Source organism: Pan paniscus, chromosome 10 (genome assembly GCF_029289425.2).
Source record: "Pan paniscus chromosome 10, NHGRI_mPanPan1-v2.0_pri, whole genome shotgun sequence".
NCBI lineage: Eukaryota > Metazoa > Chordata > Mammalia > Primates > Hominidae > Pan > Pan paniscus.
The window spans coordinates 40,255,312-40,399,490 of record NC_073259.2 but is presented as its reverse complement, the minus strand read 5'-3'; the positions used below and the strand labels follow the sequence as shown (position 1 = coordinate 40,399,490).

Sequence of the window (144,179 nt, the reverse complement as noted above, 5' to 3'; positions counted from 1 at the left end):
TGCTGCCAATTTTGCTTCCCCTACTTCGTATGGATGGACGGACTGAAAGGGACTGGGAGGTCAGATCAGTCATGCCCCTGCCTGAGTGTTGTACTGTCCCTTAATCAAATGAGTGACAATTTGATGATACTAATGATACCAATTGAGGAGACTAGGGGGGTGGAGGGATTGAAGTAGCAGTTCTTAACTACCTGTAATGGAAATTAGGATATTTTGTTTTCTTCCAAAGGCGTAAAGGAGAGACCAGATGAATGGGTAAGGGGTTATACCCTTGGAGGGGCCAAATTAATGCTTTTTAAAGGATCTTGTGATGATATTTAATGGGCTAATGACAAAATATACAAGACATAGAGTTCCAGAGACCTGAAGTCATCGTCAATGCAAAAAAGTTATCAAGTGGCATTTCAGAACTTTTCTTAAGCTTTTGAAGGGTTTGTGTACTTTACCTCCAATAAGAATAAATAACAAGGAAAGATCAGTATTGAAGCGGCATGGATTGAAATTGAACATAAAAAATTTTCTGGAGTTAAAGGGAGGATCGAAGGGGATGGCCAGGTTTTTCTGGCCATGCATGTGGGTGCCTCAGTTTGGTTTGGAATGCCTAGGAGGGCTCCTGCTCTGAAACAGGGAAATGCACAAAATAAACTCTCAAAATCTTTTCTATCCCAAGGATTCTCTATTCAGCTCCATAAATGAAAGGCTACGTGGATGTGTGGTGAATTTAAGATGATGGGCATGGGGATGATGAATGATAGAAGAAAACAATAATTTCATCAGAGCTTTAAAACCCTTGCTAAAAATTTCAAAATAGGGCTAAGATTTAGGAGAATAAGTTGCATTTTAGGCCTCAAATAACAGTTTTAAGTTTCCATGTTCTTTGTCTCTCCATGTATCTATCTTGTCTTAGGTTTCTAAAACTCAAGGAAAAAGAACATCTGTTTTACTTACACATATTCTTTTCTTTCTTTCTTTCTTTCTTTTTTTTTTGAGACAGGATCTTGCTTTGTCACTCAGGCTGGAGTGCAGTGGTGCAATCATGGCTTACTGCAGCCTCCATCTCCTGGGTGCAAGTGATCCTCCTGCCTCAGCCTCCCAAGTAGCTGGGACTACAGGTGTGTGCCATCACGTGGCCAATTAAATTTTTTTTTTTTTTTTTTTTTTTTTGTAGAGGCAGGGTTTTGCCATGTTGCCCAGGCTGGTCTCAAACTCAAGGTGGGCTCAAGGTGGCCTGGTCTCAAACTTGAGGTGGGCTCAAGGAATCCATCCACTGGGCCTCCCAAAGTGTTGGGATTACAGGCGTGAGCCACCATGCCCAGCTTACTCATATATATGTGTATATATATACATATATATATATATTCTTTTTTTTTTGAGATGGAGTCTCGCTCTGTCACCCAGGCTGGAGTGCAGTGCCGCAACCTCAGCTCACTGCAACCTCTGCCTCCCAAGTTCCAGTGATTCTCCTGCCTCAGCCTCCTGAGTAGCTGGGATTACAGGCTCCTACCACCATGTCCGGCTAATTTTTGTATTTTTTTTTTTTTTTACTAGATATGGGGTTTCACCATGTTGGTTGGGCTGGTCTTGAACTCCTGACCTCAAGCAATCCACCTGCCTCAGCCTCCCAAAGTGCTGGGATTACAGGTGTGAGCCACCATGCTGGGCCCCATGTATATTCTTTATATATCTTAAATGTCTAACACAATGATGGTGATAATAGCTACCATTTGTTGAGTACTGTGCCCTATACATTGTTCTAAGTGCTTTGCATGATTATCTAATGTAATACAACAGTTCTATGAAGTAAGTATTGTTATCCCCATTTTACAGAAGTTGAAACTAAGGCTCAGAGAGGTTAAGTAATTTGTGCAAGGTAAGTAGTAAAGCTAGCATTTGCATCAAGTTTGAGCAAAACTTGTGCTGCTAACCCCTGAGCTATATTCTGCACAGAGTAGTGGCTCAGTAAGGGATAGATGATCATTGAAACTTAATGGTGTACTTAGAGGTAATCAAAAACAGTAGATAATCCAAACAGTGAATAATAAAGAAACAATTTCTATTTGCTTTTTGGAATATAGAAGAGACACACTTAGTGACACATGCAAGCTTATATTCAGACATTCTCTCATTCACCTTCACTGTGTCCCACCCTGCAGTCAGCAGCTTGGAAAGGGTGAGGGGCTAGGTATAAAATAACTCATTGAAAGTCATGTGTGTATACATGCTTTGTGGACACATGTTTGCATTGGGCTGGAAATAGGCATTAAAGAGTAAGGTACGCTTATCTCTGTAGGTCCATAAACATAAGTATATTTGTTAGACTTTTTGTGTATGTTGTGTATGTGTATGTACAAATCCTGAATGAGTTAAACCAGCTATAGGGAACTGGCTGCCTTCCACCCCTGATCTTGGCTGATGTGTTTGTACCATACCCTGATATTTATTTTTCATCACCTCTCAAGGGAACTTCAATGAGTTTTCTTTCTGGGAAGTTTATGGCTAAGATGCTGGGCTGCTTTGGGGCCCTTATAAATCTGCTATAATCAGAGGAGGTTTGCAGAGAAAGAGAAACAGCAGCCACAAGGCAATCCTCTCCTGTCCTTTACTTTCTAGCCTAACACACAGTCGCCCTTGTATGAGTACCACCCACATCTACCATCACTCTCCTAGAACCCCTTGATAGAAGGTGCTCAGATAATTCGTTTTATTTATTTCTTTGCTTCTAAGTGGGCCTCTATACTTTGTCAGAAAGAGGAGAATTAAAAAATGTACAAATACATCTACAGTTGAGATTGTGAGAAACTGGTTATTTAAACAGTGGTTCTGTTTTATTAAAAAAAAACAAAAAGAATGAGAACAAACTTTTGCAGAAGCAAGGGTGGTAAGAGGAGTTGAAAGCCCCTGCATGCTTTTGTAGAAAACTTTAAGAAAAGATTGTCTGTGATGCTCCTGGAAGCAAGAAGCTAGATGATCTGAAAATTATTAGGAGGCAAACACAACATAGGAATTCCCTTCCTCCATCTTTCAATGCTGGTAGTTGGGAGATTTTTTTATGAGGGATTTTTATGACAAACTTTACTTTACATTTGACATTTAATAGCATCTCCTGTCCAGGGCATGAGGAAAAATAGATATTTATTGACATATGGTGTCAGAAGATCGAGGAAAATTGACTCTGGAGAAGGAAGGGGGAGGGGTTTCTCCCTTTCCCTAGGTATGCAAATTACCCAACTTAATTTGTGTAGCATATGCTTTTCTGTGCTTTGTGCTTTTCTCAGTAATGAGATTAAGAAATCATTTCATTGTTAATAAAGAACTCAGTGGGGGAAGAGGGAAGATGAGAGACATATAGAAGGAAGCACAATGGGCACCCTGTCCTGTTTGAACCTTATATGCATCCCTTAAATAACACTGGATACAATAGACGTGGGGACAAATGGAACCTGAACTGGGACCCAGGTCCTCGTTCTTGTCATCCTCTTTTAAAACATCAAGCTTCTGCAGTTTTTTCTTGAATTTCACTGTTCTTTGCATTTCTAATAATAAATAGCAGTTCCATATCAAATGGTCCCCAAAATCAAGAATTCCTTCCCATTAGCTGTCTTTTCCCTGGAATTCCTTCCTCCCAATTTCTGACTGCTGAAATCCTACACAATCATCATGGCTTAGCTTAGATGTTACCCCCTGTCCGAGCCTTCCTGGATAGCCCTACCTGGAAGCAATTTCTTTACTTTCAACTCCTATCCTCCTTTGACTGATTGTCAGCTATAGTTGTGCATCTTCTGTTTCTCCCTTACTCAACTATAAGCTTTTGGAGCAGAGGGACTGTGTCCTGAATATTTTATATTCTCTACACAATGTTTAACATAGAGCAAACAATTGTTAAATAAATTTAATGAAGCGGCCGGGCGCGGTGGCTCACACCTGTAATCCCAGCACTTTGGGAGGCCGAGGTGGGCAGATCATGAGGTCAGGAGATCGAGACCATCCTGGCTAACACGGTGAAACCCCGACTCTACTAAAAAAAAAATACAAAAAAATTAGTCGGGCATGGTGGTGGGCGCCTGTAGTCCCAGCTTCTCGGGAGGCTGAGGCAGGAGAATGGCGTGAACCCGGGAGGTGGAGCTTGCAGTGAGCAGAGATCACGCCACTGCACTCCAGCCTGGGCAAGAGAGCGAGATTCCATCTCAAAAAACAAAAAACAACAACAAAAAAATAAATTTAATGAGTGGTATACAGTTGTAAGTAAGAGGCCATGGGTAGAGATGTGGAAGTAAGGGCATTATGGATATTTTAAAGATATTAGTGTTGGCAGGGCGTGACGGCTTACGCCTGTAATCCCAGCACTTTGGGAGGCCGAAGCAGGAGGATCATGAGGTCAGGAGATCGAGACCATCCTGGCCAACATGGTGAAAAATCCCATCTCTAATAAAAATACAAAAATTAGCTGGGCGTGGTGGCACGTGCCTGTAATCCCAGCTACTTGGGAGGCTGAGGCAGGAGAATCGCTTGAACCAGGGAGTCGGAGGTTGCAGTGAGCCGAGATTGCGCCACTCCTCTGCCTGGAGGCAGAGCAAGACTCTGTCTCAAAAATAAATAAGTAAATAAATAAAATAAGATATTATTGTTAATACATGATGATCTCACTCCAACTTGAACTCTAATATGTTGTCATAAAAAGGCTATTTACGTGAGTTTATAATAGCATAAAATGTATATGATGGTGTGTTTTTTTAAGTGTATATTATTTTTATTTTTAAGTGTATATTATTTAAGCAATGTAAAAAATTGTTCATAGAAAAATCTGGAAATAAACATCAAAATGCTAAGAAAGAAGATATACTATTGTTATTAAGATCTGGACATGATATATATCATATTATAGGGAAGTTTTTATCCCTCTGGTAGGTTTATTCCCTTATAACTTATTTATTCATCATCCATTCTTTTTTTCATTTAAATATAGAGCTTTTTCTAGTGGGGAACAGTCAATAAGCAAGAAAACAAGCAATTAAATGATTACAGATTATGATAAATACCTGAAGGACATAAACAGGTTCTTGCTATAGAGACTAACAGGGAATCTTCCTTCTTTAGATAAGAAGATTATGAAAGGCCTTTCTTGTCACTGTAATATATTTACCCTACTATAATTATGAGTTAATTCAATGTATAACCTGAATAACAGTAATAATAAAATCAATAATTGAATAAGAATGACAGCCTTCCCACCAGGGGGCGTTGTTCCAACTGAGCCTTAGGTATGGCTCCTACCTTGGGCCACCCTTGCACCCTCCCTTTTCTGCCTTGGGAAGAGGCACAGTCAGGGCCCTCCCCTTGCCTGAGGATGGACTCTGCCCCCTCTTCTCTAGCCTAGGAGCCAGCAAGCAAAACAGGTGTTAAGAGCTTTGATCTTGCAGGAGACTTGGAGACAGATCAAGGTAGAGGCCTCTGAAATAATGACTGGGGATGTGAGAAGCTGGGGGAAGAGATGGAGACAGAGGCAGACAAAAGGAGACACAAATTGCTGTCACAGAGACTTCCTTTTAGCCTCCCATCTCAGTCTCAGTAGGTTCTGGGCTCTGTACTTCTTGGGGGAGCAGGTCAGGGCCTTTAGGGTTTTGGGGAGGGGAAGGATGTCCCCTGGGTGACTTTAGAGACCCTCTTGGTCATTCCCGGATCCTGATATAAGGCTAAAGGCAACCAAGGCTTTGAGAAGTATGCGGTCTGCCAATTCCCCAGCAGCCTCAGGTAGTCCTTTCATTGCCAGGGTCTTGCTTTGACCACGTTCCTGCCCCTCTCCTCCTGGTACAAGTTGGTGGCATGAGTTCATGTCTCTTGTAGAGTATTGATCACATGCCCCACCCCTGCTTCCTGTTGGGATAACACACTTCGGTTGTTAGCTCAGGAATAATCATTCCCCTTCTCACAAAGGACTTGACCTCCTTGGTCATGCTGAGGAACACCTCAGACTGCTGAGAAGGTCTTACTTCAGTTAATGCAAGTTTCTCTAATTAAAGTTGTAGCCTTCACCTCTCTTCAGCCTTCTCCCACCCCGCTGAGACCAGCCTCTCTGCAAGCAACATCCTGAACAAGGATAGAGATTATACTTTTGCTTCAAGATAAACCGTACCTCTTTGCTCCACTCATGCACTTAGAGCACTCATATTGCTGGCTTTGAAGAGGTACTTAGAAGAGAAAGAACTGCAATTCCTACTAGCTGCTAAGGTTGTGCATAAGACAGACTTCTGATCATCAGAGATGGACACGGACTTTAGAATAGTGGTACCTCCATAGCCTTTGAAGTCAAACAGCTAAATTCTTGTCTTAGCTGGATCACTTACATCACCTAAAGTATGAGGCATGCAAGAGCAGTTGCACAGCTTCTTCCATCTGCACTTGGGCCAGAACCTGAGATTATACACTGAAGTTGGCTTTAGGTCTGGTCAGGAACTTTATCCTGTGGGTGCAAGGTAAATGAGGTGGAAGAGAAAGTAACATTGCTTGAAAGAGGAAAGGAAGAGTGAAACAAGAACATATATGGAGGCAGTGGAATAGTTAAGCTGACTCCTGAACCCAGGGATCCCAGATTTAGATAGGGCACAGAGTTAATAATCTCTTAGATTATTATTATCTTACTATCTTAGTTCTTGGCTGGAAGTCCTTTGGAGTCTATCCCTCAGTGGGTGGCCCTGTTATTTGTTCCCTTCTTAAGCAGATGGAACAGGGCTCAGTGCAGGCCAGTGTGGATTCTGGTGCCAGGGTGACATTAGTGCAGGCAAATATGACAGATTTTCCCGAGGAACTATGTTCAAAAACAGTAGGAGAGGAGGAAAGGATGGGAGTTAGAGGAAGAAAGAGGGTTCGATTATCCTCTCTGGGTTCCTTGAATGAGGGGATGAGATAGAGGATGAGACTTTAGTCAAAATCATGGTCTCTATCAACTGCTTTGCTCTCATGCTTTATCCTTTCTCAACTACTTTCCAAAAAACCAGATTGCTAATAATTTCCCTGATCCTTTACTCCACATCATGTGAGTTTATCTTGTCAAGTTACCGCTGAGCAGACACTCCTATGGCCCATGTCAGTCAGGGGAACATCTTGAAGTCCCAAGTCTCTTCCACACCAAGCTCTGCAACACCAAGGCAGCATCTGTATTGGGAATTTCTCTCTTAGACCTAAACTCATTTCCCTTTCCCGTGAACAGCTGTCTGCCTATCTCCCCATTAGTCTCTCCTCTTCTTTTTTCCCCCTTCTCACCAGGCCTATTTCTTTCTATAACCACTGAGCAGAGTCAGGGAGACTGTTCTGTACGTTTCATTCACTCTACTCCATTCTTCCCCTGCAACCCCGCTCATCCCTGTCTCCAATCCTCTTAACTTCTTCCATCCACCACCTGGCCAGTCCTTCTTGCTTGCTTGCTTTCTCATTTCCATTCCCTTTCTTCCCTCCCAATTTTCTTCATCTATGATTCTAAGCTTGAGGAGGTGGGAAGATAAGTTATAGGGGCAGTGTGCATGAGGGAGTGGGCTTCGGGCACAGCAGAAGTCACTGTAGTTAGGCATCAGGAAGGACTAGCAGGAAGAACCTGCTAGACATTGACATGGGTGGCCTAAGGGGCAGTTGCCTCCTGACTCATCTTTCCTAATAGATGGGGCAGGGGTGAAGGTGATAGGGACTTAAATAAAATGTGGTTAGAATAAAGGGACAGAGAAAGGGAACTCCTTAGTCCTATAGAGCAGCATTTTCTTACCCATTCTTTCTTCTCAATTTCTTAATTCAGAATTTGCTTCGTGGGCTTATAATGTAAGTGGTGATCCTTAAGGAGGTGGTAGGGGGCATGATTATATCCTGGACTCTTGCTCTATCCCAGCCTTAGCGTAGGTTACCTTCTCTGGCCACATTATTGCTTAGACATAACCTCAGCCTTTGCCTTCATTTAGTTGATAATAGCTCAATTTTGGAAGTTGGGTGGCTACAGAAACATGGTGACTACAGGTTCTTTGGTGAATGGGATTCCTATTTTTATTTGTTTGTTTATCCTATTATGAGTAGGACAGAGATAATAATGATGTTGATAATAACAGCAGCAACAACTATTTATTGAGCACTTATAATACATTAATACTGGGTACATACTCCATCTTATTTAATTCTACAAGGAGTCTGTGAAATAGGCAGCATTATTCCTGTTTTACAGTTAAGGGTCTGATGTTCCTTGCTCATGAAATTATGCCCATTTGACTCTAAAATCTTGCTCCTCACTACCACTGTGCTATATTGTACAACTGTCTTTTGGAGATCTTTAGGTAAAAAGAATTCTTATCCTTAGTGCCCCTGTTTGGTTTGAAGCAGCATCTGGAACATCTAAGAGGTATTGACTATCAGCTGTGGAAAACTGGTAGATTTTGAAGGAGATGGTGGAACCGTTTTTCTCAGTAATGGTAGGAGGATGGCTGAGAGACCCTTTTGAATACAGACGGAAATGCTTTTTAGCTGTACCTAGAACAATGTGTGGCATATGATAGGAACTGTGGGTTTAGTGAAGAGAAAGCCCTTAGTCAATTTGGAAGTAGGGAACCTTATAAGAATCCAGAGTAATCTGTGATCATTACCTAATCTCCTCTACACCGCCTCAGAGGGATGGTGATTCCGGGGTTGTCTGGGGTTGTTGGCAGAAGAATGATCATCTGTTTTCTGGATTATTTGTGGCAGAGTTTGAATCCTAGACTAGTTTAACTCAATGACAGTCTCCTTGCCCAAACCAATTCTCCCTGCTCTGTGCTAGCCCTACTATAGAACTTCTAATATTTATTTGAGTTAAATGGAATTAATAAGGCAAGTTTTAAATAAAATATTATGTAGCACTTTCTGGAGTCTCTGCATCAATTGAGGGGACAGTCATGGATAAACCTAATTAATAATCAAATTTTTAAGTAACCAAAATGCCATTTTCGTTTAGAATTGATCCTGAAACAGAACATATATTGTGTTCTTAGAATTCACAAAATTTCAGATGGAGTAGTGGGGCTTCCCTGAGGAGGTTCAAATTGTCTCAGGGAGACAGACACTGTCTGGTCTCCGCTTGCTCCCTGTGTCCACCCTCTGAACAGGCTACCACAAGTAACCTGCCTATGCAGACAGGACCTTCCTTTTTGTTAATCAAATTAAATATTGTCATCATTTATTTTTAATGGTGCCATCTGAAAGACAGAAGGGTGCCCATGATGACCAGCTCAGGTCTAGGAATGTGAGATCCTCAGGCACTGGATTTTGCAGCCCTGCATCTCAAGGGCTGAGGAAAAAGCTTTGCAGCTGGTGAAGGTGACAAAATCAAGCTGCTTTATAGACCTGAGAGAACTTAAGTGAGGGAGAATGTGGAAGGGGGGTAGGTTGGAATAAGCAGGCGGCTTGGGATGCTCCTTGGTACTGGCTCCTTGGCAACGGTTACTTAGCAACCCTCATTCACCTCTCGGCTGCCTTCTCCTGCCACCCCCCGCCCCATCTCCCTCCCTTAGCTGCTGCAAGGAGCTAGAGAGCTTGGAGTGAATGACAATTTGGAGAAACAGCCGCAGCCTGAAGATCTAAGAGGCTCTAAAGAAGATGGATAAGAAAATCGATGCGTAATAAAAACTGCAGGCAAAGCCACCTTGACGGAGGGCGGGTGGCTCTCTCCTCCCACCCTCGTTAGTCTCTCCAGGCTCAAGGCCTCTACCTTATCCCCATGTCCTCTCTTTCTTTGCATCTACCTTTTTGTGGTTTAGGGAGGGCTATTTGCCTTTGACATGGAAAGGGAAGCAAGGAACATAGGGCAGAAGAAAACAACGTATATGCAGGATGTATGTAGGGGTGCTGGGGTAAGGCAGGGAAGCTTGCTAAGGCAGGGATTATAAGAGAGATGCTTTGAATGGAAAGGGGTTTAAACTGCACCATAAAGTAATGCCCTTATTCAAAAGGAAAGCCTCAATAATGGAGGTGGGAAGGCACATGTGTGAAGTTACCCTCTTGCTTACCCTCTGTAAGATATTAAAGAAAAAGGTATAAGCAACCTTTCTGGAAGGGCTGGGCTGGAGTATGGCCTGGATAAATGAGTTACTGTATATATAAGTACCTATGACAGGCACCTAGGAGGGATACTATAAATATCACTTTCTTTTCTTTCTCAGAAGCTAAGGCTAGAGGAAAAGATATTTTGGAGGTACCATGTTGGCCTGAGAAGCTGTGGACCAATTCTGTGACTATCACTGGTTCTGGCTCTTCAGAGATTTCCATTCGCAGGGTCAGGAAGTCCTTTATGATATTAAATTTCATCCCATTTTGTTGAAGTTAGACATTTGATCTATTAATCAACCCTTTATTCCTTAGTGTTTCATGAGCACCAGCTAGCTACCAGACACTGTGAAATAGGTGCTAGGAGCCCCATGTCTATTTGTGATACAGAGTTTCAGTATTATGCATGGCGAATGGAATAGAGATTCAGTAGGGAGTGGGAGCCTCACATGAGATTGTACATATGAGTGTGCTTTGAGAATTGTAAAGGATGATATCATTGTAAGTGGTATTGATGAGGGGATTGATTTTAGGGTTTGAAGTTCTGCCCTCTAGTAGGCAGTAGAAGGGATTTGGGGCTGGGGGTGGGGTAGAACTCATTCCAACCAGTCCAGTCCTGTTGGGAACATGCTCTCTTCCAGGGAACGCTAGGGCCTAGGATCACAGTGCTGAGTGGTGAAGGACTGGGACTGAAGAAAAATCCTGCTGCTGCCTGGCTCAGGCATATCTGCCATGCTCCCCTTCTGCTTGTTTACTTTCTACTTTCTTTCAAAGAGGGTGAGGCTCTTAGTAAGTCATCTATTTCCTGTCATTCAAGGCATTCAAAAAGTTCCTTCTTTTCAAGGATGCTTTCCTGGACTAGAGGAGAGCTGGTGACTTCCTTGGTCTCACTGTGCCTGGACCTGGAACGCCCCCCCATTTCCTACCCCTCTCCCACCCCAATTTTAAAATTCTGTCCTCCTCTCTCAATTTGCACACGTCTTGGTCCTTATTCTCAATTACATTGACTTCTGTGGGGTATTATAATTTCATATTTCAGCCTATTATCTTTTGATTTTTTCTTTTTTTTGGATTCATTTGTCCTTTATTTATTATATCATTGTGACTATTTTATGAGGCCTTAAAGTGCAAAAGACTATCTATGTAATTTCTCTGTATAACACCCAGCCCAGAAGTATGTGCATATGAACAATGAAGAAAAACTTAATGATGGTACCCTTGTGTCCTGGTGCCTCCTATATCAAATATACATCCCACATTCCCACCTTTGTGATCTTCTACCCATCACTGCCCACCTCCTCCCTCCCCAGGTTGCCCACTCTGTTTTTTATAACTCTGTAACTTGGACTCTTTTTGTGCTTGATTCTGAACGTAAAACACTCAAAATATTATTGAGGGGGAGGAGGAGCTCTTAGTTTAAGAAGGAGTCAGGCTATACAAGTCAGAGCCAGATAAATGCAGACAAATAAAATTGTACATTGGATACCAGATACTAAGAGTACATAGTATAAAAGTGGTGTTGGAATTAGAAATTTGACTTACTCAGGGAAGGCTTCCTGCAGGAGAATACTGAGCAGGCTTTGAAAGAAAGAAAGACATAGACCTTTTGAAAGAAAGGAATGGATAGATAAAAAGACAAAATAATGTGTCAGAGGTCTATGTCTTTGGAGGCAGAGAGAAGAGAAGCAGATTTGCTTTGCTGAAAGCAAACAGTGAGCATCGTGGAATCATAGCATAAAGTTAAGCTCTGAAACTTAAGCTGAGGAATAGCGATTTGAAATTAGGGACAATTGTGAGCCACTGCTGGCCTCCCACAAGGGGATAAGTCAGGATGATGGTGAAAGTTAAGGTTGTTGAGTAGAGAATGGATAGATGGAAATCAGAAGCTCTTAGGAGGCTGCTTCTATTGTCTTAATTCTGACCAAAGATTTGGTCAATGATCTGACTAGAGTGTGGGGAGAATAGGGAGGTGAAGGCCTGATGGGTGGGGAGGGGGTGAAGAAACAAGGAACACATTGTTTCCCTAGAGCTTGCATCACAGACTTCTCTTTGAACAAAACCCTCTGTTTTCAGCCTGTGCTGACTCATCCCTCGCCTTTCCCCCTTCTCTACCAGAGGAGCTCTTGCAGCCCTAGTAGACACCTGTTGCCACTGCTGGTGGTCACAATGATGGGACAGGACGTCCCCACTGGCCAGAACTCCTGGATTTCAACCTTTTGTGTTTCTGTTTTGTCTGTTTTTTTAGATCTTCACCTGGGTCCAAAGAAAAATGGAAAGAAACTTTAACACTCACTCTCCTTCTGGGTTGGATGACCCTTGAGTTATTTCAGATTTCATGTGGACGTGCTAGATTTTCCTGGGCTTTCCTTGGCCATTGTGTTGCTCAGGTCACTGTCCCCAAGCTTTTTCACAATATCTGTGAGGGGCTGGGAGAGGTGGTGGTTAAGGTTGAGGAGGAGAATGGGCTCTTTGCTGGGGTGTTGAGATCCTTAGACCTAATACCCTAGAAGGTTTATTCAGAAAAGGTAAATAAGATGATGTCAGGCCTAGGAATGGCAGGATGGAGAAAATCATTTCTCCAGACTTGGAGTTTAGGACTACTGGGAGAAACTAGAGTAGGAAGCTTCCTAGAGAAGGGGAGTTGAGATATAACAAATGTGATAAAATAGGCTAGATGCTGAGGGTTTCAAGAATAAAGATAGAGAGAAAGTCAGCAGTGACTGAGTAGGTTAGTGTTTCTCTCTCAGGTGTATTCCTGTGGGTCTACACAAGCTGAAGTAGGAAGGCCCCTGTGTTAGTCCATTTGTGTTGCTATAAAAGAACTTGAGAAAGAAAAGGAGTTTATTTGGCTCGTGTCCTGCAGGCGGTATAAGTAGCTTGATGCCAACATCTGCTCCTGATAAGGGCCTCAGCCTGCTTCCACTCATGGTAGAAAGTGAAGTGGAGCCAGTTTGTACAGAGATCACATGGCAAGAAAGGAAGCAAGAGGGAGGGGAGGGAAGTGCCAGGCTCTTTTTAACAACCAGCTCTTGTCGGAGCTAATAAGAATGAGAACTCACTTACCACCCCTACTCAGAAGGACATTAATCCATTCATGAGGGATCCACCCCTATGACCCAAATACCTCCCATTAGGTGCCACCTCCAACATTGGGGATCAAATTTCAACATGAGGTTTGGGGTAATAAACATTCAAACTGTAGCAGCCCCCAAAGCAGGTTATCCTACCCAACCTGCCTTACTAGAACCAAACTGAAATGAAGGAAGTGGGTATTTATAGAGCATTTACTAGGTTCTAGGCACTAGTCTACTCTTTCCACATGTTTTCTCATTAAGTTAAATCCTCATTAAAAAACCCATACATGGCCAGCCATGGTGGTTCACGCCTGTAATCACAGCACTTTGGGAGGCTGAGGCAGGTGGATTACCTGAGGTCAGGAGTTCAAGACCAGCCTGGCTAACATGGTGAAACCCGTCTCTACTAAAAATACAAAAGTAGCTGGGCATGGTCGTGGGCACCTATAGTCGCAGCTACTTGGGAGGCTGAGGCAGGAGAATCACTTGAACCCGGGAGGCAGAGGTTGCAGTGAGCTGAGATCATGCCACTGCACTCCAGCCTGGGTGACAGAGCGAGACTCCGTCTCAAAACAAAAAACAAAAAACAAAAAACAAAAGCAAACCCATATACTAGGCCCAGAATTTAAGGTCTCAGCTAATAACTGGTGGAGCAGGAAGGCAAATTCACTTTTTCTGACTTAAGAATCATTGCTTTTTCCATGACACTATAATGCATTTCTATTTCAGAAATTCCCTTCTTCAGTTGGGCACTATGGTGTCTTCAATCACATTACATGCATAATCACGTGTGTAAGGCACAACATTAAATGCCATGAGTAAAAAAGAAAGGCAGTCCCTATACTCCAGATGCTTGAAATCATTTGGGGACACACACACACACACACGCACACAGTATATTTAAGTATGGCATTAGAAAACTATGTCAGTCAGTAAGACAATGCCCTGTGAGTGGTAACCACAATTAAGTGCTATTGGAATTCTGGGAAGGGAGGGAGAATTGTGATGGACTGGCTAGAGAAAACTTCATAGAAGTGGTAGGATTTTAAGAAAAATTTTGAGAATAGACAGAACATTCTACATTAATGAAATGACTTATAGTTATGGAAGCAAGAAAGCAAAAGGTATTCTACACACACTAAACAGAGCTTTCTCTAAACTTTTTGAAGTCCAGGATGATATATATTCACATTTGATTTCTTAGCATACCAAATATATAGTAGCTAGATGTTCAATGTATATTTGTTCAATGAATGAAACAATGAATGACCCATTTATCTGGTACAGAGGGTTCATGTGAGGGCATTTTGAAAGAGATGAATAGAACTGTAGGCTCTAGAAGAGGGGATGAAAAGATGTGTAAAAACTGCTTAAATGAGATCTTTCTTGAGTCAGTGGGCAGATAACTTAGAAAAGAGATGAGAGGCAGGGAGAACTTTTAGGATGCTTATGTAGAAGCTTAGATGATAAATGCTAAAAGACTAAACTAGGACCATGGCATGCAAATAGAAATGCATGGATGGAAGTACCAACATTGTGAAAATGTGATGAACAAAACTTGGTTACTAATGGACTTTGGTGGCGTAGCGGTGGGGAGGGTGGGTAAGACGGGAGAAAAGGGAAAATAAAGAGGAGTCAAAGATGAGGGTAGAGGTTCTCAGCTTTGATTATTAGTAGAATAGTGGTACCGCTAACAGAAAAAGAGGATGCTAGAAGAAGAGCCTGGTTTTGAAGGGAGTGTAAATTACATTTTAAATTAAGTCGGTTTAAGGTGCTGGTGAAGCCCCCATTCATCATACACTAGAAGTGGGAGACTATAGGGAATGTGACCAGCTCTGGAAGAACAGATTCAGAACTCACCCACATAGAAGTAAAAATTGAAGCCATGAAATGGTTGAGATAATTGAGGGAAAACAGTGTTGAGAGGGAAAACTGGAAAGTTGAAGGTAACTTTGGGAAGGAGATAGTATACAATAGGGCCATTTTAACATCTTCTGATGTTGTTACCAGCTCTTTAGTGTCTTGTTCTTGAGAGACAAGGTTAAATAACCCTCTAGAAACATAACAGATCTTATTCTTAGTCCTCTGTAAGTCTTCCTTTCTCTATGGAAGTCCAGATCTTGACCAGAACAGTAATAGGCTGGACTTACATGAACACATTTTAGGTCATCTGGCTGAAACAGATGGAGGCTATCTTAGGCACATGTTTGTCTTCTCAATTTTCAGCTCCCTACAGAAGCAGCAAAGGCTTGGGCAGTTCTGCACAGGCTAGCTTAAAGTGCTCATGCTTCAATGCAAATCTGTTTTACACACCTATGAAAGACTAAGAACCTCAGTCTGGGAAGTGGGTGGGTGGGGTGGACAGTGATTTACTCTTGAGCCCCAGACGCTTCACCTGACTTTTTCACAACTCCCCACCCTTTTTACTTTTCATCCAGAGATCTCAAAGCTGTAAACAAGCCTTGATCCTCCCTGACCCCCTGAGTCATCCTCTGTTTCCATTTTCCCAGATAGGGGAGGTGGGGCAGTGGAATACCATGTTTTGGGATGGGTGCTTGGTGGGTGGGTAGGGGAGATTGCAGGGGCAACCATAGGGATCCAGGGGCCCCTTTTCAATCATGGGGTGGGGCGAGGGGCAGGCATCAAGGTGGTTCTAGGTAGTTGGGTTTCAGCTTGTCCTTTTGAGGTTGTTTTATGACTGAAGAGACTCGGATAAAGAGTCCGAGCTGGAGAAATTGAAGAACAAACAAAGCTGTAAAAGACGCCGATAAAATTTCTCCCAGCACAGAATAGTCTTTGGAGCCTCCCTCAAGAATCTTAGAGTAATCTGGGAAGGCTAGTTAAGTCTCACAGCCCACACTGGGCACTGGGGCAGGACGAGGGAAAGGGGAAGAGAGCACTGAGAGAGATTTCCCTTCTCCCTCTCTTCTCTCAAGGGCGCACAGGTGTTCAAACATTCAACATGGAGACTGAATTAAGACTTGGTGGGGGGATGGGTGAGAATGGGGAATGAATGATGGGAAATATCAATATTTTTAAAGACTCCTTTTAATAAGGAAGTGCTTGAGAATATGCAGAACGATAGGAGGACCCTGAATTGTAGAACATTAAGAATGGAGAGTACCTGGGTGGGAATGAGAGGCTCTGGGACTGTGAACATGGTACGTCTGCATGCAGGTGGCATGAAGAATGGGTCTAGATGGGGATGAAGGCAGCTGGATTCAGAGCATGGCAGTCTGAAGCTGAGGGGGGTCTGAACTGAAGGCTTTTGAAGCTAAAGGACCCACATTTGGGGACGAATAGGACAGGAGTTCTGTCTAGGGGGAACTATGTGAGCATAGGGAGAAGGCACCAGAGGGATGGTGAGATGAGAGTGGGGCTGTGTGTGAGAGAAGAGGATGTGATGATCTGGGAGGGAACCTCAGCCCTAGGGGAGTGGTTAGAAAGCCAGGGGTCAGCCTATTTTCTCCAAACTAGCTATTTTTCTGTTCTTTGTTCCAAATGAATTGGTGGATTGGCCACAAAGAGAAATCTTATGAGCTTATATGACGTAGAGGTGGGAGGGAAAGAGTTGATGGGGAGTGTGCATGAGGGGAAGCCATAGAAACTGCCAGTTTCCATGGTGATAGCTGAAATCTTTATTTCTATTTTCCTGATTTCTGCAGCATGTCAGAAGATGCCGTAAGTGAGAAATGCTACCTTTTCATCTCCTCTAATCCCAGCAGTTTGGGAGGCTGAGGCAGGTGGATCACCTGAGGTCAGGTGTTTGAGACCAGCCTGGCCAACATGATGAAACCCCGTCTCTACTAAAAAAACAAAAATTAGCTGGGCATGGTGGCAGGCGCCTGTAATCCCAGCTACTTGGGAGGCTGAGGTAGGAGAATTGCTTGAACCCGGGAGGTGGAGGTTACAGCGAGATTGTGCCATTGCACTACAGCCTGGGAACAAGAGTGAAACTCCATCTCAAAAAAAAGAATCAAGATCTGAGGTGGGATGAGAAGGTTAGTGAGGGTATGGGTCTTTAGCAGGGCAGTGTCTCTAGCTTCCAAGATTAATTGAGCGACCTCCTCTGGTATCTCTAGGTACATGCAAGAAGTTTGTGGATACAGAGCAGCAGCAGGAACCAGACACTTCTTATCAGTGGGGTGGGTTGGAACTTCAGGAAGCGCCTTCACAGCAGTGCCATCCTAATTGGAGTATAGACGGATGGGCCTCTCTGAAACCAGAGACTAAGTTTGGGTCTCTATGGTCCAGTAACCTTCCTTGAAATTCCCCCTGGAACACTAGGAACCTATTTCCTACATGCTAAATCTCTCCAGCTCTTCAAGGAGCCTCAACACAGTGTGCCTGCTATTGGGCACTGGGGACTGAATCAGGAAGAAGAGGTTGATGATGGTGGGTGGGTAGGAAAGGCCAGTGAAAAAGATGTTGCCAAATGTGCAGGCGTCAAACCTGTAAGACTTGGATATTGTAAAAATCCTAGCTGTCCAATTCTATCCACTTTCCCCGTGAGGGCCAGAAAGTTTGAGTGACTCACCAAAAAAATACATAGCACATCCAGGATTCAAACTTGCTTCCTGTCCAAGAGTACCCTGACTTTTGCCCCAGTCATACCCATTTTGTAATTGGCTCTCAGTTGAGGTGGGTACCCAGATGCCCAGCATAGTGAGATCATGTCTTAGGCACAGTAGCTCCTGTGTGCTCCCCAAATTCCTTCCACCTGCCCGACTTGTCTAGTGACTTCAGAGTAAAGCAGCTGCCAAAGCTGGCTCCTCCATCCTTGGAGAATAGGCTCCAAGATGTTTGCTGAGTAAATACCTGTCTCCTGCTTGTTTGTCCTGTGCATAGTTCTTCTTGGCCATCATGTCTTTAGCTCCTGACATAGCCTCTGGTTTACAGGATCCTGGAGAAGACACTGCCACCAATAGGAGGCACCAACTGCTGGGGCCATAAGGGAATGTTTCTTGCCCAGACATTCCGCTACACCCTTCTTTTTTTCTCTGTGACCTCCTTCCATTCTGTTTTCACTGGTGTCCTGGCAATCCCTAATTCTCTTGCTCCTGTGTCCCCCCAAGGCCTGCCTTTTTTTTCTCTCGTGTTTACTGTAGCTTCTGTGCCATTCCCGGGTCCCCTTAGCTCTCTTCTCCTTCCCCTAGTTTCTTCTCAGCCTCTGCTCACGCCCCCTTCAGCCTTTCCTACCTTCCTTTTTTCCTTTCTCCCTTCCCCCTTCCTTCATCACATATTTATTGAGTACTTGTTTAACGCCAGGCCCTCTGGTTAGCTCTGAGGCTGTAACAGTGAACCGCCACAGACTCTGAGCTGTCTGCGGAAGCTTAGGGTCTAGCAGGGAAGACACACAAGTACTACAGCAATTTTGATATGATATGACAAGTGAAGCCCCTTGGCCTTGTTTTTCCAAAGCCCTCTTTCAGCTATGACGAGTTGGATTGACTCACATTCCCTGAGTAGTGAATTCCAATGTTTCACAATTCCTACAGAGGGCAAGTTTTTCTTGATGCCTAGACTTAGTTACTCCTGAAGTTAAGATCATTCCCTGGGCTCTAATTTACTCCCCTATACTTTTTATTTTTAAAATGAGTATCATAACAATGCCCACTTTCCTCATATCCTGGGATGTTTGTGAAGACGGGTTGAAATGATAGGTGTCAAAGTCCTCTGAAAACTTTGTGAATCTTAGATAGGATTCTCTCTAAACTTCTTGTTGGGAATGGAGAACTTTTTTCTCCTACAGGTAGAACAGCTCAAAAGATAATTTTAAATAACTCTGAATTGCCTCAAACTTATTCTCTTTTCTATTTACTTATTATTTATAGGAAACAATTCTTTGATCTTTATAGCTGAGATCCATGTCCCTTTTAAACAATTTTCTTGAAGAAAAAAATGCCTCTTATTGCAGTAATCGAGATTGAGGGAGAACTTCAGAAAGGAGGCCTTAAGCACTTAGGTATGAAAACATAAGTCAGAGGACAAATCCCCCCATCACAATGCGGCTCCTTTGCATTATTATTGGAGTCAAGGGATTTGGCATGATGGTCCAGGAGGAGCCTGAGGATTACATGGGAGAGCGATAGTGATGCTTGATCCTAGATGATGGATTTCCAAGAGGGATGAAGAGTCTGACTAGGTTGCCTGAGTCAGAACATATCATCAAGCTCTGCTCCTATTAATGACTTAAGAGCAGCTGACTCGATTCACTCCATTACCTTCTGAGGGAGGAGGCAGAGAGCAGGAATAGAAGCTGCTTAGGAGCAGAGAACTCTCCTGGATGCCAGGATAGGAAGGGCCAGTCTCTTCCCAGCTCTCTGGAGTCCCGTTCTGGGCTAACTTTGATGGATGGGTGGCAATGGGGTATCAGTCTGTTGCTTCCCCATTCAGTGGATCCACATAACAGGTTTCAGGACAACGGCCTGACTTTCCAGGGTTTCCTTTCTCTTCTACCTGCCTCCAGACTGACCCAAGCAAATGTTTTTGGTTTCCTGATCTCCCTTCTCAGCTCCCCTTAATACTGTCAGGGATTTCTTCTAGTTGTCTAGCTTGAGGTTCCCTCCTTTACTATAGCAATCCCATGTCTTCACAGCCTGGGCCTGGTAGAAACTTTTATATATTGTGCTGGTATCCTATTGTTTTTAGCTCCTTCTCTTTAAAGAGAAAGGATACACTTTCTCTTTTTTTCCTGCTCTTTCTTTTTTCCTTCTTTTTCTGTGTCTCCCATGCCTGCCTCCTTAGCCAGAGCTGCTGCTTTTCTGCCTTGGCCTCTAGGGTAGCCACTCTTTTCTTCTTGGGAATGTTTCCAACTTTGATGGCTGATAGGTTGTTTTCACAGTTTGTTGTCGTTTTCTACCAGTTCAGCTCATCCCTCTTCTCCCTAATGTCCTTGTGGAGCCAGAAAACAGCAGCATGTTTCCAAGGACTCTAAGCCTGGGCATTTTAAGAGCCTACCTTCCCCCATCATTTCAGTTTCATCTGCAGGCTGCAGAGTGAGCAGACGCATGTATGGCACCGGCAGAGCGGCTCTTAATGACTCAAGATGAACAGGTCGAGCTCAAAGGCACAACAGAAACCCATTTGTAATGGAGTTGTTTTTCTTTCAAATCCTTAAGAACATAAGCAACCTATCTTATGATAGAAGAGTGAAGGGGGAGGGGAGGGATTGAGTCAGAGTTTGTTTTCATTTCAGGAGGCCCGTCTTTCAGCATGTTCTCAGCCTAGGGTGGGCTTGGATTTTAGTCACATTTAGATAGCAATGCTTATGCCTTCACTACGATTTTAAATTGTGGTAAAATATACATAAGATGTGCCATTTTAACTATTTTTAGGTATGCAGTTTGGTGACATTAAATACATTCACACTGTTATGCAACCATCAACACCATCCATCTCCAGAGTTTTCTCATCTTCCCAAACAGAAACTCCATGCCCATTAAACATGAGCTCCCCATACCCCCTTCCTCCTAGCCCATGACATCTTTCCACTATGATTTGACTTGGCTTCTTAAAGCACCATTCTGACCACAGAGCCTCTATTTCTTCTTCTTCTAAATCTCAGCTCCTCCGACTGAATTTCAAGACCTTCTCCATTGGCACCTGCAGACTCACTCCATGCAGCTTCTGTCACTTCTTGGCTCAGAGTCCCTCTCTGAGAGGCAATTCTGAGTCCTAGTCCTCATTCAAGTGACCTCTTCCCTGCCTGATCCTGTGTGAATCGCCCCTCCTCATTCTTCCCTTCAGCCTGGTTTGGCCCTTACTTTAGACTCCTGCTTTAGGACATCCTGATGTTCTAATATGCCCCACCCTCTGTTACATGACCCACCCACTTCCCAACCTCTATCTAGTATTCTGCCTGGTTGCTCTTATCCTGTTCTTGCTTCTTTATCTGCGTCTTATTTCTCTCTCAGACTGGAGGCAACCTCAAGTCGTGAGCTTCTCGCTGAAATCTATGCTAGGATTAGTGTACTCTACTCTATGTCCTTGCTAGTCAGAATGTGGTCTGGGATCTAGTGGCATTGGCGTCACTCAGGAGCTTGTTAGAAATGCATCGGAGACTCCACCCCTGACTTACTGAAGAGGAATCTGCATTTTAACGAGATCTCTAGACTATTGGCATGGACATTAAAGTTTGAGAAGCCCTGCTGAAGGATGGGTGATAAATAATTTATATTGTAGGTGTGCATAACTAAAATTATCTAAGTAACACCTCTAGACTACATTCAAACCGTATGGATATTTTTGAGGAGACGAAGAAAGATATTTTGTGTCCTTCAAACTTATGAGTCTCTAACAGAATTGCCTAGAAAGCCAGGAACTGACGCTTCAAAGGTGAGAGGGTACAGGAGTCAGTGTCCCCAATGGGAAGGCATGAGGCTTACATAATGAGAAACTCCCTGGCTGGCTGTCTCATAGTTAGGCAGACAGGGGCAAAGTTCCCTGAAGTTCACTTTGAGGCTGGCTGATAGTGTTTCCCCAGAATTAAACACTTGTCCCCAAACAGACATTTGTCACCAAAGTCCTAGGGGGAAGCAGGGCTCCAGGTCTCAAAATAACCTGGTTTCTGTCCCCATGGCTGGGGCTGATTCATATTTTGTAGGAGGTTTGATTGTAGCTGGGAATGGCTGAGGAGCTGGTGTAATTCTCTCCTTCCTCATCCCACTGAGAGGGAGTGAGGAGGGGCATGAAGAGCGGAGATAGGGTGTGGGAGTCAAACCTGTTCTTCACATAGCAATTGTCTCATCTCACTCCTTGCTCTCACTCCGACAAGTTGAGTCCACAGCTGGGAAAACTTGGAGCCAGTCTCTGAGTCTGCTTGGCTCATATCCAGCCTCCCTCTTTTTTTGTTCCTTCTCCCCTTGGGAACATCTTTCCCTATTCTCCCACTTTCAGGTACAAGAGAGCCGTGATGTACTGGAGTAAAGGCTGTGAGCTGGGAGGGGCTTGGAATTCTTTAGATTAGAGCCTCCCTCTTCCTGGTCATCTCCAGGAGAACATGCCAGATTCCACTGCTTCATTACTTTTTAGGGCATGAAGGGATTAGAAAGCAACTGGAGGGCAAAGTAGTTTGGGGTAAACTAGGGAGGAGGTGGCCTATCAAGTGGAAAAATAATGTAAATAAGAGATGTTTCCCAGAATCGTGGGAAAAAATTTCTCTGAGTCTTTGTCATGTTTTTGTGAGCCCCTGGGTATCTGAGTTTTGCTCTGTTGGTGGAGTGATATGTTTCTTGTTCTTCTCATAGTGTTGGTTTCTAGAGCAGAGGCCTTCAGATATTACCGCTTGAGCAGAAGACCTCATGTGTGTCTTTTGTCATCTCCAAAAGTGTTTATCTTTCGAAGCCATACCCTTTGAATTTTACCACATGCTATTATCTAATCCTTGAGTGTCATTGCATGACCACAAGTGGCAGGGTGAGGCACTGTGGCCTGGTGGTGAGGATGAGGAGAGGATGCACAGCCCAGGCCTTTCAGAGTACAGTGTCCAGCATGTCAGTCATTCTGAGTAAATACTAATACCCTTCACTGCTCTTTTCTCTTGGGGTGGCATGGAGTTGATCACTTCATCTTACCACCATGTTATTTCACTCTTCTATTTTGTACCAGCTCTGAGACTTGACTCTTAGAACCATTGCTGTAGCATTTGGCTCAGTATTTCCGTGTTCTAAACAGTCCATTTTCCCCATGAAGCTGAGGGCTCCCCGAGGGCAAGGACAGCACCCCCTTTCTCCATATCTCACTTCGTACTGATGTCAGTACAGACTGGCTGATGAGGAGAGAATGTAAGGAAATCCCATCTTTCTGGTTCAAAAAGTATCTAAGATATAGACTCATTTGCACATAGTTCCTCTATGAGGGAAGGAATTGGCATTTTAAAAACTCCTCAATTGCTAGGTCAATTTGTGTTGGTTCAGCTGAGCAAACTTCTGACAAGGCTGTAGCTTTGATCTGTGTAGTCTGTCTTGGGATTATTCTAAGGAAGACTCAATGTTTTGGTCACTTGGAGGTAGAAGGATATTGGTAATGACTGGGATATGGAGAAAACATGAAATCTTAGCCAGGAGAAGCTATCTCAGGAATCTGTAATGAGTGCGTGTTATTTCTTTTCCAACAGGCTGCGTAATTTTTATGACCAATTATTCCATTTGTAATGACGCTGAGATAACAGAGATCTCATCTCATGCTCCATGGCACACGCCAGGCACTCATGGGAACTAGACGAAACCATCCCTTATACAAGAATTGGATAGGCAGAGTGTTTCCACCAAGATTTAGTTCTAGCAGGAGAGACAGACATAAGTGCTAAGAAAAAACTTTGTGAACAGCAAAGGGTATAAGGAACTGGAAGATGGGTCTGGAGAGGACTGAAGCTTTAAAATGAAGGAGGGATTTATTAGGGATACATAAAAGAGTTGTCTTCTAGCCTTAGAATTTTGTGGTCCGGTGTTGCTTTTGATGATGTTATTTACATGTAACAAATGAACAGGTGTCTTTGGCTGTGAGATAGTGTCATCCCAAGCCACAAGGAACCAGCCTTTTCCCACAAAGATTTTGAGAGCTCAGTTGGAAAGAATTGGCTTTGGGACGTTTAGAAAAAGAGTAGGTCCAGATTGTGGGGCATGATGCTCTTCCTGGGGCTAGTGGTCCTCTTTTCCCTTATACCCAACTTTTGAGTCAGGAGAGTGCTGATGATCTCCTAATCAGATCTGGTAATTAGTTCATCATGTCTGAATAGAGGCAAGCTAAGGGTTCACATCTAGTTGCTCCCACTGATTGGTCTCAAACATTTACCTGCTCCTGCCTCCACAGTTTTCTCCAGAATCTTCCCCAACTATTTGCCCTTTTACCACTCTTCTCTCTGGTATTTCTTATCCATTAATTGATAAGGGCGGGGTATTTGAAGCCAGGCATGCCTGGGTTTGAATCCCAGCTCTGTCACTATTGTGTCACTTAGACTTTTTGATCTTGTTTTCTCATCTATAAAATGGGAATAAGACCCACTGCTCAGATTAGTTGTAAAGGTTGAATAAGAGAATGTTTAAGTGAGGGCTTGGCACTTAGCATGTGCTTATAATAAAAGGTAGTTGATCATTTTCTTTAGAATTCCCTCTCTCTACTCCTTGACTACTTTTCATTAGAGTAGAGAGAACTGGGGAGAGAAAGAGTGATGCCCAAATAGATGGATATAATAGAGTGATTGTAAGGAAAATGGAAGGATAACAAGAGGGACGGATATCATGGAGACAGATAAACAAAGATAGTTATAGTTAGAGGAACAGATAGTGAAAACCAGTCAGAAGCAAGATTAAGTGAAAGATACAAAGATGGACAAAGGAGAGAGGAGCAGTGAAAGGTAAGTGAAGGAATGAAGAGGTGGAAAGTCAGATGGAAAGGCAGAGACATGAGTTGAGAGCCAGACAAAGACTGCCAGAGGACAGAGATGGAGAGTTAATTTGTGGAACTTGGTGTAAAACCCCTGGAATAAGAGCTCTCCTGGCTTCTTGCCCCTTGTTATTGTGTGACTTGAGTTCTAAGTCTCTGGTTCCCTCAACCCTTTTCCTCCCTGTTTATGCCACTGCCAAACCACTTATACAGATCTGCCTCTACTCTGAAGCTTGAGCGGCCCTGCCCCCTTCTCTTCTACACTCTGCATCCCACACCATCTTAGTTACCTAAGTCCATAGGGATTTTTCATTTCAAAAAAACTGTTTGGAGTGCAAAAGCATCATGGTGTCAGCCAGTCAGTGCAATAACCAGGTGCAGTTTTACAGTCACTCCCCCGACTGTAACTGCACTTTCATATATCTCTGGCTGCGACGGCCAATTTTCTTTCAAAGATTGTTTTTTCTGGAGCCTGTGATTTCTACTCTCGCCTCCAACCTCTGGGATATTAAAATGGGGTCAGTGGCTCTTGGCAGGCTGACCAATTTGTGGTCACTCCCTAGCTCCTCTATTCACCCTCCCTGTTGCTATCTCCAATCTTGTCATCCCTCTGCCTCTGCACGCCATCTAGTCACGCTAGAGGAAAATGGCTCTGGTGGTTAAAGCTCTCCAGAGAGATGCCTCAGCCTTCTGGGAGGTTACAGTCCTTCACACTGAGAGGTTTTGTCATGTGTCTAACCTTAAGAGTTGAGGTTAAGTGCGGTGGGGAAGGGGATCCAGGAGCAGATTCACCTTCTAAGCCTTTCCCTATCCTTCTCCTCAACCCTGCCCTGCCCCATTGTGTTCTGGGATGGAGCTGTCAGTTCCTTTCCATGAGAATACTGTAGCTTTTCTTTCTTTCTCTTTCTTTCTTGCTTGCTTCCTTGCTTTCTTGCTTTCTTTCTCTTTCTCCCTTTCTTTCCTTCCTTCTTTCCTCTTTCTTTCTCTCTCTCTTTCTCTCTTTTCTTCTTTCTCTCTTTTCTTTCTTTCTTTCCTTCCTTCCTTCCTTTCTTTCTTCTTTCTTTCCTTCTTTCTTTTTCTTTCTTCCTTCCTTTCTTCCTTTCTTCCTTTCTTTCTTTCTTTCTTTCTCTCTCTCTCTCTTCCTTCCTTTCTTTCTTTCTTTCTTTCTTTCTTTCTTTCTTTCTTTCTTTCTTTCTTTCTTTCTTTCTTTCTTTCTTTCTTTCTTTTCCTTCTTTGACAGAGTCTGGCTCTGTCACCCAGCCTGGAGTGCATGGCAGGATAATAGCTCGGTGCAGCCTCAAACTCCTGGGCTCATGCCATCCTCCTGCCTCAGCCTCCCAAGTAGCTCGGACTGCAAGCATGTACCATTGTGCTGGGCTTATTATTATTATTATTGTTTTTAGGGATGGGGTCTTGCTATGTTGCTCCGGCTGGTCTTGAATTCCTAGCCTCCAGCAATCCTCCTGCCTCAGAGTCCCAAAGTGTTGGGATTACAGGCATGAGACAGTGTACCTGCCTCAGTAGCTTATTTTCTAAGGGGAACATTTTGAAGAACTGGGGGAATAGAATTAGGGTTTAACATTAGGGAGTTTTCTTTGCTGGAAACTGAGAGTGGGGTGAGGTGGGAAAACTCGTACAATCTCTTTTTCTGGGAAATTTGGAGAATAGGAGGAATTCCCATATAGGTGAAGGGCTGGGTTAGTGGACATTTAGCACATGGGGAAGGGATATGGCAATGTTTGGATCCCTACCTCCCTGATGAGAGATTGTGATTCTGCTCTTGCTGTTAAAAGCAATCTCTTCCCACCAAAAGCAGTCTCTTCCATTGTTTGCTGGTATGGTATTTGCTGGCCAGCAAAATGCCTTCTTTCTCTCACCCAGGTAGGGTTTTGTTTTTTTTTTTCTTGGAAGAAAGACTTGTATCTGCCTTTGGGGTTGTCCATTTGGGGATTTTTCTATTTCCTTCCTTGGCCCATGGCCTGATGCAAAATACTTCCTGTGGTCTAACTCTTGTTCCTCTTGCTTTACTAACAGGTTGAATCCTCTTGAAAAACAACATGATACAGCACACTCCCCCTCCTCACTCATATCATCCCTTGTTTTTATTAAATAAAAGTAAGTGGAGCTATAAGATGTGACTGGCCTGGATCCCAGCTTCATAAAACAAAACTAACACCCTCTTTATCAAGGGGCTGAGGCATCCAGAGTAGATTTCTTAGGCCATTTTGCTGTCACGTAAATGGGAATCAATATTCAATAAGCCCTTGATGCACTACGCTAGCAGTTCACTTAATACCGGCTTCCAGTACAGTAAGTGGCGTTGATATAGGGAGGGCTTGTTTGTAAAATAACACTGCAGCCCTCACCTCCTGGATATTGGATCTGGCTTCTCCTAAGCAAGAAGATTCAAAACTCTGAGGAAGCAGGAGAGTCCTTTTGCCAATCCCATTGCCTCAGGACAGACTCACCTATAATCTACCTTGCAAAAGAGAACAGATTCTGTGCTTGTATTAAAACCAATCAGTCTAAGAGATCCTGGAGGTTAATAGGCCCACATTCCTATCAGGAAGATTTCCACTGTGTCTGCCCTGATTGCCTCCTTCTTCAATAAATTAGTCAAATTGAAAACAGATTTAAGGATAGAATTGATTCCACTGCTACTAACGTTATGAGGATAGACCCTTCTGTGTCCTGAAAGCCTGCAGTGGCTGGAAATAATACCTCTTTTCTCCCACCTCCTGTGTTTGCTATCGGGAAGGACTGCTGGCTGCCTGGCCCCCTGGTGGATGGTGGCAGGTCCAGGTTTCTCCGTGCATAGTCACTGTGAGAATCTGGTAGGAAATGGGCTGTTTCAAAATGGTCAATTATTTCTTTTTCCATTCTGTGACATCTTTGCTGGGGATTTGTAACCTTAGGCTTGCTTCTCCTCCACAGCTCTAAACAAGCATGTGTTAAGGAAAAGCAATCTGATGTCTGCCTAAATATAACAGGTGAATATTGTACCAAAGCTTCATATAATACGTTTCAGAACCAAGTAGATTTTAGCCATTCTTTTTCAGTGCCAGTGTTCACAGAGTTTAGGAATTAACAATTTGGGGTTGAAGTAGGAACATATAGAGAGATTTATCCTGCATTATGGTTGTGACGATTTCTTATCCCATTTTAGGGGGTTCGATGTTTGGGAGGAAGCTGAAGGTAGAGGACTTTTCAGCACTACTGTTTGGGGATATGCTGATGGAGGTCAGTCCCACTCTTTCTAGTGACCCTGTAACTGTCCCTCCAGGAGAGGTGTCCTTACTTAAGTCTCCTAGAGTCACTTTATTTTTATTAAATTAAATTAATTAATTAATTTTTGAGATGGAGTCTTGCTCTGTCACCCAGGCTGGAGTGCAGTGGCATGATCTTGGCTCACTGCAACCTCCACCTCCAGGGTTCAAGTGATCCTCCTGCCTCATCCTCACGAGTAGGTGGGATTACAGGTGTGTACCACCACGGCTGCCTAAGTTTTTATATTTTTAATAGAGTCGGGGTTTCACCATGTTGGCCAGGCTGGTCTCTAACTCTCAACCTCAGGTGATCCACCCACTTTGGCCTCCCAAAGTGCTGGGATTACAGGCATGAGCCACTGCACCTGGCCTCCTAGAGCCACTTTAGAGCAAAGCTTTCAGTCCATCCTGTTACAGATAGGTTTAGTGAATCTAAAGCAAGAGGCTAGTATTTGGCCTCTCTGCTTGGGCATGGATTACAGGGGAGATCAGCCTGCAGTATTTGCCCATGTTAAGTTGTTTTTGTAGGGTGAACCCTCCAAAGATATTGAGTAATGGGTACATATTTTGTGTTCTGTTTTGTTAGAGACAGGATCTTGCTCTGTTGCCCAGGCTGGGGTTCAGTGGCACGATCTCTGCTCACTGTAGCCTCTGCTTCCTGGGCTCAAGTGACCCTCCCACTTCAGCCTCCTGAACAGCTGGGACTACAGGCATGCACCACCATGCCCAGCTAATTTTTGTATTTTTTGTAGAGAGTGTTTCGCCATGTTGGCCAGGCTTGCTAATTTTTTTTGTATTTTTAGTAGAGATGGGGTTTTGTCATGTTGCCCAAGCTGGTCTCGAACTCTTGGCCTCAAGCAATCCTTCTGCTCGGCCTTCTGAAGTGCTGGGATTATAGGCATGAGCCACCTAGCCCAGCCTTAGGATGTTTCTTGTCTTCAAAATTCCTCACATGGCCCAGCCTGGTAGCCTTGAGAAGAGTACAGCAAGGGTACTGGAGAGGGCTGAGTTCAGAGGGGGCTGAGGGGCTTGATAACCTATCTTAGAATTCCTGGGTTCCCAAATGAAGGAGAATATTATTAGTTGCTAGTCTCATCTTCCAAATAAGAGAAAAAGAGATAAGTTAAAGCTGGAGGTACTGAAATTAAGCTTAACAAAGGACTTCTACTTCTATTTATTTATTTATTTATTTATTTATTTATTTATTTGAGACAAGGTCTTGCTCTGTCACCCAGGCTGGGGTGCAGTGGTATGATCATGGCTCACTGAAGCCTCTACCTCCCAGGCTCAAGCAATTCTCCTACCTTAGCCTCCCAAGTAGCTGGGACTACAGGTGCATGCCACCACACTCGGCTAAATTTTTAATTTTTTTATAGAGACAGGGTCTCACTATATTGCCCAGGCTGGTCTCAAACTGCCGGGCTCAAGCAGTCCTCCTGCCTTGGCCTCCCAAAGTGCTTGGATTACGGATATGAGCCACTGTGCAAGACTAGCAAAGGACTTCTTGATAGTTGGCACATAACCGACTCATTTAGTTTGGAGTCCATTCTGTCTTCCTCCTGGGCCTTGTTTTCTGCTGCTCCATGTTGGGGCGAGGGCTAAGTGTGGTTCTGACATCTCTCACTTCATCCATTTCCAGGCTGACCTGGCTGACTAGATGGGAGTCCCTACCTCCCTCTCCTTTTCATGTATGTCCTTCTTGAAGCTACATAGTTTTTTTTAAAAAACAACAACAGAGAAGCACTTTTCTTTGGTTAGACACAAGGATCTGTCCTTCTTGCTAAACTGTCAAACAAGCTCCCTGTGTTAGTGAGGTCTGCACATAGGATGAGGCCAGACCAAGAAGTTGGATGACAAAGCAGATTCCAGGGGCTAGAACTCCTAGGGGATAGTGAGCCCTCAAATTACTTTCCTAGGGAAAGAGGTCATGAGTGAGATTTAAAGCTCTCACCACTCTCTCAGATGGTTGGGCTTCTCCCATACATGGCCAAATGTTGTCTTGAAGAGTCCCGTCTTGCCACACTCTAACCTTTTTCCTTTGTAGTCTGCTTACACTGGGAATGAACCAGTTATAATGGAGCAGTAGCATCTCAACATAGGGTATTATTGATGACCAAGCCCCTCTCCCCCTCTGGCTAAACTCCCATTCAATCATTCGCTACCTCTGGCAGTTCATTTCTTGCCACAACTTGCATTCTGGCATCATTGTTCCCCCCACGCAACAGCTGATGACATCTCTTGGCCTCCCCCATCCATTCAGCAATACCTCTCCCCCCAACCCGCCTCCTCTGCCTGCTGTCCCAGCCTGTAACCCTGATCTCATTTCCTCCTACCTCTCACACCATTTTGAGACCTCTTGCCTCAGCCTGTGCCTAAGCTCCTTCCTTTGCTGCTCCTCTTATTCCTTTGCAGAGCCCACTATGCTCTGATCTAGGATTGTACCTGCACATTTGTATCTTCCCCAAGAATCCAGGAACCAGAGGACTCCCCAGAGAAAAGGGTGGCTCCTATCCCCATGTTGCCCCCAGCTCCTCAGTGGGGTGGATTTCATGCCTGGGTTGTGTGTTGTTTGTCTGTCTCAGACTTTGCAGCCCCTGAGGCAATGGCTCTGTCTTTGCAGGCTCAGGAAAGCCTTGGCAGCCAACAAATAATAAATAACACCCTGGTAACACCACCTGCAACTTGCTAATGAGTGTCTTTTCTCCTGCCTTCCCCACCTCTTGGAGGTTGGGGGTGGGGACCCCCAATCTCTTGGCAAATGGATACCTTCCTCTTGTTCATGTCTAGAAGAGTTGATGTTGGAGATTGGTGGGTGAGAAGAGGCAGAGGGATACAGAGGTGACTTTTAGGAGTACATTAGTCATTTCTGGTTTCAGAGTTTTGGAGAGACTGTAGTCTTCAAGAGTAGGGTCGTCCTTCTGGGGGGTCTTTGGGTTTCTTGAGGGCTCCTGGGCTTTGGTTTCCAGAGGCAAGCCAGGGAGCTATCACCCGATCCCATCTCTTCCCACAAAGAATATTTCCCTAAGTCGTTGGTTGGTTTTCTAAATTTGACACTCAGGTTGTCATCTTCTTCTAAATCCACAGGTTAGGTCACTAAGTGACTCTACTGTCTTCTTTTTGGTTTAAAGTATTAAAGTTAATGTCTAAGATTGAGAAGAGAGATGGGTGCTTGGTGCAGTTTCCCCGAAGGCACCTGTGCTTGAAATTCCAGCAATTGCCAACAGGTGAATCTGTGCCTTGTCTTGGGTCATCCAAAGAGAGCAGAAGAAGTATGCAATCTTGTTCACTTATGCATTTTCATATTGTTGCCAAAATGCCATTATTTTAAAGTATATCTTATGATGTAGGCGTGACTCTATTCTAAAACACATACGCCGTCTGGCAAAAGCCTTTTAGACCTTCATTTCATTGTAGCAGCAAAAGGGAGTGAGTGGAATACATGCTTGTCTGAGACAGTCTCTCTAGTGCCCCATCTGAATGGTCCATGGAGTTAGCCTGTGATCCATTTTTTCAGAGGCAGGAAAATGAAGCTCAGCTCCTCCATGCCTTGCCAAGAAGTGTCACTCTAAAGGACTGAATTTCCCAGACTCATCATCCTCTGATCCCCCTCTTGATTCAGGGAGTGTTTCCTCAGCTACTGTCCATCTCCTTTAAGAGGAGATGCTTCCTTAATTTCTGCTTCTGTCTTCCAAATTTACCCCCCCAAAATTGCCCATTCCCTCACACTTCGTGCCAGTTCTTAGGGTGTAAACAGTCTTGTCTGGTATTTGGGGTAAATGAGCTCTGTGTTTGATTAATTCTACATGATCCTGCTTGTAGACGCTGGGGGAGGAGCTAGCCTCCTTTCCATCCCCCTGGAGTCGGAACCCAGACCTGGGCCAAGCAGGTTCATTTTCCCACGTGTAGGAAGCTGATGGGCCCCCATTCCCTGCAACATTTGGCTCCTTAGGTTCTCTGAGTCACCCCCTGACCCTAATCATCTGCAGCAAGGGCTCAGATCCATCGGGCCAACCTCACCCAAGAGGGCTTAATGAGCACCTGGCAGCTAAGTGCTTTGAGATCTTTCAGATGAAAAGGGCTGTCAGTTGTTCTGGGGTTATTAATGCCAGGGTAGTGGCGGCAGCAATTACTCTAGACGATCAGGACATCCAGCTTCCTTTGTCCTTGAAGTGAGTGCCTGGTTCTAGGAGGAATGGCTGACTGCCTTGCTATATCTGCCTTGGGTGCTGATGGGATGCTAACAAGGTTCTTTTTACTGTTTGCCATCCTCCCTCCACAGCTGGACAGGTAGCACTGCAGAAGCTCAGTAAATTCTGAAATACTCACTCTCTACGGGGTGAAGTGACTCTGAAGAGTGTAGAATGACAGAAGCGAGAAGCCAGGGCTAGAGGATAGCCACCTCATTTGTGTCTTCTGTGTCTAGAATTGAAAGGAGAGAGGAGTGCTTGGTGTAGGAGAACTTGAAAAAAACAATTTTGCAGAAGGGCTTGAAAAAACCAATTTTATATGTAGGCATGAGAAGAAAAGGAAAGGAGTTCTAACCACAGCTGCTCAGAAATAATATGAAATTTGTAGAAGAGATAGGAAGCATGACAAACCAAGGAAGTGGTAGAGGCACCTTCTCTGCAGAGTTTTAAATGAAGAAAGAGGAGGACCATTGCAGGGGCAGAGGGATCACCCAGGATAACCTTAAGGACTTTGAGGTCCTGAGTGAACAAATCCACAGGGCACAACCACGTTCCACTTTTCTACCTGAAAGGGGTGAGGTTTATGTTCTGGGCTTTAGTCTCTAATAACCGTGGATGGTAGCAATGTATTTTGAGGGGGTAACAATGGACTTGCCGCTCCATTCCTCCTGCAAGCACTGGGGTGGCGCGGATGGGCAGGAGGATCACAGGCAGAGAAAATGGAGCCTCAAGTGCCTATTTCCCAGCTTGTCCTTGTCCTAAGCACCTTTACTCTGGGAACAAACACCATTTCTTTACCATCTCCACAAACACAATCATCTTCCTTGGGAAGGAAAAAAGTCACAGATTTTTGTTGAAAAGTCATTTTGTCTTGTTCTCCTGGGAAGTTATGTTTACTTCCTGAAAAATCTTCTAACCCAGACAGGAGAGATGCTCTTTTATGTTTAAAGGCCTGAAATGAAGATGTCACATACTCTAGCATTAACATTCTTACCTTAACCACAGAGACTGTCCTCTTTTCCCTTGCTTTTAAAACCACAAATTTGGACAGTGCCATCTTCACTCACATCTACGCTGGATCAGTTATTATCATCCCAGTCTACAGGTCCCTGGGGTTTGGTCTATAGCTCTGCATTGTTTGCTGCCAAAAGTGCCTGTTATGGCACAACCCTATCTTTACTAAAATGCAAAAAACTAGCCAGGCATGGTGGCGTGTACCTGTAGTCCCAGCTACTCAGGAGGCTGAGGCGGGGGAATCGCATGAACCTGGGAGGTGGAGGTTGCAGTGAGCCGAGATGGCGCCATTGTACTCCAGCCTGGCAACAGAGCAAGACTTCATCTCAAAAAAACCCAAAAAAACAAAAACAAAGAAAACAAAAACAAAAACAAAAAAGAAGGTGCCTGTTATTTAGATAATAAAATAAAAGTGCCTGTTATTTAGATAATTTTACCCACTCTGAATTATGTGCTATTTACTACAATTGCTAGAAGTCTAGAAAAGTGTTTTTTAAAAGTCATATGGCTTTGATAAAAGGGTATCAGTAAGAAAGTAGTGATTTATATGGAGAAGAGAAAGGTCAGGAATGGAGGAGGGAGAGAGAGGAAACAGGGAGAAAAGAAACTGCTGATCAATGAATTTAAAGTATTTCAAGCTCAAGAACAGGAGAATAGTGACCTTTCCTGAGGCCAGAAGAGAAACAACTGGGACTGTAAACATGAAGCGTTAGGATTAGACTAAAGGAAGCACTGCCTTACTGGGGAGTCAAATGAGGCTACTGTTGAGAAAGACTGGAATCTACTGTTCTTGGAAATTCTATGCAAAGGAACCGTGAAAGTGTAGGGGGAGCCAGGGTAGAAAGGACTGACTGCAATAATCCCTTGCCACTCTCCTCCCTGGCTGTTTCCTGCCCTCCCTTATCTGGCAGGACTGTCCAATCCTGCTCTCTGAATCAGATTTGATGACTCAACACTGACCAATTAGGCGTTAACACATCTATCTCTTGGGCTATCTAGCCATCTTTATGGAGAACAGGATCTTAAATCTCTGCTCATCGGGACAGCCAGAGGCTTTGCCTAAATGGTGGAAAGAGCTGTAGACATTTTTCATAATTATAATGACTTTTTACAGGGAGAGCCATAACTCCTGCTCCATAACTCCAGGGTGAGAGAAGAGCCCATTTCAGATTCTGTGATGTGGGGAATGGAGCCATCTGACGGCTGTCTTCTCTAGGCAGTCTTTGCTTTCCTAATACGAACAACTTCTGGGAGCAAAATTCACAAAGGAGGATAAGACTATTTCTATTCTAGGAGCCCTTCCACTGAGATGAGACAGGCTGTAGTCTCCAGAGGCATACAGTGAGTGACAAAAGGTCAAGAAATCAATGAGTAGTACATGGCCTGGCTAAGCTCTAAATATCTGTGTGTGGGAAAAGGCATTTTAGTTATGGAAGGCTTCCTGGAGGAGGCAAATAAGGAGCTGAAAAGGAGGAGGTCATTCTTAGATAGAGTAAATGACTTTTTTTCTTTTTCTTTTTAGAGACAGGGTCTCACTCTGCCACTCAGCCTGAAATGCAGTGACGTGATCATAGCTCACTGCAGCCTCGAGTTCCTGGGCTCAAGCAATGGAAATAGCCTTTGGGTAGAGGTAGGTGATTTTGAGATGTTGACCATCTTAGGAGCATAGATCTCATTATGAATCATCTAGAGTCTTGCCATTTTAGTTTTCCAGTTGATTAATTAGCTCATATTACTGTCACTCTCTCCTAATGATCCCCTACGGTACACCTCCAGCTTTATAAGAACTTCATGACACCCTACAAATCAGGCCCGAGATCTCCTATTTTACTACTACTCTGCTTGTTCCACTCCTGTTCAATAACTTTTTGGTCTATTTCCTCTTCCCCTATAATGCTGAACATTGTTCCAAATTGCACTTCAGGCCTTGATTTCAATTACTAGATCCTCAAACTACTAGATTGTCTTTTTCTCATCCTTCCAGCAATGTACTGTTTCCTTATGATACCTAAGCAACTCTCATGGACCAATAAGTGTGTCAAAATGTTAATGATCAGCAAACTCTGTTCTTTCCCAAGCCAAGTACCTCTGAGCCTTACCTTGTCTGATGTCTTTCTTTGGCTAATGGTATAGCATTAATGGTCTTCAACTTTCTTGTGTTAATCTTACTGATGTGTGTTTCAGTCCAGGAGTTCCTGGAAGCAAGGCCTGTGTTGCACTTTTTGCTTCATTCCACACCTCTCATAGCACACTTTAGACCCCGAATTCATATTTTCCAAGTTGCTAGAGGTGAACAATTAGCTAGATAATTTGATCTGTGTAGATAACTTTTGTTTTTCTGAAGCATGTTTGAAGAGTTAAAATATGCATATTATTGCTTCTATAACCTCCTCCTCCTTCTTCTCCCTCCTCCTCCTCCCTCTTCTTCTTCTTCTTCTTCCTCTTCTTCTTCTCTTTCTCCTCCTCCTCTTCCTTCTCCTTTTTTCAGACAGGTCTCATTCTATCACCCAGACTGGAGCGCAGTGGTGTGATCATAGCTCACTGCAACCTGGACTCCTGGGTTCAAGTGATCCTCCTACCTCAGCCTCCCAAGTAGCTGGGACTATAGGTGCACACCAAAATGCCTGGATAATTTTTTTTTTAATACTGAGCCTCACTCTGTTGCCCAGGCTGGAGTGCAATGGCAGGATCTCAGCTCACTGCAACCTCTGCCTCCCAGGTTCAAGCAATTCTCCTGCCTCAACCTCCCAAGTAGCTGGGATTACAGGTGCACACCACCATGCCCGGCTAATTTTTGTATTTTTAGTGGAGATGGGGTTTCGCCATGTTGCCCAGGCTGGTCTCGAACTCCTGACCTCAGGTGATCCGCCTGCCTCGGCCTCCCAAAGTGCTGGGATTACAGGTGCAAGCCACCATACCTAGCTTCCTGGATAATTTAAAATTTTTTTTTTTTTTTTTTTTTTTTTTTTTTTTTTTTAGTAGAGACAAGGTCTTACTGTATTACCCAGGCTGGTCTCAAACTCCTTGGCTCAAGTGATCTTCCAGCTTTGGCCCCCCGAAGTTCTGGAATTATAGGCATGAGCCACCACACCCAGCCTGTAATCCTCTGTGGCTAAGTAGACACAATGTGATGAGGATATGTATATCATAGAAATTGATCTTTGATATTCTTCTAAAAGTCTTTCTTTGTTCAAAACACAGAAAGGATGACTTGTTGTGCTTCATTGATTTATTCAACAAATTGCCTTATTTTTATTGCTACTATTCTGGACATGGGTTGCAAAAATGAAGAAGATAAGGTCTTTACCTTTTAGGTGCTTTCAGGTTGGTGGGAAGATAAAGAAGTAAACCAGAATTTACAATAGAGCATGAGAAGAGCTGTGACAGAGGAGTGCCTAGGGTACTGGGATAAGGCAGTAGACACCTAACTCTGGTGCAGGGAGATGTCATTTATGGGCCCAGCCAGCAGCAGGGGAGAGTGGTTGTGACAGCATCCGACTAAGGCTAGCCACTAGGAAGACCTTCTCAGTTAGATTGTGATTTCTCAATCTATGCATTCATGCACAGAATGGTCACACGCTAAGTACTATGTGCCAGTCACTACGCTAGCTCTTATTTAGAGTGGTGGACAGAAAATACAATATGCTAAAGGCTGGGGTAGAAGCTGACACTATCTCAATTAAAGCCAGTTGAAATGTTATGCTGCTCAGAATGTGGAAGAGGAAAAAGGAGGGTAATTTCAATGACTTACCCTCTTACTCCTTTCAAGTCTGTGAATAGGTTGATTCAAATTCTGCTGCGCAGTTTATTTATCATCTGGAATCCCAGCAGTTGAAGGATCCGGAATATATCAAACTTCCTAGGTCTCTGTTTGGACACCCTTCCTAGTTCAGGAAGCAATTAGTCTGAGAGAGACAGAAGTGAGAGTGTAGGAGCAGAATATATATCCTTTTAAAATAACTTAGTAACAACCCTAGGTAAGTGACCAATAGTTTATAGAGTCTATTCTTTTTATAGAGATATTTCCTTGCTGCTCAACCAGCGAGCTTGCTGGGTTTAGAGGATTAATCTTTGACGTAGTAAATATGCTCAAGTTGTAATTCAGTCTCAGGGATAAAGGGAACTTAGACTTGTCTTGTATAAGGGAAAAAATATTAAATGGATTTGTTGAGGACCCGCCGTGGTAGTCCTTATTGTCTCTTGTACCTCAGCATTGCAGCTTTGGAACTGCAAGGGACCTTATTAATCTTCTCATACAATGTCCTTATTTTACAGATGAGGAGACTGAGATTTATGGTACATGAGGTGGTGGCAGATCCAGGGCTGAAACCCGTGTCTCTTGACTCACACTTTTGAAACTGCACTGTGCTACTGCGCATCACAAACTCTAGCCTCACTTGCAAGGCTCCCCTTAACCGCCTTCCCCTCCGTTCTTTTCTGTCCCTTCCTGTTGTCTATTTTCGGCAAACTGAGCTCCTCCCTGGCCTCCTGTCCATGCCACACGTTTTCTGCCTCTGAAACCTCCTGTAAGCACTCCCCCTCCTCAGGCTGGATTGCCTTTACTTTTCTCTCCCTTCTGCTCCTTGCTTCCTCTCCAACCCAATTCCACACTCCCTCTTGCAGGAAACCTTCCCAAAATAACCCCTTCTTACTTGGAATATTTCTTTACTCTGCATCTTTTCAGCCCCATTGTTGGTTTATACTTGCTGCTGCTTTATTGCTTAATAAGCATTCTGAAGTCTTTTTTTTTTCTTTTTTTTTTTTGAGACAGAGTTTCACTCTTGTTGCCCAGGCTGGAGTGCAATGGTGCAATCTCGGCTCACCGCAACCTCCTCCTCCCAGGTTCAAGCAATTCTCCTGCCTCAGTCTCCTGAGTAGCTGGGATTACAGGCATGCACCACCATGCCCGGCTAATTTTGTATTTTTAGTAGAGACGAGGTTTCTCCATGTTGTTCAGGCTGGTCTAGAATTCCCGACCTCAGGTGATCCGCCTGTCTTGGCCTCTGAAAGTGCTGGGATTACAGGTGTGAGCCACTGCGCCTGGCCTCTGAAGTCATTTTTTAGATATTTGTGTTCTGTCAATTTACTTAGATGAGGAGCTTCTTAAGGGGAAGGCCCCTCAGAACACACACGGGGAGCTTATACTGCTGCCTGACTAGAGCTAGACCTGGGATAGTCTGAGAAAGTTCAAATGACCTCTGTATTTCAGGAAAGAAAAGAAGACCGTCAACTTAGGGGTAGTGGGAATGCTGATCCCATTTAGAGGCAGTTGGCACCTATTTGAAATTCCTTCTTATGGTTATTTCCAGTCCTGGGATTCTGTAACCCTATGAACCAACTTGGATATGCCCTTGCCTGATCTTGATGCTATTACCAATTTTGTGGCCTGTATTAAATAATAAGACATCCCATAACTAGTAGGTGGCAGATTGGTGTGTCCACTGCAGGTTATAAAATAAAAAACTAGCTTGGTGGAGGGACCTTCCTATGTGTAATGCATTGTTAGGTAGAGCACCTGGCTGCCCAATGGATAACCTCAGTTGCTGCCTGGAGGCCTCTACCTCGGGGAAGGGAGGCCTTGAGAGCCATTTTGACCCAAGTTCAAATTCTCTAGAACAAACAAGCCGATCTCTTGCTCCAAGCTCCAGTCAAAGAAGCTCCAGTGTGTTTATTGACTCTTGCATGACCCTGCCCTGGAGAACAAACAAACAGCTCAACCTGACTCATTCCCTCCACCAACTATACTCAGGTCCATTGCTGGGGTTTGCCAGAAAAATCCCTCAGGCCCTGTGGAAAATTAGAGAGCCAAAGGTTAGGGCTCTCTGGTCATATATTCCTACTCTTTCTTCCCATAGAATGTTAACCCTCCCTGGAGGTGCAGAAGACTAGCAGTGACTTCCAATTCATTTGACTTGGGGCCTCTCCATTGCTTGAGGCAAATCAGCTTGCTTCACTGATTCATTCATTTGACAAATATTTATTGAACACCTGCTATATGTGAGGCTCTCCTCTCTTAGGATGGGAGCTTACTGATTTTTGCTATGGAGAATGCTGATGCTTCCATCTTTATTTATTTATTTATTTTTTTGAGACAGAGTCTCGCTCTGTCAACCAGGCTGGAGTGCAATGGTGCGATCTCGGCTCACTGTAACCTCCACCTCCTGGGTTCCAGTGATTCTCCTGCCTCAGCCTCCCAAATAGGTGGGACTACAGGTGTGCGCCACCATGCCTGGTTAATTTTTGTTTTTAGTAGAGACGGGGTTTTGCCATGTTGGCCAGGCTGGTCTTGAACTCCTGACCTCAGGTGATTGCCCCCCTTGGCCTCCCAAAGTGCTGGGAATACGGGTGTGAGCCACTGCGCCCAGCCCAATGCTTCCATCTTTTAACTAAAAGGTTTGAAGTACCCTTTTCCAGACATCTTGTAAGAATAACAATACCTTTTCTCTCCCTTACCACCATTGGAGGAACTTAGTTCTGAACCCAAACCATCTCCTTTCATTAAGCCTTTGGTGGATCATTTTTACCTCTTGGGATTTCATCAAGCCCTGCTCCCCATTTTCCCTCACGGAAGAGGAGGCAGCCTGTTGCTCGTGTATATGTGCTCAGCTTATTCCTTCTCAATGATTTTTAAAAAGAAGGAACCCAACTCAGCCCCTCCTCCTTGTTGTGTTTAAGGGAGTGCTGTTTCCTAAACTGTGTAATCCTCAAAGCACTGAGGTTTCACCTAATGTTAATAAGGGTTTCTTGAAAAAGCATTGAATCAGGTCATTTTAGGAGACAGTGAATGAGACAAAATTAAAATCTTAAGCAGCAGGGCTTCTCAGAACCTTTAACATATTAATATTCATTTGAAATCTCAAGAGGGAGACATAATTTGCAATATTTTCCAAATTATTAGGCCATGGAAGCCCCTTTTAAAGGAAAACCTCTTATTCGTTCTTGGGACATTAGCATTCCATTAAATTCAATTTGAGAAATGCTGATGTAGTAGCAGGAATATTGAATTAAGAGACAGGAACCTGAACTTGCATCCCTCTTTGACACTCAGTTTTGTGACTCTGGAAAAATCACTTCTCCTCTATGGACCTCCATTTCTTTACCTGGAAAATGAGAAGGCTGAATTAAATTATCCTTCAGTCCTCTTCTAGTTCTGTACAAAGGCATCCACAGGTAGGCCCAATCTCCTAAGAACCAGAAACAAAATCTTAGGTGGATATCTTGACATACCAGTAAAGGATATACAAATAATACAATAAAACATTAAGCCAATCTGTGACTAAAGAGAGCTGGAGTAAATGCATTTTACAAGAAAGGAAAGATATTTGTGGAAAGAAAATATGGTTGTTCCATACGCAGCTGAATGTCTTAAGGGAAAGATCTGAGAAGGCTGCTTGGAAGAGGAGCATTGGTATCAAGAGAAGAGAGGATACTCTCTGCTGACAGGAGTGGGTGTGGAGAGGTGGGGTATCCCTGGTTTATGGGGCAAACTACTTGGTTGATAATTCAAAGACAGTTGAAGAAAGTTCATCTGGGAATTGTGATGGAATAACCCAGATCCTGGGAGTCAATAAAGGTAAAGGAGCTTGACCTGGAGCACCTAGGAAGGTGGGTCAGTGCATATTTCATTTCCAGTCATCTGTGGTGAGGTCAAGGCTCCAGGGTGCTTGGAAAAGACATGTGCGTATGTGGATGGCCTTGGAGACAGACAGGTTCCCTAGTGGGTGGCCCAAACCTCTTGCCTCTTCTTGCATTGTGTGTGATGGGCTAGAGCTCTAGATTAAATCCATGCCTATGAGCACTGTCACTAAGAGAAGATAAGAACTATGAGCAGAGATGCTTATCTTTATAGCTGTTCTGGTTTGATTTATAAATATATATATTGTGTGTGTGTGTGTGTGTGTGTGTGTGTGTGTTGGGTCTATATGCACCTATGTGTATGAATGTGTTTTTATGTAAGTGTGCGCTTGGACATGTATGTGAAAATGTGACCATGTTTTATATGTATATATGGGTCTGCAAAGTGCTTATATGTCTACCTAGGCTCTGCCTGTGGTAAAAAAAAAGTGAGGTTTAATTTTATGTATGTGTGTAAAATGGTGTGTACACTACATGTGCATATGGATAGTGGTCTAGTTTATATATTTGAGGCATGTATTAATATTATATTCACATTCATATTTATGTGTGAATGTTTATACGTATTTATATGTCTGTATCTTAGGTTGCATCTTTTTGAACTACTTATTTTTATATTTCTTTGTATTTAGGGGTGGGATTGTTTCCTGAATTCAAAAAGTGTTTATTGAGAGCCTACTATGTGCAGGGTATATTCCTATGTATATATGTGGGGTGTGCCTGAGTCTATAAATATGCTTGGAAGGTACACATGCCCTTATGTATATGCCATCAGGTTCATAAAATGCTTAAGTGTATACTGATATCCTCACCTATCTAATTTTTTTTTTTTTTTTTTGAGATGGAGTCTTGCACTGTCGCCTGGGCTGGAGTGCAATGGCATGATCTTGGCTCACTGCAACCTCCGCCTCCCAGGTTCAAGAGATTCTCCTGCCTCAGCCTCCCAAGTAGCTGGGATTATAGGCGCCTGCCACCACACCCGGCTAAGTTTTTGTATTTTCAGTAGAAACGGGGCTTCACTGTGTTGGCCAGGCTGGTTTCAAACTCCTGACCTCATGATCCACCCGCCTTGGCCTCCCAAAGTGCTGGGATTATAGGCGTGAGCAACCGCGCCTGGCTACCTATCTAATTTTTAAATCCTCTATTAAATGTCATCACTGTAATCTCTTCCTAATTATTTTTTGGAAGAAGCAGGAGATAACTAAAAACATTGAGTATGAGCATGTGTATGTATGTAATGCAGGTATGTCTGTGTGACGTAAGATTGTGCCCTCTTTATTTTTTCATTTATTTTCATTTTCGATCTCCTGCTAGATCCTTGTGCCATCTCACTCTAAGCACTTCTTGCTCCCATACAGCTTGGAAAAATACCTAAGACACTCATTCACCACTATGAATGAATGCCTTGTTTTCTCTTCCTGGTCTGTCCAACTCAGGAAGAAAGGATGAGAGACAGTTAACAACTGATATTAAGCTCTAGCTGTCTAAGAAAATTTTTCTTTTTGCCTCTCCCTGGCCCCATCTTGTCTATCCTTCAACCAGTTCTCCTAATCCCTCGAAAGAGAGACACAGGTTTTCTTTTCCCCAGAGAAACCAGAGGGAGAGGAAGAGAAATTTTACTCCAAGGGAATCTGCTCCCATTTTATGGGGTTTGTCAATAATGTTCCTTCATTAAGATAGCATCTCAGAATGAAAGAGGCCTCTGCTCTTCGTGAAAAGAGTTGTTTTTTCTTAAGGGGGGAGTGTAGGGGGCATTAAATAAACCTGTTTGTTAAAAAAGTACCTTTGCAGCAGGAAATGTGTTATTATTGTAATTGTCTGATGCTAATTATACTTATTACTATAATAACCATTTTGTTGTAACAAATGATGTAATCCTCTTCATTTCTGTCACCGCCAGAGGCAGAAGTGAGTGGAGTGTCTATAGCAAGAGGGGGTGCTGGGGGGTGTTCTTGGTGGGGAGGTGCAGTCAGGCCTAGTGTAGGTGGGGAGCATGTGCTGGTGGCTGGCTTTGCTGCTGAGGAGGTGGGAGATGCAGAGCAGAAGATACCTAGACTGTTTCACTCCCCAAGCCTGCTTCTCTCTGGAACTCCATTCTAGGGCCTTTCCTGAAAGCATTTACTCATTCAGTCAGACCTCCGTTTATTAACTCAACAGGCACTCATTTAGTACCTGCTGTGTTCCATATGTTAGAGTCAGCCCTAGTGATATAGAGTAAATCAGATAGGATTTTTACTGCTGAGATGTTCACAGTCTAGTGGTGGAAAGTGTTTGTAAGCATGCAAACATTATTTTCAGTGCACTAGAATAACTGTGGTATAGAGTATTTAGAGTGCTGTGAGTATATGCATAGAAGAGGTGACTTATTCTGGGTACAGAAGCCTGAAAAGCTGGATCTTTTGGAGGAACACTAGGAGTTTGCAGCACAGAGAAGGGAGTTAGCATGTCCAGGGAGAAGGAACTGTATTACTAAAGGTATGGAGGCATGATAAAGGCTATTTGTTTTTGTTAATATTAATAATAATTTAAAAAAAGATAAAAATAGCTCATATTCATATCATACACTGTTCTAGGAACTTGCATGTGTTGATTCACTTAATCTTCACAACAATGCTATGTAGTTGCTCTGTAGTGAAAATTAAGTGATCAATAGATGCAAAGTGCTTAGAACAGTGCCTGATATGAATAAGCTATTTTTATTATTGTTTTGTTATTACTATTTAACATATGCAAAAACAGAGACTTAGGTTGAGTAACTTGCCCTGTTTCACATATACAGTAAGCAACAGAGCTTAGGTTTGAATCCCAGTTCTGAGTAGAGCTCCAGTTTTCAGCCACTCTTGTAGTTAGGATATGGAGTGCATGCTAGGGAGGGGTGGTAATTTGTAATGAGACTGCCAAATAGTTTGGGGCTAGAGTGTAAATGGCCTTGTGTACCATTAGAGGTTTTTAAACAGAGGAGTAACAAGATAGGACCTGCATTTTAGAAAGGCAATTCCCCAAAACTAGGACTGTGTGGACAACAGGCCCACTGGATCTTCCCATCTCAAAGTGAAGCTGAGGGTTCAGCTTCTAAAATAGCCAGCTCTTAGTCATCGCATTCAGCTCCACAGTTGATCCAGCCAACTGAGCTGCAGAGCTGCTCTAGCTGGCTGCCTATGAGAAGTGGAAGGAAAGAGAATTGGAGCAACTATCAGGTTAATAAACTCTGTGGAGAGAGCCAAACCAAATTTCCAAGGCCCCACGATGAGTTTGTCTAAATGAAGCACAACAACATAATGCTGATAGGCCTGACTTCCTTTAGTGTTAATGGACCTTACAGATCTTTTCTAACTTCTGGGCTGTGGCCTTGTCTGTCTTGTTTACCACAATATCTCTAGTACCAGCAGAGGGCCTGCCAATGGTACATGTTAATAAATCTATGATATGAATGACCAGTCACTTGTCCTGGAGCTGTGGGTACCCCAAGCTTGGCTGAATGCTCCCACAATTGAGTCTTTCATTATTAATTAAAGAAGTAGGCCAGGCACGGTGGCCCACACCTGTAATCCCAGCACTTTGGGAGGCCGAGGTGGGTGGATCACGAGGTCAAGAGATCGAGACCATCCTGGCCAACATGGTGAAACCCCATCTCTACTAAAAACACAAAAATTAGCTGGGCATGGTGGCATGTGCCTGTAGTCCCAGGTACCTGGGAGGCTGAGGCAGAAGAATTGCTTGAACCTGGGAGCGGAGGTTGCAGTGAGCTGAGATCGCGCCACTGCACTCCAGCTTGGTGATAGAGTGAGACTCCGTCTAAAAAAAAAAAAAAAATTCCTCCTGTTGTCAGTGCCCTTCTCTCCATTCCACCACACACACACAAACATATATTCTCCCCACTTATCACTTTGAGATCTGTTTTTTCACCATAAAGGAGTGCATCAAAGATAATATTAATAATGGGTAGTAGTCACTGAATGCCTACCAGTGCCAGGCATTGTTCTAAGCCTTTCATGTGTTAACTAAGGTCTTACAGCAATTGGATGAGGAGATACTATTATCATTCCCGCTTTATAGATCAGGAAACTGAGCTATGAAGAAGTCAAATAACTTGCTCAAGGTCACACAGCTGTTAACTAGTAAACCCTTATCCTCTTCATTAATGCATTGAAATATTAATAAGCATGCAAATCAGCTGAAGCCTTGTTAAAGTGCATATTCTGATTCAGTGACTCTATGGTGGGGTCTGAAAATTCTGCATGTTTAGTAAGCCTCCAAGTGATGCCAATGCTGTCCGTCCATGAGTACATCTTGCTCAGTGAGGCTCTGTAGTGTGTTTGCAAGCTCTCTGTACCAACCATTTTCTGACTCCTGTTGTCATTAGCTATCAGAGTTATTTCCTGACTTGATATGACATTTGTTTAAAAGAAGAAACTGACACCTATGGTGTCATGGTATACAAGGCCATTTACACTATGGCCACTGGCCAGTTATTTTGAATGAATGTCTTTGGTGCAAAGAACTGATCCTAAGCAAAGGGAGGGCAGCTCTAGACTTAATGGCTTTGAGCCCAGCTCATACTGCAGGCCCTGATCATGTCTACTGGTTGATGGCCACTGGGGGAGTCTCCCCTACTTTTATTCCATTGAGGCCACTAATTGAATTAGCTCTAGGTATTTAGGGTGAAGGTGTCCTCACTTCAAGGCTCCCGTGATAGACCATTGATTAGCTGTGCCTCTGGAATTCCCAAGCTCAAATGTCTGGAATTCTTTGCTCCTTCCAAATGCAGAGTTAGTAAGAGAAGGTAGGAAGACATATGAGGGCAAAGCTCCATGAAAAGAGTAGATTAATACATTTACTAACAAGTGTATTTGAGGCCCTGATATTACAATGAAATTGTTTTATCCTAACCCCCAGGTCTCAGGTGAGCTGCAGGAATAATGGAGTCAACTCTCATTCAATGTCTTTTCCTAATCAAGACTGCCTTCTCCTTTATTCCCCAGCAAGGTGTACTTATGAGACATAATTTCTAAGACAATTCTGAAGGCAGACGCACATTTTTGGAACATTAAAAAAAAGCCTACATTAAAAAGTCCCAAATAAATAATTTTCATTTTTTAAAAACTGACTTGACAAGAACTGTGTCACAGCCCTCCCACGTTAGCCCAGAAAACTTGGAGTTGACCACAACCATTCTGATGGGAAGCTGAATCTCTAAGGTCCTTTCTCACTTTAAGATTCTCTGATTCCATTCCAATCAGGTCTAGGGCTGCTGGTACTCAAGAGAAGCTGTTAAGACCTCTGGGGGCAGTCATAGCTCCCAGACAGCTTGGGTTTTCTCTTGGAAAAACTTTAGGCAGTTCAACTCTTAGAGCGAAGGAACTCCCAGTGGGGGAAGCACAGAGCTTGGTATTGTGGGGTTTCTCTCCTGCTTTCCATTTCTTCTTGTTCCACGGCTATCCTTACAATCAAGAGCAGCGTCATTACCTGCCCAGCTAGCACTAGCCACCTGAGTGAGTGTTTAATCTTCAGACCCTTCCTCATTTCTCCCATTAAGTTAAAAGCAAAACAAAACAACTAGGTTTTAAATTTTAAAGTACCTATTATGAATAACACATTGGTCTAGTTGCTATGGAATGTACAAAAATAAATGAGATGTAACATTTTTTTAAGACAGGGAAAATGGCATGTGAAGATGAAGGCAAGGGCCCAGGTAATGTGTTTACAAGCCAAGGAACACCAAAGATTCCCAGCAGAGCACCAGAAGCTAGGGGAGAGGCACGGGATGGGTTTTCCCTCACAGCCCTCAGAAGGAATCAACCCTCCTGACACTGTGGTCTTGGACTTCCAGCCTCCAGAATGGAGAGACAATAAATTTCTCTTGCTTAAGCCACTTAATTTGTGATACTTTGTTACAACAGTTCTAGCAGATTAGTAAAGATGCTAACTGTATAAAGGCAAAAAGAAAAAAAAAAGAATAGCCTAGTAGAGTAAACAGTTACAAACTGGAATACGTTCTATGTGATAGGTACAGATAAAGTCCTATGGGGATTCAAAGAAGCAAGAACAAGTAAAATAATGTATATGAAAGAAAACTTTTAAAGCTGTCAATACTGTGTAAATATAAATTTCTAACTTCCTCAAGCAAGGAAAAGAGAACAAGATTGGTAATCAGGAGGCCTGACCCTAGACCAGGGGTTGGCAAACTAAAGCCCAAGCTTGTTTTTATACAACCCTCAAGCTAAGAATGGTTGTAACATTTTTAAAAGGGTTGTATTAAACAATAACAGCAACAACAAAGAGAAATATACAACAGAGACTGAATGCTGCTTGCAAAGCCTAAAATACTTACTGTCTGGTCCTTTATAGAGAAAGTTTGCCAACCTCCTGATCTAGACAAGATTTTGCCATAACTGTGTGACTACTGACAAATCTGGCTGAGGAATTGGACCTTATCCAGTAAGTAATGGTGTTCATCAAGTGGATAAGATGGCTAGATCTCTTGGTAGTAGGAGGATGAATTGGAATGGGAATCATGCATAGAAATGTCTAGGAGGCAATTTAAAATTCTAATCTAGAAAGCCAGGAGAGATGTAAATTTGGGAATCATTAGCACATATTCAGGGCTTGACAATAGAATGGATGAAAGCACCCAAGGACAAGACCAAAGATGGAAACTTGGGCATGCCCACTTTCAGGGAAGGAGAATAGAACAAAAGAAGACTGAAAGAGACTGAGAAAAACTGATCCGGGAAGTAGGAGAACAAGAGATGAACAGCATTACAGATAGAGTAGCTTGTCAACAATGTTAAATGCCAAAGAGAGGGAAAGTGGAATGAAGAATGAAAAGAAGCCTTGGATATATCACTGGTGACCTTGTGACAACAGTTTCAGTAGAGTGGTAGAGTTGGGAGTAGGGGCAGGATAGTGCCTTTCAGGATGTTGGTAGTCAAGGGAAGGATGGAGACCAGCTCATAGGCTAAGTGGAAGCAGAGTCAACTGAGGCAGAAAGCGTCCATTTTGCCTACCATGCAAGGTACCTGAGGCTCCAATTAAATAACACATGTGAAAGTGCTTTGCAAACTATAAAGTACTATACTAATAAAAGGCATGATATTGTTATAAACTAAAGTAATTCTAAATTCTATGGTCATATGAAACCATGATTGTTCTCTTCCCTAAGTTTACAACTTAGAATCAAAGCATTTCTATTGCCCATCAAGTCTAAACTGTCCATTCTGGAAGACCTTTCTAGCAGCTGACTATGGCCAACCTCATCTTCCTATGCTTTTTTTTTTTTTTTTTTTTTTTTTTGAGACAGAGTCTTTCTCTGTTGCCCAGGCTGGAGTGCAGCAGTGCAATCTTGGCTCACTGCAACCTCCGCCTCCCGAGGTCAAGTCATTCTCCTGCCTCAGCCTCCTGAGTAACTGGGATTACAGGCATGTGCCACTGTGCCCAGCCCATCTTCCTATTTTTTGACTTCCCACTCTGGAACTGTCTGCACCAACCAGGTAAACATAATTTTCATCCTCCCCACAAGCCTTGTTTTCCTATTCTTTTGAGCTTTTACTCAGGCCATTTGCCTTGCTTTAAGGCTTAAGAGTTGCTTGCTTTAAATGCTGACAGATTTAGGAAATAAGAATACAGGCTGCTAGTTAAATTTGAATTTCAGATAAACAAGTAATTTTTAGGGTATGTCCCATGAAATATTTGGGCATGGGTGTCCTGTATTTTATTTGGCAAACCACACTTCCCCTCCTCTCTTAGTTTATCCATATGTGTCTCTTTCTTTAGAACTCAACTTAAAGCTCATCTCTGCTCCTTGACATGATGATTTAATAAAATAATATAGCTTTTTGTCAACAAAAAGACCTAGAGTCAAACCCTGGCCCTCTACTTACATGTGTGTGGTCTTCATTAAATCTTTTAGTTTCTCTGAATCTGTAAATTACCTTTCAAGGCTCTTATTAGGATTGAGTTAAACAACACTTGGTTTATTTGCTTAAGACTTACATTGTTTTTGGTTTTGTTTTTGTTTTTGAGGCAGGGTCTGGCTCTATCGCCCAGGCTGGAGTGCAGTGGTGTGATCTCCATTCACTGCAGCCTTGACCTGAGGATCAAGTGATCCTCTCAGCTCAGCCTCCTGAGGAGCTGAGAACACAGGTGTGTGCCACCACATCCAGCTAATTTGAAAACTTTTTGTAGAGACAGGGTCTCCCTATGTTGCCTAGGCTGGTCTCAAATTCCTAGGCTCAAGTGATCCCAAAGTTCTGGGATTACAGGCATGAGCCTCCACACCCGGCCCAAAACTTACATATTTATTTAAGCCTGCAGATAATTTATTTACTCTGTGTGCCCTCTCTGCTTAGACACTCAGTTTGTACTTCTTCATTTGGATTGCTGCTTAGAGTCCTGAGGAGTGGGTTTTGCCTTTCCCATCAACCAGGATGCGATCTATTTGGGTCATTCCTTCTAGCATCTAAGGCTGGCATCTACCCACAGGGGGCCTTAGGATAGGGATGGACTGATGGGCTCCCGTTCCCTTCTCTCACAATCACTGGAGGGTTGTATTCCTTAGGGACCTCAAAAGCAGTTCTTCCAGCCCGCACACTCTCAGAACTGCTATGCTAGCTTTGCATGGGTTTTCTGAGTGGGTTGATGGTAAAAAAAAGGTGTGGTAAGCCCTTTGGGTGAGGAGTGGGGAATGGAGGGAAGCCGGAGTAATCATCATTACTAATGTTCTTCTCTGTGACTCAGATTAATTATAAATACCGAAATTCGTAAGAGAGAACTATAGTGATGGAATGCAGGTAGGAAGGTGAAGGCCTCTAGTGTATTTTCTTTTGAACTCCCGAACGCCCAGCCAGAGGACATAACTTTATTTGCCCAGTTGGGCTTCTGTGTCTGCCCCAGATACTCCTAAGTGGCAGGAGGGGGGTAGAATCTGATGCCCCTGTTTCCTCTTGCCTGAAGCTGACTTGGAACCATCCTTACTGTAATACCGATTCACTTCCTCTCCCCTAGCTGCTGGGGATATGGGTAAGCAGCCAGGTTATCTACATCTCCCAGCTCTGATTTTTATCTCAAGCCCAGGGGAAAAAAAAAAACCCTACACCTGACCAAACTCAGTAATAGAAAGTGGTTTTCCTTTTCCCCTTTCCTTTCCCTGGTCCCCTGGAGCTTATTTCACTGGAAGGGAACGCAGGTTGATGTATTTTTAAATGGCTTTGATTTTATCACCTTGCTTAATGATTTGGCACGTTATTTATTAGATGGGGAGCTTCCCAGAGGGGCCTGGCCCATTAACGTATAAATAATGTGGCAAATAGTTCAATAGAGCCATAAAAAAAGTGATTTAGAAATAAATTGACCTCTGTTTGTTACATGTAAACGAAGGCCCAGGGTCATAATGTATTTCATGCCCTTAAGCTGGGATGGTGGGATTGGGGTGGAGAGGGATGAGCAGGGGGCTAGTGCAGACACTGGGGGGATTTTTCTTCACGGTCCTTTTTTCTCTACCATGGTTGAGGGTGTGGCAGGTGTGATTTGGGCTGCATGTGGTGTGTGTGCAGCTGGGTGAATAGTACTTATGGTCTGGGGTGGCCATGTGGTTGGCAAAAATGCAGCAGGGTTTGAGGTGGGAGTTTCCTCCTGGATGCAAATCCTGGTTTGTGATTTTGTCATTTTTGAGAAGTTAACATTTAACCCAAGTATATGGAAAGAGATGTGGATGGTTTGGATGGCTCCTCGTGTCTGAGGAGAAGCAGGAGCTGTCTTGGTACATTCAGGTCACTGTATTGAGCTCCTTTGATGGGAATGCTGTCCAGTTCATCTCCTTCTAGCACAGTGTGTAGCACGTAGTGGGGCATCAGTAAATGTCTATTAGAAATAAGAAGCACACGTACACATTCATACCATGATCGGCGGAGGGAAGAAATGGTACAGATACTTTCTGAACTAGCGGTGGATGAATGATGGATATAATAGATAACATTTACTGAGATCTTAGTATGTAGTAGGCATTTTGTTATGCACTTTACATAGATAACCTAATTAAATGCTTTATATGTTTAGATTGTGAAATATGACATATTCATAAGAGTGCATAAAGAATATACATGCATTTAATGAATAATGTAGCAAATAGAAACAATCCTATAATCACCACTCAGATTAAATATTTTTTTTTTTGGCCAGCACCTTAGAAGCCCCCTGTATGTTCTTTCTCATCACAGTCCTTTCCCCTTCCCAAAACTAACTATTCTGTATTTTGTGATAGTAATTCTCTGGCTTTTCATCATGGTTTTATTACCTCGAACAATGTAGTTTGGCTATTTTTGAGTTTTATATGAATGAACTCACACTGTGTATATTCTTTTGTGCCTTGCACTTCTTACTCCACATTTTATTTGTGATGTTCATCCATGTTGTTGCATGTAGTTGCGATTTGTTTATTTTCATTGCTGTATGTATTTTATTATATGAATATATCATAACGTATCCTTTCTACTGGTGATGGACATCTGCATCCTTTCCAGTTTTTACCAGTTGAAAGCAACACTGCTCTGAACATTCTTGAATACATATCTTAGTGCACATGTGCCCACATTTTGTAGGGTATATAGTTATTAGTGGGATTTCCAGGTTATGGGTTATGTGAACATTCATGTTTACTCAGTAAGACCAAATTGTTTTCCAAAGTAGTTGCACCACTTCTCACTCTGACCAGAGTATCTGAACTTTTCTGTTGTTCTACCATTTTTGCCAACTCTTGGTAGTATCAGAGTTTTTCAATTTAACTTTTACAGTATCATATTATGTTTGAATTATTATTACTCCTATTTTTTAGATTATTAAACTGAGGCCCAGGGTGTTTAAATTTAAGCAACTTGCTCAAAGTTATATAACTGGTAAATGGCAGAGCCAGTATTTGAAATTCAGCCTGACTTCATAAGCTCAGTTTTAATCTTGATATTTACACTTTGCCTTGATAATGAATACTTGATAGATTTTAGATAAATTGTATAACAAAAATTTAAAGTACATTTAACTATGTTAAATATTTTTTAAAATATTATGTTAAATATTTGATAGACTGTCCTTCTTTATGCTTACTACCAGTTCATGCAGTGGGAGAGGTGGTTTGATTCATGCTGGTGATTGGGGGAACCGTTTAAGGAAGAAATATTTGTGGGAAGGTATCTAACGTGGAGTTGATTGTAAGATTTCCAAAAGGAGCTTCTGAGATGATCCAGAGCCGCCTCTCCATAGGCAGGTGAAAGATCTGTAAACAACTCCAGAGGAAGAGACTCCACCCAGGAGCCAGAAAGTCCTTTTTTCAGGTTACCTTAATTCCTGCTACTGTTTTAACTCATTCCCTCTAGTTCATTCTTCCAAAGACAACCCTTAATATATGATCAAAGGCCCCCTTTCTGGTTTCAGGGTATCTTGTTGGCTGGGCAGAGTTTCCAATAGAGTCAGGGCTTTAGAGTGTCTTTCATCCCAAGAGCTCAAAGCCTCCCACGGACATTAACCCATTAATCACCAAGCTGCTCTTGAAGTTGAGAACTAATCAGTGGGAGCCTCCCCCGCTTCCCAGGTAGAGAAACTGAGTCCATGACTTGTCCAGAACTGCCCAAGGAGTCAGGGTGGAGCCAGGCAAGGAACCTAGGTGTCCAGGGAGATTAACTCCTCTATTGTCAGTGATTCAGGTCTCCAGTTTTCTGCACATTCAGCAGAAAAAAGAACTCACTGGAGAATGGTGAAAGTTGAGGCTGGTGGTAAAGGAGATCAGGATTCTTTTAGGATTGCTGGGGAAAATGGCCTTGCCCAAGGAGATTTGTGTTCCTCAAGACCAGGGCTAGGGTCATTCATTTTCATATTTCGGTTCCTAGACCTGTGTTTGGTACATAGAAGGCCCTTAATAACTGTTTGCTGAATTAATGTGTGAATGAATGAATGAATCCATGAACAAATGGCAGCCTGGCTAAATTTGTCTTATGGATCTGATACTCTTCCCTGGTCCCAACTTTTCCTTCTAACACTAACATCTTTGGGAAAGGGAATGGGGATGAGAAATTGAACTGTCAGTTGAACTTCTCTGGATGGGACGTGAGCCTGGGTGGAGGAGTGAGAAGACATACCGTGGGTGGATGGGCTGGGGATGGAAGAGGGTGAGGTCTTAGGAGTTCCTGAGACTCGCCCTCAGTTTGCCTGTGAAGATCTACAAATAAAACTAAAATTTAAGCATATTTCAGGAATTTTGTTGTGAGTTCCTATTCCTCACTTGCTGGAGTATACGTCTGGGATAAGCAACTTCACCAGTTGTAGCCTTCATCCATTCCACTGCAAGCAGCAGAGCTCTGGGTCATGTGGCCAAATAAGAACATGAACTTTATTTTCTCCCTGTGTCCATCATCTTGGTGACTTTCTCAATGCGCCCCTGTTCTGGGGGAGCAGTTACTGTATATCACTTTAAAATGCTCTCAGTGTGCAGAGATCCCAAAACCAGAGTTTTTTTTTAGAGCTACAGGAAATCCCTAAGGTCATGGCTTACAAATTCCTGTGTTTGAGTAGAAGACACCTAACTCAGTTATGAGATGAGTTGGAGGAGAATTACCTTGTTTAGAATGTTTGTGTATAGGAGACTGAGGTGTGTATATCTCCACATAGGACTATAAATGCACATCGGTTTAACTGTTATATGTAAGAATCTTTATGAGGGAATGAACAAGGATTCACTTCTACGGGAAGTGGCTGTGGGGAGGTCCACATTTGTGAGGGTCCCCTTGCTTCCTTTGGGCCTGGTGGAGCTTTTCTCCATCTTCAGACCCTCCTTTCCCCCACCCCTCACTTGTTGCTGGGACCAGCCTGGCCAACAAGGTGAAACCCCGTCTCTACTGCTGGGGAAACTCCTAAGGAATCTTCAGGCCAAGGATACCCACTCCCATCTTTTCTCCTGACATGTCTTCATTTCTGCCACCCATCTGATCCCATCCCCATCCCTAGGCGGGCTCCCTGCCGCCTGTGTTTATCTCCCTGTTTTATGATGTCATTTAATTAGCTCGCACATGGTGGTTTTATGGGACAAACATGGCCTTGTTTGCCTTATAACTGGATTTCATGGCTCTGTGGGGACAGGTCAGGAAATATCAGCCTAGCAGTGTTTGAAGTTTGGGAATGCTGGATCTTTAGGAACCTGGGCACTTTGGGGATGGCCTTAAAGCTCTATCTTCCACAAACTGGAAAAGAGTCACCTATCACTTCTCTAGCTCTCTGTCCCACAGCATGTGAATAACCCCTTTGGGAAAGTGGGAAGGCTTTGCTAAACATTAGGGGCCAGGGATACCTGTCTTGAATCTCTGTTGCTCATGTGACTGTCATACATACTACTTTTAGCCCCTAGATAGAGTGGCTGTTATTACAGGATGCTTATAAGCCTCCTAAACATCAACTTTAGGAGAATAAGATACTGATATTGTAGGGCATACATTAAAACAGGGCTTGTGAGAAAAATAGAGAGAATTTCATTCCTTTCACAGAGGGATTTGTGGATCAAGAGAGACAATTGGGGTGTTGAACTGAATAGGATTCATCTAGATGCTAACTAGGGAAATGGGGGTTACTACGTATTATTTAGGAATACTTAGTACTTAGTACTACTTGGTTTATATTAAGAATACAATGTATTTTGGGGTTTTGTTTGGGTTCTTTTTTCAGTTTCGTTTGTTGTTGTTGTTTCATTAGTTGGTTAGGTCAGGAAATTCTGGGAAAATGTAAGAATGAATTATTGGGCCAGGCATTGTGGCTCATGCTCATAATCCCAGCACTTTGGGAGGCCAAGGCAGGAGAAGGGCTTGAGGCTAGGAGTTTGAGACTAGCTGGGCAACATAGCAAGATCTCATCTCTACCAAAAAAATAAAAAATTAGCCAGGCATGATGGTACATGCCTGTGGTCCCAGCTACGTGGGAGGCTGAGGCAGGAGGATTGCTTGCACTCAGGAGTTTGAGGTTATAGTGAACTATGATCACACCACTGTACTCCAGCCTGAGCAAAAGAGTGAGACCTTGTCTCAATAATTAATAATAATAATAATAATAATAAATTATCAAGAAGCATCCTAGACAGATGAGTTCCATCTGGTTTTCTAACATCTCTAGTGAATGAGATTCTGCCCCAGCTGCCGTGTGTGGCAACCTTTTGCCATGGCAGCTTTCCTTCTCCCCTTGCCCCTAAGGTAACTAGTATACCTACACAGGCACACATTAGAAATGTCTGCAAGCAATTCCTTGATAAATACATGTTTCTTTTCTCAGCTTTAGACAACACATTTCTTTGGCTTGGTGCTGCGAGTAACCAAGCCTGTGAAATCAGCACTGAGCCAAGGGACGGGCTAAAGGAGCCATGAGAAATCTCTGCTTCTTCTGCTCTCCCCGCACTCTCCTTCTGGGTTGAGATCCTAAACCTTAGGCCCTGGCTCCTGTCTTCTACCCATTCTTCTCCCCCTCCTCACTCTTGCTCCCCATCTTTCACATCTCCCTCCTTGGGCTGTCCCTCTGTTCCACGTATTTTTGGGGTCCTGAAACTCATCATTCTGATTTCTCTAAAACCTTAGCAGAAAGATGTGGATGCAAAGTGGCCTGGAAAGGGGTAAGCAGTACTTCTAGGAAAAGGGACATTGTTGAGGCAAATGTAAGTCTGGGATTCTGGGATTGGGAAAAATGTTAGAGAGAGAAGAAATCGGGGGAGGAGCACCCTAAATTATAACTAGAACTAATAAAAGCATAGTAACCCAAATCTCAGACACAGGGTCTTATTTCAATAAATTAATATATTAAAAATTTTAAATGGGACCTTTAGGCCAGGCACAGTGGCTCACAGCTGTAATCCCAGCACTTTGGGAGGCTGAGGCGGGCGGATCACCTGAGGTCAGGAGTTCGAGACCAACCTGGCTAACATGGTGAAACCCTGTCTCTACTAAAAATACAAAAAAACTAGCCAGGTATGGTGGCACACACCTATAATTCCAGCTATTCAGGCAGCTGAGGCAGGAGAATCTTTTGAACCTGGGAGGCGGAGGTTGCAGTGAGCCAAGATCACGCCACTGTACTCCAGCCTGGGTGACAGAGTGAGACTCTGTCTCAAGAAAAAAAAAAAAAAAGGATCTTTAAAACATCATTCTTCCCACCTTCTGGAATAGTCTAGATCTAGTTCTATCTGGGGACAGAAGGTGAGACTGAACCTCTCAAAGGAAAGGACTCAATCTCTCTGGAGCCCCTGTCTCCAGAACCTACCTGGTCAGGATGTCCTCAGAAAATTTAGCCTAAATCCCTCCTGCTGCTCTTTGCAACATCTTTCAAGACCGGTGATGCATACAATTCATCTTGAATGTCCCCTCCTCCCTGGGAGCTTGTGACAGCACATCTCACCTGAAAAACCATTAGACTCCGAAAGTGTTGGGACTGGCCCTGGCATGCCTTCGCCCTTCCGTGCTGTCCTCTCTCCGGATGACTTCAGAGGAGGTGAGGGTGGTGTTCGATGGATGCTGCAGCCTCCCCCTCCTCTTTCACTGAATTGCCAATATATTTTCTCTGACAGTTTGCACAGATAGTTAAGATACTGTGTAATTACTGTTGCGTTTGAAAGCCAAACATGATTTATTTCTGACAAGCTCAGTCATCTTTGGGATGACTTGGTGTGTGTCTGTGGGTGTGTGTGTGTCTGTGTGTCTGTGTATGTGTGTGTACATTGGTTATGTCTTTTTGTAGAAGGAAAGTAGGTATTAGCTCCTATGTCTCTCTCTCACTCAGTTACCTTCCTTTACTGAATCAAGAATCATTGAAGAATACAGAATACTGGAGGGAGAGGCAGAGTCCCTACCCTCAGGAGACTCCTGGTGTGATGGGGATGATGTGACACACAACAGACGCAGACATGAAGACAAGGGCAGAGATCCTGGCAGTGATGGAGGATGGAGAGGGACTACTGAATGGAATGCGGTGGCTTGTCCACAGAAGCCTTCCTTCAGAAGGCTTGTCAGGGAGTGTTTGGAAGAGAAGGTTTAGGGCCAAAGAGTAAAGGGAAGGAGGGTGTCTTTGATGAGAGAGAAGAATGAGCTTTAAGGTAGAAAGAGGGAAATTTGCATGGATGGAAGACATTTTTCCTAGCTGAGGCAGAATGTCTGAAAGATGGAGTCACAGGAAAGTGGAAGCGTGGGAAGAGGAGTGTCCCAGTGGGAAGAGGGGTCAAAGTGTTTGTTGGTGGTGTTTTGTCAAACAGCTGCTGTGAGGCATTTAGGTAGTGCCTTTGAAACACCAGGTCCACAGAGGGAAGGCTCCCACCTGTTGCAAGGGATGGGGCCTGACAAGGGCAAGGAAGAGATGAGGGCAGCTAGGAGGGAAGAGGATACAAAGACTGGAGAAGGCGCTGCAGGGCCTTTCTGACTCCTGCTTCTGAGCTTGTGAAGAGGAAAGAGCAGATGGTTCTTTTCCAGTTCCCTTCTAATTCCAATAGGAGAGTTTAGGGTTGGACAAAAGAAAGGATTATAGAATTGTCCAAAGCAAATGCACCATTGCATTGTCTTCTGTGCCCTAAAATATGTGTGGCCTGTGAGGAGGGCACCTGCTGTAAGGCAGAAAGGTGCACAGGGATGGAGCTGATCTTCAGCCCCTGCAGTGGATGGGGAGTGGGGGCAGTTGGTGCTCTTAAGTGTTGCTCTCGGCGTCTCTGGCTCAGGCTTCTCTAAGTACAGACCTGCATCTGAGCCCCGCCCCAAGTGTTGATTATACCCCTTGGGATGCATCATTGCTAAGAAAGCAGATGTGCCAGATGTGACATGTTTGAAAGAAAAAAAAAATCCCTCGCCTCTGAGCCTTGAGGGGGGCAGCTCATCACCATCTTGCTGCCGCTTATGGGGAAGTCAGCTGAGGTTGGGCTTAGCCAGCTTCGTACCCTCCTAGTCCCTCCACAGAAGGGTCTCCAAGCACTAAAGGAGCCAGATGTGGGGAAGGAGAGTGAGGAAAGAAGGAAGAGACATTGAGGCCCCATTTCAAATGGAAGAGATTTTGGTTGCCCAGTAGTGGGTGGGCTGCCAGCTAGTTCACCTTACTGGGTTGGGCTCCTCATGTAAGGAGGTGTTGATATGTGTGCATGTGCGTGTGTGTGTGTGTGTGAACAGTCTCTAAGTATGAGTTTCTAGGAATTCAACCCCATAGTACCACTCTGGTTTATCTTCCAACTTCTCCTGAATGCCTCCCATGACTTCCTGGGAAGCCTCCTGCTCCATATCTCCCTGCTGCCCTTGCAGTTTTCCTAGTTTTATTTTCCTCCTGCCCTCAGAAATTGAGCTCAGAACTTGCTATATGTCTTGTCCTTTGCCTGAGGGAGAACCTCTTGAGCTGTGCTGACAGATGTCTCAGTCTGGGAAGACGCAGAATGCTTTGCTGGGTACCTCTCTGCCAAGGTGGCACCCAAGATACCCAAATATCAGGGTCTTGGTTCTTCAGTTACTCCCCCAGTCATTCTCAATGCTGATGGGATAAAGGAACAATTCATTCAATAAGACAAGGAAAGGACTCGGGAAAGAAATCCAAGAAAGACTCTTGAGTATACTAGAAAGTTCTAAGACTGAGGTCAAGGTAAAGTCACAAAATACTGCACAATGCCTGGGGAATGGATTTAATGGTTCTAAAGTATCAACAACCCTTAGAATGTTTCCAGACATTCCAGGCATTCCAGAAAGCCTCTGCTTAGATTCCTAGAGGTGATTCTTGATTACATCTTTAAGTGTTGACATTTCCTATTTTCTAAATTAGATTCTAACCCTTCTAATCTGAGCCCAAGAAAAGTGGACCTGTCACCAAGACATCTTGGCGGCTAACCCAAGACTTGAATACTTGTAAGTTAGCAGAGTTCTGTTTCTACCAGCTAAAAGTCCACTGACTAAACCAAATCCTACAAAGTAGCTCTGGCTCTATCCCTAACCTTATCTGTAATCCTGATCCTGAAATTAACCCTAACCCAAATCCCAATTCTAACCCTGCTTACCTCTCCCATCCCCCACACCCACTACCTGGAATGATTTGAGGGTGGGAGGGGTTGGGGAGGAGAGGGCAAGATGAGGAATGCCTCTGGGGCAACGGAGGAGGAGATCCAGCCAGAGCGACCTGGAGGAGCCAGTGTGGTATCTGGGAGCCTGGGGCATAATCCTGGTACTTGCCAAGCCATGAGTCACAACATCATTCTCCATGGCATTTTGTTGGAGGGTGTCTGGGCTGGCAGCTGGTAAACAGGCTTGCTTAGAATAAGGTGTGCCCCACTGCCCCTCTCCATAATTTGGGGGAGAAGGGAGAAAGTCTTCTGTCCTGAGGGTCCTTCTTTCCTCTGTCCTTTTAGATTTCACAAGACTCAGTCAAAGCAAGAGGAAATACTTGGAACTTAGAAATTCTTTGTTGCTAGTTGCAAGGAAATTATGGAGAGATGAAATCATTGAGAATGCAGAGTCTTGAAGCTTCCAAACGTGAGAGGTGCCCTAGTCCAGCCCCCTAAGTGTTATCCCCCCAAGCGTCATCCCCCTGAGGGATGCCAGGTTGCCCCATTCTGCCCTGTGCCCTCTCATGGCAATGCCCATGCTACTCCACCACCCTCCCACTGCAGTCACTGCCAAAATTCAGATAGGCATCCACTGCAGCTGGATAGAGATCTTTATGGGGGTAAACATGTGCTTGTGGATAAAATAGCAACTGGAAACACCTGGACTTTTTTCCTGAACTTGGTACCTATCCCAGCTAGCATCAGTCATGATGCGTCAGTTTTCTATCTACAAAATGGGACCAACTCTGAGTCTTACTCTTGGGGAAGGTTTAGAAGGAGCAGTACACTAATGACTATTTTCTGACATCGAGAGATGATGATTGGGGTTATTATTGTTTATTCCTTGAGGATGCAAGACAGCCATCAGCCTGACTCTAAACATGTAGTTCATTGCAATTGCTGTCTTTGGGGCTCAGAGAAGCTCTGCTCCTTGTTTCCCTATCCTTAGCCCGTATCTGCCAATCCTACTATTACTATTTATACTATAAATAGGACTTCAGGGAAGGAGGGTGCCTGGTTGCTTGATGTCTTCCCTCTAGGCCTTATTTTCACACCTTGGAGCAGAATTTACACACCCCTCCCATTACAGATTTAGCTCCTGTCCCAGCATCCTTTGCCGGGTTTGGAGGTTAAAAGTTCTTTAAAGCCAGCTAGGAACTGACAGTTGCAGGACCTAACCTGCAGTATGTTATGAGAGACCCCCAATGCTTCATCCTTTGAACGCCACACAACAGTCACTTCAACGAAGTCTTCTAAACTCCCAGGTGCTACCCACTTGGCAGACACCAGTGTTTCAGTTTGTTGAGGATTTCAAAAATACTGTTTGATTTAGAAAAAAGCCAAATGTATAAATCAAACTATGTAAATCAAAAGAGGTTTGGTGTCACAATTCCTGCCAACTGCCTCCTTTTCTCCCTCTCTCTCCATAATACTGAAACATTGTAGTAATAATAATAACTAACATTTAAAGAGCATTTTACAGTTCCAAAGTGTTTTCATTTATCATCATTCGATGATAAACCTGTGTGCTTGGAATTCTTACCCACATTTTACAGATGAGAAAACTGAGGAACAGAGTGTTTAGTGAGTTCCTCAAGGTTACAAAACTGGTAAGTGACCCAGTTGGCATTTGATCAAAATGTAGTGACTGTTACAAGGAGGCTGAAGGTCTTTTTATTGTCCAACTATGGAAAAAGGAGTTAGGGAGCCCTTTCTGAAGAAATTTTCAGGATGGGGAATACAGAATTTCTAATTCACAGAAATGTTCCTAACTCATAGAATCAGGATAAGATGACCTTGGCCTGGGACCCAAAAGATATTAGGTGTAAAATACACAGTAAATCTAACTGTAAGGTCAGATAAATATTAAGAAAAATGAGAAAAAAATGCCATCATTTACATGCAGATAGTATTTAATTGCTGAAGTTTTGAACATTCTAAGCAGTCTTATTTAGAAGGAATCCCCAGAGGCTTATCTGTCCAGGGTCCCATCTCTAGGCCATACTGTTAACACGTGGTTGGATGCCCTGTTCTTTTATTTATTTATTTATTTATTTAATTTTTAAAATTTCCGCTTTTGTTTTAGGTTCAGGAGGTACACGTGAAAGTTTGTTGCATGGGGGAATTGTGTGATGCTGAGGTTTGGGGTAGGAATGATCCCATCACCCAGGTAGTGAGCATAGTACCCAACAGGTAGTTTTTCAAACCTCATCCCTGCCTTCCTTCCTCGTTTAGTATTCCTCAGTGTCTATTGTTTCCATCTTTATGTCCATATGTACTCAGTGTTTAGCTCCTACTTATACGTGAGAACATGTGGTATTTGGTTTTCTTCTGTGTTAATTTGGTTAGGATAATGGCCTCCAGCTGCATCCATGTTGCTGCAAAGGACATAATTTCATTCTTCTTTTTTTTTTTTAAATGGGATGCCCAGTTCTTAAAGATGTCAGGGGAACAAGAGCTCATGTAGTATTTGATTCACCTATTATTAACTTTATCTTAGACCCAATCTAAATATCTTTTGCTGTTATCCCACTAGTTCTGTGTTAGTGGGAGTAGAGTAAAGCTTTCCAATCTCCACCTCTCTCTCTCTCTCTCTGCCACTTTTCTGCTTAGAAACTTTTGCTGGTTTCCCACAGCCACCTTATTGGGTGCTTACTATGTGTCAGGCACTGGTGCTTTATACGCACGATCTAATTAGATTGCTACATCAACCCTGTGAGGTAGGGGCTTTTGCTTTCTTCATTTTAACATAAGGAACAAAGAATAGTTAAATAGTTTGTCTGGCATCCCATGACCGGAAAGTGGCAGAGCTGAGAAACTCTGTATATATTAAAATGTATATTTTATGTCTCCTGCTGGCAGGACCTGACATCTCTTGTACCAAACACCAAGCATAGCCCTCTAGTAATGCTCAGTAAATGCTTGCTGATGACTATGTTGATGAAGAAAAGAGCAGTTCTATGATCAAAATAATCAGGAGGAAGGGGAATCTTAATTTTGACTATCCAATTTGCATAGGAGAACAAACCTCTTGATTCTTACGGATTTTGGTGATGCCATTTCAAGAGCCCCTGCTATGTGCAGAGCTCTCCATTCAGTGGAGGAACCCTCTAGGGCTAAGACCTGATTTCTGTCCTTAGGGAGCTCAAAGGTCAACGGAGGCGACTGCACTCAGATCTAAGACACAGACATTTTTACTGAATTAACATGACCGTTGCAGGTTCTGACACTACCCAAGAAGAGTTTGGAAGCTCTGGTATGCTCTGATGGTAGGAGGAGATGGTACAGGGAGGCCACAAAGACTGATGCTCTTTGGTTCTCCGGTTGTCTTTCAGGAGGTGTAGCCTGGTTGTGGCCTGGGGAGTTTGGCTGTTCTGTATGGTGTGCCTCCACGGTGTGGTCTCCAGTGAGCTGCTCAGCAGGTAAGGCGGGCCAGAGATGATTTACCCCAGAACAAGGTGAAGAGATGAGAGGACAGGAAGAAGCTCCTCAAGGCCACAGAGCAGCAGAACTGAAACAAGAACCAAACGAATCCACGTAAATGTCTCAGCCTCACAGGGTGCGGGTGGAGAGAAGGTGCCATTTCTGTCAGAATGACCCAGTGCTCCAATCGCTCCAATGTGCCTCCTTTCACTCCCACCACCCGCACTTTGCTTAAGCACCCTGCCCTGAAGCAAGAGCTGAGATGTCAGTTTTTGGGGAAAGTGAGATGCAGAGTTGCCTGACAAATGGGTGGGTCCCCCCAACCCCGCCTAGTTTATGAGCCCAGGGTGGCTCCTCCCTTCTAACACCCTCCCTCTCTTTATGACCCTGCGCAATCTTTGATGTCTTCTTCTTGTGAAGGGTGGTGAGGGAGAAAGAAGACAACCTCAGCCAAAGAGGCCCTGCCCACGATAGTTCTCGGGTGAGGGAAGGGGCTCCAGGGAGTAGGGCAGGGATTTTGCACAAAGAGCGGTAAGTTGGACAAGCTGACACGCTGACCATCCCTCCAGATCTGTATCTACTTGGGAAACATTGGCACTACATTTGGTCTCTTTCATGGCAATAGAAAGAACATGCTTAGGCTTTGAGCAAGCCAGGCCTGGGTTCAAATCCTAGAACTTCAACATTCTAGCTTTTTGACCTTGGGCAAATTGCTTAACCCCTTGAGCTTCAGTTTCCTCAACTAAATTAAGTAATACACTATACATTTCATAGGATGTCATGAAAAACTAAGTAAAACATGCTTACATAAAGTGCCAACATCCATCAAGTGTCTTGCATACAAACTTGTCCCTCTAATTAAAAGATACATTTCTTGACAGCAGGGATGTCAATGGCTTGCTGCCCTCCACACCTCTCCACTTTTTCCAACACCACAGACCTCTTTGCCTCTCTGTTTTATGTAGAGAGGCATTTTTTACTGAAGCATGCTCCGCTTTCCTTACAAATGCACAAATCCCAGGATTTGTGCCAATCTTTTCTGTCTTCTGCAGGCCCCCATCTCAAAAGCCACAAAAAGAAAAGGTGGCCAGAGAGCTTCTCCTACCCTGGAGAATCCTGTAAGCAACTCTTTCTTCACACTTGGCAGTTTTCCCTCTTCTCTGCCATGCTCCCTTTCTCCTCCATTAAAATGATTTTATTTGCTTTGCTCCTATTCTTATCCATCTATATATTATTTTTTATTTTATAGCTATCCTATAATGGTCTGGGGCTATCCCTCCTGAATCACCAACTAGGCTTACTTTAGGATTTAATTTGGTTTTATTAAAATTACCAAAATTCTCTCTGGGCAGGTGTAGACCTGGGCAGGGCGAAGCTCTCTGGGCTGTTGACTGTGAGGCCCCTCCCCACCGGTAGATTTCCAAGCCTCTTCAGTTTTGCATTCAGCCACAGCAGGTGAGTGTTTCTGGTGCATGTGGACTGTGTGTGCGTGTATGTGTGTGTCCTTACTCTATTTTGTCTTATAAAATCTCATAAAATGGGTTTCCCACTCTCACTACCTTTACTTATCCATGTCTACAGTCTTGTTGGGAGCTAATGCTTGCCTACATGATTTTTGCCTTTTCTAAATTCATAAGTAGGAATTTAGAGGAATCCCAGGTAGCCGGTGTAAGTGCATCTGAAACCAGTGAATGCACCACAGGTGTCTGATATGGATATAGGGAGGGGATGTGTGTGGGTGTGTGCATGTGTGTTTGTCTAAATGTAGCTTGAAGTGTAGATGTTTCCCCAAGTGGCTAGACACTACAGTCTCAGAACTATAAGAACACAGATTTATACTGCCTAAGGAAAGGCTGTAATGTATCTTAAGAGGTGAAAGAAGCTGCCTACAAGAGGACACAATACCTGCTCTGGGGGGGCTATAGACACATCCTAATATGTAGATTCTATCAGAGATCATTTTTGGTGTAAACTATAGTAATAGGTTTTAGGCTGCTTTACTCTTTCTTTTCAGAAAAGTAGTGTAGGAAAAGCTTGGCGGGGGAAACAGATTTCCATTTAAATTTTCCAATATATTACTTTTTCCCTTGAATAAAGATATCTTCATTAGGATTCAGAAATTTTTGCTTTAGGGGGGCTGCACCCAGAAGTAGTAGAATAGGAAATAGGAATCAAAGAAAATGAGAATGGTGAAACTGAAAAGAAACCTCCTGAATTGGATTTCTCATATTTATCTTGGTGGTCGATCATTGTCCCCCAAGGCCACCAACCCACACATTGAGAGGTAGAACTCAGGCAAAACTTCTCCCCCAGTTCTGTCTTAGTCTAGTTTTCCTGCCTGAAGAGAGACATTTTCAATTCATCAGAGCTTGTGCCTCCCTCCAACTTAAGATCTAAATGAGTGTTTTCCCACCTCTGTCTATCTACTCACATCCCAAATATCTCCAAAGAAACTGGGGAAGAGCTCTCTAATGGGGAATGTGAACATTCCACTTCTCTATTAGAGAATCCCACAAAATTATGTCAGAGAGCTGCTGGACCAGGAGTCTCTGTTTCTCAGTACCCTGACTTTTGCTCCCTCCCCACTGCTTTGCTTGGCTGGAATCAATTGACATTGAACCTGCCTATTGCATTTAAGAGAAGTGGGAGTACAGATAGGGTTTTTAAAAAGTTAGCTTCGTGTTAGGAATAATGCAAGGACTCAAGTGCCTCCCTAAGGATCTAATTTTGAATCTACAGGGTTGAATGAGAAACTAGTCCATTTGAGGCAGCCTAACATGGGGCACTTGAAAATTGACATTTTCTCACGATCTGTCCTTTCCTTTAAAAAAATAATGTAACTTAGAAGAATATGATTATCCTAAAACATTTTATTTTTTAATTAAAGAGGGTTCATTATGCTACCTGTCTCATCTCGTCCCAGAGGAGGAAAACCCTGTGTTCAGCAAGTTTGCTAAGAAATAATTATAGGTTCAGATCTTCCCCAGGCCCCGAAATTCAATTAAAATTTTTTTGTTTTAAGTTGCTAGCAGTCACATGGTATGTGTGTGTGTGTGCGTGCGTGCGTGTGTGTGTGTGCATGTGTATGCCCCAGTTTTCCTTGTAAGTATTCTGGGAATAGGTTCTCAAATGTGACAATCATCTTCACATTCTCAGCCCAATTTCTTTGGCTGTATCTAGGTGAGCAGATATTAACATGGTGAAAAATCTTCTGCAAAAGGAAGCTCACTTTGATTTTTGTTTGTTGGCTTAATTTTTGGCTAGAATCACCCCAATTGTCTACCAGTCCCCAGTTCCTGGGATACTTCTCTGCCTTATACTGAATTAGGTCAGTATAAAGGTGCAGTGGCTCTCAATCTTCACTGTGGATCTGAATCATCTGGGGAACTTTTAAACCATAGAGGTTCCTGGGTCCCACTCCTAGATGTATAGAGTCAACTGGTGCACCATGAGACCCAGACATCCATATTTTTAAAAAGCTCCTTGGGTGATTCTAATGTGCAGCCAGGGATGAGAACTACTGAAGAGATGGCAGCTGTGTTTGGATCTCACAAATGATGTGAGATTTGGGTGATTAGTAAAGACACCCAAACAGGATCATGAGGCTCAATTTGACTCTCTGCATTGCTCGGCTCATTGTATAGTTATTTTACGTCGTGTAAGCATAGGGGCAGAGCGTTACCTGTTTATCCTGACTGAGTTATATTTAAACCTAGGTGGGAACAGGATTCCATAATTTTCCCCCTACCACCTCTTTCCCCTTTCCAGGAGAGGTGACAGTTCTATTGAAGCTCTATCCCTGTTTACATATAGAAGGACATAAAGATTATTTAGGGAGGACAGTGGACCTTCCATAGGTGACAGGTACTGTATGGGCAGGCTGGCACACCTAGGACATTCCAGGACATGGGGATGTATTTATGAGTTCACTTAAGCCATGGCTGACCTCTCCCACAGTTTAAAGAAAATAAATAAAACCACTCCCCAGGCTTCAGGACACAAGCCCTCCTGGCAGCCAGAACTATGGAAAGAGGGTGGATAGGGATGTGTGAGGCCAGATTCTTACCATATAATAAACCAAAATAGACATGTTTAATAGAAATCTAATAAATGAATTAATAAAATAAATAACAAATGTGCCTATGAATCCCCATATATCTCAGCCTATAAACATATAGGTTTATATATATTAGTAGCTTACATATTGTGTATGCAAGTGTGTAGATTTAAATAGATTGCTATATAAATTTATTTATATAATGACAATAGCCTTATGGGGCATGGAAATAATTATGAAGCTATTTCAGGCATATTTTTTGAGAATTGTAGCCATTTTAATATTTTGACTGAAAATTTCATCAATATTCTGATGCTTCCAAGTTATTTAGATTTATTTATTTGTTTATTTATTTATTTATTTATTTGAGATGGAGTCTCGCTCTGTCTCCCAGGCTGGAGTTCAGTGGCGCGATCTCGGCTCACTGCAAGCTCAGCCTCCCGGGTTCACGCCATTCTCCTGCCTCAGCCTCCCGAGTAGCTGGGACTACAGGTGCCCGCCACCACGCCCAGCTAATTTTTTGTGTTTTTAGTAGAGACGGGGTTTCTCTGTGTTAGCCAGGATGGCCTCTATCTCCTGACCTTGTGATCCGCCTGCCTCGGCCTCCCAAAGTGCTGGGATTACAGGCGTGAGCCACCGCACCTGGCGTTATTTAGATTTATAAAGTATGTATACATTTTCTATTTTGTATACAGATGTTCGTTGTTATCTATCTTAGCTTTTTCAAAGAGACGGTACCGAATCTGTGTGTAGATAGCCAAAGTGGGCAATTCAGACACAAATAATCTACTCTGGGGCTTAGATAATCTGAGTTTACTAATTATATGAATCTGATTCTAAACTCTTCACTTATTTGGTGCTATATAGACATAGCTTCTGTAATTTGAACCAGATGAATGCACTTCATTTTACTTTTGAGGATGCATGTGTGTGAATAGCTAGTAGGACCTTTGGGTCAACTTTTACTTATCTGCACTCTTGGAGGGAGGGAGTAGAAAATTATCCAAGAAATAGCTAAGAAAAATAATTTTAATTTGGCTTTGTAATGAAGTCAGAATCTCAATCTCTCTCTCTCTTTAGCCTCCTCTCACATACAGATGCCAAATAAGTGAATACACACACACACATGCGCGCACGCGCGCAAACACACACACACACACACACACACACACACACACACACACACTCGGTCTTTTGTCAAACAGACCCTAATATCTTTCTGGGCTTGAATGACTGCATCTTGATGGCCCATGAAGGGGAGGAAGTGAACCTAAGTGATCTCCAGAGACAACGATAGACTAGCACACAGTATCCATATATGTCGATATGTGCTAACATATGTAGAGATATGCTTTTGTCCCCAAAGGCCTTAAGAAATTGTCTACAAACCACTATAAAATCCTTATCTGATTTCTATGCCATTTATGCTTATCTGGTAACATAGTTTGATTCTGCATTCAAAATGGAACAGATATTGGAATTGTGTCTCCCCAGACCACCTCCCAGAGCTGGGGCTCAGGGTCACACGGTGAACAGTGGAGGGTGGGAAGGAAGCCATCCACTACCATCTTCCTGTCCCCTGTGGGTAGTTGGAGCTCAGCCAACTACAGAGGCTCCCGAGACACTGTTTAACAGGTCCATTTATGGTGATATTTTATGAAAAAGAATATAGATGAGTTTTAATAAGACTTCTCTCTCTGAGCTGGCTCTGCAACAACTTAGCTTTAAATATGCATCTCATTCTCCTAACTGCTTCTCTTCACTTGTCGGCAAGACCAAAATGAGGCATATGGGGAGACAAAAACAAACCTGGTCTTGGAAAAAGACAACTCTGTCCAAAGCCAAGACTGGCTACCCATGCATGAACTAAAAAGGGAGTTTTCTGGATTACTCAGTCTTAGATATCCCATTTCATTAAATATGTACAACATGAAATCAACTTCGTTGTTTTCTTGAATCCAAATCTCCCCTTTGGCAGGGCTGTGTAGGAAAAGGGAGTAGAACTGCTCTGTGAATTTCATAGAGTTGCTGTTTCACCCACACTACTGGTGATCCACTAGTTACAGTGTGGACATATCAGCTTTCCAGTTTTCACCTGGGAGATATACGGTCACATATTATGTGGGTTTGTGCCAGCAGAATGAAGTGGGATGAGGAGGATTGGACCGGCTCCTCATTTATTCATTCAATGAAGGTTTATTGAACCATCTACGATGTACCAGGTGCTGTGCTAGGTTCTGGGATGGCAAAGAACAAGATCTTTGCCTACAATGTACTCACTGAATTAGCAGAAGAAATCAACATATCAACAGATAATTATAATATAGTGTTTTAAGTGTACTGATAGAAATAACGCACAAGGTATTATGAATGCACAAGCTATTATGAACGCACAAAGGAGCAGAATCTAATCCACTCTTTGGGGTGGGGGCTGCACAGAGAGTGTCCTCTCGAGAAGCAGATGGCAAGCACTGGAACTTTATTTTATTCACCTTTGTATCTCCTAGTCCTAACGATCATGCCATGTTTGTTCCATGAATTGACCAAGGATTTTAGTCTCTTTAAATGCAGTGGCAAAAGCACTGTAATAGGAGTCAGGAGGTCTGGATTCTGGTCTAGGCTCTGCTATTGCAGTTTGTGGCTGGGCCATGTCACTGCTTGTCAAGATGAAATTAGAGGAAGATCCTGGACCAATACTAGGCCACCACTTCCCTATTTAAATAAAATATACTGCCCCTCCTTCCAGTATGTCTATAATGTATAAGAAATAAAATCAAAGTTTTCTTTCTATAATCCATTCATAAAGTAGTTGTCAGCTCTCCATAACCTTGCCCTTTTCTAGTTTTCTGTGACACTTTTAAAAGTTAGGGCAGGTTGACTAGTACTAAGGAAGCTGGAACCTGGGAGAAAGTGAGATCATATTAAAAAGCCTGTTTGGCTTATTTCTGCCAGTGCTGAAAAACAGTTTAAACCCAGCCCACACTTAGGGCAGTGGGGCAGCAGAGCATGGGGACCGCATTGTGTCCTCCATAGAACTACTGTTTGCGTCTCTGCTTGAGCCCAGCAGAGAGCGAGGCTGGTGGCCAAAGCATGCTGACCTGGTTGCAACAGGAGGGCTTGCATCCCTTGTAATCATGCTTCCTCTTCCTTTTTCTCGAAGGAAGGGAAATAAAACCCAAATGTTGTACATCTAATCAAACAACTCAGTGTTAAAGCTGGAGGGCCTGATCCTTCTCATAATATCCTTTGCTTTTTGCCTCCAGAACACTAAAACTCTTGTTTACCTCCATCTTCTTTTCTGTAATATGGGGGCTGCGCAGAGGGTGGCCTCTCGAGAAGCAGATGGCAAGCAATAGAACTTTATTTTATTCACAATTCCTGCCCTACTATTTAATGTGTGTTTCTTTTATAGTACTTACCAAAATTTATAATTTATATTTGATTAATATGTCTTTCTAACTAGATGGTAAGATTCATGAATGCAGGGATTGTATTTGTTTTCTTCTCCATTTAATTCCCAGCATCTAGTATGGTGTTTCCAGATAGTAGTCACTCAATAAATACTTTATTTTTTATTTTTTTAGACATAGGATCATGCTCTGTCACCCAGGCTAGAGTGCAGTTGCACGATCATAGCTCACCATAACCTCAAACTCCTGGGCATAAGTGATGCTCTCGCCTCAGCCTCCAATGTAGCTGGGACTACAGGGGTACACCACCATGCTGGGCTAATTTTTTATTTTTTATAGAGATGGGAGGTGTCTCACCATGTTTCCCAGGCTGGTCTTAAACTCCTGGCCTCAAGCGATTCTCCTGCCTCGGCCTCCAAAAGTGCTGGGATTAGAGCCCCAGCCTGTGCTCACAGCCCCAGCCTGTGCTCAGCCTCATACATACTTTTAAGTCACTGTGCCCAGCCTCATACATACTTTTGAGTAAATGGATGAATGGTGTTGTCAAAGTCAAATATTATGAAGTATTTGAAATCACTTCAAAAAATTGTAAAGGAGAAACATGTAAAGCATTGTTTCTTCTCAACTAGATTGTAAGTTTCTTCATTTTAGGAACTGAGTCTTATACTCTTTATTTCCCATCAATCTAGCATTTTCACCTAGTAGGTACTCTGTAAATAATTATGCGTATCACTATAGTGTTTAAAAGAACATGATAATACTTGCAACAAACAACCTGAAAATGAATTTAAGAAAAAAAATCCCATTTATAATACCATCAAAAATAATAAAATCCTTAGAGATGAATTTAACAAAGAAGCACAAAACTTATACTCTGAAAAGTACAAAACACTGTTGAAAGAAGTTAGAGAAGACCTAAATAAATGTAAAAACATCCCATGTTCTTGGCAATATTTTCCAAGTTGATCAAAAGATTAAACACAATCACTGTCAAATCCCAACTGGCTTCTTTGCAGAAATTGACAAACAGATCCCAGGATTTATATAGAAATCCAAGGGACCCAAAATACCCAAAACAATCTTGAAAAAGAGGAGCAAGATTGAAGAACTCACATTCCTTATTTTAAAACTTACTACAAAGCTACTGTAATCAAGACAGCATGGTAGTGGCATAAGGATAGACATATGGCTATCCAGTGGAATAGAGTTAAAAGTCCAAGAATAAACTCTCACATTTTCAGTCGGTTGCTTTTTGACATAAGTGCCAAGACAATTCAGTGGGGAAAAATAGTCTTTTCAAGTAGTGCTAGGACAACTGCATAGCCACATGCAAAAGAATTAAATTGGATTTCTATTTCACACTATATACAAAAATTAACTCAAAATGAGTCAAAGACCTAAATCCAAGAGTTAATTAAAACTATAAAACTCTTAGAAGGAAACATAGGTGTAAGTCTTTGTGACCTTGGATAATGCAATGATTCCTTAGATAAAGGCACAATTTAAAAAATAGATCGAGTGGACTTCAGCAAAATTAAAAACTTTTGCTTCAAATCACACCATTGAGGAAGTGAGAAGACAACTCACAGAGTGGAAGAAAATGTTTGCAATTCATATATCTGATAAGAGACTTGTATCTAGAATATATAAAAAACTCTAACTCAAAAGGATAAAGACAAGTAGCCCAATTTAAAAATGGACTAAGGGGCCGGGCGCGGTGGCTCACGTCTGTAATCCCAGCACTTCGGGGGGCCAAGGAGGGCGGATCACGAGGTCAGGAGATCGAGATCATCCTGGCTAACACGGTGAAACTCCGTCTCTACTAAAAATTAGCTGGGCGCGGTGGCGGGCGCCTGTAGTCCCAGCTACTTGGGAGGCTGAGGCAAGAGAATGGCGTGAACCCAGGCGGCGGAGCTTGCAGTGAGCCGATATCTCGCCACTGCACTCCAGCCTGGGTGACAGAGCGAGACTCCATCTTAGAAAAAAAAAAAAAAAAAGATCTGAATAGAAATTTCTTCAAAGAAGATATACAAATGGCCAGTAAGCACATTAAAATGTTTCCTACATATTCCTAACATTATTAGCTATCAAGAAAATACAAATCAAAACGACTATGTGATACCACTAGGATGGTTACAACAATAATAAATACAAGGTAATAATAAGTGTTGGTGAGGATGTGGAAAAATTGGAATCCTCATACATTGCTGGTGGGAATATAAAATGATGCGGCCACCTTGGAAAACAGCATTTCCTCAAAATGTTAAACCTAGAGTTATCACATGACCCAGTAGTTCCACTTCTAGGTATATACCTAAGAGAAATGAAAACATGTATCTACATAAAAACTTGTATATGAATGTTCATGGCAGCATTGTTCATAGTAGCAGAAAACCCAAATGTCCATCAATTGATAATGGATAAATAAAATGTGGGACATCCATATAATGGAATATTATTTGGCAATAAAAAAGTAATGAAATATTGATATATGCTATGACATGGAAGAACCTTGAAAACATTATGCCAACTGAAAGTAGCTGGTCATAAAAGAATACATATTGTATAATTTCATTTATATGAATTATTCAGTGTATAGGTATACTCTATATTTGGAGTAGAGGTATTCAGGGTACAGGTAAAGGTATAGGTATATGCTATAGTCAGGGTATAAGTTCAGGGTATAGGTAAAGCTATAGAGACAGTAGATTAGTGGTTGTCTAAAGCTAGGGATATTGTGGGGAATAGGGAGTGACTGCTAATAGATACAGGTTTTCTCTTTGGGGTGTGGAAATATATATACATATACATATATATGTACACATATACATATATATACACATATACATATATATACACACATATACATATATACACACATACATATATATATATATACACACATATACATAATATATATATTTTTGAGATGGAGTCTAGTTCTGTTGCCCAGGCTGGAGTGTAGTGGCATGATCTCAGCTCACTGCAACTTCCGCCTCCCGGGTTCAAGTGATTCTCCTGCCTCAGTCTCCCAAGTAGCTGGGATTACAGGAGCCTGCCACCACGCCCAGCTAATTTTTGTATTTTTAGTAGAGATGGGGTTTCACCATGTTGGTCAGGCTGGTCGGTCCTGAACTCCTGACCTCATAATCTGCCTGCCTTGGCCTCCCAAAGCGCTGGGATTACAGCTGTGAGCCACTGCAACCAGCCTATTTCTTCATTTTTCTATCAGCTCAGTGCTTTGGAGCATAGAATGAAAGTTGTAGGCAGATTATTCTTTTCTTTTCTTTTTTTGAGATGGGGTCTCACTCTGTGGCCCAGGTTGGAGTGCAGTGGCACGATCTCAGCTCACTGCAACCTCTGCCTTCTGGGTTCAAGCGATTCTCCTGCTTCAGCCTCCCTGAGTACCTGGGATTACAGGTGTGTGCCATCATGCCAAGCTAATTTTTGTATTTTTAGTAGAGACTGGGTTTTGCCATGTTGCCCAGGCTGGTCTCAAACTTCTGAGCTCAAGTGATCTGCCCTCTTCAGCTTCCCAAAGTGCTGGGATTACAGGTGTGAGCCCGTGTGCCCGGCCAGTAGGGTGGATCTTAAAGGAGAAACAAGAGGTGGAACAAGGACGAAAGGGAATTCAATTTGCTGAGTTTTTTGGGGAAAGCTGAGAAGCGTGTTCACTTTCCTAGCCAATGTAATTAGGTAAGTTTTATGTCAAGACTCCAAATGTGACTGTTTTTTATTGAGATTTCTAGTTTTGGTTGTGGTGTTTGAAACTTAATTGACCCAGCCACCTTCTTTGGGTCCAGAGACACTTAAAATGTGAAACATTGACCTTTTGTCCTTAGTGTCCTTCATCTTTCTGAAGATCTGGATAATTGGTGGGTGTGGAAGAAAGCCAGGGAGAATCTTGTGTCTGTCTTGAGAATGAAAGGGTGACAGGAAACCAGGGAGTGACTCAGGGAGACTGGAGTCTAGAAACACAATGCTCTGAAGACTTCCCTGGGTATGTAATGGGAAGGAACTTGGAGGTCTTGATGACTGCTTGGACTCCTACTTTGCTGCAGTTTCTATTCTAATCTCTATTTTTGTCCTTTCTCCAGGATCCAAACTTCAGTGACCTGAGTACCTGTCACACCTATTTGTTCTGAATAGCCCCTTTGAACAGAGCCTTTCTTGACAGAGAAAAGGAGTATTGGCAGGTGTGGGAGGCAGGGAGATCTAGCAAAAAAGAAAAAAAAAAAGAATTATTAATAGCTGTAATCATTGGGAAACTCAGCCTGATGGGGAAAACAATAATCAGATTTAAGAACTAAGAATCAACAAATATAAAGACTTTCTTCATTAGAACAAAAGCTTCCTTGATAAAAAAAAACGTTGAGCTAGATTTTAAAGGACCTTTAGAATGCATATTGTGGCAAAGGAGAAGAAACTCCACCCAAGGCAGCCAGCATAAGCATGGTGGAGGAAGCATTTTCTCCCATGATGTTGGGCTTCAGCCACAGGAATAAGCGCTGCCCAGAGCTAGTTAGCTGTGACCCTGTTCCTGCATATCCTGAGTGATTTGATGTGACTAGCTGAAGTCCAGTTAAGGGTCAATTGAGGGAGCAAGTGAGGAGATACTATGAAGTAACAGTTTGGCTTGGGTCTTGACTGCAGAATTCAGTGCGTTTGAGGTTGCCTCTAAGAGGAGTAGAAATAAGAGCATTAGGAGCCCTTGCTGCCGTTTGGGTTACCTACACCAAAACAGATTTGTGTTCTGCTCTCTGGCCAGCCCTATTCTCTGCTCTTCTTATCCCAACTTGCCTAATTGATACCTTGGCCGATGGTGTCATTAACAATGCTTGAATAATAGCCTGACTGGCTGATTTCAAAATGAGAGACATGATTAATATGTCGGAAATCCAGCTGGGGGGAGCAGGAAAGGGGATGTCCCAAGAAAAAGAAAATGGGGGAGGGGTCCTTCACTCCCTTACTGCCAGTCCACTGTCTTCAGCAGAAGGGAAGAACTTGGGGATAGGAGTCTGACTTCAGCTCCTTCTTGGTTTGCTGATCCCTCTCCATTTCTCCTCCCCTACCTCCCCCAACAGCACACGTTCTGACACCTACAAGCTTGTTACATGATGATGACCTATATTTTTATCTTTTTTATGAGCATCAAACACACATCGTCTTGCAAGCACATGTGTTTTTTTCCCCTGTTGACGTGTGAGTGCCTTTGATGGTAATTTATTGTAGGGTTGAACAGCCAGGTCTTAATTGTACCCTGAAATTGCTTACCATTTTGATGCCTCCAAACCATCCCAAAATGTACCTTTTTCCTACAGAAGGGTATGGGGCAATCTCTTTTTTACTGTGTTATATGGTGGAATGTGAAGCTTAGAGAGAACATGAGGGAAAGATTCCCTAGCTGGGTTTCAGGGACACCTTGGTCCCCAGCTTCTAATTGCAGTTGGGCTGTCTGAAAGTTCTGCTCTACTCAACAAAATTTAGACTCAGTTTTTCCCTCATGGTATAGGGTCAACATGACTTCACTGGTTGCTTAGAATGGTCAATGGGCAGTTTCTACTCCAGCATTCAGACTTTTGGGGAAATTTCCATTGTGGCCACTTGTATCTGTGACTGTAGATGGGATTAGAAATGAGAATGTGGGCATTAACCTAGGGAGCCTGGGCTATGAGAGGCAGCATATCAGGCCTTCTGCAGTATCCTGTAATAACCTCTACCTCCACATCTGACCACTTCCTCCCTTGGCTTAGGTAGAATTCAACATTCCTGTGTGCAGGGGAATAGAGGAATACCAGAGAATACAAAAGCCCAACAGAACTTAGTGGTTTGGTTTTGTTTGGTTTTTGAGACAGGGTCTCACTCTGTCACCCAGGGCAGAGTGCAGGGGCGCAGTCTCAGCTCACTGAAGTCTCGCCCTCCCAGGCTCAAGCGATCTTCCCACCTCAGCCTCCTGAGTAGCTGGGACTATAGGCGTGTGCCGCCATGCCTGGCTAATTGTTTTTTTGGCGGAGACAGAGTCTCACTATGTTGCCCAGGCTGGTCTTGAATTCCTGGGTTCAAGCAATCCTCCCACCTCGGCCTCTCAGAGTGCTGGGATTACAGTTGTGAGCCACCACACCTGGACAGAGCTTAGTTTTTAATTATAATTTGAGTTTGGGCCTAATAGTCTCCTTTGCTGTGGCCTCACTTTGTCCCTCAGTACAATAGACAGCATCATACCCTAGGACACTCACATTCATTACAGAAGGATGAGTCAGTGTTCCAGAACAACTAGAAATGTAACCCATGTCTCATGAAAATATAAGGAGAAAAGAAAGACTGAAATTCCTATCATTCCCTCTGGAGAGGCCAGGGGTAGTATCCAATGTTAACCCAGGCTGCTGTGCTGGAAACCGGTCTACCTGCAGACTGGATCCGTGTTAGTTCTTGCTACAGACTCTCCATTCCAGCTGAGTTCATTCTTCTGTCTCTCACACATGATGCTCATTGCATGTGCTTGTTCATACTTGCCTCCAAACATGTATACAGGCCAGTTTCCTCCTCTCCTACTCCAGGTACTGTTTCTCCATCCTCCCTGTCTAACTTTGTCCATTTTCTTTGTAGATACCCAGTCCTACCTGAGCTCACTTCCACCAGAAAACTTTCTTAATTGGCCTTACCTGGCTCCAAGGACTGTACTATTCTATAGTTCCTCAACATTGTATTATTTGCACTTATTTCTGTGATCTACTGTCTGCCTGTGTCCATGGAGGGATGTTGTGTATCTGTCTCAATGAGCCTCCTGACTGAGAGCAGAGCTATTACTGTCACCTTCTTCAGTGGATTAAAATCTCTTCTGTTAAAGGCCTCTCTCTTCTGAGAGACTTTACACTCTTCCTTGGTGTCCGTGGCAGTGGAGTTGTATAGGAGTAAATGAGCTTGAGAAAGACAGCAGCTTCCAAGATGGAGTCCATGTGAAATCTCATTTTCCTATAATAACTAGGACATTATTGATTCTCAAACTTCAGAAAATGAGTTGGTTATCTGGAAATTTCAAAGAAATATGGTGCATCTCTTAATTACCTGGTTTTCCAATATACAGATAATAAAATTAGAATTCTGTTGCTTGATCTTCAGAGCCCTCCACGGCGACAATAATATTGGGATCAACATTCTTTTACATAACCTAGACTGCAATCTCATGGGTCTACTTGAGTTTCTTCAACTTGTTCTATGCCTCCAGACCTTTGCATGTGCTATTCTTTCTGTCTGGAATGCCATCCTTTCCTCATCAACTTGCCAAGATCTGATCCTTCATTTAAAGCCTAGCTTAAAATCTTCTCCAAGATTACGTCCCAGATCGCTCTAGCGAGAATTATTTCTGACCCTCCTGCAACTATAGTGTCACATTGTTTGAGTCTCTATTATACTACTAGAATAATATTTACATATGTATTTATCTCTTTTACTATTTTGTAGGTTATGGGAAGGTGGAAATTGTATATATTTTTTTCTCTTCTTTTTTTCCTCCTTATTCTCTGCCATCTTGTATCAATTTGAAACTAACTCCCCCAAGATTGTTTATTTTCTAACTGTATATCCCTTTATATTCCTGGGCTTAACATAATGCCTTGCATAGGAGATGCTCAAGAAATATAAATTAATTTGGATAATAGAGCCAGGGTTTTTTTTCTTGTTTTCAACTTTTATTTTAGATTTCAGGGCTACACATGCAGGTTTGTTACAAAGGTATATTATGTGATGCTGTGGTTTGGAGTACAATTGAACCCTTCACCAGGAAGTGAGCATAATACCCAGTAGGGAGTTTTTCAGTTCTTAACCCCCTCCCACCTGTAAAGAGAGTTTACACTCTTCCTTGTTCTCCCATTTTTATGTCCATGGCAGCAGAGTTGTATAGCTTTATCAAGCTCATCTTCATTCCTCAGTACTCCCATCAACTACTCACTCTCCCACCATTTCAGTTCTCCTGACTTTCAACAAAGCCTTTTCATGCTAAGATAAACCTTCCATAGTTACCCTGTGTCATTTCTGATGGTCTGCACGGCTGTTCTGTTCAGTCCTATTCTTGTGCACTCAATCCTGTAGCTTCGTTCTTGCCAAGCTCTGGTCTATTATCTCCTCTTCCTCCTCTGGAAAGTCTGCTTTAACTAGCTTCCATAAATGTCCTTACCCCTCATTCTCCCAGCATTGATAGCGAAGATGGTACTCCAGCATTAATTCTCTGTTTATCTGTATCTTGTTTTCCATTGTACGGGAAACTTCCCCATACTGATATTCCTTTTCCTATTAACCAGAGTTCATATTCATCCCCATAGCCTCCAGTTCCTCTAGTCAGAGAAATCATTGACTGGCTTTCTCTTGCTTGGAAAGTCAACCAACTTTAGCAAGTGACAATAAAGAGAGATTTAGAACCTACTGACCCTCTCAATCCCTTCCTTGCCCTCTCAGGCCCCCCTTTCAACCTTTCCTTCCTTCCACAAATGCTGGCTGAGCCTGCGTTATGTGCTAGGCGCTGCTATAGGTTACCATGCTTCTCCCCTGTATAAAGCTTATACTCGATGCTCCTTCTGAATGGGAGTTTAGATATTGGTCTGATACTAGAAACACTTAATCAAATGCTCCCAAACAATGTCATAAGTGTGAATTCTGATGGAGTACAGAATTAGGATATCTCTTCTCTGTAAGCCATTCTCTCCATTCTTGAAGTTGCTATTCATCGTTGGCCCATCTCTCAGAACTTGATACAGAATAGTTTTTGTGTCTCATTCTGTGATGAGCAGTTAGTCCATCTCAAAAATAATTTTAGCGTTTACTGAAGAACCCCAAGGAGAGGAGTGGGGAAACTAGATAGTCTAATCTCCCACTGTCTCATAGAAACACATACATGTGAACTCACCTGCAGGCTTATGTAATTACATGTTGTTGAAACTAAATGGCTAAGTTAAACTGGAGTAGAGAAGTAATCTCAATTAGTTGCAGTTATAAGGGAAGACTCTGCAAGAAAAGGATTTGAGCTGGGTTTTGATGGGAGATTGTGGGAAGCAGTCTGTGAAGACAACACTCTAGGTGATGAGAGACATTCATTGTTCAGTCTGAGGCTTAAATGTGAGAAGAGTCAGGCTATGGGGGTTGGTGAAAGTGTTATCTTGGCTGAAGCATAGCTCTAAGTTGGAAAAGTCCAAAGAAATGGGTTTAGTGAGAAATTAGGATGAAATTGCTAGAGGACCTAAATGACCAACCTAGGATGTGTCTTCCTAGCTCAAGGCAGGGCCATAAATAGAATAATTTCAGGAGGGCTAAAATGTTTATTCTTCCCCTTAGCTTTTGAGAACAAGAGACTAAGGTTTCTGGGACTCTGACTTTATATGACTAAGGTGCTCCTCTCACATGAAGTAAAGCACAAAGACCAAGTATAATGTAAACCTAATGTTTAGATTTTTCTATAATATTGTTTAAATTTCAGTTGTAATTATCTGTCCAAATGGACTCCACACTTTGTTTTGCCTCGTTCTATTCTGGAATCATATGATGGCCTGCAGAATTTAACTTAACCAGCCACATGCTCCTTGCCTCATTCAGCCTACCCATTTTTTCTGTATGAGAAGGTTTCACAGTAAAGCAAAGAAACTTTTACACCTGGCATCTATCCCTTGACCTTTAACTTTCTGGAGTGACCTTACTTGAAGGAAGGAAATACCACCTAGAAACTGCCCCTGGATTTTTCCCAGCCTGTTGCACAGAGGTCTTCCAAACCTGGGTTATGCTAACTGATGGCAGAGGAGAAGAGTCCCAGCCCTAGCTTCCCAAATTTTTATGATATTTTCACCTTGAACCTCTGCTGGAATTTTCTCTGAAGCAGAAAGAAGAGGTGGTCACTTTTCAGATTGTTTATGCTTTTATACTTTTCAGATTATGAGGGGGAAATATTATAATGTGTCTACCTCTTCCCCTTGGCATATTTAGATTTAAAAGACAAAATATCAAGAAAGGAATTAATTTTGTAGAGAAATAATAAATAGAATTAGCAAAGAAGAACTTTCCAACAGCATGGTTTACTGAAGGAAACTGGGCAGTCCCTCTATCTGAGGATCTAGAAGAATAGGGTCAATTAGCATTTGTCTGCAGATTTTGAAGGCAGTGAAATGAATGAGAAGACTCTCCAAAGCTCTGTCTGCAGGCCAGACTCAGTGATATCAGAACGGGACATAGAGAGAGGAAGCAAGGGTGACTCAAACCCATCTTTTAAGGCCTCTCTTCCCTATGGTTGCGCACACCTCTGGTTTCTAAAAAAAAATTTTTTTTGCCTCATCTGCTTCAGAGATGGGTGGCTTTGAGGAAGTGAAGATAAAATTTATTCAACCTAGATGTGTAAATAGAATTTTGTGACCAATTTTGATATGACTTTTGTACCTAGACTTATAGCCAGGGGTGAATTTTCATACTGGCATAGGGTCAACTCTTTATTCCTGATTTGTGCACTATCCACTTTGTGGATTTTTGCAGACTCCATACTTCCACTGCCTTGGGTTTGACAGAAACACTGAGTCAGAGCAAGCATCAGGGATAGACACAAAGGGTGTGTTTGTATGTATGTGTATGAGTGCAGGTATCCAAAGATAAAGCAATGAGGATTTATTTCACGTCTCTTTTGTCTTTGTAACACTAATTACATTTGTGAACCTGTTTAATGGTGGCCTCTACTACTAGACAGTAAGCTACATACAAGGCTTGTGCACCATTGAATACTTAGCACTTAGCATAGGACTTGGCACATGGCAGACACTCAGCAAATGACAAAATCATGTGGCCTCTGCTCTCATCCACTGACTCAGATAATGAGAAGTGTCTCCTCCTCAGGGGCCAGGGGGATGCTCTGCTATGGCAAGTGGAGGAATCAGAGATGATCCATGGAGCCTGTGATATGATCTCCCCAGTGAGGCTGTCAGCCCTAGGGTAGATTCCTTGTTGACTATCCTCTTCTTATCACTGGCAGCATCTTATCACAATACTTGGGGCACGGGCCAGGGAGTTACCCAGGGCTGAGGATGGGAGGAGGTAAGTCCTGGCTATCAGGATAGACATCTTATTCCAGCAGCAGTTGTCCTAGATGTGGCCTGTTTCCCAGCCCACTGACCTTTAGGGCACAGTAGGGGGTTGGGAGCATGAGTCAGAGAGGAATGTGGGACTGGTTGCTTGGGAGTTTCACTCTCTGGGGAGAAGCTGGTTCCCCATGCCTATCAGTTTTCTAATGGCATCTCTAGAGGCAGAGTCTAGAAACAATTACTTGAAGGAGTCAGACGAAGCACCCACACTCTTTTGAACCCCTAGGATGTTGGCAGGAAGATAATAGATTTTAACAGGCACAGGACAGAAAATTATTGTAGAGTATTTCAATAGAAATCTGAGGCTGGGTACAATGGCTCATGCATGTAATCCCAGCACTTTGGGAGGCCAAAGCGGGAGGATCACTTTAGCCCAGGAGTTCAAGACCAGCCAGAGCAGTATAGTAGGACCCCATATCTACAAAAAACAAAAAGCCAGATGTGGGAGCACTTGCCTGTAGTCCTAGCTATTCAGGAGACTGAGGTGAGAGGATTGCTTGAGCCCAGGACGTTGAAGCTGCAGTGAGCCCTGTTCATGCCTCTGCACTCCAGCCTGGGTGACAGAGCGAGACCCTGTCTCAACAAAACAAAACAAAACACACGCACACACACACGCTCAAAAAAAAAAGAAAAGAAAAAGAAAGGAAAATTTAAGATATCCTCTTATCCATACTTCTGCCTCCATCCCAGATAAATACAAAATCTCTCTTTGAAGATTTTCTAAAGTGAGGGGATTCCACTGTTAGGTAACCATGGTAACCACTACACCACAGCACACTTATGAGAGCATTCCACTGTTAAATCTAGCTGAATGTAGCCTGCAACATGGAAGCCATGACCAGGACAGTGGAAGTGCAGTGTGAATTATCCAAGCAATCATTTCCTCATTCCTTGGGTGGGAGTGGGCAGACACGCCCAGGAGACCCTCACCCTGCCTCCCACGATGCTCTGCTTCTTCATACAGTGCACACAGTGGTGGGAGATGGCATCAGGGGCAGAGAGGCCCTCATTCTGGAGAGGGGACCTATGAATCTTGTAAATATGATGACATCAGCAATGACAGACTCTTCAGCCGCCTGGTAGTCTGTAATTGAAGCCAGGAATTCAGCACACGCTCAGACACACCCAGCCTTCACCATGGGTTCCCAGAAGCAAGTTCTCGCATAGCCACTAGGCTGGGAGGACCCTCACTTAACCAACCCTCCCTGACAAGCTCCAAGGCCTCAGAGTCGAATCCTAAATTTCCAAATTAGCAATAATTTTTTTAAAATTGCATGATGCTGAGGCTTGGGGTATGGATGATCCCTTCACCCAGGTAATGAGCATAGTACCCAGTAGATAGTTTTTCATTCCTTGCCCCTCTCCCTCCTTCCCCTCTCTAGTAGTCCCCAGTGTCTGTTGTTGCCATCTTTATGTCCATGTGTGCTCAATGTTTAGCTCTCACTTATAAGTGAAAAGATGTGGTATTTCGTTTTCTATTCCTGTGTTAGTTCACTTAGGATAATGGCCTCCAGCTACATCCATGTTGCTGCAAAGGACATGATTTCATTCTTTTTTATGGCTGCATCCAACTTAGCAATAATTTTTATCCCTCTCTGTTTTCATTCTCAACAGTGCCTAAGTTGTTCATGCTGGTTGTTCTCAGGTGTTTTAACCTCCCCAGTGAGTGAGATCCAAGATTCATGGCATTATCATGGGAAATTCTTTCATTTTGGTTTAACTGAAATTTGTTTTTGTTATTATCATCAGAGTCTAAAACTGATCAAGCCAGAAAACTTCTACACTGCTCTGAAGTCCCAGACAAATAGGCTGGAGATTTTTCCTGCTGTTCTCCACCTCTCTCCATAATGAGATGCTTTGTTTCCATGAATTGGCCCTGATCCAGACTTCTAGACTCTGTGACAGGACATTTCATCCCTCCCTCTGCCTCCAGGCAGGACTGAACTTAACTCATCCCAGGCTGAAGGGTGTCTCCTTCAGACCTTGTTTCAAGATTTCCTGACTCTTTGGCCTCTTTCAGGTAAAAGTGCACAGCTGATTGCCCCAGTGCCTAATCTTAATTTCCTAATGGCAATTCTAGCTCATTTCTTTTCACTGTGGAAAGGAAGATCCACATCTCCCTTATACCTTTCCAGCTAAAATTATCTCAGTTCTTTTATAATGCTTCTCAGATATTAATTTGATCCCATATCTTCTTTGTGCTAGAGGAGGAAAATTAGTGTTATATGAAATGCGCTCCATTATCTGAGTATTGTTGGCCTGAGCTAGTATTCCATATTTTTATCACTTTTGTTATTGTGCTCCTCACCAACATATCTCATTCTTTCTTTGCATGGAGACTTCAAATATCAGTTTTATCTACCTGGAATGCCTTTCCCTCTCTCATCAGTCTTGACCTTCCATTACTTCCAAATCCTGTTCCATTCTCCCTCTCTAGACGACGTTTCCTAACTCTGCATTTTCTGTGTATTCCTGATTCTTCTGAATCCTACTAGCGGCAATGTAAAGAACTTCATTCAGCTGGCCTTAAGATCTGCCCTTGCCTCACTCTCTCCAAGTATGAAGCATGGATGAGAAGAGTTCTGAGAGCTTGCAGGGAACCAGTAGCACAGCGTAGTGGGATGTATATAGCAAGTCAAGAACTTGGGAGTTCTAGTGTGGGTCTATAACCCTGTGCACCTCATAACCTCTCTGGCCTTTCCACTTAATCATGTATGGACAAGGAAGCAGTGAATTAGGCCATCTCGAAGAATTCTTTAACTTTAAAAATGTTGTGAATTTGTGCTTTCCTCTCTTTCTTGGTCTCTTTCAATATCATGGACAGAACTCTACAAGCAGAGAAATCACAGAATAGGAGAATATGAACTAAAAGGCATAGTTGATAGGGAAAAAACTTCATTTTAATATGGAGGTAGTGCTGGTCATAATAATTGGAAATTTGTAGTGAGAATGGGGGCAGGCTGCTGCACCTCCTTATCCTCTTGCAATCTTTTTTTTTTTTTTTTTTTTTTTTTAGACAGAGTCTCGCTCTGTCACCCAGGCTAGAGTGCAGTGGCACGATCTCTGCTCACTGCAAGCTCCGCCTCCCGGGTTCACGCCATTCTCCTGCCTCAGCCTCCCGAGTAGCTGGGACTACAGGTGCCCGCCACCACGCCTGGCTAATTTTTTGTATTTTTCATAGAGACGGGGTTTCACCGTGTTAGCCAGGATGGTCTTGATCTCCTGACCTCATGATCTGCCTGCCTCGGCCTCCCAAAGTGCTGGGATTACAGGTGTGAGCCACTGTGCCTGGCCTCCTCTTGCAATCTTACAAACATTGCTGTGATGTGTTTCAAAGAGTAAGGAGGCCAGGTGCAGTGGCTCATGCCTGTGATCCCAGCACTTTGGGAGGCCAAGGTGGGCCGATCACCTGAAGTCAGGAGTTTGAGAACAGCCTGGCCAACCTGGCAAAACCTCATCTCTACTAAAAGTACAAAAGTTAGCTGGGCATAGTGGCACATGCCTGTAGTCCCAGCTACTTGGGAGGCTGAGACAGAAGAATTGCTTGAACCCAGGAGGCGGAGGTTGCAGTGAGCCAAGATTGTGCCACTGAACTCCAGCCTGGGCAACAGAGCCAGACTCTGTCTCAAAAGAGAAAAAAAAGGTAAGGAAATGGAAGTGGCTCTGGCCTAATTTCTACCTCCTCAGCACAGTGGCCATCAGGCATATCCTAACAATATGCTTGTACTAATGTAAAAAGGTTGCTCCACCCTCATTCAAGTCACTGAAGGAAGATCCTACATTAAGTTCTTACTCATTTCTTTCTTGGGAAATTCCCAAGTCCTATGTGAGTAGAGAAGAACATTTCTATCTGGAGTCCAAAAGTCTTCATTTTCTAAATAGAACTTAAGTTTGTTCTATGATATGTTGGTCATTATGCTTCATAACAATCCCTGAAAATAAAGACTGTAAAAGAAGTAATTTATAAGGTTATGTGGTCTTGTGTGCGTGTGTGTGTGTGTGTGTGTGTGTGTGTGTGTGTATGAGATAGAGAGAGACAGAAACTCATGTGATTTGCACTGTGGACTAGAGGAGTCTTAGAGAAATGTCATACTGACCATGTCACTTACTCTAAGCAGGGATAGATTCACATGTTATTTATTTTGAATCACATTATCTTAAGCATCTGGACAACTTAGATTTTATTCAAAGCTGAAGAGCTAGAGGAGAGAGAGGAGGGAAAGTAAGTATAGGGTATTTATTAAATACCTACTGTATGTTAGGTATTGTGAAAGACTTTATATATCATATATACTCAACATAAGGTGAGATTTTATCTTCCCAAGCTACTTTCTCAGAAAAGAGGAAGTTATTTTATATTTGAATCCTTACAAAGTCTTATATTATAGGGTACTTTCTCAATTGCTTTTTAAGGAAGACACATTAGTCTGTAAAAGCAAAAAACAAACAACCTCTTCACCCCCAAACAAACAAAAAATAACCAGTGAGGGTTTGGATTACCTATAGAGGCCATTTGATGGGATTTTTTTTTTTAAGTGGACTTCAGTTTCTGGGAATGTGAAAGGCTTGGGCTGGGTTATTTGAATCAACATTCCTGCTGAAAATAGCTTTAAAATGCTGGATAAAATAGTTAAGACATCTTAAAAGCATGAAAGAGCCAACAAAATAGTAGGGAAATATCAGGTCAAAATCTAGTTGAAAGTGAAAACTCAAAGTGATAAGTGAAACAAAAAGGCTACTTTTAACCAGAAGGTATTTGCTGATAGAAGCAAACTTGCACTCTGGTTTTGATGGCTGGTCTGAGAACTTCAAACTCATGGCTGGCCCGAAGTTAGGAATCTAATAGGAGACTGACCCCATATAAAACTGAAAAATCAAAGAGTTATACCCTTAGTGTAAGGTGAAATAGAAGTAAACCTAGGCTGGGCATGGTAGGTCATGCCTGTAATCCCAGCATTTTGGGAGACCAAGGTAGGAGGATTTCTTGAGCCAAGGAGTTCAAGACCAGCCTGGGCAACATAGGAAGACCCAGTCTCTACAAATAACAAAATCAACTGGGTGTGGTGGCACACACTTATGGTTCCAGGTACTTGGGAGGCTGAGGCTACAGTGAGCCATGATTGTGCCACTGCACTCCAGCCTGGGTGACAGGATGAGATCCTGTCTCCAAGAAAAAAAGAAAGTAAACTTACCCCCTCTGCCACATCTCCAAGGGACTATAAGAAAGTTTCCTTGGTGCTGAGCAGAGCAGAAGGAAAAAGTCCAAGCCAGCCTGATTTGCAGCCCAAATTTATATCACCTAGGTAGTAAAAGAAAACCTCAAACCTTGAATTTAATTTTAAATGATTCCAGATTAGTATTTCCTTTGGGCACCTAGCAAAAGCAAAGGCAAATCCTCCCTCAATGAAGACCTCTTCATCCTAAGCCTCAAAAATCTCCACAAGTAATTCTTCAAAGGCAGTGAGCAAATAAGCACATAGGGAGAGAAGGCACCGTGAGTAAGAATCAGCAAAAACAACAGATAGCAGAAACAGATGCACAAAGACTCCAGAGATTGAAACTACCTGTCAGGCACATGTTAAAAAACAAGCCTGAAAATATTTCCGGGAATGTAAAAAGTGATCTAATGGATTTAAAGCAGAACCAAGTAGAATGATTCTAACAGCAAATTGGACCCAATTGAAGAGATAATTAGTAAATTAGGAGACAGATCAAAAGAAATCCAGAATGAAGCACAATGTGGTGAAAGTATGAAAATATCAAACAGAGTTGAGATATATGGAAAATAGAGGGAGAAGACCCGTATCAACCAATAATTAAGGTTCCAAAATCAAACAAGACAAAGAATAGAACAGAGGCAATGTTTGAAGAAATAATGACAGGATTTTCTTAAACTGATTAAAGTCACTCAGAAGCCCAGTGAATTCCAAGCAAGATAAATAAATAAAAAAAAAATCCAACCCTAACATATGAAACTACAGAACATGAAATATGAAGAGAAAAATAAGGAGATAAGAAAAAAGATAAAAATAAGAAAAATAAGGAGATAAGAAACTTCTGCTTCTGGTCACAAAGAAGTAACTGACATGAAACTTGTCCTTCCATCCTAAACAAGTGCTATATATATGAAAATATATATATGTGTGTGTATATATATATATATATTTACTGAATGGGTTTAATAACAGATTTGACACTACAGAAGAAAAGATAAATGCGCTTGAAGACATAGAAAGAAACCATACAAACGGAGGCATAGATAGAAAAAATACTGAAAAACAAAAAGAAGGCATTAATGACTGCAGGGACAATATCAAGTAGTTTAACATTTATGTAATAGGATTAAGAAAATTTTGATGGAATAATGGATAGCTTCCCTTCAATTTAATAAAAACTATAAACCTATAAATTTAAGAAGCTCAGTGACCCTAGGCTGGCTAAACATAAAGACAACTACACCAAGGCACATCATAATCAAATTGCTGAAAAATTTTAAAGTAGCTAGGGAAGATATACTAAATATAAGGGAACAAAGATAAGAATTATTAGACATGGTTTGTCAGCATCAATGTAAGCCAGGAGACATTGGAAGAACATTTTTTTTTTCACCTAGCAAATTAGCAATTTTTATTTCTTTGTTTCGTTTTATTTTATTTTATTATTATTATACTTTAAGTTTTAGGGTACATGTGCACAACTTGCAGGTTTGTTACATATGTATACATGTGCCATGTTGGTGTGCTGCATCCATTAACTCGTCATTTACATTAGGTATATCTCCTAATGCTATCCCTCCCCACTCCCCCGACCCCACAACAGTCCCTGGTGTGTGATGTTCCCCTTCCTGTGTCCATGTGTCCTCATTGTTCAATTCCCACCTATGAATGAGAACATGCGGTGTTTGGTTCTTTGTCCTTGCAATAGTTTGCTGAGAATGATGGTTTCCAGTTTCATCCATGTCCCTCCAAAGGACATGAACTCATCATTTTTATGGCTGCATAGTATTCCATGGTGTGTATGTGCCACATTTTCTTAATCCAGTCTATCGTTGTTGGACATTTAAGTTGATTCCAAGTCTTTGCTATTGTGAATAGTGCTGCAATAAACATACGTGTGCATGTGTCTTTACAGCAGCATGATTTATAATCCTTTAGGTATATACCCAGTAATGGGATGGCTGAGTCAAATGGTATTTCTAGTTCTAGATCCCTGAGGAATCGCCACACTGTCTTCCACAATGGTTGAACTAGTTTACAGTCTGGAAGAACATTTTTAAAGTACTGAATGAAAAATATGTGCCAACCTGAAATTCTATGTCCAGTTAAAATGTTTTTCAAAGTAAAGGTTAATAAAGACTTGTTTCCACACAAACAGAATCCGAATGAATACTGAGTGCTAAAGGAAGATTTTTAGGTTGAATGAAAATGATATTGAATAGAAACTTGGACTTATAAGAGTTTCAGAAATGGTAAGTATATGGGTAAATATTAAGACTTTTTCTTGTTTTTAAATTTTCTTTAAAAGTTAACAGGCTATTTAGGAGGTGGGCAGATCACTTAGAGCCCAGGAGTTCGAGACCAGCCTGGGCAACATGGCAAAACCCTGTTTCTGCAAAAAATACAAAAATTAGCCAGACATGGTGGCACATGCCTATAGTTCCAGCTACTCAGGAGGCTGAGGTGGGAGAATTGCTTGAACCTGGGAGGTGGAGGTTGCAATGAGCTGAGATGATGCCACTGCAGTCCAGCCTGGGTGACAGAGCGAGACGCTGTCTCAATAAATAAATAAATAAATAAATTTTAAATGAAAAAAAGTTTTAAAAAAGGATAACAAGTTATTTAAAACAAAAGAGAAAGCAATGTATTTTGGGGTTTATAACATACATAGCAGTAAAATGTATGACGATAATAGCACAAAGGAGATGGAAGCAAACTATTGTCCCTACTTTGTATGTGACAGGGTATATTATTTGAATATAGGCATTGATAGTTAAAGTTGCACAATATAAATCCCATAAAATAGTCAATAAAATAACCAAATGAAAAAGTATAGCTATCCTAAAACTTATTCAATCCAAAAGAGGAATCCTAAAACTTACTCAATTAATCCAAAAGAGGAAAGAGGAAACAAGGGATGACCGGACTTAATGTCGACTATATTGATAATTACATTAAATATAAATGGTCTAAACCTTCCAATTAAAAGCTAGAAATTGTCAAATAGAATAAATAAGCATGGTTAAACAATATGCTGTCTACAGGAAATGCATTTTAAATATTTAGATTAAAAGTAAAGGGTGGGAAAACAGGTAGCATGCAAACATAAACAATAAGAAAGCCGAAGGTGCTATATTAATCCCAGGCAAAGGAGACTTCAGTACATGGAATAGTAAGACAGATAAAGAGGGACATTTCATAATGATAAAAGGTTCAGATGATCAAAAGGAAATAACAATAATAATAGTAAATAATTGGCAAATTACAGAACATCAAAATACATGGAGCAGAAGTGCCATAACTATAAAGAGAAATAGACAAACTCACCATTAGAATAGATTTTAAACTCTGTTCTCTCAGGAATTGATAGAACAAGTTGTCATAATACCACTAAAGATTTAGAAGGCCTGAACAACTAACTAACCAACTTGATTGAGTCGTCCTTCATAGAACATTACCTGCGGTGATTGCAGAATACATGTTATTTTCAAGTATATATGGAACAGTCACCAAGATAAACCATTTTGACCATAAAACAAGCATTGCTAAATTTAAAAGGATTGAAATCATATAGAGTATACTCTGATCACATCAGAATTAGATTAAAAACCTAACCAAAAGTATATCTGAAAAATTCCCATATTTTAGAAAATTAAACATAATATTCCTAAATAGTCCATGAAACACAAATCACAAGGTAAAATAGAAAATACTTTGACTCTTAAAAAAACGAAGCACAATATTTTAAAATTTGTGAATGTAGCTACGGAAGTATCTAAAAGGAAACCTATATCTGTAAATGTTTTTGTTAGAAAAGAAGAAAGATCCCAAATCAATTATCTAAGATTCCATTTTAAAGACTTATAAAAAGAAGCACAAAATGAAGCAAAAGTAGAAGAATGAAATAATAAAAATTAGGGTGGAAATCACTGAAATAAAGAACAGAAAAATAATAGGTAAAGTCAACGATATGAAAAGCAGTATCACTGAATAAATTAACAAAATTGATAAACCTCTAGTTAGAAAGATTATAAAAAGCAAAGAAGATACAGCTTACAAATATCAGGAATGAAAAAAGGAGATACCATAGATCAACAGGCTTTATTTTATTTTATTTTATTTTTATTTATTTATTTATTTTTTTGAGACAGAGTCTTGCTCTGTCGCCCACGCTGGAGTGCAGTGGTGCGATCTCTGCTCACTGCAACCTCTGCTTCCCATGTTCAAGCAATTCTTATGCCTCAGCCTCCCAAACAACTGGGGTTGCAGGTGTACACCACCATGCCCAGTTAAGTTTTTGTGTTTTTAGTAGTGATGGGGTTTCACTATGTTGGCCAGGCTGGTCTTGAACTCCTGGCCTCAAGTGATACCCCGCATTGGCCTCCCAAAGTGCTGGGATTACAAGCGTGAGCCACCGTGCTTGGCCAATTCAACAGACTTTAAAGGCTAACAAGGAAATATTATGAACAGCCTTATGTTAATAAATTTGACAACTTAGATGAAATGGATAAATTTCTGAAAAACACAAGTTGCCAAAACTGACATATAAGTTGAAAAATGTGAACAACTCTAGCTCTATTGAAAAAACTGAGTTTATAATTTTAAAACCTTCCCTTGAAGAAAAACACCAAACCAAGATGGCTTCACTGGTGAATTCTATCAGACCCTGAATGAAGAAATCATACCAATCCTGCAAATTTCAGAAAATATGAGAGGAGGAAACACTTCATAACTCATTTTATGGTGCCAAAATTACTGTGACATCAAAATCATACAAAAACATCATAAGAAAATAAACGTGTAGTTTAATATCTATCATAAACACAGATATAAGAATTCTTGATATCTATGTATATATTTATTATACTTTAAGTTCTCGGGTACATGTGCACAATGTGCAGGTTTGTTACATATGTATATATGTGCCATGCTGGTGTGCTGCACCCATTAACTCGTCATTTACATTAGGTATATCTCCTAATGCTATCCCTCCCCCCTCTCCCCACCCCACAACAGGCTCCAGTGTGTGATGTTCCCCTTCCTGTGTCCAAGTGTTCTCATTGTTCAATTCCCACCTATGAGTGAGAACGTGCGGTGTTTGGTTTTTGTCCTTGTGATAGTTTGCTGAGAATGATGGTTTCCAGCTTCATCCATGTCCCTCCAAAGGACATGAACTCATCATTTTTTATGGCTGCATAGTATTCCATGGTGTATATGTGCCACATTTTCTTAATCCAGTCTATCATTGTTGGACATATGGGTTGGTTCCAAGTCTTTGCTATTGTGAGTAGTGCTGCAATAAACATACGTGTGCATGTGTCTTTATAGCAGCATGATTTATATTCCTTTGGGTATATACCCAGTAATGGGATTGCTGGGTCAAATGGTATTTCTAGTTCTAGATCCCTGAGGAATCGCCACACTGTCTTCCACAATGGTTGAACTTGTTTACAGTCCCACCAACAGTGTAAAATGTTCCTATTTCTTCACATCCTCTCCAGCACCTGTTGTTTCCTGACTTTTTAATGATCACCATTCTAACTGGTGGGAGATGGTATCTCATTGTGGTTTTGATTTGCATTTCTCTGATGGCCAGTGATGATGAGCATTTTTTCATGTGTCTGTTGTCTGCATAAATGTCTTCTTTTGAGAAGTGTCTGTTCATATGCTTTGCCCACTTTTTGATGGGGTTGTTTGTTTTTTTCTTGTAAATTTGTTTGAGTTCTTTGTAGATTCTGGATATTACCCTTTGTCAGATGAGTAGATGGCAAAAATTTTCTCCCATTCTGTAGGTTGCCAGTTCACTCTGATGGTAATTTCTTTTGCTGTGCAGAAGCTCTTTTGTTTAATTAGATCCCATTTGTCAATTTTGGCTTTTGTTGCCATTGCTTTTGGTGTTTTAGACATGAAGTCCTTGCCCATGCCTATGTCCTGAATGGTAATGCCTAGGTTTTCTTCTAGGGTTTTTATGGTTTTAGGTCTGACATGTAAGTCTTTAATCCATCTTGAATTAATTTTTGTATAAAGTGTAAGGAAGGGATCCAGTTTCAGCTTTCTACATATAGCAATCCAGTTTTCCCAGCACCATTTGTTAAATAGCGAATCCTTTCTCCATTTCTTGTTTTTGTCAGGTTTGTCAAAGATCAGATAGTTGTAGACGTGTGGTATTATTTCTGAGGGCTCTGTTCTGTTCCGTTGGTCTATATCTCTGTTTTGGTACCAGTAGCATGCTGTTTTGGTTAATGTAGCCTTGTAGTATAGTTTGAAGTCAGGTAGCGTGATGCCTCCAGCTTTGTTCTTTTGGCTTAGGATTGACTTGGCAATGCGGGCTGTTTTTTGGTTCCACATGAACTTTAAAGTAGTTTTTTCCAGTTCTATGAAGAAAGTCATTGGTAGCTTGATGGGGATGGCATTGAATCTATAAATTACCTTGGGTGGTATGGCCATTTTCACGATATTGATTCTTAGTATCCATGAGCATGGAATGTTCTTCCATTTGTTTGTGTCCTCTTTTATTTCTTTGAGCAGTGGTTTGTAGTTCTCCTTGAAGAGATCCTTCACATCCCTTGTAAGTTGGATTCCTAGGTATTTTATTCTCTTTGAAGCAATTGTGAATGGGAGTTCACTCATGATTTGACTCTCTGTTTGTCTGTTATTGGTGAATAAGAATGCTTGTGATTTTTGCACACTGATTTTGTATCCTCAGACTTTGCTGAAGTTGCTTATCAGCTTAAGGAGATTTTGGGCTGAGACGATGGGGTTTTCTAGATATACAATCATGTCATCTGCAAACAGGGACAATTTGACTTCCTCTTTTCCTAATTGAATACCCTTTATTTCTTTCTCCTGCCTGATTGCCCTGGCCAGAACTTCCAAAAGAATTCTTAATAAAATATTAACAGATTGAATCCAGCAAAGTCAGTTTAACATTTGACTATCAATCAATATATTTCACCATATAAACAAAAAAATGGAGACACCATGTGATCACCTCAGCAGATTCACAATAAGTACTTGACAAAATTCAACACTAATAATTCTCCAGACTAGAAATAGAAAAAAACTTTTCTCAGTCTGATAAGGAGCATCTACAGAAAATCTACAGTTAACATCATATTTAATGGTGAACACTTTCCCCCTAAGATCAAGAACAAGGCAAATATGCTCATTCCTACGAGTTCTGTTCAGTGTTGTGCTGGAGATCCTAGCCTGTAAACTAAGGCAAGAAAAAGAAATAAAAATCATACACATTGAAAAGAAAAAAGTAAAATTGTTTTTATTTGCAGGTAACATGATTGCATATATATATAAAATCCAAAGGAATCTAAAAAAAATCTGTTAGAACTAATAAAATTAGACATGTTGCAGGATATAAGGTCAACATGTGGAAAAAATCAATTGTATTCTCATATTAGCTATGAACAATTAGAAAATAAAAAGTTTAAAACTACTATCTATAATAACATCTAAAAATTCATGAAATATTTAAGGATTAATTTGACAAAGTCTGTGCAGGACCTGAACACTGAAAACAACAAAACACTGCTGAAGAAATTAAAGAAGACATAAATAAAGAGAGATATACCGTGTTTGCAAATTGGAAGATTTGGTATTGTTAAAGTGTTAATTCTCCCTAATTTGGTTATTAAAGAAACTAAATTTAGAAAGATTCCGTGCAATTTCAATAAAAATCCCAGCAGATATTTTTTGTAGATATCTACAAACTGGTTCTAAAATTCATATGGAAATGTAAATGACCTAGAATAGCCAAAACAATTTAGAAAAAGAATGCTTGGAGGACTTACCTGAATTCAAGATTGACTGTAAAGCTGTGGTAATCAAAACACTGTGATATTGACATAAAGATAGATAATGGGATATAATAGAGAGCCCAAAAATAGAGCCATACATTTAGTCAAAATTATTTTCCAATTTTTTATTGTGTAAAATACATATAACATAGAATTTACCATAACTATTTAAATGTACAATTCATTGGTTTTAGATAAATTCATAATGTTTGTTTTACCACCATCTCCATCATCCATCTCTGTAACTGCTTTCATCTATAAAACTGAAACTCTATACCCATTAAACAATAACTTCCCATTTTTCTTCTCCTCCAGCCCCTAGAAACTACCGTTCTACTCTCTGTTTCTATTATTTTGTTGGCCAGTTTTGGATAAAGGTGCCAAGGTATTTCAATGTAGGAAAGGATACTATTATAACAGATTATGCTAGAACAACTAGATATCCATCACAACAACAACTTTGACCCTTACCTCACATCATAGACAGAAATTAGTTTGAGATGGAGCAAAGACTTTTCTAGAATAAAACATAGAAGGAATCTTCACAACATTGGGATAGGTAAAAATTCCTGAGATAAGACACAAAAAGCAGGATCCATGAAAGTTTTAAAGTATGAATTTGATTTTGAAATTAAGAACTTCTGCTCTTTGAAAGAGACTTTTAAGCAAAGGAAAAGACAACACAAGACCATGACAAAAAATCTGTCTATCTATCTATCTATCTATCTATCTATCTATCTATCTATCTATCTATCTATGCCATTCTCCTCAGCCTCCCGAGTAGCTGGAATTAAAGCCACCTGCCACACCCAGCTATATATACCTATGTCTCTGACAAGGGACATGTGTAGTCCTTTGCACAGACAAAGAACTCTTTTTACAAGTCAACAATAACAAGGCAAACTAATTTAAAGATGGACAGAGGCTGTGAACAGGCTTCACAAAAAAGATATGCAAATGTTCAATAAATGCATAAAAAGTTGCTCACTACCTTTAGTCATCAGGGAAATGCAAATTAAAGTCATACTAAGATACCACTACACACCACTAAAATGGCTCAAAATAAGAAGACTGACAATAACACATGTCGATGAAAATATGGAGCAACTGAAACTCTCATACACTTCTGATGGGAATGGAAAATGGTACAATCACTTTGGAAAATAGTTTAGCAGTTTCTTGTTAAGTTAAACATACACTTGTAAAAATCCAGCAATTGGCTTCCTAGGTTTTTACCCAAGATAAATGAACACATATGTTCCCACAAAGACTTGTACACAGGATGTTCATAGCAACTTTATTCACAGTAGTTAAAAACTAGAGACAACCCATATATCCATCAGGTGGCGAATGATTATACAAAGGGTGGTAGGTACATATAAAGGAATACTTTTGAGCAATAAAAATAATAAATTACCAATACATGCAACTTTAGAACACTGGAGAGCATTTATTCATATTTGAGTTTCCTCACATCCTTTATATGTTAGTCTATTAGGGTTGTTATCTTTTCTTATTTATTAACATGAGAATAAATAGAAATAATAGAATAGAGTAGGATAATAGAAGTAATAGGATAATAGAAAATGGGTATTTTCTATTCAGAGAATGGTTCATGACCAGCAATATTGGCAGTACCTGGAGCTTATAAGACATGCATAATCTTGGATCCTGTCCTGGACCTACTGATTCAAGATCCACTTTTAAACAAGATCCCCAGTTTTTTCAAATGCATACTAAAGTTTGCAAAGTACTGGTCTAGGTAAAGTCTTTTATGAAATTTAGATATTACAACTTTTTTTTTCCAATCTACCATCTTTCTGTTAATTTTACTCAGGCATTCTTCATGTTCTTTATTGGAAACAAATTCTTATTTGATGAAATAATATTTACCAAAACTTTTTTATTTTTTCACCTTTTCTGTTTCTTATTTGATAGACGGAGTTTTTAGAAGTTCCTATGGTTTTTCCCTTGACTTAATAGCCATATTCTTGTTATTTACCCCTTTACTATTTCTTAAATATGGCATTATCTCAGATCCTAACAGGACAAGTTCTTTAGCATTCTGTTGGATCTCTTGTTTTCCATAACTCATTCCTCTATCATGTTGCTATTGTCTGGATTTTTAGTTTATAGTTTCACAGGTATACCTTTTTTATTTTGTTTAATTCTAGCTTTTTAAAAAACAATAAACTTTATTAAAATACTTAATCACCCTTCCTTTCCATGTCTCCTTACTGGGTTACTTTTATTGGCGCGATCTTGGTTCACTGCAACCTCTGCCTCCCCAGACTCAAGTGATTCTCCTGCCTCAGCCTCCTGAGTAGCTGGGACTACAGGCATCTACCATGCCCTGCTAATTTTTGTATTTTTAGTAGAGGCAGGGTTTCACCATGTTGGTCAGGCTGGTCTTGAACTACTGACCTTACGTGATCCACCCACCTCGGCCTCCCAAAGTTCTGGGATTACAGGTGTGAGCCTTTTTCCTCTCAAGGCACGGCCTTTTTCCTCTAACTCTTTAAAGATTCTACTCCATTGTTTCTTTCATCCTATGTTCTATTGACATCTAATGTCAGCTTGATGCTTATTCCTTAATTAGTAATCTACTCTTTCTCCCTTAAAATTCTCTATTTGTCTTTGATATTCTTAAAATTCAGTGTAATGTATTTAATTGTGCATTTTTGCTATCTGTTTTATTTGGCCCTGTATGAGCCCTTCCAATCTAAGGTCTTTCGTCTTTAATTTTGGAGAGTGTTTCTTCTTTGTTTCTTTAAATATTTTCTCGTCCACTTTTCTCTCCTGGGGCTTCTATTGTTAGATTGTTGGACCTGCTATTTCTAACCTTTATAGCCTTTAGATTTTCTTTAAATTAAAGAAAAAAAACTCTCTTTATTCTTTCCTGCTACCTACTGTGGAAGCCTGTTCTTTATAACTACTCATCTTTGAATGAGATAAGTTTTCCCTGTATCACTATTCATAGGAAGACTGAGTGGTTGAGAGCTCAGAGTTCCAGGCTAAGAGAAATTTTTCTTATGTCTCAGGTTTATTTATGAATTTTTTCCTTTATATTTCCCCAGCCAATGGATATAGGTTGCTGTAGGACTAGTCGAGAGGCAAGGTTTATCTTCTCCCTCCATCACACTGCTTTCTGAAAATACGCTTGTTTGTGTAATTCCTTCAGCCCCACTTTTGTTTCTCTGAAGCAAAGTAGGTCTAGGAAAGCTCTTGCTGCAAGCCTATACACCCTGCTGTGAGAGATTTTGGTTTTGTATTGAAGATGTGCTCCTAGAAGCAGTGTACCTACTGATTCTTTACATCTGCAGCTGGGTGCATCCTCTCTTCTCCCCAGTCCTGTTCAAGGCTACTCCTTTTGATGCCTTTCTATCTCTCTCGGTTCATCTTTCTTGTAGCTTCATTGAAGATTTCTCATTCTCCTTGTCATTTTTTTTAATTTTTGGTGATTTACAAGAGGAGAAAAGGAATATGTCATTTTTATACTGCCATCTTCATGTTGCCGTCTTCGAACAGGAAGTCTAAGCCATCTTAGAAATTCTTGTATTTTCAGCTTGTAGCAATTATTTCACGGTAACAAGTTCTATTAGTCTGCTAACTGAATGTAAAACAGTTTATTCATTTGTTTCAAAATGTGCCTCTCTTGTTCCATTATTTCAGGATTGGCAAATACTATATTTACCCACAGGATAGCCATCTTGAATTTAAATATTTTCACTATATCCTACCCTCCAAATTTTATCTTTTTACATAAAGATCACTATTGTCATAAGCCAGCCACTCAATCCTCTTCCATGGGCTATCTCTAACTTTATTATGTGTCTTAAAGAGAAGAATCTAAAACTGAGTTCATTATCCTATGTGTGGCCACACCATTGTCTTGTACAAAGTCACCCCTGAATATTGGTTTGTGAGCATTCTAGTATTCCTTGCTGCCAATGCCAAAGAGCAGAGCTCTGCCCTCCAATGACAGACGACAGTGATATTTAAAAAATAAATCAATGAAAGTCATTCCTTGCCTTCTGGAATCTCCCATTCTAAAGTCTAGTTTAGGAAAGTTCTCTCTCTCTCTCTGATACACACACACACACACACACACACACACTACCACCACCATCACCAACAACAATAAAAGACTTAAGAACACTTAATAATGTGTAAAAAGTGGCAAAGTAGCAAAACGAAACTATATTTGTAACTGCTGTGGAATCACAGAGCAGTAGCATTGTCACTGTTGGGTTAAGGGAAGTCTCCCTGCAAATAGGAAGTTTTACGTGGAGTTTAAACAAACGATAGTTTAAGTCATTGCTGGGCAATTTATTAGCTATATAATCTTGAGCAAAATGACTGGTCTTTCCAAAAACCAGTTAACTCTGTCATAAAATAGTATCCGCCTCAAAGAGATTTTTTAAGTTAACTGAGATGACACATGCAAAACCCTTAGCACAATGCGTGGCACATAATAAGTATTCAGGAAATCTCAGCTATTATTATTTTTATGAGGAGAGAAATTGAGTTACTGCAGAGGAGGTGAACATTTTTGGCATGAAAGCCTGAGGTTTTGCATGAGGATGTCATGTATGAAAGAGAGGAAGTAGAGTACATAAACCAGAGAAGAGATTCCATTTAGAAAGCCATTAGATGGAGGTGTGGTGGTGGGTGGGAGTGGTGAGGAGAGGGAGCTGTACAAACGATGAATTAAGGCCAAGTGGAAGAGCTTTAATTTGATATGATGAACAACAATAGCTACCGCATAACAGGGGGATCCCGTGAAAGCAGCTTTCACGTATTCCCTGGGTCTGCATTCCTCAATAAAGTATTATCACATAAATTTTTACTTCTGGCTTTAATTCTTAGGGAAACCTGGCCAAGAAAGAAGAATAAACTCTATGAAATACTACGATGGAGGAATGAGGACTTGGTAGTGGTGTAACCATGTATGGCAAAGATTAGGGGGAAGTTTAAAGATTAGCTCCAAGTTTGTGGGCCCGGGGACCTGGGGATAGAGGTGGAGTGAAGGTAATTTTCATAGTGGTGAGGAAAGGGGGAACTTAAGAATCAGCCCTAGTGCTCCTTACAGTATGAGAGGGGCTTGTCTATATCCCAAATATATGGTTTAAAAGTCTCTGGGTCTCCTGGGTTACAGTCCTCACCCTGTATCCCCTTATCGCTCTTTGATAGGTCTACATTTAATATGAGGTTGGGACAATCTGAGTGTGACCCTTAACTATTTTATGGCATAAGGTTTAATAAAGAGGAATCCAGTCAGGATGACAGACTTATGAAATCATTTTCCAAATCTTTATTTTAATATATAGTTTAACAACAGAAAAACCTAAACACAACACTATGAGTTATTTTAGAAAAAAAAAAAAAAGCAGACTAAAGTAGCAAAGGCATTTGTCTAAATTGGCTGTAATGAGACCAAAGAACCCTTCTAAAGCAGATACAAAAACAAAAGCAAGGACTGGAGTGTGAAGGAGAAGGTTTCTCTGGGAAAACATTTGAAAACCTTTATTTCCAAGCCTACCAATCAATAAATATTATCCCCCATTGTGAATGAACCCCATATGAGGCTCTCTGCAGGTGGATACTAAAGAAACCCTAGGCATCAGACATATTCTCAGAGAACATGAAATGTGGTAGGAGGTATAGGCCTCATGAGAATAAACTAAATCAGGATATTTACACAGATCCATCAAGTCCAGTACAGACTGAAGTATGCAGCTGCTATCCACCCAAAGTAGCTCAAATCTTACATGCTCAAAAGTAGAACTCACCTGCTCTTTCTTTTGTAGTTCCTATTTCAGTTGGAGGCATCCAGTTGCTTGTGCCAGAAACCTGGTTACCATTCTTGACTCCTTCTTCTTTATCATTATTTGAATGACCAAATACTATCGGCTTTAACCCAAATGTTTTTCAAATCTGCCTCTAGGGGAGGCAGCCTGTGTAAACAGCAGTGTAGGCTAACATTATTCCAGCTTAGATATCTGTGGGGAGGAATCTCTTTAGACTCAAATTTCTTTTCTAAGTGAGTGAAATACAATGACTGTCAGACCTAACAAAATCAGGAACTTGTCTGCACCCTTCCATCTCTGGGAAATTGACATGGACTCCTAAAGATTGCTGTACATGTCAAACCAAATGGCAGATAGAAAAGGTGGGGCCTGTTGGGGGGTAGAGGCAAGGGGAGGGAGAACATTAGGACAAATACCTAATGCATGCGGGGCTTAAAACCTAGATGATGGGTTGATAGGTGCAGCAAATCACCAGTCACATGTATACCTATGTAACAAACCTGCATGTTCTGCACATGCATCCCAGAACTTAAAATAAAATAAAATAAAATAAAATAAAAGGTGGTTGAGGACCCAAAGAACCCTACATAATGTCAACAGAAACACATTTTATTGGACATTCTTAAGTCTTCCTATGACTTGGTACTGCATGTGCTAATCTTGGGAAAGTCAGCTGCCAGAACTTTGGGAAGCAGAAAATTGGATACATGAGCTTGATTATTCAAATAAATGATTTGATACCTAAATTATCTGGATAATTGCCTCCTTATGGTCTAGGACAACCTGACCCCCCATACTCCTAGAGCCACAGGAAATCTGAGAGTCATAATTGCCTGTGGGAATCTAAATAGAGTGTCTGAGGGGATGTCTGCAGAGTAGGAAATGAAAACCGACTGTTCAAAGTGGCAAATGAGTAACGTGTTCATTGTGACAGGTAGAAAATCAGCCCAGGCTGGGAGTAAGTCAGGGGAGTAAATTTTGGTTGGTGTCTGACAATTTCCTTATCCTATTTTTTAAACTTTGGTTGATTCATTCCCAAGTAACCCTCACCCAGTGTTAGTTTCTTGTTTATTCTATGCTCACATAGCACCAGGGGACTGTCTGTACCACATATTTGCACTTATTTATATGCTGCTTTGTAAATGTTTTTAAGCCCTTTTTCTATATGTGTGCCATGTTTTCTGAAGTGGTTTTATGTTCTCTGATGTAGTCTCCTCAATAGTCATTTCCCACTTTCCTCTCATCTGCATTTTACAGCTCTGTTCGTTTGATGTTGTCTCATAAAGACCTCCATGTAACTTCTTAATACCTTTATCTACACTTTGCCCTCCTTCTGCTGTTGAGTAAAAGTATGAAAGTGATGCTGCATGTGCAGTCAAGATATAGTACACCTGCTATTAGGTTTCCGCTTTACAATGATCTGCTTTAAGACAACAACTTGAGCAACTCTGCATCTAAAAGCCTGGATTCCTTGTGCATACTTTGTGTCATTGTCCATGATGCACAACAAGCTGAGCCCCTTCCTGTTCCCACATAACAACATGGACTTTGCCCTACTCTGCTTGGAAACTCCTTTCCCCTTCTGCACTTGGGAAGTCAGCAAGAAACTCATGCTTCAAACCCTAGCTCAGAGGGTTGAGAACCTAGCTCCTCTCCCAGGCAAATATTCACTCATCTCATCTGCTCCCAGAATACTTTTTACAAACATTTTCTAAGGCCTATGCCCATTTTATAATTTTGTTTTGTTTTCACATCGGTCTTCACCAAAATGCATACTTCAAGACCACAGCTTATTCATTTTTATAACCATATTACCAAATACTGCAGCTGTCACACAATGGATACTCATAAAATATTGGAGAATAAATATTCAGGGGATAAGTTCGTGTGTAGAATGTTGATAGTTCTCTGTTCTATATTCCCATCCCTCGAAGGAGCCTGCCAGGATGAATTCTTCCAGCTTCATTCTTCATATGCCTTCTCTGCCTCAAGAACCAGTGTCCTGCTGGTCCCAGTCCATCCCTGCTGTCATCCCAACTCTTCCATTAATTGGCAGAGGCAGAATGGGGCCCCGAGGTGGTTTAAATAAACCATTTGTTCATTTATCAGATATTTATTCCAGTATTTGTCTCAATATTTATTTCATGTCTACCCTGTGCCAGGTGCAGTTTGTTTTATGTGCTGTTCATATACCAGTTAACAAGATAGTCAAAGTCCCCATCCTCCTGATGCTTATATTTTAATGATTTAGTTTGGAGAGTGAGCTGATGGACAGATTAAAAATGGAAAACAAAGCTTTTTGCCTACATTGTCAGATCAATTCAATTCAAAGCTATATAAATCTTCATTTTTCCACTTGAGTTTGGTAATTGAGTCCTATCTGCATGTGTCTTTCTGTAGTCATACTTCCCAGAAAAAAAAACAACATATACCATGGCCACACTTGCCCCTAGCACCTATGCCATGCTATAGGTAGACACATACACCTATACATATATACACATATACACAGCTATACAATGTATACACTCACTGATCATCCATTCACCCAAATATCAAACCTCCCAAGGTATAAGGTATGCCACCTTCCCCTCCACTAATACATATCCATTCTGATGCATTTCTTTCCTTCTTTTCTTCCTTCCTCCCTCCCTCTGTCTTCTTTCTTTCTTTCTTTCTCTCTCTCTTTCTCTCCCTTTCTTTCTTCTCTCTCTCTCTTTCTTTCTTTCTTCCTCCTTCCTCCCTTCCTTTCTTTTCTTTCTTTCTTTTTCTTTCTTTCTTTCCTTTTTCTTTCTTTCTTTCCTTTTTCTTTCTTTCTTTCTTTCTTTCTTTCCTTTCCTTTCTCTTTTCTTTTCTTTCCTTTCCTTTCCTTCCTTCCTTCCTTCCTTCCTTCCTTCCTTCCTTCCTTCCTTTCTTTCTTTCTTTCCTTCTTTCTCTCTCTCTCTCTCTCTTTCTTTCTTTCTTTCTTTCTTTCGTCTCACTCTGTTGCCCAGGCTACAGTGCAGTGGCACAAACATGGCTCACTGCAGCCTCACCTCCTGGGCTCAAGCGATCCTCCTGCTTCAGCAGCCTCCTGAGTAGCTGGGACCACAGGTTTGTGCCACCACACCTGGCTAATTTTTTAAATTTTTGTAGAGACGGGATCTGGCCATTTTGCTCAGGCTGGCCTCTAACTCCTGGCCTCAAGCCATCCTCCTGCCTGGGCCTCCCAAAGTACTGGAATTACAAGCGTGAGCCACTGCACCTGGCCTGGATGCATTTTCTAATGCATGTGCATGCAGATGCACATAGAACAAACATGACCACACACACAGGCACATGTGCATATAGTGGCAGTTAGAAAAACACTTTCACAGAGGGCCTAATGATAACTTTTATTTCTTTGTGTGTGGTGATTTGCAATTTCTAAATGTTTTCCCATCCATTGAACTCCTTTGATCTTCCTGCCAAATTCTCTAAGGCAGTCTATGCCCATTTTCTATTTAAGGAAACTGAGGATGAGCAAAAAAAAGAGAGAGAAAGAGAAAGATCTGTATTTACTGAAGAAATGACTACAGCATGCACGCATGCATACACACACACACACACACACACACACAACCTGGGCCTGGTCATGGAGCTATGCATTTTTGCACATATCATCTCTGTGAAATATCATTTTACCCATCTTACAGATGAGGTAGCATTTGAACTATATCATGAAACATTGCACGGACCCCTATTTTCTCACGAGTCCAGCAAATTGGCATTTAAGTCATCCCAGATGGATGGCTATTATAAGGGCTGTCCTAAGGGGTACCAAAGAGGAGAGTCTTTTCCATGAGGATTTTTTTTTCCTCTAACTCAGTCCCAGCCTCTGTAGCTTCATTCTATTTCCTTGTGGTTTTTACTTCCTCAGAAAGAATGAAGCACAGCTGCCAGTTGTCCTCTGAATAACTCTTCAGAGATTTGAAGCCTGTTATGCTGTTGAAGACAGGTATCTCCCAGTTCCCATCACTTCATGTTAGAGTGGACTTAATAATTAAGTGTTCCTCAGTAGAGGCTCAAAGCCATAATGTAAAGAGCACCCCCTCTTTTTCATTATCTTGACGCAAAGACATGTTTCACACAGGTCAGATAACCTTGCAAAAATCTACTGGCCTGCCCACCAATGTTGAGTGTGGATTTGTATAAATAGTCATGGAGGACAGAAGGCTTGGGACCCAGTTTTCAGCATCTTTTATAGCACGCCTCCCTGCCTTTCACATCCTAGACTTCTCCCCCGGACTTTCCTTGCTTCTCTCCACAGATCTAAGTTTACCCCTTTTCCCCGCTCTTTCCTGCCGCTCCTTGTAAAGTACACACGCAGAGGCACACACATGGAATCTTGTCCATGGCCCATCACTTTGGTCCTTTACTCCCTGACTTGGTTTTTCTCTATTTAGTTTCCTTACATCTTTCTAGCACTTACCTTGGAGCTCAGCAAGCTGCCTCCTGGTTCTGTCCTTGTCTCTCTTTGCTGTGGTCTCTGCTTCACGAGTGCTTTCCAATCTCCCCCATGGTACAGAACTCTCCCAGTGGGAAGGGACTATATCTCCTCCTTTTGAATTTTCTCCCTATTCCCTGAACACATGGTGGCCATCTCAGAAGTGACTGACCTACACAAGATGTGATGATCCTCCAAGTCAGTGGATTTTTTTTTTACAAGTTTTATTTTGTTTTTAATTGTCACATAATAATTGTACATATTCATGGGGAACAGTGTGATGTTTCCATACATGGATACATCATGTAATAACCAAATCAGGGTAATTAGCAGATCTTTCACCTCAAACATTTATCAAGTCTTTGTGGTGAAAACATCCAAAACCCTCTCTTCTACCTATTTTGGAGTTATTTCTTAAATTCCTATTTAAGGCCTTGCTCTAGTTTTGGATATGAATTCAGCTTTAGTAAAGAACAATTTTTCATGCTTATGGCATTAGCTCAGGATGACAGAGAAAGTGTAAGAGAGGAAAAAAATATGATTCTGTGGATGAACACAATTTCTTGGGCCAATTAACTGAGACAGTTAACACGTTTATTATGTTTAAACTATTCAGTGATTAATTTAGGGAATTTTATAGACAGTTTAATACTGTCCCAGCATAAGGAATAAGCCATTTTATATAAAAGAAGAGAGAAAGAACCCTGAGATATATCTATCTCTGATGATGAGTATTACAAATGAAAAATGGGGACATTAGAAATTTTTCTTTAAATTGTATAGTTCAGAATGAAGGTACAAATAGTCAACCCCCAAATGTTGGGGCATGTATATTACCTCTAGGAAATTTAAAATCCTGATTTGACCATTCTTTGCCCTTCAGCGTACACCTTGGTTTCCCTACCCTAGTCATTCCCAAGTTGACACTGCAAACACTTTCCAATGAATGCTTATGTAAACCATATATTGCTAAGGCAACTGCTTGGGCAAAAAACAAATTTAAAAACTAGTCTGTTGATCTCTGTTTTTTTTATTGTCCACTTTAATTTTATTGGCCAGGATCAATAGTTGCCTGGGTTTAAACCAAGACTATTTATTGAGTGCCTGGGATAGGTATGGTAGAGGTGGCAAAGTGAGGTCAATGCAAGACATTACAAGAACTAATTGTGTTACTTGAAGTGGATGTGGCTGTCTGGATCATCTCTACACCTACTCTATTTACTGCCTGAAATGCCCATTCTGCCCCACACCTCATGGTTCAGTCTTGTTTACTTCACCTTTTCTATTCTCTGGTTTTCCCACCTGTACCTTTTCAGGACTTTTGTACATACACGTACAGGAAAAACAAACAAACAAACAAACAAACAAAAAACCTCATTTCCTCCTTCCCTTCCTCTTTTCCTCTCTTTTGGTTACTAGATGCATATGTGTGGTACTAAAGGTGCCTTCTGATGTTGTCAACTCAGTCATGCAACTGGTCATTTTAGTGGAGAGTCCGGTGGGGGAGTGCTTCCATGAAGGGGTCACTTGATCAGGTAGCCCAGTATAGACATACCATCAGCTTGTTCTCTGCATGCATTTGCTCCTATTATTCTGTCTGTCTGTAATCATTCATCTATTCCACAAATATCTGTTATATGCCTACTATGTGCCAAGAATTATACTATTCCTGTGTTTTAATAGTGACATGATATTGCTGTTTCTTTCTGATTAACAGATATTTTCAAAGGTGAATGAAGAAAGTCATATTAGGAAAACTGTTATAAGATGAAGTTGATTTTTTTCTGATCTCTGAAGGCTTTTATTAGTGCAAGGGGGGCAGGAAAGGAGGAACAATATAGCTGGTCAGAGATTCCTTTCTCACACTAGCTCCTGCCCTGGATAGCAGGGCAGTGGGTGGGAGGTAGGGGATTGCCTACAGTCATAATCCCCCCCACAAACCTTCTTACCCTCATTTTCTTGCCCCAGGGCCCCCCAACCAAAAGGGAGTCTGTCACTGTAATTAAGCAGTCTGTAATCAACAAAGTCCCATTAAGAAATAATGAGGCCAGTAATGCAGTGGGTGCCATTGGTGGGGGATTAGTGAAACTCATGTGGTTTCCTGCAACTCTCTCACTTTCTGAGGAAGTGTTGGGGAGAGGATAAGTGGATAAATTGTTGACTCAGCACTATCAGCATTAGTCCCTGCACTCTCCCCCATACTCTCCAGTTAAACACCTTGCTGAAGTTGGTTGGATGTGTTGGGTGGGACATTGCTCCCAGCTCTGATAAAGGCATGCATGTGAGTTCCTTGCTGGCAGGGTTACATCATAGTCATCTCTGCATTCCCAGTGCCTGGCACATCATAAGTGCCCAATAAATGTTCCATGAATGCCAGGAGAGGGTGTGTTAGAAGTACACATTGAGCCTAAAACCCAAATGTCCCACCTTCTTGCTTAAGACGTTCTCAAAAAGATTGTGGCTCCATGAGCGTCTGGGTAAATATGATTGACTGAAGAGGATCTTGGTACTAAGGACTTTAAGCTCTTTTCACACTCTTCGCATATTGAATCTTGCCTTTGTTGTAATTACCTGTATATGAGGGCATAAGTTCTTGGAGGGATATGACCATTTTATATACTTTTATATTCCACAGAGTATATGTTGGGTGTAAAACTCTAATGTATATTTTGCAGCGGCAAGTATTGAAACTAGACATATGGAAAAGTTGCCGTGCCACAAAGTCAATGCCAAAGGTCCCCAGAGTACCCTTTTCTATTAATTTTAGAGTCCAGTAAAATAGTAAAAGCTAAATTGGGAGGGAACTAATCAATCTGGAGTTGTCCAAAATGCATTATATGATCTGTGTCAGGGGAGCTTGCTCTGTATGAAAATGTAGCTCATTCACCTTCCTAACATGAATCCTGTGGAGTCTAAAGAGTCTTACATGTGGCCAGGCATGGTGGTTCATGCCTGTAATCCTAGCACTTTGGGAGGCTGAGGTGGGTGGATCATGAGGTCAGGAGTTCGAGACCAGCCTGGCCAACATAGTGAAACCCTGTCTCTACTAAAAATACAAAAAATTAGCCTGGCCTGGTGGCATGCACCTGTAGTCCCAGCTACTTGGAAGGCTGAGGCAGGAGAATGGCTTGAATCCGGAAGGTGGAGGTTGCAGTGAGCCGAGATCACGCCATTGCACTCCAGCCTGGGTGACAGAGCGAGACTCCATCTCAAAAAAAAAAAAAAAAAAAAAAAAAAAAAAAAAAAAAGTCTTACATGTGGAAGCAGCAGAATGATCTTTCCAAGTGTGTTTCAGCCCAAGGCCCCTGGGAGCTTGTGCAACATTAGCATCTTTTGAGCTTGTGGTTTTTATTGTTTTCCTCAGCCTAGAACTAGATGGCCCAGTCAGGAAACTGAAGGATAGCAATCCATATCATTCATTCCTTTACTTTCACAACGCTGCCTCTACGTTGTACAAACTCTTCTCAAGCAAAGACAGCTCATAACTTCTTTCAAGGTAGAAAGTTCTTCTAAAGAAGGAGTCAATATGGGGTGGGGGTTATGGACACCTACTTCAAGTCACATAGATTTGGGTTTTAACCCAGAACAGTTTCAATGCATTCTCCTGTTTACTTAAACAAATTACTTAATCTTATGTCTGAAATAGTGCTAACAATACCTATCACACAGTTTGTGAGGATTAAAAGAAAAGAAGGTATGTAGAGCACCTCCTAGCACTGTGCCTGGCTCACAGTGAATGCTCAAAATGGCAGTTAAGGAGAATAGAGCTAAATTCAGCTTCAGTCTGTCCTTTTCCAGTATGTGCTGCATAATTCTGCCTAGGTTTACGTGAGCTCTGCGATTGTTCCTCACGTGTCTTTATGTTTTGTTTCTCTACTTAGGCTGTAAGCACCCCTTACCAGGATCTGATATTCTTTCATATTATTGAATTCCACAGAAGTCCTTACGGCAGGACCCCTGCTCAGGCATCAAATAATTATAATTCGTCCACCTGCCATTTCAAGTTCATGAAATGTGTTATTTGATCTTCTACATCAGCAGACCTTGCTCTGTATTAAGATACAGTTTATCTACTTTCCTTAAGTGCATCCAGTGGAGACTAAAAAGCCTTATATGTGGTTTGAAGAAAAAAGAAGGTCAGGAACATTAGTGTACCTTGAAGGTGGTAGAAGAGTAGAGAGAACCTTCAAGGCTGGGTGAGAAAATTGGGTCTGTTAGACTTGACTGAATCCACGCATTGAATAGAGTCTTCTCTTCCAAGGCTGCAGGCATGAGCTTTGCAAGTTTGAGCACACAAACTCTTGGCCTGAAACCACAGCTTCAGAATGAGCCTGGCACTAGGAGTTATCTCCATAATCTCCTTCCCTTCCCCAAATTAGAGTTATTTTTCCCTTCTTTCTTCTGATGATGAGGATATAATCCTGGCAAGAGTTGACCATTTCCCCAATATTATCTGTTCATTTTTACCATTATTTGGTGTGTTATTCATTTTTGGAATGATTTGCAATGAATGTTTTATTGTGGCCCAGCATGCTCCTGTTATCCTGCATTCTTCAGCACAGCCATCTCTTCACTCATCATTTGGCAAGGGCTAGAATAAAACAAATCTTCTGAATATTTGTTCCTCTTACAGAAACTCTTCTTGCTAAGTCAGACCCCTCAGGGAGCACCTTCCTGTGTTGTATCTGAAATCTCCTGTTTTGGCTATCAGTGTCATAGTTTGCTACCAGAAGTATGGTAATCGAGACCACGGAGAACCCTCCCCAAAATGGTGAAAAGCCTTAGAAGCCTTTGTTTTAAAAGATGTGGAGATGAATTCCTGAGAGTTTAGATGCTTCTCCTACCCCTCCTCCTCTGGCCTCATGATGTCCTGCCATTCGTACATTTGAGACATGTGCTAAAGAATATCTACCCATCCTGCACATCTTCACCTGGAAAAATGCTGGCTGATTCCATGTGTCCCACAAGGGGATGTGTTGATTTGGATAGTCGGCAGCAGAAAGCCTTTGCTATTCAGAATATGGAAATGGGAGAAATGGAGCCAGAAAATGTTTACAGAACAGTGAGAGAAGAAAAGGAAAACTACCCAAAGGACAGCTGACCTGTTTAAAAGCAGAATATACTTAAAATACCCCAAGGACTGAGGCTTTTGTAACATGAGTGATGAGTATGAAAGGTAAAAGATTCCTGTTTTCAAACAGAGATATTCCTAAACCTACCAAGCAAAGGAGAATCCACAATATCTGTTGTGGTAGGAAGTTCTTCTGAAGTCTAACGTTAATCCCTCCAATGTTATTTTATTTGCCTATATTAATGTGTTGCTTTGTAATTGTTCTAAGGTTGCTTTTATTGTGTGTGTTTTGCCCTCACAGGTAAACTCCTCTAGGGCAGGACCTGACTCTTCAGAGGAATTTTTTAATCCCCCTCCCCAGAAGTGCCCACGTCAAGGCCATAGTAGAGAAGGAGCTCAAGAGCAATCCCTAAGCAACCACGCTTGGAAGCATCCTGCAACAGAGGGATTTGTTCCAGACTCAGATTTAATCCACTATTACCTTTTCGTAAGACAAGTGTTGTCTGAAGGAGTCTGCGTGTAATTTTGAGACAAAAGGATTGCAGAACTCAGCTCCCGGGTTGTCTCATATCTGATTCTTCGAAAGGGGAAAAGAAGCGAACTCTTCTGCACAATAGCTGAGCAGATAGGAGAGAAAAAGCTTGAAGATTCACAGTGGAGCAAGGCTAATTGGAGCCTTCCTCAGAGCAGCTCAACTATCCCAGTTTTACCTATCCCATTCCTTGCCATTCCCACTTGTAACTCTGTCTTGGCAAGAACACCATACTGAAGGTTCTTAAAGTACTTTGTAGACTTTAATTAGTTCTGTGGGAAGTCAGTCAAAGCTCAGCCTTCATTCTGCCAACAGAGACAACAGTGGTGGGTGTGGAAGGAAGGCAAGAAGAAGATGGACACCCAGAGCAGTTGTGCAACTTACTGAAGGCCATGTGGATAGGAGGAACTGGGTTTAAAACCCCTGAGTCTTGATAAAAGTGTCTTAGCCTTCTAGATTCCTAAACAGGTAGTGGGCTCATCCTACTAACCTACTTTGCTAGGGTGTTGTTGATGAATGCTTATAAACCCTGTCCTAGATGATAGGTTTGGAAGATTGTTAAAGAAAGCATGTCATTAAGTCCCTACTCACCCCCTCCTTGACAAATAGCCCTGGAGGGAAATGAATATTAGCCAGAATCGTAGGGCCTCCACTTCAATGGAATGAACTGAGATTCAACAACAGGAGAAATGTTCCAACAGTGAGGGAAATCAACAATGTGCTGGGGGTGAAGGGTAGGGGTTGGGAAGGCCTAAACAGGTGACCATTGCCAGACAGCCCAGACAAGATCATCACAGAATAGCTGATTCCCATTAGTCACTGTGGGTGATCATTATCTTAAAATTCAGGACACTATTTTTGTAGTAGTTTCCCTTCCTCTCTTTGTAAGAGCAGAAGACCTCTCTGGGGCCTATCACAAGACAAGCGGGTGTTTGCAAATGAGGAACGTGCTTTGAGACTAAATTGCTCTGTGCTTCTCTAAAATACATGGTTAAGAGTTTGGGCGCTGATGTTAGAGACTGAGATTAAAATCCTTCCTTGCCACTTCCATCAGTATCAATTTGGATAAGTTTCTTAACTTCTCTAAGCCTTGATTTTCTCACCTATAAAATGGGCCTAATAATAGTGCCTAACTTAGAGGTTTGTTGTAAAGGTTAAATGCAATTATTCAGGTAAAGCCTTAATGGAGCCTGATATGTAGTAAGCACTTAGTCCATTTTATCTACTGACTCTTTTCTCTGTGTGGGTTACCCACTTTGGAGATTGTCCCCAGTAATTTCTTTGGTCAAGTCTTGATCTCCCTGGCCCCTTGGCTATCTTCTCCCACCATGATCAGTGAGAAGTTGAGGAACACTAAGACCAAATTCTTTTTCATGTTAGTTAGGAGAAAGCAGAATTACGAAGGTGAACCTGCTGGTGTAAAAAAATATTACATAGATTAGCCCTGCTCTACATATTAGATATGTTCTCAAAATGCCTAAGTGGCCTTTTTTTTTTTTTTTTTTTTTACTTTAAGTTCTAGGGTACATGTGCACAACGTGCAGGTTTGTTACATGTGTATACATGTGCCATGTTGGTGTGTGGCACCCATTAATTCATCATTTACATTAGGTATATCTCCTAATGCTATCCCTCCCACCCCCACCCCCTGGCAGGCCCTGGTGTGTGATGTTCCCCACCCTGTGTCCATGTGTTCTCATTGTTCAATTCCCACCTATGAGTGAGAACATGCGGTGTTTTGTTTTCTGTCCTTGTGATAGTTTGCTCAGAATGATGGTTTCCAGCTTCACCCATGTCCCTATAAAGGACATGAACTCATCCCTTTTATGGCTGCATAGTATTCTATGGTGTATATGTGCCACATTTTCTTAATCCAGTCTATCATTGATGGACATTTGGGTTGGTTCCAAGTCTTTGCTATTATGAATAGTGCCACAATAAACATATGTGTACCTGTGTCTTTATAACAGCATGATTTATAATACTTTGGGTATGTGCCCAGTAATGGGATGGCTGGGTCAAATGGTATTTCTAGTTCTAGATCCTTGAGGAATTGCCTAAGTGGCCATTTTTATATTGGGTAATCTTTAAATGACTTTATTTGCAAGTCTGAGTAATATACTCATAGAAACAAGAATCACAGTTAAGGGAAGGGAAACTAATATTTGAGCTTGAGACACTTTCCATATCCAAGTCTAATTGAATCCTCCCAATCACCCAATAAAAGAGATCCTATTATTCCCATTTTATATGTTAAACAACCAAAACTCAGAGAGGTTAATTAATACTCTCAAAATCACTCTTCTAGGGGTGGTGGAGCCTAAGTTTGAATGCAGCTCTGGCTCCCAAACCTGTCCATTTTCTACTATGTCATGCTCAAAGGCATATTCTGCTTTTGTCCATTGTCAGCCTATGTGCATTTAAGTTTCCTGCACAAATTCCAGAAGAATTTTATCCATCAATTCACATGACCTTGAGTATTAATTTAGTTTAAAAATCTTTCCCCTTATGATTTAAAAAATATTCACTTTAAGAAATTATCTGCCATGTGCAGGATTATCATAAGATTAACAAAAAAAAAAAGAAATTAGCAGCCGGTTGTGGTGGTTCATGCCTGTAATCCCAGCACTTTGGGAGACTGAGGTAGGAGCATTGCTTGAGGCCAGGAGTTCAAGACCAGCCTGGGTAGCACAGTGAGACTCTGCCTCTACAAAAAATTAAAAATTAGCCAAGCATGGTGACACACACCGGTAGTCCCAGCTACTCAGGAGGCTGAGGCAAGAAGATTACTTGAGCCCAGAAGGTTGAGGGTGCAGTGAGCTATGATCACTACATTCCAATCTGGGTGAGGGGTGAGAGAAGAAAGAAAGATAAAGAAAGAAAGAAGGAAAGAAAGAAAGTAAGAAAGAGAAGGAAAAAGGAGAAGGAGGGAGGGAATGAAGGGAGGGAAGGGAAGAAGGAAGGAAGGGAAGGAGGAAGGGAAGGAAGGGAGGGAGGGAGGCAGAGAGGGAGGGAAGGAAGAAGGAAGGAAGGAGGGAGAGAATGAAGGAAGGAAGGAAGGGAAAAAGGAAGGGAAGCAGGAAGGGAAGGAAGGAAGGAAAGAAGGAAGGAAGGGAGGGAGGAAAGGAGGGGAGGAGGGAAGGAAGGAAGGAAGGAAAGAAGGGAAAATTATCCACATTTACTTCCATTACTATGGTTTGTCAAAAGCTGACTGTTGAACAAGGTGCAGTGTCTCACACCTGTAATGACAACACTTTGGGAGGCCGAGATGGGAGGATCACTTGAGCCCAGGAGTTTGAGCTCTCGTCCTACAAAATATAAATAAAAATTAGCTAGGTGTGGTGGTGTGCTCCTGTGGTCCCAGCTACTTGAGAGGCTGAAGCTGGAAGATCTCTTGAGTCTAGGAGTTCGAGGCTGCAGCAAGCAATGACTATGCCACTGCACTTCAGCCTGGGTGACAGAGTGAGACCATGTCTCAAAAAAAAAAAAAAAAAAGCTGACTGTTGCCAGATAATAAAGAACATAATATATGATTCTAGAAAATGCAAGCTATTCCATTGCGACAGAAATCAGATCATTGGTTGCCTGGGCAGGGGTGAGGGCTGGAGGAGAAGATGGCAAAGAAACTTCTGCGGATGATGGATATATTTATTATCTTGAATGTAATGATGGTTTTACAAATGTACACTTATGTCAAAATTTATTAAAACTTTTAAAAGCTGACTGCATATTAGTCATCTACACACAGAAGAAGTAATGCTACATTAAAAGTAAAAACAGAGCACGGATTTCCGTGCAGCTCATTGTATATATGCATACTGCCTTCTACCTACCAAGAGGGAAGCTGCTCCCCTAGACTGTGAGCTTTCCAAGGGGAAAGGTTGTGTTTTGCTTGTCCTTGAGTCCCTAGCATCTAGTGTAGTGCCTATTACATCGGTTCTCAATAAATGTTGAATTGAACTAGATGTTTCTTTGAGAGTTTACACTGATTCCATAGAGCTCAAATGTGTAAGCAGCTTACTAAATATTAAGCAGATTTCCTGAACTGGCCAGAAGCTTTTGTAGATGTTTCAGTGCTCAGGGGTTCTAATTTTGCGTGTAACCATAAAAATGGGAAGAAATGACACTGATCTGCTAAATTGAGTTGTTTTGCTGTCAAACAACTTTGTGAGTCTGCAGGTCTACTTGCAAGAAAGAGTTTCTGAGAGACCTGATGATAGATAAGACAAACATCTAGAGAACAGAAAGTGTTTTTAAGATGAGCAGTTGCAGATTGCAAGTGTGGCTTAAAATTGCAATCTTGTTAATATATGTAAATAAGAAAGTACATGTACTAAGGTATTCTCACACCTCACGTCTCCTATTCACCCTCAATAGGTCAGCTTTTCTCTTACATCTCCCCCCAAATTACAGCCATCTGATGCTAACTCCCTTAACTTCTCTTCCCTTGGCCCCTAAACTTTATTATAAGCACCCAGCCTTCCCTCCACATCTCTTATACTAATTAGAGAAAGACGTAGCCTTACTTTTAGGTCAACCTCTCCACCTCTGTTCAAACACCATATTCTTCTTTCTCCTGTCCTTGGCCCATATTCTCATTTCCTCACCCAGAGTAAGTTTTCCTTGAGTCTCTTTTCCCTAAAACTTCAATTCTCTTTTATTCTTCAACCCATCATCTTTCCAGAGCATTCCTCCTCTCAGTTTCAGACTCACCATTCGCCCAGTCTCTCAGGCTAAAAACTTCGCAATTATCCTCAACTCCCTGTCTTCCTTATCAAATTAATCACTCAGGCCAATTGAATTGCATTTCAGAAATATCTCTTGAATACATTTATTCTTTGTCTCCTCTTTGCCTTGCTTTGGCTCAAATTTTGATAGCTATTTCCCTGAACTATTGCAATAGCCACCATATACTTCCTTCTACCAGATGTCTTTTCTTTTCCAAGTCAACTTCTACATCACCACCACCACCTGAATTATTTTTCAAAAAATGAATCTGATTGGTTTACTTCTCTGCTCAAACTTTGGCTCTGCATTGCTGATCAAATAGAGACCAAGCTCTTGGGCGTGGCACTAACTGCCCATCAATCCTACTTTGCATTGCTTACCCTAGGCTGCTGCCACATTGAGCTTCCTGCTGTCCCATGCCCTGGGATGCCACAAGCCTCTTCATATGTCGGTTCTTCTGTCTGGAATGCCTTTCTCGTTCTCCTCCTGAGAAATTCCTACCTGGTCTTCAATGTTGCCTAAACAGCACCACTTCTGAGAAGGCAACATTGATGTGTTGCTCTCTGAAGAGTTAGATGCCCCCTCTTCTGTGTGCCAATAGCACACAGAATAATGTTTTATATTTCCATTTTAACGCTTATGTTGTTTTAAAGATTTTTGAAAAAAAATCTCTCATTCTTTACTGCTACTCTACAAACTAAGCTCCTTGAGGACAGGAATCAAATTTTATTTGTCTTTGTATCCCCTATATCCAGGGCAGTGATGGACATGTAGTAGAGACATTTATTGAGTGAGTGATGGAAGCAGCAGCAGTTTTCTCCTAAGCAGTTCCAGGCAGTGGGTGTGAAGTTAGCAACACTTTTTAAAAAAATATGCAAGAGAAAGTACATTAAGTGAACAGGCTACTCTGGCAGGGTAATATACCCCAAAGACAAGTACAAATGATATTTACTTTTTTCTTATTATTTGGATCAACTGATATTGTAGATTACTATTTGGGTGAACTCTGTCTCTTCTTCCTTCCTGTAATATTGATCTAATTGAGAATATAAGTCCTTCTCTTAGATTACCCACACCATTGTGCCCCTTGCCCAGCATAAATGGTTGGGAGTTACCTATAATTGTTGTCTCATTCTGGGATAACCAATTTGGGTGCTATATCCTGGACAATTGTGGGTCATACATAACAGAACTTGGTATGGGTTCTCCAAAATTTTCCCTGGCTGAAATATTTATTTTAAGTGTTTGCTGTTTTCACCTTCAAACTCTGGAAACTTTTTCTTTCCATTTTGTTCACTCCTATATCTCAAGCAATTGTAACAGTGACTGATACATAGTCGGTACTTGATAAATGGTTTTCGAATGAGTGAAAGCATTTTTATTATCTTCAGATATTTCATACATATAAAATAATATATATAACTTAAATATAAGATGAAATAATTAGGACATATACCCATGTCCTACCACACAGCTTAAGAGGTAGATTATTGTTAATATTGGTGAAGCCTGTTTGGTGTCCCTATCTGATTATATCTCTTTTCATTCCCTTTGGAGGAAACCGCCACTCCAGATTTTGCATTTATCATTCATCGCATTTCATTACATTTTGGCTACATATAGATTCTTTACAATATATTATTTAGTTTCTGATGTGTTTTACCGTGTGTAAAAGTTCTGTCATATCTGAGGACTGTGGTGGGGAGGGGCGAGGGGGGAGGGATAGCATTGGGAGATATACCTAATGCTAGATGACGAGTTAGTGGGTGCAGCGCACCAGCATGGCACATGTATACATATGTAACTAACCTGCACAATGTGCACATGTACCCTAAAACTTAAAGTATAATTAAAAAAAAAAAAAAAGTTCTGTCATAATATATGAATTATGTGGCAACCTGCTTTTTTCTCTCAACATTATGTTATGATACTCATCCCTGTTGCTGGATATAGCTTTATTTCATTTTTACTGCTGTATTATACTTAAATAAATAAACACACCACAATTTGGCCATTCTCCTGTCAATAGTTAGTCCAGTTGTTTTTAGGTCTTTGTTTTTTATAAACGATACTGTTATAAATATTGTTGTACATGTCTCTAGAAATATATTTACAAAATTTTCTCCAGAATACATATTTAAGAACTTCTGGACACAGACAACTTTATACTCAGTAGTGAAACATTGAAAGCTTTCTCTCTAAAAGCAGGAACAAAGCAAGGATGCCTGCTCTTGCCACTTCTATTCAACATAGCCCTGGAATTCCTGGCCAGAGCAGTCAAGCTAAAATAAATAAATAAATAAAAGGTCAAATGATCTTTGACAAAAGTGCCAAGACACATAATGGTGAAAGGATTATCTCTTCAACAAATGGAGTTGATAAAACTGAATGAGAAAGAATGAAACTGGACCATTACCTAAGGCCCTGTAGAAAAATTAACTCAAATTGTGTTAGAGACCCAAACATAAGACCGAAAACTATAAGACTCGCAAAAAAAATAGGAGAAAAGCTGCATGACATTAGATTTGACATGATTTCTTGGACATGACATAAAAGTACAGGCAACAGAAGCAAAAATAGGCAATTGAAACTACATCAAACTTAAAAACTTCCGCACAGCAAAGGAAACAATCAACAGAGTGAAAAAGCAACCTGTGGAATAGGAGAAAATATTTGCAAGCCATATGTCTGATAAGGGGTTAATATCCAGAATATATAAAGAAGTCCTACAACTCACAAACAACACAAAATATAATTTATTAGAAAATGGGCAAAGGACTTGAATAGATATTTCTTCAAAGAAGATACACAAGTGGCCAAGAAGTATATGAAGAGATGCTTTACGTCACTAATCATTGGGGAAATGCAAATCAAAGCCACAAGGAGATCCTGGACAATTGTGGGTCATACCTAACAGCACTTGGTATGGGTTTTCTAAAATTTTCCCTGTGTGAAATATTTATTTTAAACATTTCCTGTTTTCATCTTCAAACTCCAGAAACTTTTTTTCTTTCTGTTTTGTTTACTCTTCTTTTCTGTTTTGTTCACCACCTCACATGTTAGGATAGTCATTATTTTAAAAATTAAAAAATAACAAGTGTTGGTTAGGATGTGGAGAACTGTAACCCTTGTGTACTGTTGGCAGGGGTGTAACATGATGCAGCAGCCTTGGAAAACAGGATTGAGGTTTCTCAAAAAAATAAAAATATAGCGCTGGTGTGGTGGCTCACGTCTATAATTTCAGCACTTTGGGAAGCCAAGGTGGGCAGATCACCTGAGGTCAGGAGTTTCAGACCAGCCTGCCCAATATGGCGAAACCCTGTCTCTATTAAAAATACAAAAAATTAGCCAGGTGTGGTAGTGGGCACCTGTAATCCCAGCTACTCGGGGGGCTGAGGCAGGAGAATCGCTTGAACTCGGAAGGTGGAGGTTGCAGTGAGCTAAGATTGTGCCACTGCACTCCAGCCTGGGTGACAAGAGGGAAACTCCATCTCACAAAAAAAAAAAAAAAAAAAAAAAAAAAAAAAAAAATTGGCACTTTGGGAGGCCAAGATGGGCAGATCATGAGGTCAGGAGATCGAGACCATCCTGGCTAACATGGTGAAACCCTGTCTGTACTAAAAACAAAAACAAACAAACAAACAAAAAAATTAGCCGGGCCTGGGGGTGGTGCACCTGTAGTCCCAGCTACTCGGGAGGTTGAGGCAAGAGAATGGCGTGAACCCGGGAGGCAGAGCTTGCAGTGAGCCGAGATGGTGCCACTGCATTCCAGCCTGGGCGACAGAGCGAGACTATGTCTCAAAAAATAATAATAATAATAAAATAAAAATTAAAATATAATTACCATATGATCTAGCAGTCCCACTTTTAGGTATTTATCCGAAAGAATTGAAAATAGGGTCTCAGAGATATTTACAGTTGTGTTCATTGCAGTATTACTCACAATAATCAAGAGGTAAAACCAACCTAAATGTCCACAAACTGATAAATGGACTTAAAAATGTGGTGTATTATCCAGCCTTAAAAAAAAAAAAAGGAAATCTTGTCATATGCTACAATATGGATGAACCTTGAAGATATTATGTTAAGTGAAATAAGCCAGTCACAAAAAGACAAATCCTGTGTAATTCCACTTTTATAAGATATCTAAAATAGCCAAACTCTTAGAAACATAAAGTAGAATTGTTGCTAAGGGCTGTGGGGAGGGCGAAAAGGATTGCTTGTTCAATGCATATAGAGTTTCAGCTTTGCAAATTGAAAAAGGTCTAGAGATCTGTAGCACAACAATGTACATACAGTTAACACTACTGTACTATATACTTAAATAAAGTTAAAATGATAAATTTTAAGTTATGTGGTTTTGATCACAATTTAAAAAAAAGAACTGGCAGATGATGGGGTATGCACATCTTCAACTGTGGAAGATAAACCTAAATTGTTTCCAAAGTCGTTGTGCCAATGTACACAGTCACTAGCAGTGTATAAGACTTCCAGTTGCTCCATATCCTCATCAGCATTTGGTATTACCATACCCTTTTCCTCCTAAACACTAGACAGCCAGGTATATACTTCTTAAATTTTACTAATCTGATGGATTATTTTAATTTGCATTTTATTGATTACTAGAGTTTGAGAATCTTTTTGGCTATTTATTGGCTATTTGGATTTTCACTTAAGTGAATAGCCTATTCATGTCTTTTGCACATTATTCTATTGTTCCAGTTGTCTTCTTTTTACTGATTTAAAAAATCAATTCTTTACATATTCTGTGTACAAATTCTTTATAAGTCATTGAGTAACATATATCTTCCAGTTTGTGACTTGTCTTGTAGCCTTGTAAATGGAGCCTTTAAAGAAAACAAGTTTTTAATGTAGTTGAATTTATTCATCTCTTCCATTATGATTTGCTCTTTTTATATCTTACTCTAAGAAATCTTCCCCTACCCTGAGATCATAAAGACATTCTGTGTTTTCTCATAAAACATTAAAGTTGTGCTAGAATTGATTTTTGAAGAGGTATGAGGCCTGGGAATAGAAATCAAGACAGGCTTTCCTTCTTTACACAGAAGGCAGATGCCAAAGGTAATCTATCTGCATAGAATTAGAGCTGAAGCTGCTGCAGAGAAAGTTGGTTTAACCTCAGGAAGTGTTGTCTGTCCATGAGGGTTTGCAAAGTTTCAGTGACTCACTGAAGCAATGGAATCCATTTAATTTTGTTTGATGGCAGGAGTTGGGTTCTTAGAGGTTACTAACACTGGGGAGATTACAGTTCACCCAAGAGGGGAAAGGTGAAGAGGCAAGGGACAGACAAAGTGACTCTGATTCTCTGTAATCCCAGCACTTTGGGAGGCTGAGGTGGGTGGATTGCTTGAGGCCAGGAGTTCAAGGCCAGCCTGGCCAACATGAAGAAACCCTGTCTCTACCAAAAAATACAAAAATCAGCTGGACTTGGTGGCACACCCCTATAATCCCAGCTACTCGGGAGGATGAGGCAGGAGAATAACTTGATCCCGGGAGGCAGAGGTTGCAGTGAGCCGAGATCGTGCCACTGCACTCCAGCCTGGGTGACAGAGTGAGAATCTGTTTCAAAACAAACAAACAAACAAACAACAAAAACAACAAAAAACAAGTGTGTACTACGCTATCCAGCATTCTCTGTCCCTGCCTCCCTACTTCCCTTATCCTTCACCTGAAACTTCCTATTTAGTGGAAACAAAATAATCTCAACAGAATATGGCCAAAATCACAATAGGAAGGATAAAAGAGAGTTACAAATACTCTACTTGAGGATCAACAGCAGACTAGACTCACTTTCCCTAGAGCCTTTCCAAGTCGAACTATGATGGCTTTGAGTGGAAGAAAGAGAAGATGACTTCTAGAGATGACTTGTATTTGGATCTCTGTGGAGGATATTTTCTGAGTCTTATGGTTTGGTCAGCTGAAAAATCCTTCTTGTGCTTCTTAACCTAGGGTGGCTGCCCCAAAGAGGAAGTTTCAGAAGGAGTCAGTGGAGGAGGTCTGGGGGAGAAAAAGAGAAAGGCTGTCCTCTGGAGCAGAGCAGAAACAGTGGAGTGTGGAGGAAAGCTTTAGAGGGATAGATGACAGAGTGGGATGGATGGCACTCCTGGCTCCTCCAAAGGATATCACCATCAATCTTTAGTTTTTCATCCTATGCAAGTGAAGGAGAGCAAGAGAGGAAATTATTACATGGCCCTTGGTTTTCTCAGTACTGCCAATAAAAGAGATTTATGGAGTGAAACTTAGAGCATAGCGTTCTAGAAAATGCTCACATAGCCTTCAGGAACACTCACCAACCAGATTTGTGCATGTGTGCACGCATACACCACTCCCCACCCTATGTGAATACGCATACATTCACCTCCATAGAAACAGCGTGTATGCAACAGTGTGCAACACAATTTCACTATACTTTTCAGAAGTAACCCTGTCCATTCTTCTGTTTCCACATAGGCTCTAAGCTAGGTCCCACCACTCTTGTAGATTTTGTTCAAGTTGACATGGTGTGATGCTGTCAAAGTGATGAGGAGTTGCAGAAGTCTGCACTAAAGATTTTGGATTGAATGTGGTAAATGATTGCTCTTGAGGAAGGACATGAGGAAATTAGCGTTAACGACATACGAGAGAGTTAGCTCTGATTCACTAGAGACAGGGAGAATCAGGAGACTATGCCGTGAAACAGATGCAAAAGGTGACTCCTGCAAACTTGAGCTAAGAAATCAGGACTGCAACTGCAAAGACCAGACAGACAGAACCTGGGGGAATTTGAATCTGTCTCCCGTCTCCTCTCTGTTTTGAATTTCTTGTGAGTTGGTGTACAGCCAGGGCTGAGGGAGAGAGAACTTTGATTTCATGTTGTGGGGTGTTCTAATGAGGAAGGCTGCTGCCCTGTCTGGACCTCTCCAGAGTTTTCTTGGAGGCCTGCAAACAAGGACTTCTGAGCCAAAACCATGGCTAAGTCCTGGCTGGTTTGAAGCAGCCTCTTAGACAAACCGAGAGAGAGAAAAGGAAAGTAAGATTTGGGCTGTGGAGGGAGCAACTCAGCCGTCTTCTAGCCCACTGTTGGGGCTTTTAATTCACCTCACACTGATCATCACCACTCGTTCCTCAAAAGCCTTCTTTCCTTTCCTTGATTTCAGTGTTAATGGCTGGGAAGTTACTTTTGGTGTTCAACTTCACTCCCTTGTGCTTCACTGGTAACAACATTTAGGACATGCATGCAGAAGACTTTAGTAAGTTTAAAATTAATTACAGAGTCATCATAGAACCTCATTTGTTTTTATTAGCCATTTATTAAGTTTTTATTTTTAAAATAAGTTTTATTTTTATTGTATTTGCCATTTATTAAGTTGAACCATACGTAACTGCTGGCATATTTGACCACTTTAGCCTACAAAAATTACAGTCTATAAGTTTCTTTCTTTCTCTCTTTTTCAGACAGGGTCTTGGTCTGTCACCCATGCTGGAGTGCAGTGGTACCATCTCTGCTCATTGCAACCTCCGCTTCCTGGGCTCAAGCAATCCTCCCCCCTCAGCCTCCTGAGTAGCTGGGACTACAGGTGCACGCCACCAAGCCTGGCTAATTTGTTTATTTTTTGTAGAGATGGAGTTTCGCCATGTTGCCCAGGCTGGTTTCAATTCCTGGGCTCAAGTGATCCTCTCACCTCAGCCTCCTAAAGCGTTGGGATTGCAAGTGTGAGCCACTGCGCCAGTTTCAACACAATATTAAGAACCTATGTGTGCTCAATAAGACTATGAGGCAATTTGGTAATGGTTAAAAACTGCTTTTTTTTTTTCCTTCCAGCTCATCTCCACCATCTAGTTTTGAGTAAGTTACTTAACTTCTCTATGTCTCTGTTTCCTCTTCCTTAGGATGAAGATAATAATAGGACTTAACTTCACAGGGTTGTTGTGAGAATTTAAATGAGCTGTTATATGTAACACTTAGAAAAGTGCCTAACTCAAAGCAAGCTCTATATAAATATTGGCTATTATTATTATACACCAATCACTCTTATGTCACTTAATTTTATTATTAAATATTCCAAGCATACACAAATATATAGATAGTAAGAAAATTAACACCTGTATGCCCACCTCCCAGCTTAGACATAACACATTAAAAATATAATGGAAACCCAATGGGTGTTCTTTCCCTCTCACATTACTGTCCCTTTATTGTTGGAGATAACCTCTGTTCTGAATTTGGTGCTTAACCTTACCATTGACGTTTCTCTATTTTAGTACATGTGTATGTAACATATGCCAGATGCAGTACTATTTATATGTTTCTTAATTTTTATAAATGGTGTCATATCATACTTCTCCCTTTTCATCTTGCTTTTGTTGCTTAATATTATGTTTTTGATACTTATCTATGTGACTGCATGAAGCTTTAATTGTATTCATTTTAACTGCTGTGTAACATGCCAATGTACAGAATGTGTGATAGTTTACTTAGCTATTCTCCTTTGGGAGAACATTGAGATTGCTTTCAAATCTTTGCTGTTACCAACTATTTAATTTAGTCAACCAATTTTTATTGAGTGCCTACTACATCCAGGTACTCTTTTAGCAACTGGGAATTCAGCAGGGAAAACAAGGCATAAATATGTGTCCTCATGGAGCTTACAGAGTAGAGGGGGGAAACAATTATAAACTTAATAAACAGGTAAACTACGTAATTTTTGTTGGATGTGCTACGAGGAAAAAAAGGAAGATAAAGGGATAGAGGAGTACCAAGGTGGTTTGCAAATTTAATAGGGTGGTCAAGAAAGGCCTCATTGAAAAAGTAACATCTGGGCTGGGTATAGTGGCTCATGCCTGTAATCCCAGCACTTTGGGAGGCCAAGGCAGGTAGATCACCTGAGATCAGGAGTTTGAGACCAGCCTGGCCAACATGGTGAAACCCTGTCTCTACTAAAAAATACAAATATATATATATATATTAGCTGGGCGTGGTGATGGGCAGCTATAATCCCAGCTACTCAGGAGGCTGAGGCAGGAGAATTGCTTGAATCTGGGAGGTGGAGGTTGCAGTGAGCTGAGATCATGCCACTGCACTCCAGCCTGGGCAACAAGAGTGCAACTGAAAAAAAAAAAGAAGAAGAAGAAGAAAAGAAAGAAAGAAAAGAAAAGAAAAAGTAACATTTGGACAAAGACATGAGGAAGGTGAGGGAGTGCCATGTGGGTATCTGAAGGAAGTTCTAGGAAGAGGGAATGTTAGCAAAAGGTTCAGGGTTGGAGAAATGCTACAGAGAATATTCCAGTTCGTTTCTCCTTGTGCCCAAGAGCAAGTGCTTCCCCAGAGTATACAGTGGGGAGTGGAATTGCTGGGTTGCAGAGTATGTACACCTTCAAAGATACTTCATATAGCCAAATTGCTCTCCAAAGAGGTTATACCAATTTGTAATACCACCAGAAGTATGAAAGTTCCAATTATTTCATAACCTTGTCAGTACTTGGTATTGTCAGCCTTTTTTATTTTGCCGATAGATGGTGTGAAATTATTCCTTTTTTTTTTTTTTTTTTTTTTTGAGATGGAGTTTCACTCTTGTTGCCCAGGCTGGAGTGCAACGGTGTGATCTCGGCTCACTGCAACCTCTGCCTCCCGGGTTCTAGCAATTCTCCTGCCTCAGCTTCCTGAGTAGCTGGGATTATAGGCATGTGCCACCACACCCAGCTAATTTTGTATTTTTAGTAGAGATGGGGTTTCTCCATGTTGGTCAGGCTGGTCTTGAACTCCCGACCTCAGGTCATCTGCCCGCCTTGGCATTATTCCCATTTTTAACATGTGTTTTTCTGATTTTCTGAGAGTTGAACATCTTTTCATATTTTAGTAGCCTTTTAGATTTCCTCTCCTCTGTGACTTTCCTGTTCATATCCTTTGCTCTCTTTTTTTTTTTTTTTTTTTTGAAACAGGATCTCACTCTGTTGCTGGAGTGCAGTGGTGTGATCTCAGCTCACTGCAGTCTCAAACTCCCAGGCTCAAGTGATCCTTCTGCCTCAGCCTCCCCAGTAGCTGGGACCACAGGCACATGCCACCATGCCCAGCTAATTTTTGCACTTTTTGCAGAGAAGGGGTTTCACCATGCTGCCTAGGCTTATCTTGAACTCCTGGGCTCAAGCAGTCCTCCCACCTTGGCCTCCCAAAGTGCTGAGATTACAGGCATGAGCCACTGCACCTGGCCTGCTCATTATTTTTTTAAATTGAATTGTCTTTTTCTTATTGATTTTTAGAGTCCTTCACATATCTTGAATGTTAATACTTTGTCTAATATCTGCACTGTAAATACCTTCTGCCAGTCTGCAACTTATATAGCAGTGATAGTTAATGGTGTTTTTAAAAGAATGAAGAGTATTTAATCTTAATTTTATCAAATTTTTTCAAACTTTTCCTTATGATTTTGTTTTCTGTGTCATGTTTAGGCAATTATTTCCTATTCCAAGGTCATACAGGTTTCTTATTTATTCCCTCATTTGCTTATTTATTTGACAAATATACTGAATGCATACTTTGTGCCAGGTACTGTTCTAGGCTTGGCAGAAACAACTGTGAGTAAGACAAAAGACCCAACCTTAATGACTTAGATTCTAGTGTGGGAGAGAGACAATAAACAATAGATAAATAGAAAATAAAACATGAAGAGAAAGTAAGATACAGAGATAAAGAGAAACCAATGGGCTGCTATGTTAGAGTGGTCAGGAAAGGCCTCCCTGAGAAGGTAACATTCAGCAGAAAACAGAATATGATGAGGGAGCAAGAAATGGGAATATCTAAAGAGAAGAACATTCCAGGCAGGGGAAACAGCAAGTCCAAAGGCCCTAAGATGTTGGCGTGATTGATGGGTTATAGAACAGTTGAGAAAATGGCTAGTGTAGCTAACTGGCATACATAAGGGGAAGAGCGGTAAGTGCTTACTTAGAGAAGTAACCAGGGATTTTATTCTGTGATGAGAAGCCACTGGAGGATGTTAAGCAGGGAATTGATTTACTTTTCAAATGTTCATTATGACCACTATCATAACATCCAGGAGGTTAAAACGGAAGCATGTAGATGGGTTAAGAGTTTATTGCTATAGTCTAAATGAAAGGCGATAGTGACTTAGACCAGGGCAGTAGCAGAGAAAATTGTGAGAAGTGGTCAGATTCACACTATACAACATGACCCCAAAAGCACAGGCAACAAAAACAAAAACAGACAAATGGGATTGCATCAAACTTAAAAGTTTCTGTACAATAAAGGAAACAACACAGTGAAGAGGCAACTCATAGATTGGGAGAAAATATTTGCCAATCATATATCAGATAGGGGACTTACATCCAAAATATATAAGGAACTCAATAATAAGAAAACAAACTACTCGAACGACTCAATAATAAGAAAATTTAAAACTCTATTAAAAAAAAGCAAAGGACATGAATAGACATTTCTCAAAAGAAGACATATAAATGGCCAATAGATATATGAAAAAATGCACAATATATTTTGAAGTTAGACCTAGTAAGATTTTCCAATGGATTTGATGAGGATGTTAGCACTATTTTCTTAAATGGGAACGTTGCAGGAGGAGAAGTTTTGGTGGTAAAATGCATACTTTGTTTTTGATCATGCTAATTTTGAGATGCCTATTAGAGGTCTAATTTGAAACTTTTTTTTTTTTTTTGGTAGAGAAGGGGTTTTGCTTTGTTACCCAGGCTAGTCTTGAACTCCTGCCCTCAAGTGATCCCTCTGCCTTGGCCTCCCAAAGTGCTGGGGTTACAGGTGTGAGCCACCTTGCCCAGCCAGCCAAGTTGAAATTCTGAACTGAATATTGAATATATGAGTGTGGAGTTTAGGGAATAGATAGAGATGTAAATTTGAAAGTCACTAGCATAATGTTTCTTGCCTTAAATTCTCATATATTTTCCTCTAAAGGTTCTGTGCTTTTCCTTCCTTCCTTCCTTCTTTCTTTCTTTCTTTTTTTTTTTTTTTTCGTTTGACAGAGTTTCACTCTTGTTGCCTAAGCTGGAGTGCAATAATGCAATCTCAGCTAACTGCAACCTCCACCTCCCAGGCATAAGCGATTCTCCTGCCTCAGCCTCCCTAGTAGCTGGGATTACAGGTGCCTGCTACCATGCCCAGCTAATTTTTGTATTTTTAGTAGAGACGGAATTTCACCATGTTGACCAGGGTGGTCTCGAACTGCAGACCTCAGGTGATCCACCCACCTGGGCCTCCCAAATTGCTGGGATTACAGGTGTGAGCCACCGCGCCTGGCCTGCTTTTGCTTTTTCATGTTTAGGTCTTTAATCCATTTGGAATTAATTTTTTTATATAGTGAGAGAAAAAGATTGAACTCTCCCCTCCCTGTGCCCATGAGTAGCCTTTCCCTCACTGGTTTGAAATGTCAGATATTAGATTTAAACAGCACAGATCTGTTTTCTGGGTTCTCTATTCTTTTAAGTTGGTCAATTTGACTATCAAAGACTCATTATCACTGCTATCATAATATCCAGGAGGCAAAAATGGAAGCAAGAAGACTGGTTAAGAGTTTATTGCTATAGTCTAAATGAGAAGTTATAACTTAGAACAGGGTCTGTGCAAATACTACACTGTCTTAATCATTACATGATTCAGTCAGGGCTTAGTGCAAGAACAAGAACAACTCTAGATATTTCAAGCAGAAAGGAATTTACTACAGGGAATTTGATGCTTACAGAGTTGTTGGAAAGGCTAAAAAGAGCAGGAGTCGGCCGGGCGCGGTGGCTCACGCCTGTAATCCCAGCACTTTGGGAGGCCGAGGCGGGCGGATCACGAGGTCAGGAGATCGAGACCATCCTGGCTAACACGGTGAAACCCCGTCTCTACTAAAAATACAAAAAATTAGCCGGGCGTGGTAGCGGGCGCCTGTAGTCCCAGCTACTCGGGAGGCTGAGGCAGGAGAATGGCGTGAACCCGGGAGGCGGAGCTTGCAGTGAGCCGAGATCGCGCCACTGCACTCCAGCCTGGGCGACAGAGCGAGACTCCGTCTCAAAAAAAAAAAAAAAAAAAAAAAAAAAGAGCAGGAGTCAAATATGGCTCATGCACTCAGTCTTGTTAAGACGGCACCCCAGCCTCACAAGGTATTGTCTTCCAGCTGGCTGTGTAACTCTCTTCATTAGACCATTCTACCATTCCATAGTGTCAGCTGGGATTACAGGCATGAGCCTCCGCACTTGGCCCTCTAGGTATCTTAAAGTCAATCTTATCTCATATTATAGCATCTATTCTGGCCAGGCGCAGTGGCTCAGGGCTGTAATCCCAGCACGTTGGGAGGCTGAGGCGGGCGGATCACCTGAGGTCAGGAGTTCAAGATCAGCCTGGCCCATATAGTGAAACCCTCTCTACTAAAGATACAAAAAAATTAGCCGGGTGTCATGGCACTTGCCTGTAATCTCAGCTACTCAGGAGGCTGAGGTGGCAGAATCACTTGAACCCGGGAGGTAGAGGTTGCAGTGAGCCGAGATGAGCACCACTGCACTCCAGCCTGGGCAACAGAGCAAGATTCCATCTCAAAAAAAAAAAAAAAAAAAAAAAAAGATTTATTCCAGTGAGGGCAAGAACACTGCCTTCTGCATAATGGAGGGGGACCACTATAATCAACTCGCCTTGGCTGGTCCCTATGGTTAGAATGCCATATGGCTTGTTATTGGTCTCTGCTGTTGGCGGATTATCTCTTAGGGGACATAGTACCAAGATCTGCCGTGGTGAGAGAAAATATGTTTTGTTGAGCCCAGGCATAATTTCCAACTTGCCATCACGGCTACTGTGCTAATGAGTCCTTTTAGCAATTCCTGGGTGGCTTGATAAAGAGGCTGACTGACATTTGCAGAACCAGGTCATCTCGTCCACCCAATTACCAAGACCTGTCAGTGCCCTTTGGTGAGTGAACATTCACCAATTTGTAGTTTTGTTGATTCTCCCTCGTGTATTTTTGTTTCCTAATTTTCACTCTTACATTGATTATTTCTTTCCACCTTTTTTGGTGGCAAGGGGAGGTTGCTGTGACATTATTTTTGTAATTTCTTGAGTTGGAATCTTAGCTCTGTTTTTTCTTTCTTCTCTTCTAACGTATTACAGCTATAAATCTGCTTTAAATGCTACTTTAGCTGTATTCCACATTTTTTAAGGATAATTTTTTAAAGCAATTTTAGATTCACAGCAAAATTGAGAGGAAAGTAGAGAGATTCCCCATATACCCCCTGCCCCACACACGCATAGGCTCCCCCATTATCAAAATCCCCTGCCAGAGCAGTAGATTTGCTGTAATTGGTAAACCTATATCAACACATCATAATCACCCAAAGTCCATAGCTCGCATTAGGGTTTGCTCTTGGTGCTATTTCCACACATTTTGATTGTGTATTTTCTGTATTGTTCAGTCTACATTTTATCTAATTTCCATTATTAATTATGTTTTGAAATCTGTTCCTAAATTTCCAAGCTTTGGGAATTTTACCTTTCTGTTGATATCTAAATTAATTGTTTGTGTTTGGAGACATGTGGCCTGTATAATACTGATTCTTTTTATTTGTTGAGATTTGTTTTGTGGTACAGTGCATGGTCAATTTTTGAAATGTTCTCTATGTTCTTTAAACAACTATATATTCTCTAACTGCTGCATAAAGGATTCTATGTACATCTATCAGAACATGTCAGAACATGCTGATTGTGTTATTCAAATCTCCCATGTCTCTACTAATTTTTGTCTGCCAATTTATCAATATACTAGAGAGCTATGACTTTTAAAATACTCAGCTATCATGGTGAATTTTGCAATTGCTCCTTTTTTTTTTTTGTGATGGAGTTTCGCTCTCGTTGCCGAGGCTGGGGTGCAATGGCGCATGCAATCTCAGCTCACCGCAACCTCCGCCTCCCGGGTTCAAGCGATTCTCCTGCCTCAGCCTCCTGAGTAGCTGAGATTACAGACATGCGCCACCATGCCCAGCTAATTTTGTATTTTTAGTAGAGATGGGGTTTCTCCATGTTGGTCAGGCTGGTCTCGAACTCCCGACCTCAGGTGATCCGCCCACCTCGGCCTCTCAAAGTTCTGGGATTACAGGCGAGAGCCACTGCACCCAGCCTGCAATTGCTTCTTATAGTTTTGTTTCATGTATCTGAAGTGGTTACATCAAGGTAAAGAATTGCTATATCTTCCTGGTGAAATGTTACTTTTATGATTATATAGTAACTACATTTTAAAAATCTTAAAGTCTTATTTTTTATAGTGATACAATATACTAAAATATAATTTGCCACTTTACCATGTTTAAGTGTGCAGTTCAGTGACATTACTACACACAGGCATATTGTTGTGCAGCCGTCACACTATCCACTTCCAGAATGTTTTCTCATTTCAAACTAAAACTCTGTACCCATTAAACATGAACTCCCCATTATACTCTCCTCCCAGCCCCTAGTAATCACTATTCTATGTGTCTTAAAATAAATTTTTTTTGGGTAAAGATAGAGTCTCACTATGTTGCCCAGGCTGTCCTCAAATTCCTGGCCTCAGGTGCTGGGATCCTTCTGCCTTGGCCTCCCAAAGTGCTGGGATTACTGGTGTGAGCCACCACACTTGGCCCTCTATATATCTTGAAGTAAATTTCGTCTCATATTAGTATAGCAATACTATCTGATTTGTTATCTTTTTCCATTTTTTTACTCTTAGCCATTCTGTGTCATTATGACTTATAACAGCACATAACTAAAAGTTTTTATCCCGTCTGACAATTCCTATCTTTTAACTGGTGAGTTTAGTTCATTTACACTTGTTGAGTTTACTGACAAATTTTGTTTTATATATACCATCTTATTTTGTGCTAATATTTTCCATGCATCTCTCTTCCTGCTTTCTACTGAAATGAAAGTTTTTAAAATTCATTTTCTCCTTTATTGACTTGAAAGTTATATATATTCTATTTCTATTTCTTTCATGATTTGCCTTAATTTTAAATTAAAAATAATCATAATGGCTTAATCAATATTTCTACTCCCATTATAATATAATTCAAGAGCCTTGGAATACTTTAACTCTGGTTATATATCTCTCATATATGTCATTGTTGTTGAGTATTATAAGGCCGTCTTATTTTCGTGTTCGCAAATTAACCACTGTTATTATTGTTTGTACAGTCAATGCTTGTTTAGATATACTCACATGTTTTCCAATTTCTTTACTCACCATAAGTATTTTCCAAGCTCCTATTTTAATCTCATTTCTTTCTTATGGGTGGAAATTTTCATCAGCAAATTTCCTGAAGAAAATTCCTTCAGTGAAAGGTTTATTTGTGATAACAAATCTGTCTCGTTTGTCTGAAAATTTATTTATTTTATTTCTACTCTTGCATAATAGTATAGCTGAGTGAAGAATTCTTGATGGGTTTTTCACTCTGCACTTTGAATAAATTATTCATTGTCCCCTGTTCTGTATTGTTGATTTTGGAAAGTCTATTGTGAATGTAATTGTTGTTATATTGAATGTATTTTTCTCTCTGACCTTAGAATTCTTTCATTCATGGCAATATATATGGGTATAAATTTAGTTTAATTGATCCTGCTGAGGACTTGTATTATCTAAATCTGAGGATTCATGTCTTCTATTAATTCTGGTAAATTCTCACCCATAATCTCTTTGAATGTTGCCTCCCCCAGTTTTCCTTGTTTTCTCCCCCAAGAACTTGTAATATGTCTATGTTGTACCTTTTTATTCTCCAGTGTTTTTTTTAGCCTCTAATATTTCCTACCTTTTTATCTGCTTGTGCAATCTACTGGAAAATTTCATCATAACTCTCCTCCAACCATAATTCTCTTGTTACCTATGCCTAGATCTCTTTTTAGTCATCCATTTAGTGGTTTTTTGTTGTCGTTGTTGTTGTTTTTGAGACAGAGTCTCGCTCTGTTACCCAGTTTGTAGTACAGTGGCGTGATCTCAGCTCACTGCAACCACTGCCTCCTCTGTTCAAGCAATTCTTGTGCCTCAGCCTCCCCAGTAGCTGGGGCTATAGGTGTGCGCCACCATGCCTGGCTAATTTTTTGTATTTTTAGTAGAGATGGGGGTTTTGCCATGTTGGCCAGGCTGGTCTCGAACTCCTGGTCTCAAGTGATCTGCCTGCCTTGGACTCTATTTAGTTTCTTTTTAAACTTAAAAAAAGTTTGAAGTATAACACACATATATAAAAGCACATAAAGCATAAATGTATTATTGAAATAATTACTGTAGCTGAGTTACCGATCAAGAAATAAAATGTTGCCAGACTCCAAGTGCCTTCCACGCACCCCTTACTGATCACAGCTCTCTTCCTTTTCACTAAAGGTAACCATAACCCTGACATTTATGGGAATCATGTCTTTGCTTTAAAAAAAAAAAAGTTCTACCACATTCCTAACAATTAATACGCATTCTTAAACAATATAGTTTATTTTCTTCTTTTCTGAGCTTTTTTAGTTTTTTGAGACAGGGTCTCGCTCTGTTGCCCAGGCTGGAGTGCAGTGGTGCAGTCATGACTCACTGCAGCCTCGTCCTCCTGGGCTCACGCAATCCTCCCGCCTCAGCCTCCCAAGTAGCTGAGATTACAGGCATACTCCACAACTCCTAGCTAATTTTTGAGATTTTTGTAGAGACGAGGTTTTGCCATGTTGCCCAGGCTGGTCCTGAACTCCTGAGCTTAAGCAATCTGCCCGCTTCTACCTCCCAAAGTGCTGGGATTATAGGTATGAGCCACTGCATCCAGCCTTCTTTTCTGGACTTTTAAAAATAATAAAAACTGTATGTAAGTTTTTGTGTCTTGATATTTTGACCAATATTATATATTAATTATTCACCTCTATTGTTGTGTTTGGCAGATGCTTATTCATTTTTGTGTGTTTACAAAATAATTTACTGTCTAATACACTAAATATTTAGCTGTTTTACTGCTATAAACATTTTTTGTTTCCAGTTTGGAGCTGTTATGAACAATGCTGCTATGAACATTATGGTATCTGCTTAGTTCATTTTGTGCTGCTATAATGGAATCCGTGAGACTGGGTAGTTATAAATAACAGATATTTATTTCTTATAATTCTAGAGGCTGGGAAGTCCAAGGTCAAGGGGCCCACATCTAGGGAGGGCTCTCTTGCTGAGTTATCACATGGCAGAAGATGGAAGGGCAAGAAAGCAGGGGTACTGAACTCATCCCTTTATCAGAAACTGGCTCCTGAGATAACTAACCCACTCCCACAATAACATCATTAATCCACTCATGAGGGCAGAGCCCTCATGACCTAATCATCTCTTAAATGTCCCACCTCTCAACCCTGTTGCATTGTTCATTTCAACACATGAACTTTGGATGACACATTCACACCATAGCAATACCTGTATACTAGTGCATACAGGTGTGCATTTTTATAGTTTAAATACTTAGAAATACAATTGTTGGGTCCCAAGGTATGCATGCCTTCAATCTTATCAGATAATGCCAGACTGTTTTTCAAAGTTGTACTAAATTACACTCCTGTCAACAGTATATGAGCAACCCCATTCCTCAACAATCTTATCAATGCTTGGTGTTATTATTTATCTGATCTTTTAATTTGACCCAGTCTGGTGGGTACATAACAGTATCTTTGATAGATACTTTCTATCATAGAAATACTTTCTAATGAGTAATTTCATAAACTGACAATTAAATGATACACTTCTATCCACTTGATTTTTATTCTTAGCGACTCTCCTAGATATGGTCTATTGGCATTCAACATCCTTCTCATTCTCTTCTATTTACCTTTTCATATAAGAGGATCTAGAAAGCAAAACCAGCAAATACCTACCCACGTTTCCCAGGTTTGGGATACAAATTAGTTTCCACCAGAAAGATGTACTCATGAAGAATTTAGAGTGCAGAAGCAAGGCGGGGGCCACCTTTCTGAGGCATCACTTTTAGTGCTGCATCTATCTTTGCTAATGTGAAAGGCAGGTGTAATAATGACAATAAGTTGACCTGGACTTGCACTCCTCCAGCCCATTCGATGATTTGTAAGCACCTAATTCCCTGCTGTTTAAAATACATAGAGAAATTTCTTTTCAATCGGGACTCTGGCTGATACAATGACAATTGTACTTCACATAATTTAAGATACTCTCAAAGGTAAGAAGCACCATTATTTCACTGACATTAAGAAAGCCATTGTTGCAATTAAACTATGACAAGTACTTTCTTGACACTTAGAATTTTCCTCTATTTAAAGAGTTATTTTATTTTATTTTATTTGGAGACACATTTTGCTCGGCCACCCCGACTGGAGCGTAGTGGCACAATCATAGCTTACTGTAGGCTTGAACTCCTGGGCTCCAGCAATCCTTCCATGCCAGCCTCCCAAAGTGCTGGGATTACAGGTATGAGCCACTGTGCCCAGCCTAAAGAGTCATTTTAGACTTTAGACATTGGTGTTATAATTTATAATTTATAATCTCTCCCTTTACCAGTGGACAGATATTTTTTCTACCCTTTATTTGGGCTGAACTTTGATTCTTATTTCTACATGACCATTAAAACCCTTTGGTTACCAAGATCAGCAACTACCTCTAAACACACTCCAGGAAGCTCCAGGATCAGCTCCCACATTTGACATCCAGGTTTTTAGTTCTCTTCTTATTTTTGGTTCCTTGGAGGATTTTTCTTTTTTTTTTTTCCCATCAAGCTCAGCTGTGCATTTAAAAGAAAATTTTGTATTTTGGCCACTGTTTCTAGGTGCTTTATAATAAAATATTCTAGTTTGTTATAACACTAGAAACACAAGTCCATCTCATTACTATGGACTATAACATTTCCATTTAACAAATGAGAAAATTAAGTCTCGTAGAAGTTAAATAATTTCTCCAAATTCACACAGATAAAAAGTTGTGGGACCAAGATTCAAACTGAGATTTTTTGTGTCTAAAACTCATTCTCTTAGCATTGAACCACACCTAGGAAGACTTGCTTTAAATTTTCTGATACTACAGTAATCATTTGCATACTTCCAGCTGATTGAATGATTACATTCCTATCTATTATAACAGACTTGAGTTAATTTGTACTTTACCAAAATGCCACAATGAAACTGATGAATTTCTGACTGTGATATTTTTAAAATAGACTTCTGGGCTTGGAAGCCACTTTAAAGGGGCATCTTGCCATCCGCTTGCTTCAGACAGAGCCAACCTCCAGCCATTATTCACAGTCTCTGATAGATGATCATTTCCCTGGGATCTCAGGTACAATAGAAGACAAAGTATAAATTTTTAAAATCAAACTCTTGGCCTTAGTGAGTCTCACTGGCAGGGTTTTTCCTCCTTAATTCTGAACTAATTCTCTCCTGGACCTCCAGCCACTCTGTCCACGGGAGAGGGAAAAAAGAGCTTTCCTTGCCCTCTTTACATAGCATATCTGCCCCTCCCCATTACTGAGTAACCACATACCCCTATGGGATTACTCAAATCCTTTCAGCTTTCTCTTCTTTCCTCCTTTTTGGTCATGAATTTTGTCCTTGGCTGTAACTCCTGATGACTTATCTCCCATTAATGATGCTGACATACAGGACCCAGATAAAGTGCTATATAAATGCTAAGTAATCACAGCCAGGCTGGACTTTGTGATACAGGTTATCTCAGGCTGCTGTGTTATGAGATCAGCCCCCTGTTGACATTCAAGGTGAAGTTTACCAGCTGCAAACCTTTTTTTTTTTTTTTTGCCGTGGAATATTGTGACAAGTGCTAATTCTCTACCACGGGCCTTGAAAAGAAAGCATGCAGGCCTGTCGGAGGGTGGGAAGCAAGGGGAGGGAGAGCATTAGGACGAATACTTAAGATATGTGAGGCTTGAAACCTAGATGATGGGATGATAGGTGCAGCAAACCGCAAACCACCATGGCACAGGTATACCTGTGTAACAAACCTGCATGTTCTGCACATGTATCCCAAGACTTAAAGTAAAATAAAATAAAATAACAAAAAAAGAAAAGAAAGCATGCTATTATTTGATGGTCTGTCTGTTATTCAATATACATATACATGTAGAATATTAAGGTATATTGGTATATACTATAGACTTTCAGAATGTGGCCACTCTAGGAGACGTAAGCAAATTCTCTTGCTGGGTATTGGTGGTGGGGGTGAGAGAGATCCAGAGAGAAAAGGGCCCAAGCATCTCTTATAGTGGAAGTGGGCGCACCCATAACAGACAAAGAGTGGATCTGCTTAAAATGTAAAAAAAAAAAAAAAAAATGTTTTGACTACCCAATGTCAAATGGCCAACGTACTTAATTTTTTTTCACTGACTTAATTAAATCATCTTATTGTTGTGACATTGTGTCATAATCAAAGCACTGATTTCCAAGATTTGTGTGAAACAGGTGACTACAGACCTGTTCATTCTCAGGTTTTGAAAGATAAACTTTTCTGTCATTAACTCCTTAGTCCTTACAATGTCAAAAATCATATTTGGAGTTTTGTCATTAGAAAACAGAACTGAAACATTGTTTGGACATTTTGTAGACAATTGTGGTCATCCTCTAATTTTCTGGGCACTTGGATAATATGTGTGAAAGAGACAGACAGAGAGATATCTTACACATATGTGTGTGTGTGTGTATGTGTGTATGTATATATATCCTAAGACTATAGCTAGAAGAAACTTTAGATTTTATAGACAACTTTCACACTTAATAGAGGAAGAATCAGAGTCAGACAGATGACTTACTGAAGAATATTTTACCATTAGGAGACAGATGTGGACTAATAATCCTTATCTTTTGACTCCAGTGGGATTCAGTGCACTTTCCTATACAGTACACATACTAGTAGGGGCTAGAGACTGGGACTAATAGTCCCAGTTAATAGTTCTTTCAGAAAACGAGGCATTATGTTGCTTGAAGGAGCTGGTAAGCTGGCATTCTTTCTTATAGACAAAAGAATAGATAAGATGATTTAAATGCCATTTCAAATCTACTTTTCTTTTAGTCTTTCCTATAGCATACCTATGAAATGGATGGCAGTTATTCAATAGAATTTGTGTCTTTTCCATATTTAAAATATGTCTTTGTACATGTGCACGTCTAATATTCAAATGAATGTTATTCAACATCTGCGTGTGTGTATGTGTATATGGAGTAGAAGGCTTTGTATTATGTTTTCCTGCATGGGTGTATATTACTCAGACCCTCTCATGAGTCTGCCTACTAATTTAATGTATTAGTTTATTGTTACATCATTCCTATACTTTTCTAAAGCGCTTCAGATGCAGCCCAATCAGAACATAAAAACACATGTGCAAGCAGCCTTACACACACACACACACACTTGCACACAAGGAGACATATACAGATATGTGCTACCACACATTCCCTAGATCTTCCTTGCATACCCCTGCTATAGCTGGGCAGACATTATTGTCACTTCAGGCTGGAACAAGTGAAGCAGCCTGCTTTTTCTGTTTATGCTGTACAGCTGATGACAGATAACTGCATCACGCTCATCTGCTTAGACTTTGCCTCTTTTCTAAAGGGCGGCCAGAACAAAAGCTTCTTCCTATCAGCATTTTTGTAAGAAACACCTTTTCCCAGAAATCCCTATTTGGTTCATACTGTCCTGCCAGATTTACAGTTCCTCGGTTTCCCAGCCTCTTCTCCCTGACTCCCTAATGTAGAATTTCTGCTCAGCCAGACGAGTGCCTTCTCTCCAGCAGCACATACCTTGTCCTCTCCAGGCTCTAAACTGCACAAGCCATTGCCCAAGTTGGGACACAAGTCTTTTCCTACTTCTCCCTTGGGCCCCTTTTCTGCTCTGCTCCCCATGTGTCTCTCCCCTCTGAAGGAATGACTGTCTTGTCTGATTCATCTCGCTTCTGCTGCAGCTCCCGCTCCTCCTCCTCCCTGCATTGTGGTCCCTCATTTCTCTTGTCACTCAATCTTCTCACCTTTCTTTCTGCCTGGGTCCTGAGTATATGCTCCATCTCCCTGCACAGATAGGGTGTGGCTCCCCACATTCAGGAACTGGCTTCGTCTGGTTTCCTGGTGCTCCCCTCCCCCAGCCCAGGCAATGCCTTGTTCCTGACAGAGTGTTGACTGACAGACTGGCTGGAGTTGAAGCTCAGCCTTAATACTTCTTCCATCTCTTTTCTTGATTAATTTGATGTGTTTGGCATCACCTCTGCTGCTGGAGGGGTATTTTCTAGGAGGCAGAAGAGTGTCGGAGGCCTTGCTCCTTTTCCTTCCCTTCCCAGATAGACTAGTATTTCAATCTGACAGCTCCCAGCTGGTCCTCTGGCTATGGAGCATTGAGTGTTTATTTTCCTGATGTTTTTATTCCAAAGTCTTTGCCAGGGTCATGTTGTTGAAATCCGCCAAGTGACAGCAGCCCCTGACCCTGCTACTGAATCCGAACACATTTTACAGGTACAGCTATTGTCAGAAAATTACAGAAGCCAAAGGCAAAAAAAAGAGGCCTTGAGAGGTCATCTTGGATATGCCCCTGTTTCCAGTCTAGTTTCTGCTCAGGTAAATTAGAAAAGACCCAGTTTCAAAGTGCTACACAAGGGAAATGGATGTCCCACTCTTAAATCCCACTCCATTATCTAGCGATTCCCACCATCAGAGTGTTTCATTATATGGACCCACAACCTCACCTTTGAATGCCAGGCCCTTTCCACTTCTGTTGTTGCCAGAAAGTTGATGATGATGAATATAACCCACTATATACTTGAAAAAGAAAATTAGATTAGAAATAATCCAGAGAAAGCAGTCATCCATGGCCAAGTGGTCATCCATGATGGATAATTCAATCTTCAACACAATCTACATTCTTTCCGAAGACCAGGGTAATTTCCAGACTGACTTAACTGTTAACCATGAACATCCAAAATCCTCCCTGGCTCACAGTGGTAAGTAGGTTTCCAAGTCTGGATTAGTCTTACCCTTAGATTTAAATGTTTTTTATCTGCCCACATCCCACTCTATGGCTCTTCCCCCAGCCCAGGCTGAGAGAGTGCTGGTGCCACTCAATGGTGTCCACACATAATAAGGGTCTGTGTAATGCCAAGCAACCGGCTGTAAGCAAGAGAAAAATGTTATCTGGCTAATCCATCCACTTGTTAACATATATTTGGATATTTGGAAATAATCCAATGAAGGACTGAAGTTTTCCTTTGTCAGCATGTAGGCAGTCCTAAAATATCATAGTCAAGCAATGTCCATAGACAAAGTTAACTGCATCATTAACACTTCTTTTTTTCACTTGGCATGCTATATCTGACAGGCTTTCTCCCCACCTGGTGACCCAACGCTGGTCTGAGTGGCTTGGCACTCATTATAAAGAGAGATGCCAATGTCTCAAAAGTGCCAGAGAGTCTGGCAGACTGCCTAACTATAAGGCAGCTGCTGTGATTTCCATAAGAGAATAAGCAGAATGCAAAACAAAACTGCAAGAAGGAGGCTGCCCAGTTCTTGTTGTTGGCAGGGGCCAAAAAAGCAGGAACTCATTTCCTCATCTCCTGTGACTGGGTCTAGCCTACATATCCAGGGACTAGGAGGGAGAAATTTGGGTGAACCAATGCAAAAGAATGTATTCTCATCACCTCTGGAAAAAAATGCTTTTGTGCCAGCTGTTTTTCCAAGGGACCAACTGGAGCTATTACCATACAATCTAGTGAAATGAATGGTGGTTCTTTACTTAGATCTGGAAATATATCAAACTGAACAATTCAGGAAATCTATGGTTTTGGTAGTGAGTTGCCAAAACTCTGCTTTATTTGGTGCTATGCAGTTTCAACTATAGTAGCCCTGATCTAGTTGGCTTATCTCTACAATTCAAACCATTAGAAAACGGTTTGAGTCAATCCTTCACTCTCTTCATCCCTTGAAACCCTAGTGAGTCTGAAACAACAGATAAGGGTCGGGGGGGTGTGGGGGAAGAAGAGAAACACAAGGTTAAAAAATTACCCCTCGTTCCTTCTACACGCATCTAGGCTAAAGCAAACTTGAGTGAGGGAAGGAAGAAAATATCACATTAAACCGAGCTCAAAGTCTTGAAGCTACATTGCACTGGACATTCTCCCTAAGATTTGAAATTGTGTATATGACTTGAAGTTGTTACAGGATTGTCTATTACCTAAGAGCAGGCAGAAGAGTCTGGGGCCCCCTGGAGTTTTAATCCAAGAGCCAAGAAGTGTTAGCTAACATCCATTGACATTGATAAAGGGTGGCAGAACACAAAAATGAAATTGTATTTCGCCTTTTAAAGAGTAAAGGATGGACTGGGATATGATTGTAAATAAACCCCAAAACATATAGTCACTTAAATACAATAGAAACTTATTCCTTCCTCAGGTAAAGTCCTAGGCAGATGATTCTTGCCAGTGGGTGGCTGCCCTCTCCATGTGCTTCAGGGATCCAGGCTCTTCCTATCGCGTGTCTGAACTATTCCCTAGGGTGCCATGGTGGACATCCTCACAGAGGAAGAAGACAGAGAGCACAGAGGAGAATGGGAACACACCCACTTGTTAAAAGCTTTGGCCAGGAAACGGCACATGCATTCCATTAATTAGAACTAAGTCACACATCCATATGAAACTGCAAAAAATGCTGGGGGTGTAGTCCAGCTGCAGGCCCAGGATTTGGAGGGAGCAGTTGCTATATCTTTATCATGGTTGAAATTTTACTGGCTTCTGTGTCCAGTGGCAAATTTGGATATAGAAGATCCTCATGGGGTACCAGACGTTCAACCATCATAGGCAGCAATCTTATGAGAGTACTTCTTTCTCCAAAAGGAAGGTCATCACTCCCCAAAGGGACTTTTCTCTGAATGGTGCAGGTTGATGGATGGCGGGGAGAAAAAAAGGGACTGGGAGAGAAAAGGATTTCTGTGAAAGAGCAGAGCAAAGGTAGCCATGCTCAGCTGCCTCTTGAAGATAAGGAAGGCTCCTGTAGCTTGACTACTGAGACCCACTCGCGGGAGATTTGTTCCTTCCCCCAATGGAACTTCTCATCCCTTGTGTAATGAATATGCACCTGAAACTCCTAGGTCTCAGAGAGCCTGGAAGTGAACACGACCCTAAAATATCCGAGCTACCAAAAACAATCTGGTAAAATGTGCCACTGGACACAGAAGCCAGTAAAATCCATGAAGGCAGAAGAATTGCCTGGCCCTTCAACCCCAAATAAAATAAACATATTTTACATCTTATTAATTCCAAAACTGGATTCAATTTTTTAAAGTGCCGCATTCTGGTGAGATCAGAAGACACATCTGGCAAGAATGAGGTCATTACAAGAAGAGTTTGACTATTTATAATAATAATAATAAAGAAACACCCGCCGCCCTTGGATTCTCACTCGGGGTGGGGAGCGAAGAGCTTTGCAGGACCCATCAAGGAAAGCAAAGATTCTGGCAACACAATTCCCCCTGTTAACTATATTCCCGGCCTCTAGGTCGCTATTTAAACTAAAAGGGCGTCTCCATTCTCCCCCAGAGGTACCGTTCTACAGCCGCACTCACTACTTTATCCATGTCTGTGTGCAGTGAGCATTTTTCTGTTCTTCTAGTTTCACTGGAGTTTTATTTTATGCACCCTTCCCCTGCCCCATTTCTTGAGACCAGCTGGACCGCATGCTGGAAAAACAAAACAGGAGAGAGGGGAAGTTCCCTCAGATTCCAAAGCAGAACACAACCAAGGCTTCCTAAGTAAATGAAAAGGACTTGGAGAAGACATAACACTTCAGTGTAGACACTTAAGTTGAAATTTCTGCCCCGTCGTTCCAATGCCATGAGGGAGAAGGACCCCTAAAATCGCCTTTGGCGTGTGCAGCTCTGAGCGTTACAACGATGCAAAGTGCGGTCTTTGGAGGATGCGGGAGTCAGTAACCCCTCAATTCACTCTCGCCGTTCCTTCTCTCCAGTCTGCGCGAAAGCCAGGTCCGAGGGCTTCGAAGATCTGGGGGACCCGAGCTGCGCACAGTGGCGGGAAACGAGCGGGCTCAGCTGGCCGGGCCGCGTCCCCTAGCCACCGCCCGCCCGCCCGCTGCTCTGGCCTCCGGAGAAGCCTGGAGAGGGGCCTGCGCCTCTTGAAAAATGGCTTTTGGGGGCGGTAGGTCTCGGGAGGGCGACTGGGGAAAGTGACTTGCCGCGGCTTCTAGTAGAGACGTTGGTGCGGGACCCAACTCCTGGGGAAGGCGGGGAGCGCTGGGCGGATGCCTGGCCCTAGTGCGGCGCCAACACATACAAGTTCGGCTGTGAATGTTTGAAAGTGTAAGTTTCTCTCGGATTGATTTTTTTTTCCTTTAAATGTATCCCCTTCAAAAAAAAAAAAAAAAAAACCACAAAGACGTGGACAGGCAGGCGCCACCCGGTCTGGGAGCTGAGGTTCGTGACTGCTGCCGATTTCGTTTGGTTCAAGTTGAGAAAATAAGGGTCTCCCCGTCCCAGGCTGGGAGCGTGGGGACTTCCGTCTCTGGACTGTGCAAACCGTCCGGGGCTGCCTCCCTGACTGGCATGCTCTCCCCGCCGCCTGAAACCTAGGGAAGGTTTCCTGGAGGCACTGGACTCCAGATCCCTGCAGGGCGGGACGGAGAAAAAGCCCTGAATACCACTGCCCACACCCCTCCAAGTCGGGAGCCCCCACGCGCCAGTCGAGCCTACGCAGCTGTGGGGTGGGAAGGAGAATACAAGTCCTCCGCCAAGAACTCCCCCACGCAGCTCCCGCCATTCCCTCCGCCTGATTTCTGCTGGAGGAGGTGGTCAGTTTGCAGGGGCAGAATACGAAGCCTCCGGGGAATTAGACAAGACAATATTCCTGAGCTCTTTGAACGGCCCAGGTAGAGAAGAAAATTAAACAATGTAACTCATCTCTCTGCAAGTAAAGATCTAGAGCGAGATTAAGACCCTCATCCCCGGCTTTTCCTCTGAAGCTCCCCCAGAATAAGCCCGCAGGTTAGAGCTGGCTAGGTCAGGGAGTGCAAGAAGAGGTGCCTTTCGACATGGAGAAAGAGTACTCTCCCCCACAGATTTTGATACTTGATGCTGAAGCTACCAAGTAAAGGTTGAAGAAATGTTGGAGAGGGAGGTGCGGCGGGTGGGGATGTTCCTTACTGTCCTAGGTATTTGTAACCAAGGTAGATTTTGAAGTTATTACAAACATGTTCCCTGTTCAAATAGCATGGACCCCATTCTCCAGGCTCCACTGTGTGAGGCGGGTTTACAGCCTCAAGGTTCTCCCTGAGGTTGGGGATAGGGAACAACGCTAATCCTGCATTATAAAAAATAAAATAAAATAAAAATCCTGAAAGCTTAATTATCGAATAATTCAGATAAGTCCTCCTCCCGTCACTCACCTTTTGATTATTTGAATAATTCAGGAAAATGCAAATTCTGATTGTTTGTGGAGACTCATCATCGCTGGACAGTAAAAAGAGAGAGAAACAAGGAAAATCTAATAGAGAACAGCGCTCCAAGATGGTGAAATGGGTCTTCTGTGCATTTTTCCTTGTGTAGAAAGACAGAGTTGCCTTCCTGGGCATTATTTCCTGGAGGATATTGTATCTGTTGTGATAAAATGTAGAGTTAGATCAAGTCACCAAAATGCATATATGTGTGTGTGTATATATGTGTGTATATACACGAGAGAGAGAGAAGAGGGAGCAAACATGGGTTTCTACTTGTGTCTATGAAAAATTTTATTTCTTGGCAGAAAGAATATTTGGGCTCCATTTTGTTTGTTTGTTCTTTGTTTTTTTCCAAGAAGATCATAGCTGGGTAGGACCAGTCTCCTCCACATAGTTTTTAAGCTGAATATGCACTTGCAAAGTGAAGTTGGGGCATCACCCACATAGCCTTCAGGTGGAAACTAGACTTGAAACTGCAAATTCAGATTTGTCTTCCAGGTGTACTGGCAGAGCATCTGAGATCCCCTGTTGGCTTCACAGCCTGAGGAGTGAGCCCAGAGAAGCCAGGAGACTGCAGTGGGTGTCTCCGGACCTTGCAAAGAACTCACTTTCCTAAAGGCTGAACTCAGAGCTAGACACCCTGAAGGATCAAGTCATCAAGGATCAAGGAGCAGTCATGTTTGATGGGGAGAGGGTTGGTTGGGCTTTCTTCTTCCCAGGATTAACCACATTTGGGAAACTTTTTTCAAGGGTGAGGGTGAGGCTAAACTTTGAAAGGTAGTGAATCCGCTTTTCTTATTGGTAATATTTGGAAGGAAAAATTCACCACTGTTTATGACCTTGCCCCTACTACTTAAAGTACAGAGCATTTTAAAGATAAGACTTAAAATAGGAAATTTGTAGACCCCAGTGCACCAAGTTTAGAAGTAGATTTGAAACATGACCAACTGTAAGTGCATATTGTCATTGTAGGCTTCTGTATAAGACATAACCATGCCATTTCATATGTATTATATTCAGCAAATGACAACAAATACACAGCCACATCAAAATTAATAATAAGATTCCTGAGAGCTGAATAGTTTGCTTTCTTCCTTTGCCGTTATTCCAGCTAAGATTAACCAGCTTTTCAGAAGTCTATTATCATGGTTTCTTTCCCTTTGGTTCCCAGCCCTTGCCCACCACCTCCTACTTCCCCACATTTCTTTTTGAGCCCGAGATTCACTCAACCTTCTTTGACAAATCTTTATAGGTGTATGATTATCTTTGTCACACTTTCCTACCCCAAAACTGGGCATAAACAACAGAAAATAGTCTTTTTATTCCTTTGTTTCCCCATTTGGGAGGACCCCTTTCCACAGGGACCTGTGAGGGGAGAAGAAAGGGAAGGCTGATTCTTGGTCTTGGCAGTGGATGTTGCGAAGAGAAATTGGCAGTC

The 144,179-nt window shown here is 41.6% G+C and overlaps 1 long non-coding RNA gene across 2 annotated transcripts; it reads left to right on the top strand.

Moving 5' to 3' along the window:
• The first annotated feature begins 62,010 nt into the window (after nucleotides 1–62,010).
• On the top strand, nucleotides 62,011–143,760 carry LOC129393503 (uncharacterized). 2 transcript variants are annotated; one of them, XR_008620406.1, is made up of 4 exons: nucleotides 62,011–62,100; nucleotides 63,454–63,556; nucleotides 88,048–88,141; nucleotides 109,348–114,365. It is a non-coding gene; the product is annotated as an uncharacterized LOC129393503 (long non-coding RNA). The 2 variants fall into 2 exon arrangements; XR_010108823.1 differs by lacking the exons at nucleotides 88,048–88,141; nucleotides 109,348–114,365 and adding an exon at nucleotides 143,240–143,760.
• The last annotated feature ends 419 nt before the right edge of the window (nucleotides 143,761–144,179 follow it).